The 144,179-nt window shown below is 42.4% G+C and overlaps 5 protein-coding genes across 6 annotated transcripts; 1 reads left to right on the top strand and 4 right to left on the bottom strand.

The window, feature by feature from the left end:
* Positions 1 to 29,975: 29,975 nt before the first annotated feature.
* On the top strand, positions 29,976 to 32,970 carry LOC308292141 (small ribosomal subunit protein eS19; the record flags this gene model as incomplete). The annotated part of the gene is made up of 5 exons (XM_080734406.1): positions 29,976 to 30,046; positions 31,194 to 31,294; positions 31,814 to 31,997; positions 32,555 to 32,609; positions 32,944 to 32,970. 5 exons carry the CDS (start codon positions 29,976 to 29,978, stop codon positions 32,968 to 32,970), a joined length of 438 nt encoding a protein of 145 aa, XP_080590532.1.
* Positions 32,971 to 36,006: 3,036 nt separating this feature from the next.
* kmt2ba (lysine (K)-specific methyltransferase 2Ba) lies at positions 36,007 to 78,745 on the bottom strand. 2 transcript variants are annotated; one of them, XM_080735982.1, is made up of 36 exons: positions 78,397 to 78,745; positions 72,351 to 73,740; positions 71,516 to 71,694; positions 71,152 to 71,235; positions 70,895 to 71,051; positions 68,731 to 68,989; positions 67,461 to 67,495; positions 66,794 to 67,057; positions 64,992 to 65,092; positions 58,910 to 59,014; positions 57,086 to 57,199; positions 56,730 to 56,876; positions 56,242 to 56,334; positions 55,934 to 56,042; positions 55,428 to 55,541; positions 55,023 to 55,213; positions 54,522 to 54,626; positions 54,300 to 54,413; positions 54,014 to 54,090; positions 53,437 to 53,537; positions 52,612 to 52,682; positions 52,383 to 52,517; positions 51,949 to 52,107; positions 51,185 to 51,302; positions 50,963 to 51,041; positions 49,858 to 50,018; positions 48,929 to 49,090; positions 45,392 to 48,683; positions 44,869 to 44,991; positions 44,597 to 44,706; positions 43,460 to 43,588; positions 41,426 to 41,678; positions 40,248 to 40,358; positions 39,099 to 39,182; positions 38,811 to 38,940; positions 36,007 to 38,593 (listed from the first exon to the last, which is right to left on the bottom strand). In XM_080735982.1, exons 1-36 carry the CDS (start codon positions 78,706 to 78,708, stop codon positions 38,318 to 38,320), a joined length of 9,444 nt encoding a protein of 3,147 aa, XP_080592108.1. In that variant the 5' UTR covers positions 78,709 to 78,745; the 3' UTR covers positions 36,007 to 38,317. The 2 variants fall into 2 exon arrangements, with proteins under 2 accessions (XP_080592108.1, XP_080592109.1); XM_080735983.1 differs by having other exon boundaries at positions 44,660 to 44,706.
* A 579-nt stretch (positions 78,746 to 79,324) lies between these two features.
* Positions 79,325 to 84,908, bottom strand: LOC308292505 (uncharacterized protein). The gene is made up of 6 exons (XM_080734850.1): positions 84,857 to 84,908; positions 83,623 to 83,948; positions 83,042 to 83,278; positions 82,372 to 82,487; positions 80,758 to 80,901; positions 79,325 to 80,360 (listed from the first exon to the last, which is right to left on the bottom strand). The coding sequence occupies exons 2-6, from the start codon at positions 83,918 to 83,920 to the stop codon at positions 79,749 to 79,751; spliced, it is 1,407 nt and encodes a 468-aa protein (XP_080590976.1). The 5' UTR covers positions 83,921 to 83,948; positions 84,857 to 84,908; the 3' UTR covers positions 79,325 to 79,748.
* Positions 84,909 to 90,299: 5,391 nt separating this feature from the next.
* ndufv1 (NADH:ubiquinone oxidoreductase core subunit V1) lies at positions 90,300 to 99,219 on the bottom strand. The gene is made up of 11 exons (XM_080735043.1): positions 99,141 to 99,219; positions 97,837 to 97,962; positions 97,370 to 97,452; positions 96,426 to 96,596; positions 94,643 to 94,826; positions 93,673 to 93,862; positions 92,972 to 93,184; positions 92,538 to 92,704; positions 92,349 to 92,430; positions 91,143 to 91,288; positions 90,300 to 90,604 (listed from the first exon to the last, which is right to left on the bottom strand). Exons 2-11 carry the CDS (start codon positions 97,957 to 97,959, stop codon positions 90,527 to 90,529), a joined length of 1,437 nt encoding a protein of 478 aa, XP_080591169.1. The 5' UTR covers positions 97,960 to 97,962; positions 99,141 to 99,219; the 3' UTR covers positions 90,300 to 90,526.
* An 8,827-nt stretch (positions 99,220 to 108,046) lies between these two features.
* Positions 108,047 to 125,865, bottom strand: hcn3 (hyperpolarization activated cyclic nucleotide-gated potassium channel 3; the record flags this gene model as incomplete). The annotated part of the gene is given in 9 exon segments (XM_080735414.1): positions 108,047 to 108,270; positions 109,065 to 109,305; positions 110,262 to 110,408; positions 110,828 to 111,046; positions 111,797 to 111,958; positions 113,907 to 113,949; positions 113,951 to 114,191; positions 114,194 to 114,336; positions 125,702 to 125,865. Coding segments are annotated over 9 exon segments (1,545 nt in total). The 5' UTR covers positions 125,827 to 125,865.
* Positions 125,866 to 144,179: the final 18,314 nt, after the last annotated feature.

Below are 144,179 nucleotides of genomic sequence, written 5' to 3'. Positions count from 1 at the left end.
TCTGTAAACAGTAGAATAGTTTTACAAACTCCTGATATCTGTTATAATAACAAGAACACTGTGACTAAAATGACTTGGATTTGTAATCCTACAAAAATGTGCAAAGAGGCTTTTCAGCTGAGGATAAATTATTTGTCTCTTAAAGTTAGCCAAAACTGCCAACTTCCCAGAAAGGTCATTGTTGTTTTTGTATATGCACATCCTAAGTTCAAATATTAATAGAAACTATATTCAAATATATATTTGCTCATGTCTGACATATCATTTCTCATGGTGCTTACCTACATTTTACAATTATAAACACAATAACATATTGAGGGAAAACTGTCATTCACCATTAACTAACAACAACCCTACTACTACTGTTATTGAACAAAGCCAAAGTGCAGTAGAATTAAACTGATGAAAAAGGGCTTTAAATTTCTTATCTGTGGTTATCGGCATCGGTGATATTGCACTTATTGTATATCTGTTCTTGAGGTAATTCCCCCAAATCATAAAAGGCAAATAAATAAGTCAGTTTGTCCAAAAACAGATAATTCACACTCCTGTTCGGTCTTTTTCAAAAAACATATAATTTAGTCAATTTATACATTTTAAGAGTGGCAAAAGTCAGTGTATAATTTTAAGCTTTGCAATCATCGGACATCAAGAGCTGAATATGAGATGGTTTTTGAGATGCTGCTCTGTCAACAGTATCTAAACTTGGCAATGCAGAGTACATACTGTACATGTAGACTACACTCAATACAGGTCAATTCAGTGGAGGAATGTATGGATGAAGGAGTCCATTTTGTCTCTTGTAATCAATGTCTCATTCAGTAATTGATCCTCTAGAAATATATGAAGATGAAATGCATTATGTTATTAGTCGGGGGAATGACACACTATCATTTCTGGACAAAAGAGCAGTAAGCCATAAAAATCCCTCATATTTGACAAAAGACAGACTGAATGTAGAGAGCCACATAATGAGATAGACACAGCTTTAAATGTCTTCCAATAATCATTGTCAATCACAAAAACTCTTCTATGCAATAATTGTGGTAAAAGTTCCAAACGTTACTCTGTCAAATCTGAAAGAAATGTGATAGGGTGACAGTTCCACCATTTAGACACTGTTGGCGAGTGATGACTCTTTGTGTTTTTTTGTGAGAGACAGGCATTACAATACCATCCAAACAGAGGAGCGCGAACTGAGAGATCTGCCCAGCAACAGCAAATGAATGGGTAAGAAGTGGTTTGAATTCATTGATAAGTGACAACCGTTTCAGAAAATCAGAGCAGCTTAACTGCAGGACAAAATAATACATCCCTATTACTGGCCACAGGTTTAGCTAAGATGCAAACTTAAGTCTTTAGTCTTAAAGTAAGTGATTCTAGAAATTGGCTGTCAAAGACAAAGAGTCAATAAAACTTCAACACAGGTCAGTCTGAGACAGATAATTCCATCTTAACTATAATCATTATTATCTTTTTATTTTTTAGAGAGTGGAGTCTGGAATGCTGGGGTCACACTCAGCATCATGTCCTTCTCATATTGAATTCTGATTGGAGCAGGACATCAGGACACCAACCAGGCTAACTTTTCAACCAGAGGATAATTGGATTCAGAGCTAAGATAAATATCACTACTCACACACAGTGTAAATTATTAGCTCTCTTAAGATGGAACGAGATGCCGCCTAGTACAATGTCTCACAAACCCTCTTCTCTCTCTCTCTCTCTCTCTCTCTCTCTCTCTCTCTCTCTCTCTCTCTCTCCTTTACCTTATTTACAAAGGCAGAAAATGTTGCCATGGGAACACATTGCCAGGCAACCTCAATGGCTTGGCACAATGCCCAATGGTTGCTAGGGCACCGTTGTCAGTGGCTATTGGGTTGTGCCTGCCAATTTCTGTTGTGAGCTTGTGTGTGTGTGTATATATACGTGTAGGCTATGGGTGTGTGTGTGTGTGTGTGTGTGTGTGTGTGTGTGTGTGTGTGTGTGTGTGTGTGTGTGTGTGTGTGTGTGTGTGTCAGAGTAATACCGATGAGAAAGAGGGGAAGAAAGCGAGAGAATAAGAAAGAAAAAGAGAGAGCATGTGAGAGAAAGTGTGGGTGTGCTTGCACACGCTGATGTAGTCTTTCATGTCAGTGAAAAAGTATGCTTAAAAGATTGTTTGGCACACAATGTAATGTCCTGTTTTCACAATCAAGTTTTCTTTCCTTTTATGTATAGGGCCAATATGCAATCATCTTGTATGTATATACGGTTTTGTCGAATTGCTTTTCTTTCACATTTGACCAGGTCAAATGTGTATGTACGTGCGTGCGTGTGTTTATGTACGTTGGAGACAGTGTGCACGCATAGAGAGCCCTTCTACAGGTAGGTGCGTTAAGTACATATTTTGCGCACAATACATAGGGCGGATGTCTGTTACTGTACGTACAGTACCAATATGCAATTACGTTAAATAACATACATTATGTCGCTGTGATTTGGCTTTATTCACTGTGTTGGATGTATGTATGTTAGGTACAGTAAAACATAGGACAGGGGTCTTCAACAGGGGGTCTGGGACCCCTATGGGGTCCCCAGAGTTACTACAGGGGGTCCTCCAAATCTTTGAGTTTTTTTCTCCTTTTTTATATTAACCACTTGAACCATAGTGTCCATATTCTGAGAACTTTAGCCAAAAATAGCCAATCTACAAGCTCACAACGCCTCGCGCTGCGAAGCGTTGTGAGCTTGTAGATCTATTTTTTTCTACTTGTACCGGTAGATCTATTTTTGGCAAAGAGCTTTGGTGTAGAGGGGGAAAAGAGCAGACTAAGTACAGAGTGAAAGGTCAAGTTCATTAAGTATTGACGGTTCAAGTGGTTAAATATATGAAAACACAAATTGACATGAATCCAAAATACACTGATGATTGTGCTGTCAAACAATGAAACTATATGGAATCTATGAACATAGTTGTGGGGGTCCCTGCTTCATCTCTCTCTCTCAACTAAGGGGTTCTAAGCATTGAAGACCCCTAGTTTGTTGTGGATATAATTATTTTTGCGTCAATAAGGTTGACTTGGTAGGTCGTCTGTATGGGCATTGGGCATGCATTTCAAAGAGAAACAGAGAGAGCTACAGAAACCTTTCAGAGATTTGGCAATGACAGCCTTGAGTAAAGATAAATATAAAGTTACTGTAGATCTTGTGCTCTCTTTCAATTTATTACATTCAGTCTTTTTCTTTTGCATCAATGGGGGGGGGGGGGGGGGGTATTTGCCAGATAGTTTACCTCACAGCCAGGATCTTGTCGGGTGACTTTTTTCCCATCGTTCTGCTCTCGCTGGGGAGTTTCCAGGGCAGACCACAGCATTCCTGAAATCAACAGAGCATCGTGCGGTTTATTAGCACATCACAGGATAGGAAACGGAACAACAATAAACACACTCGGCCATAAAAGTCTCAGAATAAATACAAAAATAAAGTCAGCAATCCAGACACGACCCTCTCGGGGGCTTTCATGCAGCCCATATAGTTTAAAGTTGATGTTATTTTTTCAAACCAAAAACACCAAAGTTAAGAGTGGCAAGCATTTAATATCATGTGTGGGGGCACAATTACATCCACAATACAACAAGTTAATTACAGCTTAATAGAGCAATCCCGGATCAGAGTAAATGAGCGCTCAATGGCGGCGTGGGACTGAATAGAAACACAAACACTTGAAGACGGAGGGAGCATCAAACATTGTCTGCAGAGAATGAAATGGATTAACGGGCGGACAAAGAGGGAGATAAGGATGGGAGAATGAATATTAGCATTGTGTCGTCGACAAAGAATGAATGGAGCACGGCGAGTACTTAGACACACGCAGAGTAGAGATGGTTAAAGACAATGGAGATGAATAATACATTAATAACCACAGAATATACAGTACAATCCCACGTCATACATTAAACATCGTCCGGCTTAACAGATGCAATAATTATGACAACGCAACAAGAAGGAAAAGTACACAGAGACACGTTGGTGTGTGTAGCTCTGTGCGTCCTCACTGCCAGCACTGAGTACCAGGCACGTGCACACATACAGAAGACATCAAAGGGGGCTGGAGCCCCTGCCCTTTTATCTGTCTGTAAAAAGTGCCCTCTCCAGACCATGAATGCAGTTTTCACTATGGTGAAATAAATGCAAATGCCCTCTTTCCATGCCATGATACCTGAAGGCAGCATTCAAGAGAATTGCCATGTCCAAACTCTCCTGAACTTGAATGCAGCATCTTATGTTGAAAGAACTGCCCTCTCTGTGTAGAAATCCATGCCGTTATACGCCACAACTCCAGTATTGCCTTTTTTATGCTTAGTTTAGTGTGGTATCAAGTATGAGAATAGCCGACCTCCAAGCTCACACTGCGACGCGTACGTGAGCTTGGAGTTCTGCTATTTTCAATATTTTCACCAAAAGGCCCTTTTAGAAATTTCAGCCCCTGCCTCTCTAACATTCTCTGCACATCCCTGGAGTAGCCACATCTCTATGCGTGTGTGTGTGTGTGTGTGTGTGTGTGTGTGTGTGTGTGTGTGTGTGTGTGTGTGTGTGTGTGTGTGTGTGTGTGTGTGTGTGTGTGTGTGTCTGGATTATTTGCACACGTGTACAGTATGTCTACGTGGGGTCTATGTTCTGATCCGCAAGCACTTAGGGGAGAGCGCGTATCGCCTGCGGTGCCATCTTATCTAACATCACCGGGAGGAAAAGCTGCTCCTATCCCACTCCCCTCTACTCCCACCACCACCTCTCTCTCTCTCTCTTTTTTTCCCACCCCCTTTGAACTGAAGCCACTGCTGGAGATGCAGTCTGATTGAGTGCAGAGTGTCCTAAAAGGAGGTCAGAGGGTAGGACAAACAGTCTGGTGTCATGGCAACTTGATGCCACCAGCTGAAGAAGACTGAGGGGCAAGGGGGGGCGGTTGAGGGAGTTGAAGTTGGGGTGAAAAGTACATATGATACTTTATCAGTATCATAACATAAAACTAACTTTCCTGTACATCTCAAGAAAAAAAGGGGAAAAAAAACATTAGAAAAATAAATCCACTACTATTCCTTGAAATAGCTAGATTCTATGTTATTAGGATGAGTACATTCTAGTCCATATCCTGTAATACCCGTGATAAGTATTTCACTCTCTGTTTAAATCTTACATTTTGAATATAATTATTTTATATTTCTACTTGCTCATCTTGATGGATCAGATTTTGACTGGTCTCACTGTAACTATCACATAACATTTCCGTATCATTTCAGGTGGAGATCTTACAAACGGTTGTGTGTGCCTGCCTGGAGCTAATCTCGCAAACGGTTACACCAATCAATCATTTTTTTGTCATGGACATGCAAATGATGGGGGTGCTTGAAAATAAAAAAAAGTTTGAAAACCACTACTAGTGGACTACCAATGTGTCATAGTAAATCAGTGTCACATTATGATGTTATGTAAAAACCAAATAAAAGATTTGCCACAGACGGACAAGACCAAGTCTTGCCACGGACACGTGTCCGCGTACGATCATATCAATGACCCCTGTGTGGGAGACATGTCTGCTGAGGCCTCCTATTGCATCTTCTCAGTCCATGCAGACCCCAGTCTGTGTATGCTATGGCTGGACTACGAATTGGCCTATAGGCTACAACATTGTATTTATGTCATGTCTGTCCTTTCATTGTATTCACTCTCCAAAGATTTCTCTCCATCCAGCTTGTCACTCTGGTTGCACTGTAATGGTGTAATGACAATTTATAAGATATACCTTTCCCCCATGTCCCTGTGCCCTTTCATAAAACTGTACACACCACGCCCCAAAGGAGGGAGGGCACACTTCCTGGAGGAGATTTGCACTATACTGAGAGCATCTTTCTAATATGTATTTCAATTTAAAGAGGTGGTTTATTCCTGAAAGCTGAAAGTACTGAGTCAAAAGCACATAATTAATCATAAAATTGTGTGGGTCACCACCCACCTGACAACCAGGCATACTTAATGAACTGGTGGGTGTGGCCACATAAAACTTCTGAATCTGCTCCTAGTGTAATCATAATACCTGATCATCATATTTTAAGGGAAAAGAATCATGGCAGCCCATCTTTAAATGCCACTTTTACGTTCCTCTGTATCCTTTTATGATAGCATTATGTCATTCATCATGTCTCTGCACCAGGGGTCTTCAACAGGGGGTCCGGGACCCCTAGTGGGTCCTCAGAGTTACTACAGGGGGTCCTCCAAATACTAGCCACTTGAACCCTAGCATCCATATTCTGAGAACTTTAGCTAAAAATAGCAGATCTACAAGCTCACAATGTGAGCTTGTAGATCGTCTATTTTCGGCAAAGGGGAAAAAGAGCAGACCAAGTACAGAGTGAAAGGTCAAGTTTATTAAGTATTGACGGTTCAAGTGGTTAAATATATGAAAACACAAATGGATATGAATCCAAAATACACTGATGATCGTGCTGTCAAACGATGAAACTATATGGAGTCTATGAAAAGGTTGTGGGGGTCCCTGCTTCATCTCTCTCTCTCAACTAAGCGGTCCTTGGCCTGAAAATGTCGAAGACCCCTGCTCTGTGCTGTTCCACCAATACATACATGCGCTTTGTTTACCTGGCAATTAATGTAAACCTGCTGGACACTGAAAACCTTTGCAATGAACTACAGCTCTAATTGTGTTTCCATTGCCGGCTCTGTTGTGACTCTGTGCTGTCGTCTCACTCCTGAGGTGTTGGATCGATAGTGGATCCAGGCTGCTCTCTGTGTCATTAGCTTGTCTGATGGTTGAGGAGGGACCTCCCCAAGCCTCACTACCATCAATCTCTAAGATCTGCCTGACTGGAGATAGAGTGGGCTATGCATGCATGTATGAGGCATATATATACTGTACTGAGGTGGGCAGATTTGTGTATGAGGCATGTGTGTGCATAGTGTTTGCACACGTGTGCACGTGTGTGTGTGTGTGTGTGTGTGCGTGTGAGTGTGCGTGTGTGTGTGTGTGTGTGTGTGTGTGTGTGTGTGTGTGAATATGCACACTAACGTTAGACACAGTGTGTTCATGACTTGCATACTCTCTATTTGTGCAGGGCACGTCTGTAGTGTGGAAAATGGCGTAAACCTTCCTCATCCCCTTTGTGTGTGTGTGTGCGCGTGTGTGTGTGTGTGTGTCCGGGTGGGTGGGTGAGGTGCGGAGCGGACGTGCATTATGTCCATACCAGAACTTTGTGTGTGTGTTGTTGCAGCAGCGGCGGCAGCAGCAGGCATGTGTGTAGTTGCGGTAAACTTGTCTGGTAATGGGTCTGTGTAAAAAACGTGCGTGGATGTGTCTTCTGTGTGCGCGCACACACACGGTGTGTGTCCTTGTGTTTGTTCAATGCGGCAGCAGAGGGCGGAGTGGCAGATCAATAGGAAACAAATGAATTCAGATCAATATGAAGCCGGGGCGAGAGAGGGGAGTGAAGGAGAGAGAAGGAGAGGGATTGAAAGCGAGAGAGTGGGGTGATGCACCACAGAGAGGGGGTGGGGGAGTGGTGGTGGTGGGGGGGGGGGGCATGGCTGACGCGTTACCAGCATCACACCAGCTAGCTAACGGCACACAGGGGAGAGACCACTCTAATCTACAGCCAAAACTTCAGCGCTCTGAGGTCAGCGACAGTTAAAAAGGGTATTCAAGTGAGGCAGAGAGGAAATGCAGTGATCGAGATAGAGACAGACAGAGAGAGGGAGAGAGAGAGAGAGAGAGAGAGAAAGAGAAAGAGAACTAGTGATGCACTAGAGCAGTGGTTCTCAACCTGTGGGTTGGTACCCCCAGGGGGGTCCCCACATTATTTTGGGGGGTCACCAGATGATTAACTTAATGTGCAACATTGTTTTCTCATTCAACAGTAAACAAACCAACATAAATCTGTACATTTCTAAAGTGACAATTTAAGGAATTTTTATGACAAATAAAAAATTGGCCAAATTGTCAAATATTAGAGATTATACATTGTGAAAATAGCCGATCTACATGCTCACAATCTACAAGACACACAGCTAATTTGGGGATCATCGGGGTGCAGAGGTCACGGCAGTAAGCTGGCCATATTTGACCTCTGTGACCTAAGTGGGGTGACATCTGGCACGGTCTGGGAGAAGTGGTCAGAGTGGGGTTGAGAGCACGGTGAACTCTGACTCTGAAACGGCTACTCACAGCCTAAAGAGCACTTCTCACTTTTCCTTTCATGCAAGCTCCCATATGGGCAAAGTGACCAGTCCTGGTGGCTGTGGACTGTGATGCATTACAGAGACTGTGTGTGTGTGTGTGTGTGTGTGTGTGTGTGTGTGTGTGTGTGTGTGTGTGTGTGTGTGTGTGTGTGTGTGTGTGTGTGTGTGTGTGCGCGCGCACGGCCGCGCACGTGCGTGCGTGCGTGCACCTGCAGTCACCGAGCTCAGACTGTCTATTTACATATTGGCATTTGTGTCTGAACTTGGTACAGGCTGAAGCCATTACAGCAGTGATTCTAAACCTTTTTAATTTCACGGACCCCCAGCATTAGTCCACGGAGACCAAATGGACCAAACTGTTCCATTTGTACACGTCCAGAGTTACAGAGCAACAAGGGTCCATTTGTTTCAGTCATTTAGCTGGGGAACCCCTGGAACCCCCTCAAAGACCCTGCGGGTCTCTAGACCCCACATCGAGAACCAGTGCACTGCCGGCTACAGGATTGGGCCTGACTTGACTAAAGGGATTATGTTTCATTAAATGGCTACATTTAGTCATTCTCAAGGGTGAGGGGTTGAATTCAGGTTCAAATATGTTCATAATGAAGTAAAGTAAGAAAAAACAACTGCACAATATACATTCAACTAGTAGCACAAAGACTTGATTCAGGTTTCCATAGAAATCTATGCAACTGGGTTCAGACCTGACTTCTCTCTTATAAATTCATCTGCAGACATATGATCTATAGCATACCAATCTATACTAGTCTAGACTGCCATACAGAAATCGTGAGCAGCCACAATTGGACAGTGTATCATATTCCTAGAGTATTTTTTATAGGATTTTGAGATATGGATTGTATAGGCACGCAGTGTGATAAACCAAATATGATCCCCACTCCCGGGTCCTTTATCTTCATCAGCATGTTTAAGCATCCATACAGTAGTATTTATCCCATGCACGTGTGTTTACAAGCCGTTACGGTGCATTTAGATTCCACTGTCTCGGTTGCTTTCAGCAACATCAATAAGATCCATCTCATTCCAGAGACGTGATTTTCATACATGACAAGAAAAAGTCACATTAAGACTGAGATGATTCTGCCTTGGTGTGTTGGCTTCTTTAAGCAAAACTGCAAACGGGTTCACTTGCATTTGTCATATCTGCTCATCACATGACGGCGACATCAAGGCATTAGGGGTCATCTGGGAGCTGAGACTGAATGGAACTTTGAAGTGAATGTGGTAGAAAAGCCTCTCCGAACTCAAGGTTCCCGAGCACTTGAGACCGATTTTAACCAGCCTCATACTTAGTACTTGGAGGGTACTTAGTTGACCGGGGTCCCTCTAGGGAGTATACTTGGTCCCCTCCATTTTTACCCTCCTTGTTTGCCTATTTTCGCTGAACGTTCACATATTATGACATGACATAAATGAGGCAAACGCTAGGGTTTATGTGGTTAAAACACACAAGCCTTTGGGTTGCTGAGGGGTTTGAGTGAAGAGGAATGAATACTGTATACAGCGAATGACTGTGGCCTTCAGAGTGAATATAAAGCTCTCCTCTGGGTAATAGTGTCTCTAACAAAGAACCGGGCAGTCCTTCAGACACATCACGGCCTGTCATTTCACCCTCGTTGAGCTCACACTATCATTTTCACCTCTGGCAATTTCCCCTAGCCAGACAGTGACCATGGATACAAATTATAGAGAGGGATGCACAGTGGGATGGCAAATAAATTATTGTGTGTGTGTGTGTGTGTGTGTGTGTGTGTGTGTGTGTGTGTGTGTGTGTGTGTGTGTGTGTGTGTGTGTGTGTGTGTGTGTGTGTGTGTGTGTGTGTGTGTGTGTGTGCAGGGCACGTTTGTACTGTGCAAAATGAATTTAAGGTAGGTATTTAACATTAAGGTGCAGTGGACGCTTAGCCTGAAACTATGTTTTAACAAAACATCCCATTTTCGCAGATGAGGACTTTTTTGCACTCGCAATTACAAGGGAGATGGGAGAGCAACAGGGCCGTGCAGAGAGCACTGAGTGGGCACTGGGCTCAAACCTCACTAAAGGGCACTTCTGCGAGCGCATAGCGGGGTGGTCTTTTTGTGGGGGTCCCTCGTGCCATTTCACAACAGATTTGTAGCCAGTACATAGAACTAAGCATGCTTCCTGGCCGTCTAGGTTCTAACGTAGAACTTTGTAAAGTCCAACCAGACAGTCTGCCCAAAAGAATGGAGAGCCTATCACTAGCCATGTCTCTCTCAGCTCATCTTCTCTCTTTTGATCTGTCAACCTCAATCCGTCCTTCGTTCTTTACACTCCCTCCATCTCATCCTCATTCCCATTCTCAATCACCCTTCTTCCTCTGTCTTCCTCTCTTTTCCCCTGTCCCATAGCCCCCCGCCCCACAGCCGTCTATCCCCCTGAGCTGAGTTCAGTTGTATTCCATCTCTGTCTGTGTCGATCTGACCCATCTCTAATGTGCTGTGACGTGTTTTACCCATGGGTCCCTGCTCGCCGCCACGGCCACCCTGAAGCCGGGGTCTGGGGAGGCGGCAGGGGGGGGCTGGCGGGAGCTGGCGGGACCGTCTGTGACATCATCACTCGGCGCTATTACTCACGTTTCACCTCCCCTCACTGTCTGAAAAAGTCCGGGGCCGTAGGGATTGGCAACTGGCAAACAGCGAAAGTAAAGCACACGCAAACCAGCACACGTGACATTACGGTGAGTTAAACCAGGCTTGTCAATGCGTGTCTGCCCTGTGCATGGAATTTACTAAGCGTGTACAATGCGTTTGGAAAACTTGCATGCTCTAAAATAGAAAGTCTATTTTAGTAAGAGTCTATTTCATATGCGTGTATGATCGTAACCATAACTACAGTGCCGTCACGATGTAGGCTAATGCATTTCCACTAGATTTTTTAAAATGTTACAATACAGAAATTAATTTAATGAAATGTCCCCCTTGCTTTTCTTTTAAGCTGTGTGTACCACCAGCTGGGTGGATTTACTGTACCTGGATCAGGAAAATTCACTTAGTGTTAAGTGGGAAGTTATGTATCACAGAAACGTTAAATGGACTTAAAAAAGTACTTTCAGGCGATTGTCTACATTTTCTGGCATTCACGGTATTGTCCACTGTATTATGAGGCACACCCCATTCATCTGGCAACTGAATAGAAAAGCATTTCCAAAAACGATTTGACCCATGTCTGGTTCAAGTACCGTTTCCATTTAAATCACAAAGGTCTCCAAAAAAAGGCCAACCTTATAGGCTCAAAGAAAACACCACACAAAATCACAATACTGACTTTGCATTTAACATCCGTGGGCAACAGAATTAGGCCATCTTCACTTAAAACATTAAAAAGACAGTTTTATTAGGCACCATTTCAGGCAAGGACCTTCAGCAAATCAACAATAGAACAAACCTAATGGGAGGACATGAACTGAAACATTTCCTAGAGAGTTTTTCATTTATCTGCACATGAAAACGGTGTGTAGGTGTACAGTACTTTGGCCAAACTGGCTTCTCCTACTCACCTGCTGCTAGCTTCCAGGTGCACAGAGCACTTCTACCTTCTGTTTAACCTTCCCTTATTCAAGCCAAATGTCAGCCATGCCAGGACACTGACAACTTGCATGCATCAGGACGCACTGAATGCTCTACATCTTCATGTGTCTGTCAATTGCACTGTTTGTGTTCGTGTCATATTTTGTGTTGTGCTGTTCATGGGCACTTAGTTTGAAGTTACAATGGGTTTGTATAGGAAGGGGGGCGTGTATGATAAAATGAATATTAAATATCTAAATACTGAATCAAGCAACTTAAAGTTTTACTATGTAACTTTTTTTATAAAACAAATCTTAAAATTGTCCTAACTGTTAAATCGCTAAAGTTTTAGAACACCCACTCCGTTATTTTCAGCTTCTGAAGCCTTCTCTTTATATGTTTTCTATGAGCCGTGAGGGGGGGAGAATTTCGCGCCATGATTACGTAATCTGCATCATCTGTATACGTTGTGTATACGTTGCCCAATCACATCGCCGATCATGCACACATGGTACACTACCGGCCAATGCAGCGCATCTTGAAGTGGGGTCGCCATATTTGTAGTCGCCCGTGTGTCTCTTTACTCAAAAGGTAATTCTCGCCTACCAGGCAGGGTGAAATAGTCCGTTTCTCCGGAATGCCTGAACGCACAGGAACCAGGGACCCCTCTAAAGATAGCTCTCGGCGTTGTGGAGGCAGACGCGGGGGTGTGAAGGTACGAAAAACGGGCGAAAGACGCGAACGCGACCGCGGTTTGCTATATGGCTACTGACCACTAGTTGAGAATCTTACACAGTATAGCTTTAAAATCTCTCCAGGGTGTTCACAAAAGCCTGATTAGACGATAAAATTACAAAAAGTTATTTTGAAAGTGAAATATCCCTTTAAGACTTAATTTATACTTCATCGCACGATGGTGTTGCTTTTGATGCACTTTTGAGGCGTTTTAGGCAAGTGACACCATTGTAGATATTCCATTGCTGGAACTGGAATGTACAGAAACATGCCTCGAATGAAATCCTTGTCAGCATCAACTCTCCTGTGCCTTGATGATAAGGTTTCATTTTTTTGCTTTCCTAGTATACCATCTGTCTCAGATAAAAAAAAAGCTACAAAGCGAAGTGGACTGGCTTGCTGTGGTTATATTTCCTCGTTTTAATAAAAATCTCATATCATAATTAATAACTATGGGATCTCATGTGTTTTATTAGTATTAATACTAGTAAGTCATTTAGTATGCATGTCTAGACCACAGCAAATTATAACTTCAATAAAACTGTAAATACCAGAATCTCATATGTATTGAACATAAAGTATTGATCATAAACCTGACCCTAACCAAACCATGGCCTTCTGAAGAAAGAGGAGAAGCTCTGCTGATTGACCAGAAAGAAATCAGACAGTGGGGGAACACATTTTTCTTTGCTGTCACTCCCAATATGAGCCAATCAGGACTGGAGACTCTATAAATTCCCTCACTTGGGGATACAGACAGCTTGTGCGAAGGCCTCTGGCCCGCTGGGGAACACGCCTTATAAATCATACATGACCAGCAGCACCAGGCTCAATATGCACGGCACGGCACTGCACTACATTAATAACATGCTAGCGCCTCATTCACGAGCGCACGCACGCGTATACACACACACACACACACACACACACACACACACACACACACACACACACACACACACACACACACACACACACACACACACACACACACACACACACACACACACACACACACACACACACACACACACACACACACACACACACACACACACACACACGCCTACATCTATATCTGTATTTCTGGCTCTCAATTCCCCCCCCCCCCCCCAACCTCCAGCCCTTCCGGCGCTGAACTCCATGTACCGAAGAGTGATAAGAAAAGAAGAAAAAAAAAAAGCGAGAGGCAGAGACAGAGTGAGAGAATGATCGAGGAAGGATCGGTTTATAAAACAGACAGAGGAGACATAATAGTAGCGGAATGACTGCTGGAGTATAAATACTGAAAGGCATAAATATTTCAAGGAGAGAAATGTGAATATAAAACGTGTAAGGACAGAGCGAGGCCCGAACAAGTGAACACTCAGAGAGAAAAGCATAAAAAGTAGGACAGAGAAGCGGGCGGTGAAAGATAAGACAGAGAAGCATGGATTTATCAGAACCGAGTGTGAGGAAGAAAGGCTGGAGACAAAGAGAGTGACAGAGACGATTGAGAACGAGAAAGAGAGCGATAGAGAAGGAGGAAGCGAGACGGGAGAGCGAGGCAGAGAAAAGGCATAGAAACTATGGGAGGGAGAGAGAGAGAGAGAGAGAGAGAGAGAGAGAGAGAGAGAGCAACAGACACAGAGAGAGGAGCGAAAGACAAGGAGAAACAATGTGAGACATGGGAAAAGGCGAGACAGAAAGATAGAAAGAGGACAACGTGGCTTGAAAGACAGAGGCACATGAAATGGCAGTGCGAAATGGGAAAAGCGACAGAGAGATGAACAGACTCACAGAAAGAGACACAGAGGGAGACGACGCAGGACGGGCAGGAGGGAGGAAGGGGAGGCAGTGCGCGTGCTAAAATAAGAGGCAGACTCTTGTCAGTGCAGTGACCTACTCACGCAGGACTGAGGAATTCTCCCCGTCGACCCGGACACATTCCTCCAGTCCTCAGACGTTAACTCATGCCACACACCGCCATATTGAATTGGACTGCGGTATTAAACCTTGTTTAATACATGGCTGTATGGCCGCGACACTCGCCAATATTCACGGTTTTAGTTTTATATTAGCCTTACAATACACCCCATGCACGATGCACCCAATCACATCGCCTAACACACTGTATATACCGGTACAGTATGCTGCTAGCAGGCACAAGAGCTTTAGCGTTGTGCATGTTGAAGGGGCTACGCGTGCCAGCCTTGAAATGAAACTTAATCTAATAGTCGAGCTGCACGTTGCTGACGACATGCTGCTCGACAGCGAGGGCCGTACACATTTCTGAACAAACATATTAAACCAGATCGGGCATATCTGGTACAGCACAGACAGCACTCTGAATCAAGGATCGGTAGATCACAGTGTGTGTGTGTGTGTGTGTGTGTGTGTGTGTGTGCGCACACGCCAGCGCACGCATGCTCAGGCTTCTGCATACAACAGTGCAAAAAAACACGTTGTGAAAATATCAGGGCAAGAAGGGTTCTATTGTATCGACCCGGGCAGAATGTAGCTCTTATTCTCCTGCTGCTGGACTCCGCTGGAGTGGGGTGGCGGGGAGGGGAGGGGAGGGGAGGGGTGGGGGTGTGTGACATCAACACAAAGACAAAAATGTAATGTGAAGCGGCTCCAAAGCTAGCTGGGAGGCTAGACCACAGGCTGCTCTTTATATCCGCGCTCTCTCACTTTCCAACAATGCCTGGCGATCAGGTCGTGACCAACGGATGACCCTTCCACTTGTTGGTTATTAAGACTAAGTCACTGATAACTGCATTACACTGAACGGGTGTGGGGTGTGTGCGACTGTGTGTGAGTGTGTGTGTGTGTGTGTGTGTGCGTGTGTGTGTGTGTGTGTGTGTGTGGGGGGGAGGTGGGGGTTCAAATAGGCATGCACGTAAAAAATGAAAAAAACTTTGCTAATACAAAGGAAAGTGCTTGGCTTGGTTCACGGCCAAGGCCCACGGTCGACCGCAGGAACTCAGCTCTGAGGTGAATCACACCAGGATGACTCAGGGAGGGAGTGGTAATTTAATTGTTCTGATGCTCGCGTTGATGCTTCGATCCGTCCAAAGACTAAAATGGCTGACCAAGAGTAACTAACTGCTGAGTGTCATCATGATTAGAAAAAAAGGAAATAAAATCTGGACAGTAAGGGGCTTTATCTTACACACATTCTGTGGACGGGAGACATTTGTGATACACAGTAAAATCATTAGTGTTAATTTAACCCATTGTACAAATGAAACCAAATGGACCTGTAAGGCTCTTCAGAGTTAGATTAAAGGTCCTTGCACACCGGAGGTGTGACAAATAAACAATCTAAAAATGTGTCTGCAAATATTTCACATCAAACTGTTATTTTGGTGATGCTTCATTCATACAGGTCGATGCTTGTATTCACAGTGAAAAATCTGCCTTGTTTCGAAAAAAATGTTTTACGTTGCTTTATCGCCTCATAATACACCTTCTGTGTGGATGTACGTATGACACAAGCATAACATATAAATGCTCCCGGTTTGTAACACTGTAACACACTTTAATACTAAGGATTTGCCAGTGTATGATCAAAGATTTTGTGGTCAGCTATGGAATAAAATACTAAATGCATCCTTACCTTAAAATGTGCTGCTTTCATTGGAGAAGTGCTTGTCATTTTGTGCCGTTATATATCTGAAAAATCAAAGAAAAACATTATACATATCAAGACATAGCATTTGTTGCAATAACATGTTATGATGAAAAAGTTTAATTTCACAAAATGATTAGGTATGTACATGTTTTTTTTGTGTGTATGAATTTGTCGTACACAACTACTCATGCCTGTTAACTCACTTAGCGCCGAGCGACTTTCGGGGCGACTAACTAATGATGGCGTTTAGTGCCGAGCGACTCGGAGCGACTTTTATATAAAAGCATTGTTTAAGCTTTTAATTTGGGTTGATAGACGGAGCGGAACGGTTAGCTTACCTTCGACTAGCATACAGATGAAAACCGTGAAAAAAAAGGATACGATTATGACGTCACCTTTAAGCCATAGCTTCCTGTTTACGTAGGCCTCTGTTAGCCGCTAGGCTCAATGCAAACCATCCGACCCTCACGTAGCTTCACTAGGTCGGATTTTGATTCGGAAACTTTCTGTGTGGCATCTATATACGTTCCGATGCCCATACCAATCGTGGTTTGAGACGATCAAGCACGAATTGAGCAGTATTGAGCTCAAATGGCGGCCCGCGGCCTGTCCATTGAATGTCAATGGAGAGCATGTCATTGTACCATCCTGTTATCTCCTGAACCTCGTTTTTTATTCTGACTTAACATGGGACCATGGAAAGTCTATGGGCTATGGCTCACTCTAGTGGTCATCTTGTGGCATTCGCAGGCACGTGTACCTGGTTATGTAATGTGATTTTGGGGATTCAATATAGCTATTTCCTGGCGTTATAAGCGCAGATTCATATTGAAATCTGGCTCGCTCGGCGCTAAGTGAGTTTGTCAAGTTGATGCAGCGCAGGCCCATGAAAGGTTATGGGTTTGCATGTATTTTCCAGACACAGATACAGACGCTGCTTTTTTGAATTATTTTGATATCACGCCACCATCACAGCCTTGACCAGTGGTTCTCAACCACTTTGTTCGGAATCAGGGGCCCACTTGAAAATTTCAAAAGCTTTCACAGCCCACCCATCTGACCATTTAACACGGCAGCCTTGGTCAGATGGGTGGAGCGTGGACCGAATGCAGTTTCGGAGCATGTTTAGATACATTTTTTAGTGATCAATCAATCGATTGTGTTTTCCCGACTTGTATCAATGGAACTAACAAAGTACAGTTCTTATTTATTGGTATCACAATGAAAAGCTAAAAAATAAAAAATAAAATTTTTTACATACATTTTTCTAAACATTATCTTGAATTTTGACAGTCATTTGGGGGTCCACTTGCAATATAATCATGCCTCAGCCCACAGGTTGAGAACAGGGGCATCAAAAGGGGGGTAAAAGTGGGACTAAGTTATTAGGGCCCAAGGTGGAGGGACCTTCATTATTTTATACTTTAGCTATTGAAAAATAGCAGATATACAAGCTCACAGCGTGGCACCGAGTGCCGCGCTGCGAGCTTGTAGATCTGCTATTTTTTTAAACGTCGTGAAAATGTGTGCAAATCTTTGAATATATGTATTTTTGAAGCGAACATTTGTAACTAAAATTTTGCTTTGGGGAGTCCCTGGAACTAAATATTTTGAGATGGGGGTCCGTGGCCAAATACATATAATTTTGGGGGTCCTTCACATGAAAGAGTTTGAGCACCACAGACATAGAAACATAGAAAAAACCTTAGAAGGATTTGAAATATTCAAAGACTTGCACACATTTTCACGATTTTTCAAAAATAGCAGATCTACAAGCTCGCAGCGCGGAACTCGGTGCCGAGCTGTGAGCTTGTATATCTGCTATTTATCAATAGTTAAAGTACCCAGGGCCCAGAATTTGGTGCAACACCCCTGGTTGAGAATCACTGGCCTCGACTGTGATACTAGGGTGCCATTCAGTTTGTCAGTTTGTCAGAAGGGAAAAAAGGCACAGATTCAATCGTGCTGTACACAACAGCAGCTTGCATGGGAATTCCTGACGTCTGCACCATCCATTAATGTATTCTGTGGTTGAATGTCATCAATTATGAATGAGAAACACAAGAGATTTGCAGAAGAGTGGAGCTGGCAGGCAGAGAAACACTCGACTATAAATCCTTTGCATTTCCACAGAGTATTGTATATGTACTGTAGACAAGGCTACACAACCTGTCCTGAACTACTACTGTATGTTAGGTTTGTACAATTCATAAAATGCTGGACACATTCTGTGAGAATGTCAATTGATAGCACAGACGCTAAAAGCCTGATTTGTACTTGGTTGTGTGTCATGTTGCAAACAACATTTTGCAGATCTACAAGCTCACAATGTGTTACAGTGTGATGCTTTTTGATGTTGCAAAACTATAAATCACCCTTTTGGAAATGTGGCAGAATATAATGTTATGATAAGTGGGGCATACTGCATTACATACCACCATATACACTATAGCAGTGGTTCCCTAACTTTTTAGCCTCGAGACCCAAAAGAGAAATCAGACATTTGCCCGGGACCAAAACTAGTGAAAACAGCAGCTCTACAAGTTCACAACGTGTCACTTCACACTGAATTGTGAGCTTGTAGATCGGCTATTTTCACTACTTCTTAAACATTTTTTTTCTAATTTATGGCATTTCTTAGACTTTTATTTTATTTATAAATGAAATTACTTAGAAAAATCATTGATTTAGCTTTTTTTTTATTCATGAAAAGCTTAGCTTTTCTGGGAATGTTTTTTGAAAATGTTTTGAAATAATAATAATTAAAATTAAGGGAATACAAATGTGTCCACAACCCAAATGGGTCCTGACCCAGTGCTTGGGAACCAGTGCACTAATAGTATACATACATACTATCATACGAGTTAGTCTCCCGGCTACATTTAATGGAATTTGATACGTTTATACTTTCACAATTTAGAGGCAATTTCTGAATGAGGCAGCGCAGCATGAAAAAGAACGGATCCTGCTCCATTCATTTCCTGCTCCTCCATAGTAAAGCATATCAGCCATACATACAGTATGTATACATTATCATGCACATACAGTACGTCTCAGGCAGTCAGGAGGAGAGGAGCCATATACTGTATGCAAGCATGTGGTCATTATACTCTATACTAGCCAAGGTCTGTTCCCCTTTAAGGCCCAGGTATTTAGGAGTGCGGTGACCCTGCCTTCGGGTTCATAACCACAAGCAGACCCATATAGTTTCTCCTCCAAGGCCCCCCTCTGATCACGAGCCTGCTGAGCTGCCGCCTCAGTTATGTAAGATTACATAACCACCACAGCCACCAGGTCTGTCAGAGTAATATTTCATAACTTGGGGGTCCCAATACAACCGGGAATTGACCATATTCAACACAACGGCCAACCCAACAGGGGTGGGGTTTACCCGCCCCCCTCGCGTGAGACGCGAGAAAGCAAAATGGCCGCTGTGTGAATAAGGTCAATATCAAGCCCATTTCCCTCAGGACTGTAGCGAAAGGTGCCGAGGTTTGTGAGTGGCGCAGGAAGACGGAGTAAACTGAAATGCCAAAAATCAAACGCGAGCAGGGGGTAATAAAAAGGGCAGTGTGGGGGTGATGGAGGCAGCAGTGGCGGCGGTGGGGGTGCGCGAGCAGGGAGGAGGGCGGGGGGAGAGGGTTTATCTCCGCTCCTCTTCCTGTGTCTTTAGCTGCAAATCCCAGACGTTTGGCTCACGCAAATTTCAACATCAAAGACTCTCCCCAGCTTTCTTTGGGAGCCATGGCGGAGGTCATGGGGAGGTCAGGTCTGGGACGCTGCTAAACAAAGCTGACCCCCCCTGCGAGCTTATCACAGAACACAGTGATGTTTTCCACCCGACGAATGACATATCAGTGTGAATTAATCAAATCACTGCATGTGAACTCAGTCAGCACATACTGTATCTGGACCTGTGTTATACTGCAAGACCACCAGGAGAGGATGCAACTGTCATCCAACTGAAATGTCTTCCACCGTGCAATAATGGACGTGAAGAAAACACAAACATTATATACTGTACATGTTGCATGTAACTTGAAAGGGAGCACACTGTACACACTATGAGCATTATTTGCACTGTCTATAACATGTCGCTGCTTCAGCATGTAATAAGTGTTAATGAAAACTGCCATGTATTAAAATGTTGTACTGTGAATGGCAAATGCCTCCATGTCAGACTTGATAGTCTATCATAATAGTGAACAATGTGCATGTGTCTGCAGCTATTGCGTCAGTTTTTTTTTTCTGCATCTCTTTTTGTTTGCAACAGACATCATGAATTACCTTTGAGAAACTTGTATTCGAGAACTTAAACCGAATAAGTTACTGTTCCAGCCAGGATGCAGCAAAGGAATCTGATAATATTTCAGAGCTTATCTTTTAAAATACCTCATACGTGGCACCCCCCCCCCCCCCCCCACACACACACACATTCTATATATGCATATTAAACAGTATAATCACAGACACACACTCTCTAGCATGCGGTGTCCTGTCCTCACAACGATACCGCTGAACGACAGATAAAAAAGTGTGTCAAGAACAAACAGAAGGATACAGCGCTAGATGGCAGGCCGAGATAACAGCAGACTGTATAAATAAAGCACAGAATGGGCAGGTAGATAACACAGAGGAGGGAAAGGCAGGGGCAAAAAGGAACCAGATGCCAGGCGATATCGAGAGGCCGAAACCACTGAGGAGAATGAGGTTTTACTCCTTTACCACTGTCTAAGCTTTGAGAAGATGGGACTGCGAAACGGACGAGAACATCAGATTCGTGTCCATATGTACAACCTCCGACCGAATCTCATTCAACACTGCACCACATTATCCCGGCTGTAATTACAGTAATGTAGCCATAGAGTCATCTACTGTATGTCCTTCTCTTATAATAACGCAATACTGGGCCTATTATTTGTACCAAAGAACCCATCCCCCCCGATCCTCTTTTCTTCAACTCTGCTGCTTCAAGTTACAAAGTAAAATCTCGCTCAAAGACACAGGTGCAGTAACGAAAACAAAATACGTGAAAATACATACATCGACAAACTTATTCAATCTGGTTCCACCACTTCCTCAACTGTCCTGAACGCATTATAATCTACATTCACGCTGATGTTTCGCCAACGCCGAACCGTATCTGGAACAACAGTGGGGTGGGCTTCGCCTTTTCAAACGGTCAGACAGGCGGACAGACAGATTTGGGGGGATACCCGGATGAATGCATGGAAGAAGGGATAGAAGAGGGGAGAAACATGGGAGGAGCAGACTACCAAAGTGAGACAGAGAGACAGACAGACACAATTTCAACCTTCCGTCTGCTGAGCCTTAGTGATAAGCTTACGAGGCTTAAATGTGTGCCTTATTGGCTGTGAACCTTTTTCTGTCTCGGCGCAACGTTTGCAAAGGTGCAACATTGAATCATCGCATCGGCGTCGATATGAAACGTGAAACGTGACCGCACAGCCCCCCCACTGCACATGCGCAAACCGAATGACCTGCCGCCACAACCGGCGCCCGACTCCCTATCACCCCCCCCCCCCCCCCACCCCACACACACACACACACACACACACACACACACACAACACACATACACACAGACACACATGGACATAAGCATGTACTGTGCACACATGCATTCACTCTGACGTGCATGTACACATACAGACTGGTCCAGACACAAACACACACTCTGATATGGGTGTGTGCACGCGCGCGCACACACGCACACGCACACACACGCACACGCACACACACAGCCTCCCATGTCTGGGCCCCCAAAACTGGATGCCCTGAATGGTGGCCTTTCCAAAGCCCTCATCTAAATGTGAGCAGAGGTAATCCTTCAGGGAGAGGCACACAGCACAGCAGAAAACCCAACGGTACAGACTAACTGAAGGGGAAAGAGAGAAACAGGATAGATGAACAGGATGGAGGGGAGGGGGTGGATTAAGAACCTAGGGAACACATTTTCTCAAACAAAAACAGAAAGAAAGAAAGAAAGAAAGAAAGAAAGAAAGAAAGAACGAAAGAAAGAACGAAAGAGGGGAAGAAACAGAAACGAGTTTCTGAAAATGCCAGTCCCTGAAATGAAGGCGGGCGGCAGAAAAAGCGGAGAATCTTAGGAAAAGGGCGGCGTGGACGAACATACATGGTAAAATGTTTAAAAGAAAAAGACATGTAACAAAATACTCACAGATGAGAGAGGTGATCGGAGGAATGGAGAGGAAAAACGGTGGAGGAAAAAAGTAAAGAGCTTTTCTTTAAATTAATTAAATTCAACGCCAGCCACAAAGTGCACGCCTGGAGCTGGGAGACGAGTCCCAGGAGTCCAATTTCCTCTCATTTGGAAGTTTACTCTCTCACTTTTTGCCTTCCCTTTTCCCGCGATTTTGACAATTCCTATCCAGAGCCGCCGTCCCCTCCTTCCTAGTTCTGCTCTCCCTTTACGGGTCCCCCTGCTCCACACCGCCCCCCCCCCCCCCCCCCCGCCCCCCCTTCCAGTTTTTTCTTGCCGAGTGCCGGTACTCTCTCTCGAGCTTTCTCTCACTCTCCCTTGCTTTCTCTCTCTCTCTCTCTCTCTGTCCATCTCTTGTTTCTCTCTCTCTCTCTCTCTCTCTCTCGCTTTCGGTCTCTCCCCAACTCTCTCAATCTACTCTCACTCTCCCATGAAACACACACTCCATTTTCCCTCTCTCACTCTTTCTCGCTGCTCTGCTCTCCGCTGTCCACCTTCAACTGTCCACTCAGCAGTCAACCCTCTTCTTCTTCTTCTTCTTCTTCTCCTTCTTCTTCTTCTTCTTCTTCTTCTCCGTCACCCCACCCCCCACACCCACCCACCCCACTCACTCGCTCCTCTGCTCCGGGCTCAGCGTACATTACAGTCTAGACAAGGCTTCAAAAGATTTTTAGTTTTTTAAAAACAACTGATCGAAATTACCCGGACCGAGGGCAAGTTAGCGAACGGCGACGGCGATGAGAATGTGTTTACAGGAAGGCTTGGCTGGCATATGAGCCGTTTGTGGCATGCAGTCTAACGCAGGGACAGTCCAGGGCCTGCGTTTCTCTGTGAGGTTTTTCTCTCTCTCTCTCTCTCTCTCTCTCTCTCTCTTCAGGGGCGCAGCGTGGAGTAAGGGGGTGAAGTCAGCCGAGTCTTGTGCCTCTGCAATGTGAAAACGACGAACAATACCCACAAAACAACCATTTAAGAAAAATAAATAAAAACGTTTAAAAAGTCCCACGGAGCAACGAAAACGCCAGAGCACGCATAGCACGCCGCTGTGGTTTCTGGTGAAAGTGCATAGTAAGTCGGAGAGTCCGGAGTATGTGTATGTACGTATGTGTATGTGTATGTGGGTGAGCTAGCTGGAGAGAGAGAGAGAGAGAGAGAGAGAGAGAGAGAGAGAGAGAGAGAGAGAGAGAGAGAAGAGAGAGAGAGAGAGCCGAGACTGGGGGTGGGGGGGGGGTTTCACTCCTCCTCTCTCTCTCTCTCTCCAAGAGGGAGGGAGAGAGGAGGAGTGTGTCGGTGGGGAGAGAGGAAAGGGGTGGGGGCTCGGAATACATTTTGTGCTTTCAATTTTCTCTCTCTCTCTCTCTCTTCTCCGCTCACTTCATTCCAAGGCTAATACCTTCGCTCTGTGCAAAGGAAAGGAGAGAGGGGAAGAGATTGAGAGAGAGAGAGAGAGAGAGAGAAAACCGCTGCGCTTTGTCTCCGTCCCTGCCATTCTTTTTCCTGGTTTCCTTTCTGCTCCGTCTCTCCTTTATTCAGCCCATTTTCTGCACGTGCACTTGAACTCTAAATCCTGTCTGTTTTCCCCTCCCCTTTCTCTCTCTCTCGCTTGCACTCTCTCACTGCATGTCTGTGTGTCTGTGTGTGTCTGTGTGTGTGTGTGTGTGTGTGTGTGTGTGTGTGTGTGTGTGTGTGTGTGTGTGTGTGTGTCTGTCTGTGTGTCTGTGTGTGTGTGTGTGTGTGTGTGTGTGTGTGTGTGTCTGCCTGCCTGTCTGTCTCTCTCTCTCCGAGGCAGAGGCTTGAAATAGTGCTAGCAGGCAGGCAAGCGAGCGAGCGAGAGGGAGGGAAAAGGAGAGGGCGAGGGGGACAAAAAAGGGGAGAGATGAGGGGGGGAGGGGAAGAAGCTTAGAAGGGCTGATACAGAGAGAGCAGAGGACTGCCGTCTGCGTGTGTGTGTGTGTGTGTGTGTGTGTGTGTGTGTGTGTGTGTGTGTGTGTGTGTGTGTGTGTGTGTGTACGTGCGCATGCCTGTCTGTACATCTGTAAACACACATCCATCTAAATTTGCCTTGCAGATACTGTTTCGCACACCAGCGGTAAGCCACATACGATGGCAGCCCACATTCTAAAAATGAAACAGGACACTATTTTGAGGCGAGAAAAACAATAATCAAAACAGCAACCATCTCACTGTAGGCTACTTGCTCAAGTAAAACGGCACCGACTGTCCAATATTCAAGCAAACTTTTTTACTTTTCTTTAAATAACGAGAGAATACCAGTTTTAATGTTATTATGTTTCATTATGTTTGATGTTATGAAGAATTAATGGATGCTTTAGAGACTGTCATAAGTCTGTCATAATCTCAAAGCCTGTGTAATGAGCCTACAATAAATAAGGTAACATCAATATATCTATCTATCTATCTATCTATCTATCTATCTATTATCTATCTATAGTATATATATAAAGAAATATCCATTTAATTGGATTAGTGAAGAAAAAGTGTAATAATCTAATTCCAAATTACAATTAGGATATAATAAAGGTAAATTTCACCTATCTACAGCAATAACCTGAAAACATGCAAATACACGTGCGTGCGTGCGTGCGCGTGCGTGTGTGTGAATGTGAAAACTAAAAACATCTAGAGCACTGCACAGAGAAAATGTGCAGTGCAGAAACAAGTGTATTTGAACATGAGCTGCCTGCCGCTATAGCTAATTGAATGGGATTCTGCACTAATGGGAAGTGCACTTACGTTTGCTGGCGCTTCAGTGGCAACGTTGATTGTACCAAAATAACCTGGCAGTGGTTTTGAGAAACAGTCACGGTGCACTGAGGTACTGTATTCAGGATCTAGCCTATAGTTCCTAGGAACATGAGACAGGGATTGGTTACACTAACAAATTAAGTGCTTTTAAACACCACACAAAGTATAAAAGAGCAGTCTGCATACCACAGAGCAGGATCAAACAGCATTTGCACATAACTCTTGGTGTTTGTTTCAAGCTGCTTGAAGCACCAGATGGGAGGGATTTGCCATATCAGGACAGTGACAGGTGGGAAGTTGTCCATCAGATAAAAGTACACTAAAATTGACTTTCAAATGATTTCCTGTGATTGTGTAGATTTTTGGGCCCTCAGTGTATGTGGTGAGCCCTGCCATCTGGTACCCCGAGCACGTCGAAACAAAGGCACGTACCATTTGACCCACATCTGACATACTACGGCTTAACTTCTATTTGAACTTCTAGCCTTGGCCCATTAATATACAGTAGGCTAGCCTGCATCGTGCGCTAAACTTTAAGTAGCCTATAGCTCTGTACGATCTAACGCATTCTCAGAGACAAACATCAATATTTATACCGGTACATCAAGATTTAACTAGCTCCAATGGCTTTTGCAGAGCCCAAGTGCCATGTATTTGCATGTTTTTCTTGGTTGACTTGCAAAACTCAATTAACGTGCTATGAACCACTGCTATAGTAACCATATTCATGTACAGCAGTGGTTCCCAAACTTTTCTGTTTGCCCGGGTCCTAAACTAGTGAAAATAGCAGATCTACCAGCACACAACGCATCGCTTTGTGCCGCGTTTGTGAGCTTGTAGATCAGCTATTTTCACTACTTCTTAATTATATATATTTTTTAGATTAATGGAATTTCTTGGTCAGTATAACCCACAAATGGGTCACGACCCACTGTTTGGGAAACAGTGTGGGAAACAGTGATGTACAGCAGGGGTTTTCAAAGTGGGTGACGGGGCACCCTGGGGTGCTGCGACGGCAGTCCAGGGGTGCCGCGAGATCATTTGATAATATTTGGAATTTATTTGGACACTTGAAGAAATATTTAGTATCATTTTAAACTTGAAGTACAAAGTTTTTTTCAGTCAGTTCTAACCAAAATGGCTATTATCTCAACGTTTTCCTCGCAACATAATCACTAAAATATCGTCACTGTCAGGCAGAAACCTCTGTTGCACAAAACTAGTGAAAACAGACGATCTACAAGCACACAACGCCTCGCGATGCGAGGCATTGTGTGCTGTGAAGCTGGAGCACATTAAAACACCTCAAACTTCGGTACAGGTAAACAAGGGGTGGGTGAGCAATGGAGGGAGGGAGGGGCAGCAGGGCCAGGGGCGTCACAAGGGGGGAAAAGTGGGACTGAGTTACTAGGGCCCAAGGTGGAGGGGCCTTAATTATTTTATGCTTTAACTATTGAAAAATAGACAGATCTACAAGCTCTACAAGCTCACACCGTGGCACCGAGTGCCGCGCTGTGAGCTTGTAGATCTGCTATTTTTGAAAAATCGTGAAAATGTGTGCACATCTTTGAATATATTTATTTTTTTAGCAAACATTTGTAACTCAAATTTTGCTTCTGGGGGGGTCCCTGGAAATAAATATTTTGAGACGGGGGTCCGTGGCCAAATACATATCATTTTGGGGGTCCTTGACATGAAAAAGTATGAGCACCACTGACATTTAAATAAAAACCTTAAATAAAAAATATTCAAAGACTTGCACAAAGTTTCAAGATTTAAAAAAAATAGCAGATCTACAAGCTCGCAGCGCAGCACTCGGTGCCGCGCTGTGAGCTTGTATATGTGCTATTTATCAATAGTTAAACCACAAAATGTGAGTGAATCCTTGCACCCAGGGCCCAGAATTTGGTGCGACACCCCTGAGCAGGGCCAGAGCAGGTTGAACGAGATCTGTGCTGAATCCACCGTCTGTCCCTTTGGTTTAGCAGCATTCATTCATTCTCACATGCTCAACACTAACATTTCCTGCAGATATGAGGGCTTCCCTCTATTTATTTATTTTTTGAAATGAAACAAAATAAAGAGCTTCTCACCCAATACAAACAATTTGTACGACTCCCAAGGACAGCATGCACCTATGATCAGTGTACAAACATCAATATGTCTGTACACTTGTCCGTGGCAAAGACTTGGTCTTGTCCATGGCAAGATTTTCTGTTTTACACACCATTATTGCAACCGTAGGTCGCAGATTAGTTGCGACCGTAGGTCACAGCTTGTCCGTATGTATGTATGTATGTATGTATCTCTGTCACGCCTGACACTGTGGTTCTATGGGTTTGTCGCTCTGACATCATGCTCTGATGTCACTGTGATTTCAGGGGAACCACTCTAACAGAATGGGTTTGCCGCTGACATCATGCTCTGGCTTCACTGTGATGTCACACTGACAGAATCCCTTTTATGCCCATATATGGAGTTCCCTGATGTCATCAATATTAAGCCCATATCTAACAGGACTTCATATGGGAAAGAAGTCCCATGATGACTCCTGGTACCCATATATGGAGATATGCTGTGAGAGCCCAAACATGCTACTCAGTTATTCGTTATGTGAAAGTCTATGACGTCTATGACATCTGACATCATACCCTTTTATGCCCATACATGGAGATCCCTGTCTGTAGAACCAGCCACACAGATATGGGCTGTCTTGGCCATCTATGGATTCTATTAGTGTGGTATGTGGCCGATGTGGCCTCCATATATGGGTAACTGGTCCGATATACATCGCTGGCCAGATGGCCAAGAATTGGCGCAACCTCGCCCTAAAGGTCGCGCCCTGAGGCGTCTTACTACTTATTTTTATCACTAGTATATGTTCTTATTTTGATCATAAGACCCAATTACTGAATGTCAAGTCTCCAGGTTTTCTTCAGAATATGTATGACACTGATTTACTATGGCACATAAGGAGTCCAGTGGTACAAGTGGTTCCCCTTAACTCTGAGAGCGTACAAATGGAACCAAAACCCAATTTGAGTTACAGACCTGTTAAGGTCATTTAGGGCATGTGTTTCTGGTAAAGATTTCCACCACAAGCCAACATGGCGATGATGACCCCTGATCTTGATACATAACTTCAACAGTGTGTAAAGACGGAAATTATATTTTGCCACAACATGCAGCAAAAAGGCATGTTTATGTTCACATGCAGGTGCCTTGGGAATGAGTGGAGTATTTTTTACCTTTTTGTTTCACTCTATTTCTGCTTTCCAATTGTTTATTTTCTGTAAGACTTGCACGCTTGTTTTTTTAAATCAAAAAGTATGAAAGAGGACATTAGTTAATAATATAATAATAGTTACCTACTTTCTCCTGTGGGGGAAATTAAGTATTTTCAGCCCAACACAGCTGATTCACTGCCCACAAGGAGCGCATGAGCAATGAGGGGTTAAGAGTCTTGCTCAGGGACACACATCGACATTGCTACCATGGCCTGGAATCGAACCAGGGACAACCAGGGGCTCTGGTTCCCCAGGCTGGCTCCCTAACCATTCAGCTATGCAGCCCCTTTAAGTTCAAGACAGCGCTTACCAATCGTCCACTGTTTTCTGCCAAGGTGCATTCTTGTTGCCTGGGGGCCACACTGTAGCCCACTAGACTAGAGCTCAAGGACTGGCTCCTGAAAAGACCAGAGGAAAATGGCAGCGGTGTAAAGTAATTAAGTACATTTATTTAAGTACTGTACTTAAGTACAATTTTGAGGTATTTGTACTTTACTTGAGTATTTCCATTTTCCAATACTTTTACTTCTACTCCACTACATCTCAGAGGTATTTTACTCCACTACAATTATTTGGAAACTTTTGTTACTAGTTACTTTACAGATATACATTTGAATATTATAAAACATACATGAACCACAATTTTATACATAGTATATCTGAAAATAGATGATCTACAAACATGTAGGCTATATATCTGCTAAGTTCAAACATTTTGTACTTTTACTTTTGGTGCTTTAAATTTAAGTAGGCTATATTAGAATTCCAGACTTTTACTTGTAACAGGGTACTTGTACATTGCAGAATTGATAGTTTTATTTAAGTACAAAATGTGAGTAGCCTAGAAATGGTCAGGGACCGGAGTTAGCCGCCACAACCACGCCCTCTGCTGGTGAGCAGCTGGATTCGCTCATTCAACAACACAAAATGCGGTACAAACTATTGGATCTGACATCACAGCAGCAGGCAGCACGCCGACGCCGTCACGCACCATATCATCACAAAACAAAAGCAAAAATAGCTGTAAAAGCAAATATAGGCCTACGTGGGAGAGAATATTCAAGATTCGATCGAGTCCCGGTTCCACAATCACGTGTTAACTGTTATAAGGCCGGGTGTTCATGTCTGGTTGCAATGCTTGCTGTCCAATGTGTGTCCATCCATCTGATGAGGCCAGTCTGCTGCATTGGTGGAAAAAGTACTCGCATCTACTTAGATACTCTCCAGCACTCTGCAAGCAGCAGCAGCACCACCAGCATCATCCCTTCAGTCGGAGGAGGCTCGGAGCATCACCCAGTAGGCAGCCTTTCCCATAAACTGGAACAAACTCCATCTAACGGTATTTGTGACTTTGTTGTTATTGGAAAAATTAATGCTATATTGACTCTTCTTTGCTATCCAGCAGCAGTGAGTCTAGCTTAATGTCATATGTTTTAGTCCTGCGCACCTGGGGGAGATGGTGCGCTCATCAAATCTAGTTTTGAGTAGTTTGGCCAAATAATTGTTCTGTTTGCATCATTCTCACCTGGGTTTCATGGTGTTTTGTGTCGCAGATCATGCCAGGTGTCACGGTGAAAGACGTCAACCAGCAGGAGTTTGTGAGGGCACTGTCGGCATTCCTCAAAAAGTAAGAGCTGTGCCTGCATGCCTCCTCTCGTCGCGTGCATGACTTGCACTTTTGCGCGTGTACTTCTGTGTCGACTGGAAGGCTATCCAGCGTCAATCCACGTGCAGCCTGGGATTGATTATGCAAATAGCCTACAGGTGCTGTAATATAATGTGGTGGTGTTTAGTATCAGAATGCAAGATTAACTCATTTAACTCTAAGCCACTTTATATATATATATATATATATATATATAGGCTATATATAAATATATATATATATATATATATATATATATATATATATATATACTATAATTTTGCGAATGTCTGAGTGAGTGAGTGAGTGAGTGAGTGTCTGTCTGTCACAGCGTTTCTCCTCAGTGGCTGGAGCAATTGATCTGAAATCGCATCACCATAAGCATATGAACACACCTGACATAACTGTGAAGCCCGTTTGTCACTTTCACAAATCGTATGCTGTATATTAGCATTTTTATGGTGTATCTACTATCTATTCTGCATCTAGCATGAGGCACATCTATTCTGCATCTAGCTTGAGGCAAAATGTTTAACCAGCTCTGTGTGTGTGTGTGTGTGCAGGCAGGCGGGTGTGTGTGCAGGCGGGTGGGCGGGCGGGCTGGGGGGGGGGGACAGTATCTCTGTAACCATTAAACGAAACAGGTTTCTTACATTGATGCTCCTACATCATGCAAGCACCAGTTAAAGTTACTTTCCATCCCTCATATACTGTGTGCACAGTGCACATCCCATAACCCACACACTGCACATCATTTTGGAGCTCATATCTTTGAACGGGTAAGGGCTAGTATATATAATTTAGTAATAAAGTAAATGATGGTGTTTTTTTCCCTCCTTTTTACAGGCTAGTAGAATTAAATAATTATAGGACACGGTTTGCTTTGCCTGATTTAACTGACTAATTGGGAAGTGTATTTCCATGAACCCTAGCTGTACTAGTTCATCATCTATATATTGGGTAACCTTTGAGACAGATGATTCATCTCATATACAGGAAGGGCCTATTTATTTACCACTAAAACATACTAGATAGCCTGTATACATTATAGAGTTGATTGTGTAATACTATACAAATGCAGATTGTGGATGTGATTTGATTTCTGATACATCTCATCTGGTCTTGCCAGGTCTGGCAAACTGAAGGTTCCTGAATGGATGGACATAGTGAAGCTTGCCAAACACAAGGAGTTGGCACCATGTGATGACAACTGGTTCTATACCAGAGTAGGTGTGTGTGATACTAATCTAAAACAGTGGTTCTCCGACATGATTTTTGTGTGGGTGTCTGTCACCAGATGACAGTGAAGTGACAATTTAAGAACTTTTAAACACCTACAAAAAAATCACACCCAGTGTGAAATGAGCGGTGAATTTGAGCAGTGTTAAGGTAACTCTTAGGGCCGACGCATTCTCCACTTTTAGAGACAAATTTATTTCTGTTCTGTTCGGGAAGACAATCTAGGCAGCACCGAACAGCCGAATTAATGGCGGTACGAGCTATAAGTGGAGTATGTATTGGCCCTTAACTGCACAGAGTCGGCCACGATTTGCCGTTGGAAACGGTTGGAAAGCGCCTCCTGCCGATAAAGCTGCCGTCGGCAGGTTGTCGGAACTTCTATCGACGATCTACAAGCTCACAACACCTTGCAGAGCAAGGCATTTTGAGCTTGTAGATATCCTATTTTCGCAACACCGGTGTACTACAGTCTATTTAGGCTTTATATTATGTGATTTTTGTATGCACTAGCATCTACAGCCCGTCATCTGTACTTGCGAGGAGGCGTGGGCGCAGGCTCCATGATCAAGATCTATGGCGGGCGCCAGAGGAATGGTGTACGCCCTGCCCACTTTAGCATTGGCTCCAGGAATGTGGCACGGAAGGTTCTCCAGGCTCTTGAGGCCCTCAAGATGGTGGAAAAAGACCCAAACGGGTGAGAGAGATAGAAATGAGCCTAAGATGTTACCTTAAAATCAAGCAGTCAATTAAAATGGATGTCCTTAAAGGACAAGATCTAGGCTCATTTTCCTACTTATATTGAAATCCCAAATGACTGTCCGTGGGGTCGATTGTTGTCCAGTTTCCCCAGCAGCCCTCATAGCATAGTGGAGCCCATAACCTATTGCTACTTATGCAATTTGTTGTGGTCAATTTAGTTTTCCATTAATCTATTGTTGTCATTGTGTCATTGTACACACATCCATGCCTTAGTTGTCCCATACGAGCCGCCGTAGTCTGCTAAACAGATGTTATGCTGTTATGTGTTTGCCAAGTCCGGGAAAAGTCGCACTGTGATTGGCCAGTACGGTCACTTGGATTGGCAGTTGTATCGAATGCTCTACGAGACTGGATGTTTCCACAATGAAAATATTGTGTTTTATGCCCTGACTGCAAGGCCAGTGGTCCGGGCCTGTGTTAGTCTAGACTTGTTATGCACGTTGAATATTGTTCATAATTATATAGTTGATAGTTGTTCATTTGTATTTCCAGTGGACGAAGACTCACCTCACAAGGCCAAAGGGATCTGGATAGAATTGCTGGTCAGGTGAGTTGTTGGTTATCAGGTTATCAGTGAGTAGTTAAGTACTTACCGTATAAAGAAACAAAAAATTACATTATTTAGCCCATACTGTAGGTTGATTGAAAATGACTTATTTACTTATAGTTAGCGCTATAGTTATCATGCTTGCCGTGAACACTCCTTATTAACACTGAGGATTTTACTATTCATTTTCTCTTTCTCTCTCTCTCTGTTGTCTGTTGCGTTTGTGTGTGTGTGTGTGTGTGTGTGTGTGTGTGTGTGTGTGTGTGTGTGTGTGTGTGTGTGTGTGTATGTATGTATATATATATATATATATATATATTGTATTTGTGTACAGGTTGCTGCAGCAAGTAAGAAGCAGTGAAGTTTATGCATGAGGACAGCATGCAAAGAAAACATTGGACTTGTGTTCCTGCTATGCCTTATTACTTATGCACTCAAATCTGCCTGGCTTTTATAACTCTCCCACCACTCCCACCATAAATAGAATAGATATACAGTATGATTTGTCTGATTGCTGAGAAATAACAAGTGCCACAGTTCCACTTACTCAAAGACAAAATTGCATCCAAATACTTTAAGCATGAAACAAAACAACAAAAAGGGGGGTATTTATCTCCTTTGAAACAGAATACATTCATCATTCTGTACTGTGGGTTTGTTTCTGAGTTGATGCACTCTAAATTCATTTTGAATTTCAAGCGTATCACAACTTCACAATAATTCTACATGGAAATCTGGAACCGCTCCCACAGATATGAGGGTAGCTTTTTCATGGTTTAATTAAAGCATCATGGTTATTGTATGAGAAAAGGTAACACCGTAAACACATTCACTGTGAGTCATGGTTTTGATTTCTAGTAATGAAAATGGAATGAAGACAAAGGCATACTTTGGTGTTGCATTTCAGTCACTTTATTCATTTTTACAATACCTTGATTGTTACAAGGTCTTGACTGTTTGAGTCATTGTCCAGACCATTGACTGTATATAAAACAGTCCTAATGTGATTTCATGAGATGTGAATGAAAGTCACACAATGCAGGGAGGATCAAATAAACTATTATCTGATGTCGAAGTATGGTTATCATTATGCATATTTAATCATGTAAATGAGCAAGTGTCCAGTTCATCATGTGGATGTCAATTAACTTGATACCTTTTTCGATTCATTGAATAATGATGTTCTTTAAATTAATAGTATTTTATATCAACACATTGATTAACCACATGAGCATTATATTTATTTGTTTTACTTTTCACCAATGACAGGGATAGGTATAGATTAATCAATTGTATTAAATTATCGATTATAGCTTTTTTTAATAATCAATTCAATCGATCACCTTTGATAAACTGTTGCACCCCTAGTTCAGTGATGCTAAGGAAACCAGATTTATAATTAGTTTGCTTGCTATGTCCCACACCTGTACAAGCTCACAACGTGGTGAGATGCATTGTGATCAGGCTTATGTTTGACCAGCTCAGGCTGCACATGGCTGAGGGCAAGTGAAAGGTCAAGAGTTCCCTTTCATTTGGCTAGAGAGGTAGTCAAACAATGGGAAGGTCACACATTCGATATCCACAAGTGGCCCTGCATAGCCATGCTCCTTTGAAGCGTAGTAGGCTACTTGAACATAACTGAATCTCCCACCTGCTCACTCATCTCGTTAAGAATATCAACTACTGTAAATGCCTGCTCAAGAATATTACAATAGAGTGCATTCCTAAAACACTAATAGGGTACATAAATAAGCAATTTAAACATTTTTGTATATCCAAACTGTAATTTTGATGCTGCAATAGGAGTGATATATTTCATACAGAATATACGGCAGATCAATTATAATTAGTTTTAAAGGATCATGGTTGATAGGGTAGAATTATGATACATAATTCTATGGTTTGTGTATGAGGGTCATATGACCATATTAGGATATATTATGAACTGAACTTACAGTATAGGAGACCATATTTTGGTCGGATACTGTAAACTCAGGCTAATAGATTACAGGTCATAGTAACTTTGGTTGCCATGATATAATCATGTTTTGGTTTATACTGTATGTCACAAGTGGAAAATTACCAACACTACGTGTCACTGTCTTCCTTGTTATGATCTGGGAACGAATCAATGAGTTCCACGACTTATACTGTTATAACTGTACTCTTTATATACATGTTAACTTCCATCTTGGAAGAGAGAGAGATTTAGAAAGCTACCACTATGGTATGCTCACTGTTTGTCTCCTTCAAATACACCAATTTATTGATCAGTCCTTTGGCTCGTCTCTCTTATTTTGGTTATGGATTTTATCCATATTCCATACTTATTTAACTTTATTCATTATTTAGATAACAATGGTAGGGGGGCTTAAGCCTAGCACCTGTTTTTCAAATGACGCAACTGTCAAATTGGTTGGCCAAGGATGTAACTTATCCCACATGTCTATTACAGGCAGGTTTTTCATCTTCTTTTCCAAGCAAATCAGCAAATCATCTCCAATTAGAAACCATTATCTTGGAATTGCATGTTCAATACCGATACCTCAAGAAAAATAAAGACCGTTTTCGCGTCACAGTAATCACACTTGCCATTTCCAATTTCATCTTTCTAGTTTTTCATAAAAAAAAAATTAGGCCATTAGTTTAATAAGGTGACGACATTTAAGCATACCCTAGTTTGAATGACACCTCACGTCTGGCCGTACTATAATTGGTCCCGAGGTCCTCACTAATGCTCATTCCAAGATGGCACAATTACCGTTTACTCACTCTGTATCTCATTGCTGGGCAATTTTTCAGTCCATTGTTCTTGCATTAATAAAAATAGTTTGAAATTATCAAACTGTATTAAACCGGCCTACCGATGACAGATGTAGGCAGGTTTCCTAATTTTTAATGAGCATTAGTGGACCAATTTTTTAAAATGGATGAAGTGGTCTTTAAATCATATTGGATGTTAAGAAACAGGGTGCATCTCTCCACTCCGACATGTCTCCTTTCCGACATGTCTCCATTCCGACACTAACCCTATCTCTAACCCTAATGTCAGAATGGAGAGCGCCTCCCTAAGAGACATCAACATTTTGTTCTCGTGCCTCACATGATTGTCCCATCCCATGGTTAAAATCATACTAGTGGGATGAAGCCATCTACACTCAGCCACACGTGCACTTACTGTATAATATTAATACTGTATGTTTTCATTGATCTTTGTCCTAGAGCAACATTGTTTACTTCCATCTTTATTAGATCCTTTACTTCCTTTTTCATCTGAGAATGCACAAGCAATGGCAGTAAATGTCCTTAAAATGTAAATGAAAGGCATTTCTCTTTCGGTTTGCAGTAAGGCAAACCTAAATTATTAATGCAATTTAACCATTTAACATGTAAAGAGTTTTATTGGGCAAAAAAACAGAACAAAACCATAACATAAATAAAAATGTGTAGTAAAAAGTTTCAACAGGTTTAGAAATTTTGTATACAACTATATACAGACAAGGTTTATCATAAGCCAATAGAGTAACAATGCAACGCATGTCACAAGAAATTACAAACGCAATTTAAATAAAACAATTCCATATCAATAACATACACTGCATTCCAGATTCAGAAGACGACAAACCCCTCCAGTGAAAATATCAGAGGCCGAGTCGTGTCCTTGTTACATGCATCTGCCAGCTGTGTTTGCAAAAACAGAAGCTATGTTGAAGAGTTTCGTTCCAAAATTAAGTTATCCATGATGTTTTTATATACAGAAAATGTGATCCCTGTTCTTTCAAAGCGACTGCTGGAGTAAATATGGCCGATGCTATCGGCTATTCTACCAGAATAGCACCTTATCTCACAAAAATGTATTGATTAATGTAGGTTTTGACTGAGAAACTGTGCTTAGAAAATAAAAGGTCTTTATGCATAACATCGAGCAAAGAATTCTTGTCAAACGTATGGACATTTAGTGTTTCACAACAAAACTCTTCAAACGTTGTCTCGTTTCATATAATATTCTATGTTGTTTTGCCACTGAGGTAGTACACCCATGAGACAACAGATAGCGTGGTCAAAGGTGGAAGTAACAATAACATGTAAATAAAGTAAAAAGGAAAAGCAAGGAAAACTAATTTGGGAGGCATCAAATCACTTCTTTGAGTTTCACTACCAAACAAAGCAAGTTATAAGTTCCACAAGCATGTTGAATAGCATTTATTATTTCAGTGTACAAAAATACAAATCCTGAAAAAGATTTAAAAGGGAGCAATAAGCTGTGTAACATTACTATATTATTATCTTTTTACAGCCTGTACACATCCCTCCCTTATAGACCTTAACAACAAAAAAACAAGAACAAACAATTGCATAACTAGTGGGATAAAAACATTTTGTTCACAGCATCTCTCCGCTGTTTCAACTAAAATCAGTGACAGGGAAAGCTGGAAGGGATGAGGGCAACTTCCATTAAGCAAACTTTTAAAACCCTACATGAAATAGAACTTGTGTGTGAACGGCATCTCCATAAACAAAACAAAATACAACAGACAAGAATGAAACTCCCTGCTCACTCGACTTGAATGTGGGGAAACAGAAGAAACATAGCTGCACTAAAACTTATACATATAGAAGAGGAGTCCAGCGTGGTGTTCTGAAGAAAAAAGCAGTCTCACTTAGTTTGTTGACTATGTACAGCTATGTACAACTGAGAGATGAACACATGAGAGATTAAGGTGCAAGAATCAGTCTCATCCCATTCTATTATAACCTATATACAGCAGTCACATGTGCTAAGAATTTTCTCTCTTTAAAACAGAGCAAAGGGAGAAAGAACTGCAGGTAGGCGTTTCAGCCATCATTTGCAGCCAGTACTAACCATCGTCAGGGTAGAGGCGGTGACGATGGCCCCCCAGTTCCAGCCGAGGACATTCAAAAAGATTGAAAAGCAACGAGTCAAAGAAGATGGCCTGTGACAATAGAAATGTCCAAAAATACTGCTGGATCACTGGATAGCATGCAGCTCCTCGCAGGCAAACATTCCAGTAGTTTCAGCCACTGAATCACATTAATAATCTTTCATAACAAGCCTTACCATATGGCTCCTATTTGGTTTGTATGACTGAGGATAGTTACTCAATGAAATTAGATGAAAGAACAGGGCGGGGGGAAAAAGTATGCCATCCGTGCAGCCAGTCCTAACAGAGCATTTCCTTCAGGGAGTATCAGCAATTGCACCAGAATTTAAAAATAGCCTCTTGCTCTTCAGGCAACAAGGTCTGGTAAATCAACAAATGCTTCAGCCATTCGCACACTTTCACAAACCAAACAGATTTTAAGATCAGAATGTGAATGTAAATCTGCATCAAAGTTGGTCACCTGTCACCAAAGTTGATGACAATTTTCCACATAGGGACTCCACTCTTATGGCTATGAGACGATGTTCTACTCAAAAATCAAATAGCACTCAGTGAGAATTTGTCTCTTAAAATATTCAATAATGTTCAGTAGAAAACATTTTAGGAGAACAGTTTCCCCTGGAACTAAGGTATACACCTAAACATCCTTGCCTCCGCGAGTGAGTTCCCGTTTATATCGGCAGAGAGTACCAGGATAACGCACTGACTGGTTCAAGTGCGGCGGCTTACCTACCCAGTCCTCAGTCAAATCTCCCATATTCAAGTAATTCAAACAAGATGGCTGTCGTGGTCGCACAGTCTTTCCTAGTTGAGGAAGCGGCGGCAGCGCCTGGTGCTGCAGTTGCAGTGCAGCTTGTTGCTGGCATCCTCGATGGGGAACTTGTAGTCGTAGGTGAGCTCCTCGCCCCTGTAGATCTTCCTCAGGGCGAGGATGACGATGTGCTTGTGGCCGTCCACGTTGATGACCCGAGAGTAGCAGTTGGGCTCGCACGAGTGGTTGATGAAGCGCGCCGCGTTGCCGTGCATGGTGGCGTCCACCACCTCAAAGTCGTCGATGCGGAACATGTAGCAGCCAATACCCTGGTGGAGAGAACAGCAGTGAGAATCATTACATTTTGTTTGAGCACTTTAATTGAAAATGGATAATGATTTGAATATCATGAACATGCTGTACAAATGCCAAGTATAAGTGATGCCTGCTAAGCAGATGTCTTGCTCAAGAAACATGTTGGCATGAGTGTCTCTTTGATCATAGTTTATAGCCTACAGTGTATACATGGATCTAAAGATGACTAACCTTGCTGTCATAGTATTTCTCCCTCTTATCCGTCAGGGCAGCTCGAATGACATTTCCTGCATACTCAATCACCATCTCTCCAGCTTCAATGTTCCTCTTGCAGAACAAACCACGTCCATGAATTGCAGATCTAGGATGATTGAACAGATTAGAGGATGGGAGAATTGTGTTTTAAGCATACTGTAGTCCTTGTAAGGAATCCCAAAACAGACATCTTGTGGAGGAGCATGCCGGCAACAATTACTGATGACAAGTATGAGTTTGGATGTTTAGGTTGGTGGTCTTTACCTATAAACTCCTACAGCTTCCTTGGATGTTTTCTCCAGGTGTCTGAAGCGCATAGCCATGGGAAGCTCAGTGCTGGTGGCTCGTCTGTGGGGTGGGACATTGTAATGAGCTACATTTTGTGTGTGTGCATACAAATGTATACATGCACCTTGATTTATTTGATTGATAACAGATACAGAAAGTCAGCCACTGGGTTGGCTTCAAATGAAGGCAGTAAAGTGATGACAAATGACAATCCCTTTCTATTTTAAGTTGGGCACGCCAGGGCCTACTCAGGAATGACGCAAGATGGGAATACAGGCAGGGCATCACCCATTGCTTTACTACTTGACAACTAGCAGTTGTCAGAGTACCCAGTGCGGTACCCATGTCAGTACCCTTATAAAGGCCGAGTGCCATAACACATAGCCAATTCAATAAAGATTTAATTTTTTTCCACGAGTGCGCCGTGGTCTTTTCCCTTTTTCTGCCATTTAACTGCGCCTCCCATTTCTGTCCGGGGGTGGCTCTACATCTTTTATGATATTCATTCATATTTGATATAGCCGGTTTCTACAGAAAATGTAATTAATTCTGCCGGACAAAGTCAAAAACTACACTTTGGGTTTGAAATCACTGTTCCCTACTAGCCACATTAATGGGAAATGTAGCCGCTGGGTTTAGTTTGACTCGTTTCTAGTGTTGATGTTTCTCTTTGGGTAAATTTGTACATTTCCAACTTCAGTCGATACTTCACGAGTAAAATCGCCCGAGGTGGTACATTTATGTTCGGAACACAGTTCTTATATGAGGCGATCCAAGATTCCCTTATGGGGATTTCAATAAAATAAATAAAATAATGGTAGCCTGTGAGATAGCGCCCTCTAGTGGCAGTGACATCAGGCTTCTATGGTCTATCACTAACATTTGAGTGCAACACTCTTGAAAACAATGTATTGCGGCCCGGGATATATGAAATATCCAGCTCCGTGTGGACCTAGATATTTTTCTATGTGGATATCTGAAAAACCGGGATATTTGAAACATCCAGCTCTGTGTAGCCATGGCCTAAAACATCATGGTATTCGCATAGTCTGTTGAAGCCTGCCGTTGTATGGTGCTATGCTCATGTGCTTCATCGTCAAGATTAGGAGGGGGAAAGCAGCAGACCTGCTGGATTTCAGTGGGAATTCATCCTCCTCTTCATCGCAGGGGGCTGAAGTGTCAGGGAGCTGTCTATGCTGGGAGGCCAGGAAGTTGAACATGTCAAAGGTCGACTTCCTGCATGGGGGACAGTTTACAATGTGTACAGCATTTAGAACAGTTTATAAAAAGGTACTCAAGTAGTGAAATTATCGACAAAATCATCAAGATCATTACTGGCAATTAACTCATATGCTGCCATTTAACAATACCTTCGTACTCTTTAACTGCCATTCGTCTCCATAGACTTCCATGTAATTCATAGTGCACGGATCATGCACACCCATGCCTAGATAATGCACCACGTGTGTCCACATTGCTCACAGCTTTCAAACAAAAAAATCCGAATGGAAATCCGTTCAGGCATTCATGAGATAGCAGCCATTATGTTTTACACTGTTGTGAGCTTGGAGGTCTGCTACCTGAGTTGTATGGGGGTTGTATGGGGGTTAAACAAGCAATTTCGCGATCGCTATCATGCCTACTAACGTTTTTGGGGTCCCAAAACATTTTTTGAAAAAAATAATTTTTGAAAATTATTATTATTTTTTTTCAAAATGGCGGAAATTCTCGGGTTCCTCGGGCGTGGCAGGGAGGGACATCGCGAAATTCTCGGGTTCCTCGGGTTTGGCAGGGTATGAGTTAATATCCATTTAGAAACACAAGATACCGTGAACATTACACAATATGATATAGTGCAAGGGTCTTCAACAGGGGGTCCGGGACCCCTAGGGGGTCCTCAGAGTTACTACAGGGGGTCCTCCAAACCTTTGTGTGGTAGCTTTTTTTCTACATTTCTATATTAACCACTTGAACCCTAGCCTCCATATTCCGGGAACTTTAGCAAAAATAGCAGATCTACAAGCTCACAACATCTTGCAGCGTGAGGCGTAGAGGAGAAAAAGAGCAGACTAAGTACAGAGTGAAAGGTCAAGTTTATTAACTATTGACGGTTCAAGTGGTTAAATATCTGAAAACACAAATTGACATGAATCCAAAATACATTGATGATTGTGCTGTCAAACGATGAAACTATGTTATATATGGGTTGTGGGGGTCAATGCTTCATCTCTCTCTCTCGACTAAGGGGTCCTTGGCCTGAAAAGACCCCTGCTTTACACAATATGATATAGTGAGAACCATACCGCGTGTAGACCTCTGCGCGGGCGCAGCCGCTGGGGTTGAGGGGCGGCTCCTCCTCAGTGTATTCATAGCGGTGGAAGCGGAAGCGGTGCTGCTTGCAGCTGGCGGCCCCCTGCAGCTGCTCCAGCAGGAAGATGACGGCGTCGTGGAGGACGCCCAGCATCCGCGGGCCCGACATCCCCCCCAGAGGCAGGTGCTTCAGGTGGAAGGCCGCCCGCGCCTCCAGGACCCCGTCGATCACAGCGCGCCACGCCACTGAGGGAAGAGAGAGGCGTGAATGACAGGGTTCCCACACATTTTTACCAATTCATTTCCAAAACTTTTCCAGAATATTTAAACCAATTTCCAGGACTATATAACAATAATTCAGCTCAATAACAGGTCGCTTACACCTATGCGCAATGCCCAAAGACAGGTAGTGTAGTGTTTTCAGGCCGTGAACCCCGAAATAATCATGTTTTAACTGGGGACCCTTGCACCCTGACGAGCACTAAGAGTTGAGGAATTTTGTATAACACGGTTCTATTGTGAAAATAGCAGATCTATATGCTCACAACGCCTCGCAACGCGAGGCGTTGTGAGCATGTAGATCGGCTATTTTCACAATTTCTGTCTCTAATATTTGACAATTGGGCCCATGTTTAATTTGTCATTTCAGAGGTATTAACAAAATCAATAACCAAAGACAATGCATAGCTATTTTTTCCAGGACCTTCCAGGACCCTTGATCAATTCCAAAACTTTTCCAGTACTGGAAAAATATTTTTCTAATTTCAAAATATTTCCAGGAATTTCATGACCGTAAGAACTAGGGATGCCCCGATCAGGGTTTTTTTGCTCCCGATCCGATACCGATCAAATATTATTGCTTCCGATTCGATCCCGATCTTTCCCGATCCGATCTTTTGGCAAGGCATTAAGAAGAAAAAAAAATTCTATTCATTCTATCACTTGGTTCTCAACCTTTTCAGGCCGTGACCCCCAAAATAATCATATTTTAACTGGGGACCCCCGACCCTGAAGAGTTGAGGAAGTATATTTTGTATAACACGGTTCTATTGTGAAAATAGCAGATCTACATGCTCACAACGCCTCGCAACGCGAGGAGTTGTGAGCATGTAGATCGGCTATTTTCACAATTTCTGGCTTTAATATTTGACAATTTGGCCAATGTTTAATTTGTCATTTTAGAGGTATTAAAAAGTCCTTAATTTTTCACTTTCGAAATGTGCAGATACCCTCTATACACTTAAACTTTATGTTGATTTGTTTACTGTTGAGAGAGAAAACAATGTTGCACATTAAGTTAATCATCTGGGGACCCCCCCAAAATAATTTGAGGACCCCCCTGGGGGTCCCGACCCACAGGTTGAGAACCACTGAGCTAGTTGACAGTGTAGAGAGACATAATTGCCTTCCTTTGATCCATTAGCAAGGGGCCAATTACTACTTATTGGCATCAGCTGCCAGCTGTACACAGAGTCTGACACAATCACCTTCCCTCTGCAGTGCTCTGTCTGTCTCATTTCTCCAAAAGCCCTTGAATATGATTGAAAATGATTAAGGATTACTGTGATTATGGTAAGCTTACATTTCATATCGCATTCACCTTACCTGTAACTTTCAGTACTCCCAGAAAATATTTTTTTGAAAAAAAACAAAAAAAAAAAAACTTTTTTTTTTTTCGACTTTTTTTCCCCGATCTCCGATCTTATAAAAACGGCCATATCGGCGGCCGATCCGATCACGTGATCGGGCAACACTAGTAAGAACCCTGGAATGATTTCCGGTGTCCGCATGTGTGTTTATGTGAAGCCCATTGTAGATGGTGTGTCAGATGGAGCATAATACAGTCAAAATAATGACAGAGTAAGCAATTAATGAGAAGCAAATAATAACAAAACAAAGAGCAGAGTTGGCATGTCAGGTCGTTAAACGTTGATACAAATGGAGTGAGGTTACAAGGATGATAATCCATACATTGAAATGGGCTTAACTGTTCATATCATAATTCTGCATTAAAAAGAAGTCAGTACCTTCAATACTGTCTGCCTTTACACTGAACCCATCATCACTTGTGATTTCAAAACGAAGGTGGGGCTGATTCATATAAGTCCTTTTATCTTCATACTTAGCCAGCAGAGTTTCGTCGTCTGAGCTAAAACCTGAATAGAAACAAAGTGTTGGTTTTAGTGTACGTATAGACAAGATGCAATATAATTAATTATTTCTAGATATCCTAAATAAAAAACTTTAAGTACAAGAAGTTACTACTTCACCCACAACAACATTCCTCTTTTCCCCCTACACCAACACTCTCAAAAGTGTTTATAAGTCACTATTTCAATGGATGTCTGTCTGGTAAAGGAACGTCAATCAAGGTTGAAGAACACAAATGGAAGTATATTACATATTAACATTTACAACAATACTTAGTATCATAAGACTGATAATCCATAGCCTAAAGAATACCAAGGAACAGTTATATCATTTTTGTATAATGTTTTGAATTATGTATTTTTCATGTTTTTATATTCGTATGCATTTTATATGGACCCCAGGAAGACTAGCTGTCGCCCAGGCGTCAGCTAATGTGGATCCATTCAATAAACAATAAACACTGCTTTGCAAAAACTAAGGAGGTGATCTTTGTTACTGCACGTATTCTACAGACTGGGCAGGGCCAGTCAGCAGGGAATGTTACTGGCAGGTGAGCCAGTAGGGTACACCAGCAGTGGAAACACAGAAATGTGTGGAGAGGAATTAATTGGCATAAGAACTAAATTGTGGACTACTAATGTCGGTTATTATCGTTTACCACCATTAACAACTTTAGCCCTATTTTTCCACCACTGACACCCAAAGACATAGAAAGGTAGACGCCTCCTCCGGCTCTGGGAGGTTGGTAAAAAAGGATTGACATTTTTCAGGACAAGCTTCTGGAATTCTGAAGGATGCTTCTGGAATTCTGAAGGATGCTTCTGCCTGCGTCACAAAAGGGGACGTTCGGCAGGCTAATCAGATGCGAAGTTTCGGAAAAGACACGCTGTAATTGGTCAGTGGTCACTTTGAGCGGCAGCGTGCCATCCGCCAATCCTTTTTTACCAGTTGCCCCCAATGAACTGCAGCGGAGGATGAGGTGTCTAGCTTTTTATATCTATGCTGACACCAACCTGAACAGGGCCCCCATTCAGAGAGGTCTCCTTGGCGAGCACTGAGCCAGACATGTGATTTACCCTCCATGTTACTGGTGTTGCTGGGCAGGGCTTGTTCCATAGGGAGCCTGAGTGAGCACAAAAAAACAAACACACACACAATTGTTTATTAAAATGAAATTGATAGAACATGTAAATAAAATAAAGAAAGTTTCTATTAATACACTTAACTAGACATGTCATGTGAATATTTTGAAACTCAGCAAAAGAGTTCTTTTTTATAAGCTCACTTTATCGGTCCCAACATTGGGGATGGTTTTATGCTTGGCGGCTTAATATCATCAGGAACATTCCCTTGGTCCAGATCAAGAATATCCTTCATCGTCGGCGCTTTCATTCTCACACGGTTGGCTCTGTGACGACGAGAAAGCAATGTGGTTTAGTTTTTTTTTTAATACACCTGGTATGTTTCAGCTATTCAGCTGAACTCGGCAGTTTTCCCCATATGTAGTCATGAACTCAAAAGTGACTCTGAAATGAGACAAACTCCTCAGAGAGCCAACTAATTACATGTTTAATGAAAACCATTATGTAAAAGGTAATCATCTCAAGTGAATTCATGGGATAATGCACTCTTCTCACAGCTATATAAACAAGTTGTTTCACAACAGTACCGTGTACGGTGTCATTTATAATGCAGTTGATAAGTAACCCATTCTGTCCATTTGCAAAATGTACTACCAAAATGTGTTTTTTTGTGTCTTAAATGTGTCTTAAAATACTTTTAAGACAAAATAAAAATGTAACCCTCACCTAACATCGTTAAGGTCATCAAGATCAAAGGGCTTCAGATCGTTCAGGAAGTCTTTCCTGCATCTCTTCCTGCCTGGCTGCTCTGACACAGAGAACACTCTCTTCATGCGCACTTGGGAGCGCGACGACGCTTGTGCAACCGTTTTACTATCACTGACAAGATCACTGGGGGGCTGCAACGTGGCAACAGGTGACGGGAGCGTCTCTGGGAGGGGTGTAACCTGGGACTGGGGTGAACTGAGAATTCTGGGGTTTGGTCGTGCTGGAGAGCACAGGATGACTGGATGTGAAACTGGCTCTCGGTGGCTAGCCATGGCTCTTTCGATAATGGCTTGGGCTTCTTGGTTATTGGGTGAGCCTGGCTGAGGAACGTTCTTAACCGGCAACTTGACGGCAACTGGCCGACCTCCTCTGATCGCAGTGTGGACAATAACTCTCCCTTCTGAGGGCGGCAATACCATGTGGTTGGTACTTGGGATGACGTTTTCGGCCAAGGGCCTGGTGGTGGAGCTTGGTTTGATGATCACACGTGGGACAGGGCGCTGCAGCGTATTACCAGCATGGAGCATCTTGGCAAATTGACTTATTTTGTTATAGTTGGGTGAGTTTGGACTGAGGGCCTGATAGGTGTTGGTCCTTGTGTCTTTGATGAGAATCTGACCTTGTCGGTTCACCAGAAGGACCTGTGGGGAAGGGGATGGGGCAGTTGGGGGTTGAGGAGTGATTTGCTTAGGAGTGCCTGCCGGGGTACCGATCACCAGCTGGTGCGAGTGTCCTTGTTTGCCATCAAGGCAGACGGCGATGGTTCTCCCACTTGATGCTCCAGGTTGTTGTACAGGTAAAGAGCTTAAGCCATTGACCACAATGGGAGAGGTGACCGTCTGTGACACTGCGGCAACAACGCCTGGTGAAGCAGAGGTAGTATTTACAGCTGGTGAAGATTGAGGAGGCAACAGAGTCACAGCTGGTGAAGATGGAGGAGGCAACTGAGTCACAGCTGCCGAAGATGGAGGAGGCAACTGAGTCACAGCTGCCGAAGATGGAGGAGGCAACTGAGTCACAGCTGGCGAAGATGGAGGAAGCAATGGAGTCACAGCTGGCGAAGATGGAGGAGGCAATGGAGTCACAGCTGGTGACGATTGTGGAGGCAATTGAGACACAGCTGGTGAAGGTGTAGGAGGCAATGGGGTCACAGGTGGTGAAGATGCAGGAGGCAATGGAGTCACAGCTGGTGACGATAGAGGTGGCAATTGAGTCATTTTGTACTGAAGTGGAAGACAAGGCTTGGGTGAAATGACTGCTACATTTGTTGGGAAAGTGCGTTTTTGTTTGGGTTTTACAATAATAGTCTTTGTAAGCTTTTTAGCTGTAGCCACCTTTTTGGCCACCTCAGGTGTTAAGTCAGGGTGTTTGGGTTTTACAATAATAGTCTTTGTAAGCTTTTTAGCTGTAACCACCTTTTTGGCCACCTCAGGTGTTAAGTCAGGGTGTTTGGGTTTTATAATAATAGTCTTTGTAAGCTTTTTAGCTATAGCCACCTTTTTGGCCACCTCAGGTGTTAAGTCAGGGGCACCCACATCATTTACATGTGGTGTGTGGTTTTGTTTGGATTTTACAATAATGGTCTCTGTTTGTGCTGTAGTGATCTTTTTGGCTGTAGCCATTCTTTTGGCCGTGACCTCAGGTGTACAGTCAAGGGCACCCATTTTGTCTACATAAGCAACATTGTCTACAAATATTGGCGTGCGGTTTTGCTTGGGTTTTACAATTGTAGCCTTTGTACGAGCCCTTATCTTTTTGGCTGTGGTCTGCCTTTTTGGCGTTTCCTCAGGTTCATAGTCTGGGTCATTCATATCGTCTACATATGTAATAATATCATCTAAATCTGGGGGGTCGACAATTATAGCTTTTGTATGCACTGTTGTCATCTTTTTGACTGTGGTCTCAGAGTCACCCGTATCGTCATCAGCCGAGTCAGTTGATGAACTGTAGTCATCAGCACGTTCTTCATTGTTTGTTGCTTGCACAAGTGAAGTTGAGGAACTACAGTCATTGTCAAGTTCTTCATTGTTTGTTGCTTGCACAAGTGAAGTTGAGGAACTGCAGTCATTGGCATGTTCGTCATTGTTTGTTGCTTGCACAAATGAACCATCCTCAGAGATAAAATGACCCGTAGCTGGATCTAAAAGAAGGTCATTTTGAGAGTCACTTATCTCGGAATCCTTTGACTCAGGAACTACAGACAGTGCAGACCCCGCCTTGGATTCACAGGCCATGGTGGACGTTGTGTTGTGGCCTGATGATTTTGTCCCTGTGTACATGGACTCTAGCCTTTTCAGAGCAATAGTCAATTTTTTGGTCGGCGTATTCTGGATTGTTTGAATCCTAGCTGCTACAATTCCTCCGCCTGTGTTGGGAGCATCTTCCTCAACTGTCTCACTTCCATCACTTTCTGATCCTCCATCAGCACCATCCAGCTGTGAGATGGAATGTGATGAGGAAGGTTGAAGGAGACCCGTGTTTTCGGAGTCCTTGGGTGCCTCGCATACCATCACTGTACGTGAAAACTTTAAATAATGGCCAGCATCATCATCCAGGGATCCATGCTCCTGACCCACCACTTGAATTACTTCATTTTGTGCCTCAACCTCACCAACGTCCCCGCCCTCCCCACCACCGACCTGTGCGCTGCAGTTCAGAGACACATTTTCGCTGAGCAGGGCCTCATCAAACTCTAGCTTGGCATCTAGCATGGAAGCCACAGCTACCTCCGTGTCAGCGTCGAACACAGTGTACGGCAGCTCCTGGGCCATGAGATGAGCAACCTCTTCCTCCAAGCTATCAGGAGCCAGGGAGATTCCATTGGTGGAGGCCAATGCCGAATCCTCTGCCTCGGATGACGCCAGGAAGTCCTGGGGAACCTCAGCGGACACCGGCGTGGTGATTCTGAAGAGCTGTCTGCCTTTCGGGGAGCGGCTGATGGCGCCTTGCCTTGGTGAGACGCCCGGGGTGATGCTGGAGGGGGACACTGGCGAGTGAGGGGATGCAGAGTTCCGGCCTTGCCGTGATGGAGGACGTGAGGTTGAAACGAGGTCAGTCAGTCTTGGAGGGGAGCTGAACAAAGAGGCTCTGCTGTGGATGGTGCCGCCTGAGCGGAGAGTCATGGGCATGGAGGGATCGCTGTCCGATGGCGAGGAGCTGCAGCGGCTCCGTGACGACAGCCGCCTAGGCCTTCGGTTGTCGTCCAGATCCCTGAGGGTCAGGATGTGGTGTGACCTTGGAGGGCCGGACCCTGATGAAGCAATGAATTAGCATGAGCTGAACAAAGTCAATAACTGTGTAATATTTTAACCTAAAGAGCTGAGGCAGCAGACACAGACAAATTATGGCCATAAATTACTGTAAAATATTGAAAGTGGGTTTGGACCGTTATTATACAAATTGTTAGGATGTTAGGATCTCCATTTTCAAGATACACACATCAGTTAAAGGTTTCAATTTCTATGAGTACATGGGAATCTTGCAAAAATTCTTCACCTGGAGATGGAAGAGGTCTAGATGACCCTCCTGCTGGTCTTCTGGTTTGACTGTAACCCGGGGCTTTGGCTCCATACCTATGGTCCAGTTCTGCAATGGGTGATGGCCCGCTTGACTTAACCCCCACGGGCGAGATGCTCATCTTTTCTGGAGTCTCCATTTCTGGTAAAGAGAAAAGGTGTTGCCTCTAATTTCATTCTCTTGGAGCTGCCGATGACCTAGCGGTTAAGCCTGATGCCTGATCAGTAAATTAACATTTCCTCCTACAACTAAATAGCTCCATTTGTATTAGCTCTAAAGGTTTCAGTGAAATAAAGATATAGCACAAAACATGGTGGAAGGGAAGGTTGTAGAATATGTTTTCACCCCTGTCAGATTGTTTCCATGCATTTCTTTTGACAAGAAATATTTTACTTTATTCTGTAAGTGAATGGCAGTTGGATAAGGATTAAACCATACACAAATATAGTCTTAAAGGATAACTTCTTACAACAAGGGTTCATATTTTAGATTGCAATTGCAGAGTGTTAAAATGTTTTCATTTACTGCTTTCTACTGTTTTAGCGAATTTATTATTTTGATTTCAATGGGTGGGGGCATGCTTACGTGGCAAAATATGTATTTTTAGACACAATAAGTCTGCAATTTCTTTGTCACTATTTATACAGTACCAGTACCTAATTGTGTAGACTTCTTGTAAATTGAGTAATTCAGATGTTAATTTAACGCTCAAGAATTACAGATCTATAAGGGTCCATTTGGTTACCAACTCCCCATCATTTTACTGGGGACCACCTGGAACAGGCTCAATGATCACTGGTGGTCCCCGGACCACTGTTTGAAAACCACTTGTCATACAGTAGATGACAGATGTCAGACCGGAGATCCTGTGAACCTCTGCACTTTAAGTTGGGTAATTGTTGGCTCACCGCTGTTGTCACTGGGACTGTGTATGGTGGTGTGATTGTCTTCCTTGGCCCACCGTGGGTTCTTCTCCTGGCCAGGCAGAGGCGTGCACACCTCCAACACCCTGCAGGTGTACTTGCAGCGCCTGCGCGGGTCCACAGTGCTCCAGTACAAACGAGAGCATCTGACAAATCAAGACAAAGAGGTTCATGAGCAGCAGTGGTGGAAATTAACCAAGTAGATTTACTTATGTACAATTGGCAGTATTTCAGATTTTCTGTACCTTTACATCTCAGATGCAAATATTGAACTTTAAAGGAGTACCCCCAAAATGACTTTTTTTCTAGTGATTACTCACGCCATGGAGACTTAAGTTGAATAATATTTTTTGACAAAGATTTGATTACATTAAATTTACCCCCATTGATTCCGTATGGGGACCCATCCATAATCAATTGGCGTAAATTTACTAATAACACATTTTTGTCTTAGGAATGCAACATATACAAACAAATATTATTGAACTCAAGTCTCCATGGCGTGAGTAATCACTAGGAAAAAAAAGCCATTTTGGGGGTGAACTACTCCTTTAAATTATAATTATTTTTAAACTTTAGTTACTAGTTACTTTGTAGATTTTGATTACTACTACAAAACATACATTAACCACTTCAGCCCTATATACATTTGAAATTAGCCGATCTGCTTGTAGATCTGTGCCATCTTCAAAATACTTTTATACATTCAGAGTGACTTTGTCCGTGGCTATGTTAGTCAGTAGCATGAGCTGCGTCACACACACTCATGCGTCCGCCCTGAGACGGGGAGGTCGGCATTCGATTCCCGGCCGGGTCATACCAAAGACTCTAATGGGACCCAGTGCCCCCCTGTTTGGCACTCCGCATCAAGTGTTGGATTGGGGGAAATGTCCAGGGGGTGTACTAGTACATCAAGCTGCCTCACGCTACAGAAACAGGAGATAGGCTCCTGCCCTATGGGCCTCATGGCTTGGCAATACTTACTAATTTGTTTATTGGAAGGACGTAAGGTCTCTTCTATAGTGGTTAAAAATAGTGCAACATTTGGGGGTTGGTGTACCAGTGATCACAAGGGTTATTTGCCACTTACTGGTAACCGACGGGATACAGCATCCTTCCATGTGACGACAGCTCTGACAAGACACCGAGCTTAAGGATCTGCAGGGAACCTGAATAGAACCACACAGAGAGACATGTAGTGTTGTCAGGGCAAATACAGACAGACAGATTGATACCAGAGGTAGAACATAAGCCTCGTCAAATGAACTCGATGAACTCACTGTTCAAGCCACTCATGTACGAAGCACCTTACCGATGGTCATGTTTATGGACTCTGGCTCCAGGCCTGTAAGGAACTTCTTCCTCAGTGTGATCCCCTCGAAGTCCACATAGACACGGCGAGGAACTTCAAACCCATTGGCAGACACCATCTGGCAGTGGGAATTTAAGGGGGTGTACTGTAAATCATTAGGCAGTCGGCTACAAAGCAAAATGTGTGCAGTGTGGAGTCAGGTACTGACAGTACAGATGTTATTGCGTCAAAAGGGTGTTCTCTCTAGAAAATAAAAAAAAACAGAGCAAATGCCATTTCAAACTTGTCTGTGAGCTGAAGGGAGATTTCACTTTCAAACATGTTAATGGTAATTTTAACATCTACTCAGGTGTTTGTGTGCACCCCAGATAGTTTTTAAGTTGCTCGATTCAGTATTTAGATATTTGATATTCACTTTATCAGACACGCCCCTTTCTATATAAATCCAAACATTTTAACCATGTTAGATTCAATGAAAACACACGTAAGCCTACTTGGTTCTGGAGACATTGATTGATATTGGTCCTTTACTTTTCCAATACATATGTATTTAATGTTTTTAATTTTAAAAAAGTGATTTACTTAGTTTTAGTATTTAATATTTAATAAATACTGAATCAAGCAACCTGGGGTGAACACAAAAGCCTAGAGTAGACAATAAAATGACCCCAAACATGAGTGAAATATCCTTTAACCTTCAGAGAACGTTTGAGATAGAGAGAGACAGTCTGAGAGGAGAGAAAGAAACAGTATCCCATACATACCTTATCACTAACCATATCCCTGTGTTTGTTGCAAAACACCTTCCTGTCGGTCTGGAAAACACAATTCTCTGCACGAGCACACATGAAGTGGTAGTTACTTTGGCAGGTGGACAGACAACATCCCACAGTGGCCCCCGACTGGCTGCAGCTGTCACACCGCTAGAGAGGAGGAAGCATTGACCATGGAAATTATCAGTAAATGTTGAAAGCGTCCAACTAAGTAGGTTGGTTGGTTATCGGTCAAATCGTATGGCATCACAACACGCACTTGAAACAATGTGAGTAAATACTTGAACTGGTTTGATCCAAGTAAAGCCAACTTTATCCTTTACGGCAAACTTTTGGTTAGTTGGATGTAGAGCGGGAATACTTTCACACAATACTTAGAATCTAATAATAAGACTTTGTTCAGCTGCAGTTTAGTGCATCCTTACCAGGAGGCGCCCCCTTGAGAGAGCACTGTGAACTTGCAAAAGAGCACCATTGTCTTCATACACCTCAGCAGACCACAGGCAGCAGTTCACATGGGCCCAGTCGTTCTGACCCAAGTACAACAGCCTGCCTTCATCCTGTGGAAAATTAGATAAACACATTTAAGTATAAACTGCTTTCCAGTAGAGCGGTAATGTTAAATAGGAGTCAATAGGAAAGTCAGTGACTCACATTGGGGGCATAATCTCCACACCGTTGACACAGAGCGCACTGCCTCTTGTCACCAAAGTCTTTCTTTACGCCTGTTGGAGGAGTAAACGATACATTTTAATATTAATATACTAAATGTCACATAAAAATATATTACGGTATTCACTTTATTTACATGGGTGGCCTATTATGAATGAAACGCATGTTCTCCTGAGATTCTAAATCATCATTATCTATGTTATATGAAAATAGGAACAGTGTCATTTTTCTCTTTCTCCATTTCAATACACTCAAGCTCATTTGTGTGTGCATGCGCATCTATGTGAGAGAGAGGAGGTTCTGCTTACTAGTGCTAATTGTGAGTTTGTGTGCCAGAGAGATTTTAATAATTAAGTCATCTATTCAAATATTCTTACAGATGTAATTAAGGTGCAATCTGTGCACAAAACACTGCAATCTTTGCCAATGTCTGGAGAGGCATTCACTGTTCCCATAAGTTTGATACATTCATTGTAACCTCAATTATGTGCTCAGGGATTAAGGAGAGAGAAAACAAAAGTTACCCATTTAATGTACAATATTAAACGAGAAAATGCCAAACAGATTTATTTAGAAAATCCTGACCCACAATTTCACAGCACAAACTCAAGGTGCCCCATAGGTTCTCAGACGTGCACAGATGTTGCTCTCTCAAACACACACGTAGCCCAACCTCGCAAAATGTTACCTACCACCTAAGAACTTGACAAAACCCTTCAAAACCCCAATAGCCAACTACATCATCATCATAATGCAAAAAAAGTGGTATAACTAAGTACCGCAGGGGAAAAAAGAAAAAATCCATACCATTGCAAGGACTGCCGCTTCCGTCCTGAGTGATTCTCTCCTGCCACCGTGCATAACTGTGCTCCTTGGAGGGGGGAAGGACTGCCTCTGGGAGCATGCCACTGGAAAGGATACAAAATGAAACAAACACACAGGGAGAAGATATTGAGAATGTCCATGTTCTCTTTTTAATGCCTGCTTAACTTCCATTTAAAGAACACTTAGTTAGCAACCGGTTTTATCATGCACACACATCTAGGAAAAAGCATTGGAGAATGTTGCTTTTTCACCGCAGGATTAATTAGCCTTAAATTGCTTGCTGGAATGGCACTTGATCCATTTTATCATTGCAAATGTTCCCTTTGAGTACCTGCTGCACTAAGGCACTATGCATGTTATCATGTTCTGTAAAAGTCTATAAATTGCTAATGTGTCCAAAATACATTGCTACAGTTTTTGTTATGAAATGATTCGGCCAATTAGGCGATTTAGTGTAGCCTGTGGTAACCCTGTCAATTAAGTATACTGTAGGGCCAATGGGAACACCGTTTACCAATTAGAGGGTTCGAGTGGTTAAAACATTAGAAAACAAACTTACCTAGGGAAATCTTTGGAGACTGGTGTCCAAGTTTTCATATTGCGTCTATGGCACCAACTGAAAACCTGCTCCATCAACTGTAATAAAGACAACATTTTATGGATTGCAGCAGGTAAGATGGACTGGCCATCTGAAGAGCAGCAGAGAGAACATTGTCAACTGCTCTGTACTGTGTTTCAATAAGACAGATCGATGGAGAACAAGAACAGCCACGCTAGCAGCACTCTAGAGTGGAAATGGGTGGCAGAGGAAAAAAGGTCTATAACGTAAAAAGGATTCAACTTACCTTGAGGTAGTGTTCCATCGCCTGATTGTTCAGCCTTTGATCTTCTTCAGGTTGACAATCCTCTTCTTTAAGCCACTTTCCGATCACCGTAATAACATCTATGTGGAATGCTTTCTATGTGGGGAAGAGGACAAAACAAGACATTCATTCCAGAAGATGTTGCTGGGTTCAAGTCACTTGCAACAGTGCTGATGCACTTTTCAATAAAAAGAGGATACTTACAAGTGAATTGTAACAGCCTCCCTCAAGCTTCTCTTTCATTGCATGTAGATCACAGACAGGCTTCTGTTGGTCCCTGATAGAATCTGTGCAGCTGGCTGCCTTACACTGCAACAAGATTTTCACATATTGTATGTTAATATTAACATAAGATAGTCTATGCGTTTAAGTTGCTTGATACAATATTTAGATTTTTGATTAGATCAGACTGATATTGTCCTTCTAATGCACCTTTTTTCTTTTTATTAATTTTATTGTGTTAGAATACGAATACAATTAATAAATGAAACAAGGTGTAAAAACACCCCTTCACCCATGGGTCAGAATTTGTATGGATCCAACTGTAATGAACAGATAGCTTAATGTTCCCGTGCTACAGTGTCAAACTTTCATGATTTCTAGAAAATTCAGGAAAGTGATCAGAAACGTCCAACTATTCCAATACTGAAATAATCTCACCTGGCAATTTTAATAACAGCCAGTGACTACTAAATTGACTCTTACCTCTTTACAGAGGATGATGTGCTCTGCCGTGTTTGAGGAAAGGAGCTCTGTCAGCACAGTCTCCAGCCCAGCCTTCAGCCTACCCTGTAGCTCCTCCCTCCATTGGCTGGGAGCATCCTGTGATTGGCTGCAGGGTGAACACGTGAACACCAAGCCGTTTGGCTGGCTGGACAGCATCTCACACAGCTCTTCTGGAAAAAACACACACAAAACCATAATTAACCCAAATGTTTTGTTCCCCAAATGAGATGACTTACAAAATCAAAGCATCCTTTTTTCTTTTTGCAAAATGACTGAATGTACTAAAGAGAATTATCACTTGGAACGAAGGCTTACATGTAGAGTTTTATTCATTTCTGGTTAGAAGATTATTATAATGTCTAAAATGCTTTGAGAGCAACTCACCCGAGAGTCCTTCACATTTGGAATGCACCCAATGGTTACACTTGGAACACTGCATCATCAGATGGTCCCGGCCGTTATCTTCATAACACTTCTGGCATACAGTGCAGAAATTCCCTGTGGTAAAATCATGGGTTCCGTTAAGAAGAAATGCCAGTCATATGCATCTCTACCACATTCACAGCACAATGTTTCAGACGAATTTCGCAGAGGACTTACCAGCACTCATGTCCTTCAGGTACCTTTATTTAATTAGGCACAGGCAGCTTACATGAACAGGTTTCAGCACCCAACCTTATTCAGACGCTGAAGAGGGCTGTGTGCAGAGACATTCATTTTCATATGCTGCCCATGCCTCATTAAATAAAAAAGGTACGTGAAGGTGATTTGTGTGAGCGCTGGTGTTTCCTATGCTTGGAAAGAACTTTCTGAGCTGTGCACCAAGTAAAGACATGAGTGGAGGAACTTAAATAAAAAAGTTTCTTCTTTGCCACCACCAGCTGTCCTACCTTTTTTGTGTAAAGTAGTACAGACAGGACAGAGGTCCTGAGGTTCGTTGTTCCAGCCCTTCCCAGGTGTCACACCACAGCTCTTACACCGAACACATGTCATGCACACCTACACATTAAGAGGCATCAGAGTTTGACAGTTAAAGCCTGAACGGAGGGAGAAAAGTCATTACCTGAACAGAATGAGCAGAATTATTACTGTTTTAGTTAGTTACCATGTACAATTTCTAAACATGATGCTAAATTGGTCAGTGAAACACAGCATGCAAGACAGTTATGAATGTATTTCTTAATTTCCTGACACTTACCCAAGGCAAAGTACTGTTCATGGGCTTAGGGTAGGTTGGTCCTAAACACGAAGGATGGTAGCAATTTTGGCATCTCCTGCACTGTAAAACAGGCTACAAAAGAGACACATTAAATAAATTAGTTATTTATGTATGTATTATTGTCAAGAAACGGCTGGTTCCCTAGTTCACCCATGCTGAATACACCAAAAACACCAGACATGAACGCAAAGCACAAACACTCAGTGCCACACTACTGCCATTTCCAGCCAAGTGTAAATACGAGGCACTTCCATTAAGACAACTATTCAAAACATATGCTGTGCTCTTAAGAGTTTTGAAAGGCCTTAATTAGCAGTTTCTAGTGTATAGTGCTTTTTACTTAAAAAATTGCACATGCACTGTAACAAAATGGACCCTTACAGACTCATTTGGGTTACATTTGTACAGTCATATGTAAATGAACAAAGAGGATTTTATTGTGTGCCTGGAGAGGTAGAGCTGCATACCTTGGTGCTCTTGCTTTTACGGCCACAGACATGGCAGAACTTGCAGCGCCGGCAGCACCAGTTCTCCTTGTTCTCCTCTAAGGGGCGCTCTTCTGGCAACAGGCAGAAGCTATGGAAGGGCTCACAGCAGACCTGGCAGTATATCATCTAATGGTAGGCAAAACAGGAGCATGAGGAAGATAAATTCAATCATAAAAATCGTTACAATATTGCATTGATGTATGGAAATTGAAGGTTTTCAGATATGTATGTGTGGAAATTATGTATAATATAAGAAACAAATTTGTTGCAATTGAGAGCATTAACATGATTATGTATCGCCATAGAGAAAACACACTATTTAAATAATGTTTTACCTCGTGATGTCCTTTGCTAGCACATAACAGACACACTGGTTGGGGCGTAGTAGGGACGGAGGTGAGGATGCTGAGACCGCCCATCAGCCAGACATTCTGGACAGCACAGTCTTCCTGAGTGAGAGGACACACATATACAAATATATACACTGCATGTACCTGTACACTGTATATAAAATGCAGGAAAAACTCTTGTGTTTTGTTCTTTCCAGATGGAATATCATCTTTCAGTGTGTTGAGAATTCTGGCCTGCAGTGTATATGTAGTTTAGAATACATACAAAAGTTTGAAGATCAAACAAAACCTGAAAAGGGAGATATTCCATCTTATAATGTCACACCATGTAAGTTATAATGTCACACCATGTAAGTTAATCATATGACTAGTGTCAGAAATCAAGAAAGTATTGCTAGAGCTGTGGTGAGCTGAGCTCCCGTCAATTTGATCATTTAGTGGTCATAAACTCAGTCTGAGCCGTCTTATGTCTTAGGTTCTTTTCTCATCTTGACCTTCGATACAATCAAAAATAGTATCCGCCATCTTAAACTCAACGACTATATTCTTTGTCGATCGGGTCTGTAATTGGTCCTTTCCCCCATTTTACACCAAATCTCTTCACTGAAAATAGCTTATCTACATGCTTGCTTGTAGATCACCTATTTTCACAGAATGTTTGCCTATTTTCTCTGAATTTGTTTATCATGACTTCCCAGATTAGGGACACTCAGATTCATGAGGTCAAGTCTTTGGTCTTGGCACATGCTCACATGAAGTTCAATGACATGATCATTATAAACAAACAATAGCTGCACTCGCTCTCCAGCAACCAAACATTAAGTCTTGATTCTCAGCTGTGGCCAAATGCTGCCGTTTCTGCTCTTTTTCACGCCTTAGTGTTCCTTACTGCAATGCATGTCATCCTGATCCATCTTTTGAGTTTTCCCTCTTCTGATGGATTTGAGCTTAATCTCTCAGTGAATGGGTCTCACACTCTCCACACGATAAATTCCTCAGTGCCAATTTAACTGAGTGTGTGGTTTACAAGGGCCCATTTTGTTTAATTTGTACATCGGGTAATTTGCTTCAATTGTACTTTGACACTTTGGGTGAGCAGTCATAAAGGAAGTATAAAGCCAGATTTTCTTTTGTACAAAATAAATATGACACGAATGTGATTTATTTTGTACATAATTATTAGACAACCTAACCAGATTCAGCTTTATTGTCACATCGCAAGTTTACATGTGTAAAGTGGTTGATTCTTTTTTTGTGTGTGCTCCAGCATTTTGTATTTTCTGTTAGAAGGGTGAGGACGGAAGGTAGAGTAAGACCAGGAGAGAAAAGAAAAAGCAGGACAGAAACAGATCAACAAATGATGAGGTCTGTGTTGCTCCTGGTAACAATAAATATATTTTTTAATTGCAAGAGAATACAGTATGAGGGATTTCTTTTCTTCTACATTCCCAGAAATTAACTTTATTTTATTAGATTTTACTGCTCATGCTGTGTAGCAAGACAGAGTCAAATGTGTACCCAAAATGCTGACAAAACATAATTCATTATTTACAACATCATTTTTGTACAGGAAAGAAAGGAAAAGGGCAATGAGGAATTAAAAGAAACCCCAAATACTGAGATATCCGTGTCACATGGGACTATTATTAAAGAAAACAAAAAACCTAAATTACTAGTGTGAACTGTGAATAGGGTTAACGTGTTGCGTATGGTAGACATTACTCAACTACATTCACCTTTGGCTCCCAGTGTGACAAGGTCAACAATGAGTGTAAAACTGAAATGCAGCCCCACACATGCAAAACTCACCTTGAAGTCTACACGGATCTTGTGCCTCTTCTGCAAAAGGCCCTTTTGGGGGAATCCATTAGTAAACCCTGCCAGGGTGCTCTGCGATGCATAATCTGCAGGATTCTGCGGATGAATGAGATAGGGTGAGTCAGTTCTGGGTTCGTGTTGCGGCACTGTGTCTTTATCAGAGCTCTTCTCTTCTTCAGGCGGCTCGTCCCATTCCTCCTCCTGCTGCATGCCCTTTTGATGTCCATCTGTATTCGGGTCAACAGTCTCGGGGTGTGCTTGCAAAACTGCATGCACTTCCAGAGTCTGTCTCTGTGTCAGGACCTCTGTGTCAAGTGTCTGCGTCACCGGCTCTGGGTGATTAGGTGGCTTCAGAAATGCTGGCACTACATCCTCAGGCAGTCGGTTCAAACTCACATGCAAATGTCGCTGTTCTACAGTCTGAGCCATAGGCAGAATTGCCTGCATAACAGGATCAGGAGTTTGAGGTGGGAAATTGGGTATGGACTCAGTGGCGTACAGGGGTACAGATGTGTTGGGTTCTGGAGGTGAATGACAGATAACCTTGTTGGCTTGTGGAGAAGAACCGGGTACAGACTTGTTGGCTTGCGGAGGTGAACAAGTTCCAGGCCCAAGTTGTGGAACGGTGTGGTTTAGAGACTTGTGTTCTAGAGTTGAATTAGTGACAGTCTTATTGACTTGTGTAGGAGAACGAGATAAAATCATGTTGACATTGCCGGGTTGTGGAGGTGAAAGACTGATCGACTCAGTAGCTATTAGAGCTGCATTATTGTCAGAGTCAGGTTGTGGATCAGTAACAAACTCGGATTGGGGAACTGAATCAGTTTTAAACTCAAACTGTGGAGCTGAATCTGTTCTGGACTCGGATAGTGGAGGTGGACAAGTAATGGACTCAGCATGTGTAACCGAATCAGTTCTAGACTCAGGTTGTGGGGCAGGGGGAGTTACAGACTTGGGTTCTGGGAGTGAATGAGTACAATTAGCTACAGACGCATTGGTCCTTGGAGGTGTGCAAGTTAAAGATTTGTTGGGATGTGTATCCGAACAACTTGACGCATTGACTTTTGAAGTCTGGGTTCTAGGCTCAGGTTGTAGAGATGGATACAGTACAGAAGGAATTATAGAGTTGTTTGCTTGTACATTCTCTTTCTTATGAACTTCCTTCTTGTGGACACGCACCGCATAGACATGAGGAAACTTCATTCCGCAGTCTCGACAGGCAAAAGATTTTACATTATCTTTTGCTTGTACATTCTCTTTCTTGTGAACAGTCTCTTTTGCTTTTGCATGCCCTTTCTTATGAACCTCCATGTTGTGGATACGCACCGCATAGACATGGGGAAACTTCATTCCGCAGTCTCGACAGGTAAAAGATTTTTTAGAAGAAGCCTCTCCGGATGTGGTTGGATCATCTTTATTGGGAGACTTAAGGTTTTGTCTTATAGCTTTGTTGGCTTCAAGAGATAAACAAGTTATAGTTTCATTGGGTTCTAAAGGTGAAACAAACTTGTTCAACTGCAGAGCTGCCTGCACTATAGACTGGGGCAGACGGTGCAAACGCAGGTGCATAAATGGCAAAATAAATATTTTTGGAGAGGACGGTGTTCCTGAATCTGATGATTGCAGAGCACCTGGCTTTGTTTGAGACTTGTTGGCTTGCGGAGGTAAACAATTTGCAGGCCCAAGTTGCGGAACTGAGTGAGTTGAAGACTTGTGTCCTAAAGTTGAATGAGAGCGAGGGGGAGAATGAGATCTAGGCGTGTTGACATTGTCGGGTTCTGGAGGTGAACATGTGATAGATTCATTTGCTAGTGGAGCCGAATGGTTTGCAGAGTCAGGTTGTAGAGGGGGATGTGTAACAGACTGAGGTTGTTGAACCGATTCAGTTCTAGATTCCGATTGTGGAGCTGAATCAATTCTCAACTCCCGTAGTGGAGGTGGAGGGGGAAAAGACTCAGGTTGAGGAGCTGAATCAATTCTAGATTTGGGTAGTGGGGGTAGATGAGTAACAGACTTGGGCTGTGGAGCTGAATCACTAACAGACTTGGGTTTTGGATCCGAATCAGTTCTAGACTCTGGTTGTGGAGCTGAATCAATTCTCAACTCCTGTAGTGGAGGTGGATGAGTAACAGACTTGGGCTGTGGAGCTGAATCAGTTACAGACTTGTGCTTTGTTGCCGAATCAGTTCTAGACTTGGGTTGAGGAGCTGAATCAATTCCAGACTTTGGTAGTAGGGCGGGTAGATGAGTAACAGACTTGGACTGTGGAGCTGAATCACTAACAGACTTGGGTCTTGGATCCGAATCAGTTCTAGACTCTGGTTGTGGAGGTGGATGAGTAACAGACTTGGGTTGAGGAGCTGAATCAGTTCCAGACTTTGGTAGTAGGGGTGGACGAGTAACACACTTGGGCTGTGAAGCTGAATCACTAACAGACTTGGGTTTTGGAGCCGAATCGGTTCTAGACTCGGGTTGTGGAGGTGGATTAATTCTAGACTTGGGTAGTAGGGGTGGATGAGTAACAGACTTTGGAGCTGAATCCGTTACAGACTTGAGCTGTGGAGCTGAATCCGTTACAGACTTGGGCTGTGGAGCTGAATCTGTTACAGACTTGGGCTGTGGAGCTGAATCCGTTACAGACTTGGGCTGTGGAGCTGAATCTGTTACAGACTTGGGCTGTGGAGCTGAATCCGTTACAGACTTGGGCTGTGGAGCTGAATCCGTTACAGACTTGAGCTGTGGAGCTGAATCTGTTACAGACTTGGGCTGTGGAGCTGAATCCGTTACAGACTTGGGCTGTGGAGCTGAATCCGTTACAGACTTGGGCTGTGGAGCTGAATCTGTTACAGACTTGGGCTGTGGAGCTGAATCTGTTACAGACTTGGGCTGTGGAGCTGAATCCGTTACAGACTTGGGCTGTGGAGCTGAATCTGTTACAGACTTGGGCTGTGGAGCTGAATCTGTTACAGACTTGGGCTGTGGAGCTGAATCTGTTACAGACTTGGGCTGTGGAGCTGAATCTGTTACAGACTTGGGCTGTGGAGCTGAATCTGTTACAGACTTGGGCTGTGGAGCTGAATCTGTTACAGACTTGGGCTGTGGAGCTGAATCTGTTACAGACTTGGGCTGTGGAGCTGAATCCGTTACAGACTTGGGCTGTGGAGCTGAATTTGTTACAGACTTGGGCTGTGGAGCTGAATCCGTTACAGACTTGGGCTGCGGCACTGAATCAGTTCTAGACTCAGGCTGTAGGGGTGGATGAGTTACAGACTTGGTGTCTGGGTGTGAATGAGTACAATCGGATTCAGACTTGTTGGGTTGTGGAGATGAACAACTTAGGGATGGGTGTGTGATGGGCTTCACCAGCTGTAGAGGAAGCGGTATTTGACACTGCAATAACAATGGTGCACTCAGCTCTAACACCGACTGTGTTCTAGCATGTGATGAATGAGGTGCACATAGTTGCATTTCAGGTTTGGCCGGCTTTGAAGCTAGCTGTGTTCTAGAATGCGGTGACTGCAGAGGACATAGGCCTGTACATTGCGGTAACTGCCGCAGGTGGGATGGCAGAGGCGACTGTGCTATAGAGTCAGGCAGACGGTGTAAATGTATTTGTAGACGCATCTGTGGCAGCTTCAACGGCTGCAAGGGGCTTCTGGGTGGGTTGGATCCTTGCATGGGCTCCGTCCCTTCTGTCTCCACCTGTTCCTGTGGAGGAGGGGACTCTGCCTAAGCCAAACAGCAGCAAGGTAGGTTTCAGAGACATGTTGCAGTAATACTAGAGTGACATGCAGAAAGCGGCGATCGGCAGCAGCAAAAGGTAAAGTGGGGAAAAAAAGAGGTGGAGTATCAATATGATACCACTGAGAATTATTCACTTCGAAACAAAGAAGGGAGTGAGGCAGCGATATAACAAATCAAATTCCTATTAGGACTTATCTGTAGATACGCATGGAAAAACAGGGCTAAGTGGGATGGAGGGGCGGGGGTATAAATAGCATACATACTCCCACCTGGCTTACTTTCTCTGTCAAAACCAAACATATTTAAGATTGAACAGACACCCATTTCCATACCATTGTGTTATTAGGCCAAGAATTAACTTTAGCATTGCTAGTGAGCTAGCTCTTATTCCACAAGCACCCAGATGTTCCATGCTTTATCTACAGCCGCTGACAATAAACGGAGGGAATTTCACGACTAAGCTAATGGCTACTTCATTAATGAATGATCAGAAAGCAAAGATAAAAACGTTCACATTACAAGAGAAATAACTAGATATTGTAATAATAGGTAGGTTAATAAAATTAGTGAAGAAAGAGTTGAACAGATATTCCAATGACCGTAATCCACTCAAGAATGAGTTCATGGTAATATGCGTTGTATTTAAAGAAAACTTTAAGCGTGACTGCCCAATGACATGATGTCATGATGTCATATGTGTACACTTCCAAAAGAAGAAATATAAGGCATTTCCCCCCAGAGTATATGCAATATGATCTCACATTAGAACAATTGAATTTAGGTTCACAATTGGTGATAATTCCCTGAAAGGGAAACATTTATTTTTTTCCCAATGCAATGTAGTTGTATTGCAGTTTGTAACATAATCTGCAGAAGCATTAGTGGTTCATTTCCATCACTACTTCTTTTTGATTCACTAACTCATCTCTTCGGTCTTCTAGGCCAGACTACATAGATGCCAATTCAAAATAATAGCACGAGGGATCGTTATATTAGAACTAGTGGTGACATAAGTTAAAGTTGTACTATGTAACTTTTTTTATAAAACAAATCTTAAAATTCTCCTAACTATTAAATCACAAAAGTTTTAGAAGATCCGCGCCGTGAATTTCAGCCTGTAAAGCCTTCTCTGTATGTAAACTGAGATCCTTGCCGTGGACCGGATCTCGCGCCAAAATTGCGTCATCACACTACCGGCCAATCACAGCGAGGGTTATACAACTGCCGGCCAATCACAGCGCATCTTGAAGTGGGGTCGCTATGGCAGCCATATTTGTTGTCGCCCGTTTGTACCATCCCTTCTCTAGGTAATTTCGCCTACCAGGCAGGGTGAAGGAGTCCGTATCTCTGGAATTACTGAACGCACAGGAACAAGGGACCCCTTAAAAGATAGATCTCAGCGAGGTGGAGGCAGACGCGGGGGTCTGAAGGTACAAAAAACGTCCGAAAGACGCGGACGCGACCGCGGTTTGCTATAGGGCTAATGACCACTAGTTGGGCATCTTACACAGTATGGCTTTAAGTCTTTCCCCCTCAGGCTTGACAGGAAAAAATAAGAATCTACAGCATTAAAGGTGCCAGGTTAAATTTTCAGTGTGGATAGATACTATGTTCTTCAGAAGAAAATGTACTCAAGACAAGAGACTCACTAGGGCTGGGCAGTGGGCGATATGGACAGAATTAAGTATCACATTTATGTCTGAAAATTATAAAAGTATAAAGAGCTTAAGTGATAAAACAGGAAAAAAACACTTATGCCATAAAGCCATATTACAATATCTAGTCTCATATCACAATATCAATATAATATTGTTGTATTGCCCAGCCCCATATCAAGAAAAAAAAGAAAGGAGAAAAAAAAATAAAAAAAAAATAGAGAACATCACATTATGCATGTGATTTTTCACCAAAGAGAATGATTGCATTTTACCATGAACACAGCTCAAGTTATGCATAAGGGTCAATGGGAAAAGAACAAAGGTTGGTATTAAAATGAGTTTTACACAATGCCATATAAAATACAATTAGAATATTTGGCAACAAAATTGTAATTAGAATAATTTATAATGACGGAGGTTAAGTTAGGGTTAGGTTCAAGCATGGGCCAATTACTATTTGCAAACAATTCTTGTTGTATTATTCTTGAAAGGGATTTAGTGCTACAAGACAATTCAAAGTGCCTGACAATAACTTTGGACACTCACTGATTACCTACTGTATCCAAGTAGACTAAAGCAACACCAGAAAACTATTTTACAAATACTATTTGACCCATGTCTGATTAGATGATAACAAGCAGGCAGTGCAACAGAGAACTGTACTCTGTTACCTTAGTAGGCCTAAATCTGCTGGGTCCTTTAGGTCGCCGATGCTTCATCAGCTCAATAGGAATGTCAGCTGGAACTGATACGACATCTTGAGGGGCAGTAGCTGCCAGAAAAAGAAAAAAAAAAGAGGAAAAAAGCAGATGAAATTGACCAACACCATAAACATACTTGAATGCTATTTAAGTAATAATTCAGTAGCGAAGTGTGATGTCACTTCCGTGAAATGGCATGAAATGTCGCCCTCTACGGGGTTCATGCTGGTATTGTTTTGTATTCAAATCGCCATTGGGTAATTTGCGATCACCGCATATAAGAACTGTGTTAAAAATATTAACACACCATGCTCTCGGATTGACCCAAATGGATATGAAGCATCGACTAAGGTGGAAATGTACAGATTTACCCAAAGAGTAACACAATAAACGCTAGAAACGAGTTACAACAGGCTATATCAGATATGAATGAATATCATAAACTATGCAGAACCCCCCCGCTGACAGAAACGCGCACATGGTGTGTTTATTTTTTTAACACAGTCCTTATATGCGGCGATCGCAGATTCCCAATGGCGATTTGAATACAAAACAATACCAGCATGAACCCCCTAGAGGGCCACATTACGCACAAATGACGACATGGCTTCGTTTCTCTATAGCAGTGCTTTTTTGTCACGGATGTGCTGTGGTTGTGGGCACGCGGTCACAGGCTGGTTGGCGAACATTATATTTATTGATTATATTTGTGATAAGAAAGAAAATAAGTGAAAGGGCACAATCGCCTGACAGCTTTCACGGCCACGAACAATGCCAATAGAGTTTCTTGAGTGCCTGGTGAATTTGGAGGCACTGCTACTGGTAATCACATCCAGGACTGGTGGGCAAGTGTTTTCCCTCTATGCCAACCGGGCACTCAGTTTTGTCTTTTAATTATACGGAAAAAACCTTACTTATATAACCACACTACATCAGGGGTCTTCAACGTTTTAAGGCCAAGGACCCCTTAGCTGAGAGAGAGATGAAGCAGGGACCCCCAGATTCCATATACATTAGTTTAATCGTTTGACAGCACAATCATCCGTGTATTTTGGATTCATGTCAATTTGTGTTTTCAGATATGTAACCACTTGAACCGTCAATACGTAATAAACCTGACCTTTCACTCTGTACTTAGTGCTCTTTTTTCCCTTCTGCCGAAAATAGCCGATCTACAAGCTCACAACGCTCACAAGCTCACAACACAGTGCGAGGCGTTGTGAGCTTGTAGATCTGCTATTTTTGGCTCAAGTTCTCAGAATGGACGTTAGGGTTCAAGTGGCTAATATAAAAAAGGAGAAAAAGGTTTCTATCACACAAAGATTTGAAGGACCCCCTGTAGTAACTCTGGGGACCCCTAGGGGTGCCAGACCCCCTGTTGAAGACCCCTGCACTACATACATATACTGCTACTGTACATCAATAGCAAAAACTAGATCTAAAAGCTCACAAAGTATTGCGATTGTGAGCTTGTGGATTTGCCGTTCCCAGAATGTCTACTTTTACCAAATGCTCGTCTACTTTCAACCAATAGGAGTCAATTTTTGCCTATAACGACAAGAATAAGGACACTAGGTTCCATTGATTAAACCAGTGGTTCTCAAAGTGGATTCCAGGGACTCTGTGGGTTCCTTTAGGGGGGGCTAAATTGACCCTTACAAGTCTGTAACTCTGACAGTGTACAAACGGAAGCAAATGAACACGTTGTACACTGTCAGAGTTAAGGGGAGACCTTGCAATTTGAAAGTTTGAGAAACACTGGATTAAACTACCTTGGCTGCTTGGAGCCTCAGCAGCAGGCCTTGCGGGGTCTTCTTCAGCACTTTCCGTCTCAGACTCGGACTTGAGCAGGCTGCTATAGCAGCGTGGTGTGATGTTCCGCCTGGACCGGGCGATACGGGTGCCAGAGGTTACGCTGGACGACCCCTCGCCTGCCTCTCCTCCTTCCTCATCGGTTGACGTGGTACGCGAGTGCTGCTGCTGCCTCCTCCTCTTCTTCATGATCTGCTTTGTCCGCTCTGAGAGAGGAGCGGCCCCTGATTGGAAGAAGATGTTATAACATTTGGGTTGTATCGGGTTTATAGTATTTGGATATGATGTAAAGAAGTTGGTTTGCTTTCATTTTATCAGTGAGAAAGTCTGTCCAATTAGAATGTAATAGAATATAATTTTCTAAGTTTGAATGAGCAGAACCTTTTTTTTGTAAGGCGGAGATTCTTTAGAAAATGTTTATCTAGTTTGGGTGGGGCATCTGAAACACATTTAAAGCAGAAAATTACAAGTACAACCTCATGATTTCAAAGTTGCCACGGTATTGCAATGTCTATGTGCTATACTTCTAAGCCCAAGAGCAAATAGATTTTTTTTGCAGTATAAAAGCAAAAACATGAATCTTATTCACCAGTTAATCACGGACGCATACGCTTCAGCAGCACTCACCTTTCCCCTTCTCCATCCGCAAGCACTTTTTATATCTGGTGGCAGAAGACATGAGTGATTTAAAAATGTACCCAATCTCTATGGGAAATTGCATATAGATCTAATCTATTGATGTTAAATTGTAGTAGAGATACTACCAAGAGCTTCATCAGCTTTCTATTGATTTGATATTGTAATAAATACTATAATACATTTATTTTTAAATACAATTATTACTGTTTTCATCATTGCATGTGGAATAGTCATCATGAAAACAGAAATATGAACATTTATGTTACAAAAGCTCAGTGTCAACACAAAAAAAGTGACTAGTGTATTTCATATAGGCTAAGGAGAATGAGATGCCAATACAAAGGATTTGCTCAGCTTTCTGAATAAAATGAAAGAAAACTATGCGCTTTCAAGAAAAATAAAAAATACAAAACAAAGCACAGTAGACCCCATTGTGATTACCTACTGTGGCTAGACGATATAGGTTAAATGGGCAGTTAATTATCTTTATATATTTGGTTTTGATATCACATATCCCATGGATCTTGTCAAATAAGACTTGTTAGCATTTTGTTAACAATGCTACTGGAAACTAATGGGGTCTGCCAAGTGCCAACAGAACTATCCCTTTAACCCATTTAGGCCTGAACACATTATGACGCAATATTTTATGCTTTAACTATTGAAAAATAGCAGATATACAAGCTCACAGCGCGGCACCGAGTGCCGCGCTGCGAGCTTGTAGATCTGCTATTTTTGAAAAATCGTGAAAATTAGAATTTTGACCCGATTCTATAAGTGTCTTTTGAATCCTTCTAAGATTTTTGGAAAAAACCCTATGTTTCTATGTCAGCAATCTGGCCAGCCATCGTCAAAGAAAAGGTCCTTTTCACTTAACTGGAGTTCAGTTAGTCTGTTCTTGAGACACTACTATGTCAGAGGTTCTCAAACCTTTTCATGTGAAGGACCCCCAAAATGATATGTATTTGGCCACGGACCCCCATCTCAAAATATTTAGTTCCAGGGACCACCCAGAAGCAAAATTTGAGTTACAAACGTTCGCTTTGAAAACACATCTATTCAATGATTTGCACACATTTTCATGACTTTTTCAAAAATAGCAGATATACAAGCTCGCAGCGCGCCACTCGGTGCCGCGCTGTGAGCTTGTATATCTGCTATTTTTCACTGGTTAAAGCATTCAATAATTCTAGGCCTAAATGGGTTAAATTCTCTCCTGGCAGATTAGTAGTGAATCAAGTCTTATGGAACAACATACATGCAACACTGTCGCTTGGTGTTGGGCCCTCCGAACTTGGGCTTATCCAGACAGTTGCCGCACTTTCCACAGTCGTGGTCGATGAGGCATTGTTTGCAGCGCCCACACCGTCTTCTTTTTACATACGCTCCTGTATGCAACATAGGGCTCCGGGCCTTTTTCTTCCTCCATATCTGTACGGGATCCTGAGGGACCACCCACTGGACCGTGTCCTGGTCTGAGACGTCACCATCGTCATCATCATCTTCATCTTCAACATCTACAGTATAGGACAGGGGTGGGCAATTATTTTTTCCATGGGGTCACATGAACAACGGAAAATATTGTGGAGGGCCGGGCCAAAAGGCAGTGCTCCCAACAAGATGTGCTCCCCGCAAACTAAACACATGGCTTTCACTCCGACTTCAGTAAATAATTAGCGGTCATTGTGTTGTTGAAAAACCTGTCATTCAGCATCGACTTTCCTTTTTTTAGCCACTTTAGCCATTTTTTAAGGCAGGTCGTCTTGATGTGTGACCAGTCTGACCACCTGCTTGTTATTGAGACAACATCCAATGATCGCGCACACGTGCTGATGTATGCATTGCGTCCATATACGTGAATAAAAACTTCAAAATAAAAGAAATGCAGCTTTAGTCCATGCATGAGGTAAAATTAGAAAATGTGTTTATTTTGTCATTTGCCATTAACCCTACAAGGGCCGGTCAGAGTGGACCAAAGGGCCGCATACGGCCTCCGGGCCGCACAATGCCCAGGTCTGGTATAGGACATATGATGATAGAGTGCAAGAGAGAGGTGAAGAGGCAGAGGAGAAAAGGAGAGGGAGAAAGATGATGACAGAGAGAAAGTCACAGACAGACAGGACAAAAGAGGGATGTATGAAAAGGAAAGAGTGAGAGCAAGTGAGCATAAAAAGGGGAAAGGAGTAGGGAGAGAAAGGAAAGAAAGAGAGTGAGTGTTGAGATTAAGAAGGCACATCTCTGTAAAACCACACCATCTAGTGTTTATTTAACAAAAAGATTACCAGAGTTAAATGAACACTCTAGTACAGGGGTCTTCAACAGGGGGTCCGGGACCCCTAGGGGGTCCTAAGAGTTACTACAGGGGGACCGCCAAATCTTTGTGATAGGATCATCTAACATATACTTTTCCGAATGTCTGAGTGAGTGTCTGTCTGTCTGTCTGAAACAGTGTTTCTCCTCAGTGGCTGGAGCAATTGATCTGAAATTGCATCACCATTAGCATATGAACACACCTGACATAACTGTGAAGCCCGTTTGTCACTTTCACACATCATATGCTGTATATTAGCATTTTTAGGGTGTATCTACTATCTATTCTGCATCTAGCATGAGGCATATCTATTCTGCATCTAGCATGAGGCAACATGTTTAACCAGCTGTGTGTGTGTGTGTGTGTGTGTGTGTGTGTGTGTGTGTGTGTGTGTGTGTGTGTGTGTGTGTGTGTGTGTGTGTGTGTGTGTGTGTGTGTGCAGGCAGGAGGGTGTGTGTGCAGGCGGGTGGGCGGGCGGGCTGGGGGGGGACGACACAGTATCTCTGTAGCCATTAAACGAAACGGGTATTTCGTACATTGATGCTCCTACATATTATCATGCAAGCACCAGTTAAAGTTACTTTCCATCCCTCATATACTGTGTGCACAGTGCACACCCCATAACCCACACACTGCACATCATTTCGGAGCTCATATCTTTGAACGGGTAAGGGCTAGTTCTTTTAAATTAACAACTTGAACCCTCACATCCCTATTCTGGGGAGAACTTTAGCCAAAAATAGCAGATCTACAAGATTGTTGAGAGCTTGTAGATCAGCTATTTTCGGCAAACAGGTTTGGTGTAGAGGTAAAAAAAGAGCAGACCAAGTACAGAGTGAAAGGTCAAGTTAACTAAAAACACGAATCCAACATAAACTGATGACAGTGCTGTCAAGTCTATGAAATCGATGAAAATCTGCATCGCACATTTATACAATATGTAGAGGGGGTCCCTGCTTCATCTCTCTCTCAGCTAATGGGTCCTTGGCCTGAAAACTTTGAAGACCCCTGCTCTAGTAATCAATGTTACTTTACAAACTATGGACGGGGATCAAACCTGGGAACATCTAGTTACAGGACAGAACATGTGTAAAATGAGAGTGTAGGCTACCTTCTGCAACTGCTGAAGGGTTGATGCCCTCTCTCTCGTGGAGCGGCAGGGCACTGAGCCTGGGGATGTCATCAGGCACCATGGCCCGAGGCTGACCTAATGCCACTGCGGCCGCCCGACATACGTGCTTAATCCGTGGACCACACAGCTGTTGCTCCTGCACACACACAAACACGATAAGTATGTGATCAACAGATACTACACAGGTGCATGTTAACATAGTGAATGACACAAACAAACCACCTGAAATGCTTTACCTGAGGACTGAATTCTTTGCTTGATGGCCGAACTTTCCTTTTCCGCCTCCTTCCAACTGCCGGCACTCCCAATTCTTTGGACAGCTTATGTAATAAAATTGTTAAATAGAACAACATTAGTATGTCATTGTGTTCGTATGGAAAAGCCATTTATGGGGGGACAACTTGATGTCCACTACAAACAAGAGATTGTTAAAGTAGAAGAAGTTGTGCTCTTATCTGGTCTGTCTACAATGTAATATCCAGAGTGTAACTCAAGAGTTTAGAAATATGGGCCCATTTTATTAAGACTCTCAAGAGTTAAATTACACTCCAGATTTTGCAGTGTACTATTAAACATCACTCAACCATTCTGGCCTCCCACCTTTGATGACTTGTGTTGTTGTTTCTGTTGGTCGATCTTGATAAGCTGGACCTTGGCTCTCTTCAGCAAGTGGAGCATCCTCTTGTTGGCTCCAGTGAGGCCAACTCTCTGACTGGGGGCACTCGACTCCACCCTGACTCTACCACCCTCCTCAGTCATGGACTCCCCCACATCTGGCCCTGGTGATGCAAATACAGCAAACCTCTTTAAGAGCCATCAGACCAGTGATGAACATTAATGCATTCTCACAGCACAAAGCCACACTATACGCACAAGTAAAAAGCGATCTGTAATAACAATGTTGGTATAAAAGGGATTCACTGACAATGTTTTATTTTTACGTGCATGATCTTAACTTCAATTTTCACTTTCGTCTATGGCCGAGGGTGGTTCTGTTTTGTGGTGTCATGAGCGACGAGCGTGGTACCATGACTGGTCTACCTTTGATGAGAAAGACAAACCCTGTTCTAGGCGAGTTCTAAATTAGCCAAAAAGATTGTGCCCATGTCTGCCAAACACAAAACACCCAAGTAACAAGAAGGAATAAATTATACATACCCAGTGGTGTGTTCTAGACTTTTTTTGAGGGCATACTATAATCTATGATCTGTGTGGCCAGGGCAGATGCCAGTGCATAATGCCTATCAAATACTCTACTTTGAAAGGTTCACGAGGGCAGACGCTTCATATTTTTATTTTCGACAGCAGACGCCGTATACGTGTATTACAGGTAGAACACAGCACTGTACATACAGTATATAATCAAATAAATAAAACCATATTGGGCAAGTTCAAAAGTCAAAACTGTTTCTAGAGACATATAGTAAGTATTCACCTTTATTGTCCACAACGGCTGCTCCCTCCTCCACAATCTCACTTGACACCGACCCAGCAACAGGGCTCCTCACCAGCACTGCCAGCTTCCTCACAACCCCAGGCGAGTCCATCTCCTCCATGGTCAGCTTGGACCTTCGTCTCTTCCTCCTGACTGGAGGGGCCAAACCTGAACTGACGTCTTGGTGATAATCACCCTGCACTCCGTCAGGCCCCCGGTCCCTCTTCTTTTCCGCCAGTTTAGATGTCAGGCTCTTGAGTTTCTTATAGACCTCCAGGTGGCTTGAGCCTAGACTGAGCTTTGATGTCGTCTTGGAATGCAACGAGCTGCCGTCGCCATCGTTGCTAGTGGACTCCTGCCGCATGCCATCTGTACCTTCCTTCTTCAACCACTGTGATACGTTCCCCTTTGGATTGGTTATCATTTCCTTATCCAGGTACCTCTTGGGAGTCTTGATGACACGGGAAGACCTGCTGCTCATCACAGGTGTGGAGGAGCCCAGCGGTCCAGAGAATGACTCTGAACCCGTGACAAGGCTCTGATCAGGCAACTGCTGCTCCCCTCCTTCCTGCACATGCACAGCTGGAATGAACTCTGGCACATAGGCATAAAAGACGCGCTTTGTGCGCTGCTTTTTGGGCATTTTTGGACTTTGGATATGGATTTTCTTCCTCGTAAATAACGTTTTTTTGACTTTCCGTCTTTTCTTGTGGGCTTCGTGGCCACTTTGGTGACCAGCCTCAGCTCCAACATTGAGGAAGGTGCCGGTGTCTCTGGACACCTTTCTGTACTGCTGCTTGTTCATAGACCCTGGCGACAGAGCGACTTCCTGATAGGCACCTCTGGTGTCTTCATGTTGAGACCCCCTCCGGCCTCTCCCTGACCTCTTCTGTTGGACTTGGTTGGCATCCAAATCTCCGGACACTTCACCTGGAGGTTTGACACAGGTCTTTCCTCTACCTTTGACAACTGTGGTTAGGGTGCACACCAGCTTACCCTGTTTGGAGCCGCTGGCTGAGGTACAGCTTGTAGCCATTTGGACTGTTGTCTTGACAGAGCCCTTGGATTTTGTACTTGGGGCCCCTGAGTCCTGTTGCCTTGTTTGTTTGACCTGATGGCCGGGCAACTTCATGACCATCCCAGGCAATGGTGCATCTTTTCCTGGACTCCCTTGGACATCTTGGTCCTGCTTGGGGAGCCTCTGGACAATTTTGCCAACAATTGGTGATTTAGGGCCGCTTCTCTGGATTATTTTCCCAATCAAAGGCTTAGTTCCTTGTGAGAGGTCTGGAGCTGGGGGGGGCTTTGTTTGGTTGGATGATAACTGATGAGCACTGCCTAAATTCCTTTGACGAAGTGTTGGGGTCCCGAATCCAGTGAAATCTTCCTCCTAAGGAAAGTACAACAAATGCAGATACAAGTTAGAAAGACTATGCTGCTATATAGTCTGTATAATATTTAGAATTATTACTACTTATGTACGATTGCACAGAAAAGCCTTGTAGACACAGCAATTTATAAAATAAGCCAACCAGTTAATGATATTCTAACCCTATTTCTCTCCACTCTAGAATGAGAGTGGAAAAAAATAATAGAAAATCCCTTGGCAGATTAGTCTGGACATGCTTGGTTGTGATTGGATTTAGCTGTTGTGGGGCACCCATCAGGGCTCAGTATGCAAATGTGGGGCGGGTTTATGACCAGAGGCATCTTTTTTATCCGCCCCTTGGAAATGCAGGTTCCACAGAGATTCCAGAATAACATCTACGCAGTGATATTAGTCTGGCCATGCCATGCTATGATGAGCACTGAAGTCAATAATATCTGGTTACATTACAAGGTCACAATGAGGCACTCTGGTTTCTGTGTATGTGGAAGGGGACATGGGATGAACACAGCTGCACACAAAACACCACGTACTCATAGACATAGATGTGATTACAAAATACAAGTTAGTGGTGGGCGATACAACGCAAAAGAAAGAACTTGAACGATTCTAATGTCTCCACGATCTGCCTTTTCAGAGAGATTGTATATAGACCGAGATACGGCAAGTGATGCATCCAGACTTCCAGAGGCTATGCATTTAGCTGGCTGGTTGGCAGCTGCTGTTGGCACTGGCAGCAGCAATTGCAATGAATGGACAGAGAGAGGGAGACACTCAGAGGATTTGGTCCCTAAATAATTCAACATTGGTCTGCGGAACTGGTTTGAACTTTGTATATTCCAAAACTAACAGGGTGCATCGACAATGTTCAAACATCACTCAACATTACCGTTTAGCGTTCAAACAAACAGCGAGGAGTCCACGCACAACAGGCACGACACAACGAGAAAACAAGTAACTGCTGGAAAACTGCTGTGTTTGTATGCTAAAACCGCTGGAAATTAAGGTTTAACGAGACTGCTGAAAATAGTTGATCCACAGTAGTCCTACAAGTTACTCATCGCATTTGAAAATATTGTGATGTGATTTTTGCCATATCGCCCAACAATATTACAAGTTACAATTAAACAGCATTTTACACTCTCAGAGCTAAAATAACTATGAGCAGTGTTTCTTTTATTTCAGGGGTCTTCAACAGGGGGTCCTCAGAGTTACTACAAGGGGTCCTCCAAAACTGATTAATAGAACTTTGTTTAACCTTTTTTATATTAACCACTTGAACTCTAGTGTCCATATTCTGAGAACTTTAGCCAAAAACAGCAGATCTACAAGCTCCCAATGCCTCACGCTGCGAGGCGTTGTGAGCTTGCACATCAACATGAATCAAAAATACACTGATGATTGTGCTGTCAAACAATGAAACTATATGGAATCTCTGAACAGGTTGTGGGGGTCCCTGCTTCATCTCTCTCTCAACTAAGGGGTCCTTGGCCTGAAAACGTTGAAGACCCCTGCTTTATTTGCATTCAGCAGCAGGGTTATATAAGACTTCAAATCAATATCATGATTTCAAACCTTTTCTTTTTACATATATCTTCTTTTCTGGGAGCCCCTGGTACAAGAGCTTTTCAGATGGGGGTCTGCTAACAAAAACATATCTGTATTTTGTGACATGAAAACGTTTGAGAAACACCGATTTTTGTGTGCCACCATTGTATAACGAAGTATAATACAACGCCTAAGTGGTTAATCAGACTAATCAATTTAGTCAATTATAAGAAATCTATTAAAAATAAATGTCATGTCCTTAAACTATCATGAATACAATCCCAGGAATAACATCTTTAAAGTAACCACAACACATTTGTGCTTTGAAGGTGACAGGGTGTAGGTTATTGTCTAAAGTACTTTTAACATACAGTATATTCTTAGACGGTTAACAACAGGTGAGCAACCAGTGGATGCATCAGTGTCGATGGACAACATCACACACTTTACTATAGTGATTGGTTAGGGCAGGGGTCTTCAACGTTTTCAGGCCAAGGAGCCCTTGGTTGAGAGAGAGATGAAGCAGAGACCCCCACAACCTGTTCATAGATTCCATATAGTTTCATCGTTTGACAGCACAATTAGCGTATTTGGATTCATGTCAATTTGTGTTTTAAGATATTTAACCACTTGAACCGTCAATACTTAAACTTGACCTTTCACTCTGTACTTAGTCTGCTCTTTTTCCCCTCTATACCAAAGCTCTTTGGTTCAACTAACGACAAGACCACAATAGGGAAAGGTTATTAATAGATTTTTTAAAATTAAATTATCATCGATTATCAATTATCGTTTATATTCAATTAAATCCATTCGTTCGATTAACTGTTGCAACCCTGGCTAATTGAGACATCAACTATAATCCAGGCTTTCCACAACGCTATGTTAAGTATATTTATTGCTAAGTGCTCAGATCTGATGTAGACCCTGCCTACTATATCTGTCGATTTGCACACGCGCACACCCAGTTTCTTTATCTGTTCTAGACCAGAACTACAAACAGCAAAGCAAGTTCATCCCAGATTAATTCACAATGGGTGTGGGTCTGTGTGTGTGTGTGTGGGGGGGGGTCCATCACAATGTTTTGATGTGCCCATCGTAATGTCAGACATGACAACAGTCCCCCCCCCCCCCCTTCACACTAGGCCTGGGCAAATTATGCCCAGTCAGAAGAATACCTCAAAATCTTTGAAGACCTTGAAGATACACAGCACTACTGGAAACAAAAATTAAATAAAATAACGTATAGAAAAGATATTTTATGCATTTAATATAAGCCCTTGTTAACATTACACATAATAGTAAAACATAAACTCAGCAGAATATCTCATTTGATTCTCTCTAATCTCATCACAACATAATTGGCTTTGGGTCTGCTGTCTGCCCTGTACAGCTGTGGTAATGCATGGAGCCCTCTCATCTCTTACTACAGTGTTGCATCAGTATAATACAGAGAAAAATAAGCTTAGATTTTGATTCAGATCTAGTACTCTATCAAAAGAAACAGATTCAAAACTGTTGATGAACTGTGAATATTGATAAGAGACTTTTTCTCCGCTCATATTATCATTTGAATTTAATTTCATCTAGTTTTTTTTCCCTTCAATTTTCAGTTTCCACATAGAAATGCTGTAGTTTTATAAAATATGTTACATTTATAAATTCAGCCAACATTGCTATTAGTATTTAGTACAACTAGAAACAAACTCACTGCCAAACTCTATCTCTGTGAATCTCTATTCAAGCAGCAGCTAGTCAAGACATTGCACATTACTCACACATAAACAGTCTAAAGGCAGATATATTGTATGCTGGTACACTCCATCTCACTCACACCCACCTTCACACCCAAAAGAGACTGATTCAAAGTGTGAACTAACTAACACCTCCCACAAAAACCATGTAGCAGTGCTCCAAATCAGGTGAATGTACCATGTTCTTACAGCTACCAACATCCATAGGTTTAATATCTATCAGCCTCTGACAATAAAACAGTCCAGAATGAAAGATTCAAATGTCATGATGTCACAAATACCCCTCTTGTTAGCAGTATGAGGGACACCCAATTAAATATCAATCCCCAATAATATTGGGGATTGATATTTAATACTGTAGGGTCCATATTGGGCCAATATGGACCCTACAGTACAAGCTGCTGTTAAACAAACCTTAAATAACCCAAGAATAATAGGACAGGCCTGGTTCTAATGTGGTTTCAGTTTAAGATATGAATGTTGTGTTATTTATTCTAGCTCACAAGAGTATTGATGCCCAACAATGCATCTACAACACAGGAACATAAACCTAAGTCATAAACACAATAATCCATGTGCACATAACCGATTTTGGTAAACAGAAACACCTACTCTGAACCCTGGGTAAGCCACCATCATTTGCGAGCTAAGCTAACACAAACACACAATGACACAATTACGTTTACTTTGTTGAGTGTATGGTTCAATACTTTAATTTACATTTGCCCACTGGAACGTATTGAAAACGTTTGTGTTTGGGTCAATGCTGGGAAGCCATATCAGCACATCGAGCAGTCAGCTGACAGGTGCAACGTATATAGTACGTCAAGTTAACCATCTATCGACATGGTGGCAGACAGTGCGTTTACCACGATGACATTAAAGGGATCTCAACAATGGGCAGTATTGTGAGAACATGCCATTGCAGAGCATTGTAAACGACTTGCACACACACAACACAACAAACTTGTATCCAAGACAGCCTTGGATCAACTACCGCCAAATCTTCCGCCCCAACTCAGCCATACAAACAACAACTCCCCCGAGAAACAGTGACAAAGTTTCTCTGGTAAACTAGTAGCTGTTAAAGGCCATGTATGTCTTGAATAACTTGAGGTATTTTAGATGGGGAAAACCTTGCTGGAGGCTAGCGTGTGCACATACTACGTACATGTAAGTGTATACCCCCCAAAAAGCCCACATCGTGCAGGGTGAGTAAACAAGCCAAGTTTCCTACAAAATAAATCCCTACAAAATGAAGAAAAACACGTTGAAATGGTCTTTTATGCATGGTATGGGTGACTGGGGGAAAATATTGCCACATTGTTTTGCTGACAAAGCAACGTTGCTCCCTCACCTCTTCGCTCCCGCTTGAGTTGAAGCCAGCCTCTCTCTGGCGGCTAAGCTTTTCGGCCACGCCGAGGAGGCGCAGCAGCGCCGGGTCTTCGCTCAACGCGAGGCTGATGTCCACGGGCCTCGGCCCTCCGCCTTCTGCCTCTCCCTCTGTGGATGACAACCTTCCGCGCCGCAGACGTTTCTCCGTCCGCAGCCGACAGCGAGATATCCCCGGCCACGGTGGCCGTCCGGGGAAACGAGCCTTGAAATGCGGGTTTTCGCGGTGACCCGCGACATTAGCGGGAGGTGATAATCCGCCTCCCGATGCCGCCATTATTCACACGGTGTCTGCAACAACAACGATGGTTGCGTCGGTCGTTCCAGCCTGGCCTGCCTCGCTGCTGCGCTATGAGGCAAGATGGAAAGCTCTTAAGGCGCGAGATAGAAGGAAGTGCTGTTGCATCATGGGAATTGACGTTTTTCTATCTATTATGCATTTTATTCTCAATGCATATTTCATATTTCACCTGACCTGGATTGATGAAAGTTATTGCCCTCAGCCTCAGCAACATTTTAATCATATCAGTGACTACATCACTGGTTCCCAAACACTGGGTCGCGGCCCATTTGAGGGTCACACTCACAGACCAATTTTTATGGATCACGACTAGAGTCAAATCTTCTTTTCAAAAATATTTCAAAAGATTTTGTTTATTTATTTTCTCAAAATAATTGTATACATTTAAAACAGACAAACAAATCCAAGAAATTCCATAAATAAACAGACAATTTTGACAAGTTTATGATGAATTCAACCAGTTTAATTTTAAATGCAACATTTTTCTATAACCATTTTTGAAAGGAAATAGTTTCCAGATTATACACTTATCAGTGATTTATTTTTGATATATAGTAAGTGTTATGACCACCTACTAAAAAATGTACAGTTTAATGCAAAACACTCCCACACTTGAGGGTACATTAAATAGCAGTTCTATACTCTGCATAATAATGCACATAATAATAATAATATGAAAAGTCAATTATTCAAAGGAGCTTAGATGTAATATGGAATGCAAACAAAAAGCCCTAAAGCGCTCAAGATTTTGCAAATCATATTAATAATAAATACACCAATATTGTTCTGTAACCAAAATAATGATCCAGTCAGGTGAGCTGCATAATTCAAAATCCCTCACTCCCTGCATGAAATCCCATCTATACCAACACATTACAGTGATTAATACTTGACTTGAAGAAGTTCTTGAAAAAGTATATATTTTTAAATCTTCCTTGGTCTTCTGGTAAGCATGTACTGCAGTGTGTTTGCTCTGATGGACAAAACTCTTTCCACGGGTGGGGCAGTGGTGTCACTCAAAGCTGTTGATCCATGCACAGGGGAGCCTTGTGAGGGTGAGGGGGAGGCCCATGTCTCTCCTTCCTATGGTCCCGGAGGGCTGCAACGGATGGGAACACGTCATCACAATCATCCTCGGGACATGGGATCTCGAGCTCTTCTTGCTTCTGCTGCTCCTCAGAAGGGAGTTCACATTGCCTTTCTCTATTTGCCCCCAGCCCAGCTGCTTCTTTAGGTTCCTTGGTTTTGTTCGTAGTTGGGCGGCCACGTTTTTTTTTGTGCGGGGGAATGATGTGCTTTTCGCCAGCCATGTCAATCTTAGTGGGCCGTCCACGTTTTCTGTGTGGGGGGGTGAGGTGATGGGTCTCGTCGCCAGCAAAGGACTTCTTAGGGGGGCGGCCACGTTTTTGGCGAGGGACACAACAGGCCTTGTCGTTCTCCTGATGCTGCAAAAGTCCTTTCTTCGTAAGGAAACTCTTGTTGCATTTGCAGCAACGGTAGTCCTTGCCTTCTTGTAGGTGCACTGTGGCGCGGTGTTTGCGACGCCCAATAATACTGCGGAATCCCATGTTACAGTCTTGGCAGACATACTGCCTCTTTGTGCATTCCAGTCGCCGGTGTGGCATCACCTTTAGATGACAGAAAGACACAAACATATGATGGAGTGAACCAGAGAGGGTGATTGTCAGTATCACTATCTATTTTTTAGGATACTCTCAATCTCAAAGAAAGCCTTTCATCTTTCATTTCAGAATCCAGGTGTGCTATAACAAAATGCATTTTATGATTGTGGTATCAAATATGTCTACATTTTGTGTAATTTAAATGTCAAATGTAAATAATTGGATTCAGATATTGAATAGAATTTATTTTTCAAACATACAAAAATGTGTACAAATTTGAACTAACTATTCAATGGTGTACAAAATACATTTTTAGATCAACACTAAAATTATTTTTCCTCAGTCTCTAATCATGCAATTAATCAAAGCTAATTGGCTTTGTGTGGCAGTGTTTTGCTCTCACCTCGGCAAAGGTCTGGAAGGTTGCATGGCAGTAGTTACAGCGAAATGGTTTATCTTCTGCACGGTGAGAGGCCGAGTGCTTGGACAGCTTGTCAGATGTTGAAAACGTCTTGTCACACGCATAGCATGTGAACACTGTATCAGTCTGTAGAATGGAAAAGAAAGGAAAGGGGAAAAATTGCTTTAAATAAGGAAACTGAACTCTTGCAACAAAGTATAAATTAGGCTTAAGCTTAAGCATCATATCACTCCTATCCTAATGATTTTGTAAGTTTTCTTGCATTTCTTTTCTTAAGTTCTGACTGGTATTTTGTAAGCAAGTAAGACTTGTGCTGAGGAGGTGCTGCCCACGGTTGATATAAATGTTAAGGAGGAGGAGGCCGCACAGCTCGCAGCCACAATGCAAAAACATTTATTTAAAAGATACAGAAAACCAGCATTTGGATAGGATAGTCTCCCTCAGGGGTCTGACCCTTTAAGGGATGGTGTTTTTTACTGGTGTTTCAGTCCGAGTGTGGGGAAAGGGTGCGTTCGGAAATGCGCACCGGACTGCGCGGGCGTTTATCGTGGGCTTGCCCAGGCCTTCGGCCTGGGCATAAATATAACGATTGCATTCACCACGGCTTCGTAACTCGCGCGGCGCTCCGCCGGCCGCGCGGCCCTGGCCCGCTCTTCGCGGCCACTCGCGCCTGCGGCGCTCGGGGGCGAAGAGCAGGACCAAGGTCCGCTGGCCTTCGCGCCGCTTGCAATGTCGTGGACAATAAAACGAGCGCACCCTTTCATACACTCTGACTGAATCACCAGTAAAAAACACTCTCTCGGCGAAGAGCAGGACCAAGGTCCGCTGGCCTTCGCGCCGCTTGCAATGTCGTGGACAATAAAACGAGCGCACCCTTTCATACACTCTGACTGAATCACCAGTAAAAAACACTCTCTCGACCCTTTAAGCCTGAGGAAGACTGCATCGTGGCCACGAGCTAACAGACTTAACAAAATAAACAACAGGAAAAGAAAAGCAGGAATCACTAAACTTGTGAAAAGGACAATGCTCTCAAACTACAATGTCCTTGTCCATTTTATATAAGAGGGTTGAAACTTGGCCAAGACATTTCTACTTTATTTCTTCTTTCTTCTTGGACTTATTCACATAGTGATCTTATCTGATTGAAATAGTTAACTAGCCCAAACAGAATGGCCACACTTCCTGATGGGGATAGGGTATGTGCTTCACTGTAGGTCGCATTTATATAAAAACCTGCAGCTCCTGTGTGTGTGTGTGCATGAGTCACGCCTCATGTCACGCTCCATGGTTTATAACGCCAAACATATATGATGTCAGATGTCAGTCATTTCCATATTTGGGGAAATTTGGACACATTTTGTCCAACTTAAACAACCAACCAGGTCTGTGCATTTCCTTTGGTCAATGTTGATCCCATGCCAAAGCACCAGCGCTCGCCCAGCAGTCTGCTGTCACCCAGGCGGATGCGTGCATGCGCCCATGTGCACGCACCCATGTGCATGCAACCTAAGGGCGAGGAGCGACCTCGCCCTATGGGCTTTTCACCAGCCATGTCGCCCTATCGCCCTATCTTACTGGTTATATTTTCTGCACCTTTTGTAGAAACAGCTTGTACTCTTCTCTGTGGCTCTTTTTCATGTGTCTCACTTTCGCCTTGGCACAACTGAAGGTGATGAAACACTGGAAGCACTGCAGACTATCTTGTGAATCTGTGAATAAAATAACACACACAAATATGTTGCAGCTGATGGTAACTAATAGACATTCTCACCAGTGTTGTATTGGTGATTTAATGTTTCTGCTTTAATGTTAATGCCACTGGTGTGACATTACAGCTTTTGTAAAAGTTGTTGAGGTGTGAACATAAGGGTTGTTTTACATCGATTCATGTGCGTGTACATGCTCCTACTCAGAAATATTTGGGACGGCGTGTACCCGCGTGACACGACCAATACAACACGTATTCTCACACTAGACAACATAAGCATTCAAAAATGGGTCCAGGTCCACGTTTATTTCCTGTTGATGTTTGTGATATGCAGCAGACAGGAAATAAATGTGGACCAAAGTTGTTCCTTGGCAATGTAATACCACTGACACGGTTAAGGACAGGGAACTAATGCTGGACTAATGTATTTGCATTTCACAACATTTAACTTGCCCCCTGGATTGTTTCAAGTCATTTCTGTTCAAAAGCAGGAGGTGTAATCCTGAAAGAAAAAGGTATTATCTACTATGTACATGTTGCTAGGTGAGTACTTACAGGTCTGCTGAGCTGGAGTCATAGAATTTGACGTAACTTTATGTACTGGCTTCACCGGCTCAGACATAACGTTATCTTTTGGCGTCTTCGGGTCCGTCATATCATTATATTCTGGTGTCAAAGGCTCCTGATGTAGCAGCTCGTACTCTAGCTTGTGGTTCTTTTTCATGTGTCTCTCCCACGCCTTGTGGTTACTGAAGATGATGAAACACTGGAAGCACTGCAGACTATGTGGATCTGTGAACAAAAATAATACACGCACATACAGCTTATTACAACTAATAGACATTTTCACACTAGACATCATAGACATTCTTAATGGGTCCACGTTTATTTCCGGTTGCAATGTTTGTGATATCAGTAGATATAACAGGAAATAACCAAAGTTGTTCCTTACAATCGCTAGCAATGAAATTCCACTGACAGGGTCAAGGAAAAGGTTAACTGGATACATTAACATTTCACATTGTTTAACTCGCCCCAATATTGTTTCATGTACAATCTGCTAGGATATATTTCACATCGTTTAACTCGCCCCTATATTGTTTTATGGACAATCTGCTAGGTGAGTGCGTGCTTACTTGTCTGATGAACAGGCTCCAACTTAACATCATAACCAGGCATCACCGGGTCCGGATTAACTTTATATTCGGGTGTCTCCGGGTCTGTCGTAACATTATATTCTGGCGTGACAGGCTCCGACATAACGTCATATCCTGGCACCAGAGGCTCCAATTTAACGTTATATTCTGCCATCACAAGCTCTGATTTTACGTCAAATAACGTTACTGGCGCAGTCTCTGGTGAGGTTGACATCTGTGGGTGGACATCACTCCCAACAACAACTTGCTCTATCTCCAACAGTTCCATGCTGGTCATATCAGGGATGGCTCAACAGAGAAGAGAGCTGCAATTTAAGAAAACAATGCAGGCTATGAGCAAATAATTATGGGTTTCTTCTGCTAATAAGGTAATGTCTACTGTCCAGAAATGATGTGCAGAAGAAAAGCCTGTGTATCTGGCGGACACTGTCAGCTTCACACAATCCACTGTTGCTAATCTATGCATAATACAGTATATTCACTATATGCCCCCATATTACTGGTGATTATAGATTGATACTTATGTTAAGCCTATATTTTAAATATATTATTGCATGATACTTAATGCCCATATTTTAAATATACTATTACATTATACATGTATAGCATAGCGCCATAACCTTAAATGTTAATATTTGGTTCATACATTATTATGCTATTACCGTCAGTCATGCAAGCCAGGCTAAAGTGTTTATTTGTAATTATGGTTGTACTTTTTAGTCTTTCTCTTATCCCTCCCTGTATATGTTTCATGCATGCCTGCGTTGCTGCTATGATAACCGTGGGATCAACACATCTATATTGTCGTCCCGCGGGCCGCGTAGGAAAATTAGGCTAGTAAAGGCTAACCTATTACATAATCATATAGTTCGATATTTTTAATTAATTGATGCCAACAACAAATTACAGTATATGTAAACGTAAATGTGTAACTGCTTCAATTAATCATTGTGTGTACTGTTACATTAACATATGGCTAACAGTTAGCTCCATATTAAAAAAAATCCACAGTCCACAAAGAAGTGGATCTGGCCCATGATGAGCTGCCGTTGGGTTCTGCAGTTGCAAAAAAACAAAACAAACAGCACACATTCTGCTGCGTGGTGCTCATTTTCAGGTATCAGTGTTATAAATCACCACGCATTTTGAGCTACAACTCACATGCATTAATGTAAATCCATTCCAAAACACATCTTCTGTAAGCTTTGCTTACCATTCGAGGCATCCATCCACTGTGTGAAGTATGAAGCCGCTGTCGACGTTTCACCCATGTCACGTGACCCAGGAAAGATTGGGTGCATTCGTTTATGTGTCTATGAGCACCCGGGCGGGAGGGCGACTACAAACCATTGAGTGACGTCTAGGTCTCTAGACCAGTGTTTCTCAAACTTTCAAACTTTAAAATGTCAAGGATCAATCAAGGTATTTTCGTAACTCTGAAAGTGTAGCCCTATATTGGAACTTGTACACTGGCAGAGTTACAGGATTGTATGGGTCAATTGGAACCCACAGGGTCACTGGAATCCACTTTGGGACCAGACTACAGACCTACTGCACAAACAGAGCTGCTTTTTTAAACTTATTTTAAATCTGAGGCTACTATTTTTGTATACTATTTAAAATAATTTTGAGAAAAAATGCTGCTGCTATTTGTCCCAAACTAAGCCACTGCAAAAGATTGCTGATATTAGTTTCCAAAGGCTTTATATCAGGGATCAGCAACCTTTTTGAAATGAAGTGCCATGTTTTTATTTTCTAGAAAGTCAATGTGCAATGTCACATTCATTTTAAGGACACCCAATCAAAGTTCAGACATATTTTGATTGTCAGGACATGTTATAATGATCATTAGACTCATCAGGAAAATAACCCACATATCTCCCAAACCTCACTCACTCCCAGTCCCCAGTAAAGTTCAGAATTTTAATGAATGTAGAATTATGTTGAGGATGTAATTTGCTGCAAATTTTGTCCATTTTCTCTCTCACATTCTGCCAGTGATCACCCTCCCCTGTGCCAATGCTGGCACCCGTGCCTAAGGTTGCTTTATAACCCTTTTTCAACTGTTTTTATAATGACACTTGCTTTGGCAATGAAAATGTAGTAGACTGTTTTCTCATGCAAATAAAGCTCCTTTGAATTCAATTGATCCACATCCTTTAAAACTTAAATTAGCCAGCATATCCATATTTGATAAGATTTGTATCCACAGGTAGGTTTGTTTGAATCAATTGTATCAAACCTTTAACTCTTTCTCAGCCCCCTTAAATCTGGCTCTAAGTCTCTACTGCCGGATTTTTCACTCATTTTGGGGGACGATTACGCATCGTCTGTAGAGTGTATTGCACACCACACCCATATGACTGGAAAGGCCTGCTCGCGCTCTTTCCGATACATCAAACTAGAAAATCTGTATCTTGTTCTATAGTCTAGTAAATGGCAACTTTATAAAGATTGTTTTGCTATCAAAACAGCCTTTTTGCATAGACATTTTGAGATAAACGACTTTTTAGTATAATAAATAGAATATCTATTCATTCTACTGTGAATATACCAACTTCCATATACGTATGGAAAGATCAATTCGCCCTCTTTACAAATCCGCCAAGTAGTAAGTTGCTATCATTTTCTATTGTTTAGAAATAGGGCTGTTTGTAGGCGATGTAATCACCAAAACAGCTTTCTGAATACATGTTTTCGAAAGGATGCTATCAAACATAACTCTTTTCAGCCTTCTATTTTTGGCTTCAATGATGCATCAGGCAGTATGTTTTCAAACAAATGGGTAAACAAATACGTGTTTTACAGACTTTTCAAGTATAAAGGCACATTTCAGCTCAATCCCTCAAGTTATGTGGACAATAGACCTATAAGGGCTCTGGTCCATACTGATAGCAGTGGATGCAGGCACGCCTGTCATCCACACGGCGGCGCTGTCTATCTCAGAATGCAGTCTGATGCATGTCTCTTACATCAATAAACACACGAGCACGCAACGTGCATGTGTTTACGTTGTGTCACTGTCTCTCTCTCTCTCTCTCTCTCTCTCTCTCTCTCTCTCTCTCTCTCTCCCCCCCCCCCCCCCTCTGCAACGTGCAACATGCATGTGCACGCGAACATGGGCATGCGCACGCACACGTGCACTCTTACTGTTTTCTTTTTTGTTTTTCTTTACATATCTACTGCATAGTACTGTGTTCTATTTGTCTGTCATTCAATGTTATATGAGATATATGGTTTACTATGGAAATAAGCCTAGTATTTTCATGGATCTCCTTTTAGTAGACCTTGTACCAGTGAATGAAACTGTACCTTTTCCTATGCAAACTTCTAATAAAGTCTTCAATCAATCAATCAATCAATCAATCAATCAATCAATCAATCAATCAATCAATCAATCAATCTCTCTCTCCCCAACTTTCTCAGAGAGAGAGAGAGAGAGAAATTAGAGCAAGAGAGAGAGAGCAGTGTAACAGAGCGAGTGGGTCGAGAGACATAGAGAGTCTGCTACACACTCTCTCTCCCTTTTTTTTCCGCGAGAGGTAGAGAGACATATAGACACGGTGAGAGATTGCCGTCCATCCAGCAAGTCCTCAGTAGTATAGTAAAGCACTAAACTAAACCCCCCCCACCATACACATGGCTGCTGCTACGTGAATGCCGTCCATCCAGCAATCCCAGGCCTGGGGAGGACGGTCATGTACCAAATCACCATGGTAACACAAGGTAACACAAGCTGATTGGCCACACAATGGTAACCATGGTGATTTTAGTCATTCCAGGGCCCAGGACGGCTGAATCCAAGCGTCAGTGATACATATGCTCCTAATCTTGTAAAGACATTCCAGCGTCAACCTTAGCTTTTTCTGAACTGACGCCGCTGAGCTAAACGCCCTGCTCGATCGGCGGTGGTCCGCGGACCACGGCCGATCGAGCAGGGCGTTTAGCTCAGCGAAAAAAAAAGGTATGGCAAAAAAAAGGTATGGCAAAAAAAAAAAAAAAAAAGCTGTCTTTCACGCGCGCGAGGCCCGGCGTGCAAGACACCAGTCATGTTGCCATACCTTTCCAACAGGCACGATTACAGTACATTTTATTATATTCCCCCTGTAGCCAAGGTATGTGAGCTGCCATAGCTTGCCATACCCAATTGACGCCTCTCTTTTAGCTTGGCTTGTGAGACCTGGCTCACACTACCAACAACAACACTGGATCTTACTTTTACTACTGTCTGTTACTACTACAAACTATGGATGGACTATACAAAAGGTAAATATAATTATGATGTGTTTTTCTGTGATCTGAGACAGTTTGTTGTGTTTGGGCTGGTGATTTGAGACTTTACTGTGATGATCACCTCAAACAATGTCAGCTGTTGGGGAAAAAAAAGAGAGAGAGAGAGAGAGAGAGAGTGGTCGAGAGACATAGAGACACGGGGAGTGAAAGATTGCTTACTGAGAGAGAGAGAGGGAAATTAGAGCAAGAGAGAGAGAGAGGTGTAGCAGAGCAAGTGGTCGAGAGACATAGAGACACGGGGAGTGAAAGACCGCTTACTAAGAAAGAGAGAGAGGGAAATTAGAGCAAGAGAGAGAGAGAGGTGTGGCAGAGCGAGTGGTCGAGAGACATAGAGAGTCTGCTACACTCTCTCTCTCGTCCTGGGCCCTGGAATGACTAAAATCACCATGGTTACCATTGTGTGGCCAATCAGCTTGTGTTACCTTGTGTTACCATGGTGATTTGGTACATGACCGTCCTCCCCAGGCCTGGGATTGCTGGATGTACGGCATTCACGGCAAGGATCAGCCATGTGTTTGGGGGGGGGGGTTTAGTTTAGTGCTTTAGTATACTACTGAGGACTATACTTCTACAGCCGTTACAAAAAGTTTTACTGGATCGTCATGGTTCTTACTTTTACTACTGTCTGTTACTACTACAAACTATGGATGGACTATACAAAAGGTAAATATAATTATGATGTGTTTTTCTGTGATCTGAGACAGTTTGTTGTGTTTGGGCTGGTGATTTGAGAAAAAAAAAAATACTAGCTCTTTCTCTTTTTTCCTCTCCTCAAACACACACACACACACACACACACACACACACACACACACACACACACACACACACACACACACACACACACACACACACACACACACACACACACACACACACACACACACACAGTGTCTCTCAGTGTCTCTCTCTCTCTCTCTCTCTCTCTTTTTATCAATCAGCCATCTCAATTGCTCTCACTCGGCTAGAATGCCAAGACGGTTCCCACAGCTCTTGTGTCTGGTGATTGTTGTGGTAATGTGATGTGATTTTCTCTGATCTGAGACAGCTGGTTTGTGTTTGGGCTGGTGATTTGAGGCTTTCCTTTGATGTGGTTCACTCCAAACAATGTCAGAAGTTGGGGAAGGCTTTGAAGTTTCAAAAAAAAAAAAAAAAAAAAAGTGCGTAAAAGTGCGTGTCGGCTGGGAGGCTCTTGCGCAAAATTGCGTAATAGTGCGTTCAGGCTGAGAAAGAGTTAAGACAAAAAATTGATTATAATAAATTTACCCTCATTGATTCACTCTCAGAACACAAAAAAAGAAACAAAAAAAAAATCAATCCAACAACACGGAACAAAACATAGAAAGGACATAGGCCTATTAGGCAAAGACTCTTCCACCATCTCAACCGCAGAAAATAAAAGAAAATAAGAAATCAGAAACAGGAAGTGTTATGTAGGCCTAAAGTGAACCAGAAAAGAACAAGAAGTTCAAAGAATTTTAACTTAAAAGTTAAAAGCACTTTTGCTGCCTGGCCCTCATAGCTGAAAAATAAAGCATTATGTAAATTGAAAGAGAGGAAAACTCTTTAATAATATGCTTCCTGTAATCCCAACATTACTTGCCTCAATCTGGACAGCTACCCTGGTTGGTGAGTCCATGGGTGAAACCAGGAGAGACAGCAGTTTAAATCAGCCAGCAGGACAGGAGCCCATCCAGACCAGCACAGATACCTTTTGCATTCATGGACTGTCACTAGACTAGATAGAAGACGACTGCAGGTGCTATGAATATTGCCCGGTATAAACTAAGAAGAAGATATTAAAGTAGCCTAATCGACAGATGATGCCGGGGCTGGAGTGTGACACTCACCAAAAGTTACAATTCAAATGTCTAGAATAGAAAGACAACCTCCTTTCTCAAGCTAAACAAATTATAAAACAAAGTGTTTTATTCTAGGTTACACACAGCTGCAGATAGATAACTACTTCCTACTTCTCCTTGCATTCCAAGCCACTTATCTATATTGATAACACAATTAACAATGAATGCCATACAAAATGTATACTTTCACCCAAGTATCTCATAACCTAAATTAGGCTTTTGCCGATTAATCTACACATTTTCACTACAATATCGCCCTCTTCTGGTGAACTTGTAGGCTCCAAGCTCAACCTACTGATGGGGAAAATATAAATGTATTTGATAAGGTACAATTTATTTATCTGTTCAGTTATACAATGTTGGTTTTTATAGACAATAGTTTTTTGAAACAAACCAATAAAATATATCAAATAAATCCCAAAGGGAACATTCCAACCTTTTTAAACCATAATTTGAAATGATTTTCAACAAAATGAAGCAAATGCCAGTAGCTCAATATGTAGGGTCGTTTTAATAATCATTTTTGTGCATTAATACAATGTATGTACAACAGTTGAAATCTAAACCTAATGTAAGGTTCATAGAACTTTGTGAGTTCAGACAAGGCAGAGACAGGAGCACAAAACGTCACGATGAGGTGTCACACAAAGCTTCTTGTTTTAAATAATTGATGGGGTATAAGGTCATGAGGCTTAAGAACAAGGCCAGGGGGTGGCGAATGAAGACAGTTAAGCCCGAGCTTGTTGTTTCTGCTGAAATTCAGCAATTCGGCTTTCCATCACAGGTCTGAAATGCCTGATCAATCCCTGGAGAGGATAAAAAAAGAGAGTGAAATTCCAAGCTTAAAATAATTATTTATTTATTTATCCATTGCCTTTTGATTTAGTGTCATCTTTTAAATTGTATTTCCCCTATGCCAGGGTGTGGATGTGCTTGTTTAAATGTCTGTACAAAGTTGGTATTTTTGGTATTAGTTTTATTGCATTTACATTTTTTATGAAACGATCTCCACCTGCAGTAAAAAAATAAATACAATCGGATCTGTTTTCCAACAAGTAAGCGTGATAAAAGAAATGAAAAAAAAAAAAAAGATCTCTGTCTGCTCTCATGTAAAAAGAAAAAAAAAGAAAAGAAAACGCCCATGTCTCCGTTTGCCGTTTTCAGGAGCGCCTACGGTGTGAAAATGCTAACAAAAATAGCTCATATTGTTGGAACGGTTCGTTTAACACACACTGCGACCACCCCCAAAAGGTAAGAAAAATGAAATATAGCTGGCAGGGCCAGAATATTTGAATTGTTTGCTTCAGTAAAACTAGTGTCCATGGAAACTGTGCCTGTACTTACTTGCACGGGCCATGCAGCACCATCACCCAGGGCACAGATCGTGTGGCCTTCGATCTGCTTACTGATCTCCCAGATCATGTCGATCTCTGACGGCCGTGCATCGCCACGCACAAAACGCCACATCATGTTGTTCATCCAGTCCACTCCTGTAAACCATGAACATAAGAAAGAGACATTTTGAGATTTGTCAGGGTCCCCCATTAATCTGTCGGTATTACACCATCCAGCGTCATCACAGGATTAAGACACTGCGCCACCTCAGCATTCCTCCACTCCTCATCCACTGTATTCACAACTTGGAGTAATAGATCACAAACAGTTAAAGTAGGTTTATCATTCTCATCAAGTTATTCCCAACACAGGTGCCCCTCAGAGTTGTGTCCTCAGTCCCTTCCTCTACACATTATACACAAACAACTGTATTATTTAGCCCTTCACCCACCAACATCACATACTTTAAATACTTTGATGACCATTCTCAGAGTGCTTCATGACAATAAGTCTTCTTAGGTTTGATCAACACATTACATCTATCTATTACATCAGACTTCCCACACCCACACTTGCTTATATTAACAATAAGGCATTACACGCTTTCAATACCGTAACTTTCAATAACAAATTACACTGATCCTCCTCTGTATCGCTACTTCGACCTCATGCCATCGGGGCGAAGATACAAGGTTCATTTTAGGTTCGTTTTAGCAGGAGGCGAACATTTTGAATATAGCCGATCTACAAGCTCACAAGTTGTCACAACGTTCAAAAATAGTTGCAAGGACTGTAGACAGTCACACAGCACTGCTTTACAGACAGTTACTCAAACTGAATAATTGTGTTTATAAATGCCTCCTCATTGACCTCATATCACTTTATTAAAGAAAAACACATTATTTGATAACTTTTCATTGTGCCCCTGCGGTCGCCACTTGCCATTATGGCGTTTTTTACTTGTGACATGTTGTTTTGTGTTATATGGATGGTTATGTGTTTATGAACAGACTTGTGAAGACAAAATATTCCTTCGAACAATAAAGATTATTATTATTATAATTATTAGGATACCAGACATCATGATAACCTGCCATCAAAATTTGGTAAAATCAAGACTATATATTTGTATAGCAGTAATGCAGCAACTAAACAGGGATGAATATAAAACCAAATCTAAAATACCGTTGAGGAAATAGCACAATGACTCCTTACCCTCCCTGCAGGGTGTGCACTGTCCACAGCTCTCATGTTTGTAGAACATAATCAGGCGTGCAATAGCTTTGATAACGTCCGTCTGCAATGACAAAGCGGTTTCTCATCACAATGCTGTAAATATGTCCCAATTGGATGGAGTAGGTAAAAATGTTTAATAGATGTACATTAAACAGGTGACAAACTCACTGATTTGTCCATGACAATGAGAGCAGCTGTGCCCAGTCCGGTCTGGGCTTGTACGAGGCCATCAAAGTCCATCAGCACGTCTTCACACACACTCTTGGGAATCATGGGTGTGGAAGATCCACCAGGGATTACACACAGCAGGTTGTCCCAGCCACCACGCACTCCACCTTTAACAGACATTAACATACAGTACATTATAACCTAAGGTAAACAAACACAATTACATTTGCTATTCAACTGGTGTTTAGTTTGTTATAGAGGAGGTGGGTGCTGCCATTCTTTTATTACATGTCCAGTAGCTGTTGTCAACCATGTTTTGGTACGTAAAATCTATTATAGTATTTTCAAAAACATATGGACACTGAGAAATGTACATTTAAAGCATTTTTGAAACTGGTTATCAATCTCAGCCATTGTCTCAACATTTTATGTACCGCAATGCCTCTCGATGAGGTCTTTCAAAGGGACAGACATCTCCTCCTCCACTGTGCAGGGGTGGTTAACGTGGCCAGAGATGTTGAAGAGTTTGGTGCCCGAGTTCCTTTCTCTGCCAAAGCCCAGGAACCATGTGCCTCCGCGACGACAAATGGTTGGTGCCACGGCTACGGTTTCCACATTGGCAACAGTTGTTGGGCAACCAAAAACACCTTTAATACAGAAAGACAGCAGGGGTTATTAGATATACTGTAGGCACAAAGATTGAAGTGGCAATAGTGATTGTAATGTATTTCAAAGACTTTCTCTCCTGTTTGAGTTAATACAAGTGGTTTTCTAAATGTGAGGTGAAAAGGACAGCTGGAAACAACGGCTGTGATGTTTCTATAATATAATATCGAAAACAAATCCAACATACAAATTACAAACAATGGAACCAGGAGCAGTTATTATTTTCATTCCAATTCCAATTCCACTGTCCTACCGACCACTCTTTCATCTGTAACTTGGGTCAACAGTGCATGTATACATCTAAATTCATCAGTGGCAAGACTTAATGCAGCATAGCAAACTTCTACTTGAATTATCAGTTGAACCCGACTTATTGTCAGTTCATGATGAAGAGCCCTTGGTGGAACAACCACCGCTTATTCAAGCATTGAGGAAGTTGAACAATCCAAACCACCTCCCATGAACTCACCCACGTCAGCAGGAAATGGGGGCTTCAGACGGGGCTTCCCCTGCTTTCCCTCCAAGGACTCGATGAGAGCCGTCTCCTCTCCACAGATGTAGGCTCCGGCACCGCGCACCACAAATACGTCAAAGTCATAGCCAGAGCCGCACGCATTCCTGCCAATCAGGCCAGCAGCATAGCACTCGTTGATAGCAATCTAAAGAAAAGAAGGGCAAAAGGTTTTAAAAAATGATATACAGTAGGGCTACAGTATAACTGTGATAAAATGTTAACTTGAAAGTCCAAACTTTCAAATCCAGAGTTAGGACCGATCTCAGCGTATCCTCACAAGCTCCTCTCCTTTGTATCAATATTCCAAAACATATTTTTTGACAAATACTGGTTTTCAATTATTTTTTTTACATGTTTGGACTTCCACTGCCTTTGCCATTTCATTATAGCAAGATAAACCCCCAACTTAACTATATGGATTATGGAAAGCTAAGTCAGAAAAGAAAATACGTCACACACTAAGAAAGTCAACTCAGTTTACAAGACATTTGGGAACAGGAAGGTAAAAATCTCAGTCTATGAAACTCAGTTGGCATCTTGCATTTATTTTCTCCTCTTGACTACATATTTATCCAGAAGTCCGTACCTCAGTAGACACGTAGGGTATAATGTAAACCTTCTACTTCTATCTCCATAGTTAATGTTTCTTACATAAATTAATTCCCTATTCAATACTTCATCGTATGAAATGTTTTACTTTCAATTATAATGGCACGCCCCAAATTAGGGACACCAGTTTGAAAGTGGTTAAGTCTGTATGTGGGTTTTGTAAATACATTATTTAACCAATGAAAATAATTAACTTTTAAGAGCTTGGGTTAGGGTTAGGGTTAGGGTCTTGGATCCACTGTAACACAGGTTATTTTTTCCTTGTACCATTTTGATTTGACAAGGATTCTGCCCGACAGCAACAAACATTTCTTACTTGCAGGTTGGATGACTCGTTGTAGAACTCTCCTCTGATGTAGATGTAGGCAGCACGCGCCCCCATGGCCCTGCCGGCTACGAGACAGCCCTCCACCAACTTGTGAGGGTCGTTACGCATAATCTCTCTGTCCTTACAGGTGCCAGGCTCTCCCTCGTCGGCATTCACCACCAAATACTTAGGCCTGAACAAGGAATGGAAATAAATCACTACAGGCATTCACTGCCATTAATTTCCATCCCTAGCTGTATTTAGACATTAAAGGAAATGACTAAAACATTGCCGATGCCGTGTTATAACTGCACAATTAATAACAGAATACTCTTCAAATTCTTTACTTGAATACCACCTTCTAATACTGGCTTGTTTGTCCTACCAGGATGTTAACTGCATTCACATTGTGTTAGGGGGTCGGCAAGGAAGTTTGTCGATCTTCTTTTAAGCCAGTAGATGGTGGGCCAGAACATAATCAATGGCTCATTTAAGAAGTAGAACTTGCAAAAGAAGGCCTACAGTATACACTAGCTTGCTATAAAGGCAATAAAGATTTGTGTGATATAACTGCTACTGATAGAACTGTGATGTAATGAAAATGTGCAGGTGCAGACCAAAATACACTAGATCCTTGAAAGTTGTGGGAAAAGGTTATCCCATCCGGTCGCTCTACTGGCCTTCTCTATCCCTGAGCCACTGCCGACCCATGCATATCTATTGGTGTGGGAGGAAACCCAGTTAACCCACCCAATCACCTACTAACTGGAACTGAGACAAACAAGAGCTCTCTCAAAGTTCAAGGTCTCTCTTTAGATGTGGAAAGAAAGACTGATTTCTTTTATATTAAGGCATGATGACAGCTCACTCTGCTTGCAGATGTGCTGCACCCCACCCCCCAGGACCCAGTAAGCACAAAGCCAGCCAAACACTCAACCTGCTAGCTACTAAAAGAAAGTCATCCAAGAATCCTCCAAAATTCTGAAAAGTAAAGTTGACAACAGAGAGAGAATATAAAGAATGGAAAGAGAACTATATTCTACCCGGTTTCAACACAGCAAAGCCATTGTGACTTATCTGACCACAGCCTATCTATTGATTGCATTGATTGTATGAGGAGTTCAGCACCACAGTGCACCCTGCTGACAATGTGTTATTGTCTGTGCCTGTCATAACTATAAATGCATCGTATGTGTCTAGTATTGTACATTTCTAGATTAAAATGTAGATCCCTATAATACAGGGGTCTCAAACTGGTGGCCCGGGGGCCATTTGCGGCCCGCGAGACGATATTTTGTGGCCCCCACCTTAATATGAAAGTTTAATGTTAGTGCGGCCCGCAAGTTTTATATGAACCTCAAAACAGTTAATAATACAGTACAGTTAACAGTACTACAGTACATGTTCCATAAGTTAAACACAACTTGTTTACACCAGGGTCCTTGTTCATCTTATTTTGTGTTAAAAAATAAAAAAGACATTTGAGAAGACTGATGGGATAGATACAGTAGTTGTTAGACTGGTATGAAACTACAGTATAATAATAAAACAAATTAGTGCACATGCACTAATTTGTTTTATTAGTGCATGTGCACGCGCACATGCACGCGCTGCACACACGTGCCGTGCATGTGCGCTGAGGCTGCGGCCCAGCCAGACTCTGCCTCCAGCGGCCCCAAGGTAAATTGAGTTTGAGACCCCTGCTATAATATATGGGCATGTTACGTTTGCAACGCCCACCCACCACCATAATTGCACAACAGAATCCTGGTGTGTTTATTTCATGGCTGACCTGCCATCACTGGGCTTGTTCATGAAACTCCACTTCATGCCAGTAGGAAAACCAGCTCCGCCTCTGCCACGGAGGCCAGACGTCTTGATCTCGTTGAGAATCCAGTCTACCCCCTTTAACATGATCTCCTTAGTCTTGTACCAGTCTCCTCGTTGCATTGCTCCCTTCAGCCTGAAACAAACGAGAGGGGATGAGAGTAGGGCTGTCATGACATTTTACATGGCGATGAATTGTCACTCAAATAATTGCGATTAACGATTTAATTGTGTTTTTGTCGTTGACAATTACATTTCTGTTTGGCTTGTAGGCTTTGAAGTTGCAAATGGTAGATATGACACATAACCTAACTATACAAAGAAATTACTGACATATTTGACAACTTTATACTTGAAAAAGAACCTTGATAGTGGAAATAGCCGATCTACAAGCTCACAACGCGTTGCGATGCGACGCGTTGTGAGCTTGTAGATCTGCTATTTCCACTACTTTTTGACTTTTTTTTAATATATGAAAATTTTTCATCATGGAAACGATTATGACGATTATGAAAAAAAATTACAATTATGTCAAATAATTGCGATTAGACGATTATGTAATAATTGTGACAGCCCTAGATGAGAGGGGAGCATCATGTGTCTTAGCCAGTTAACATGCGACAGACTGCGACAGACCAAGACGGAAAGTCACAGATTCAAATGTGAGACTTAATGTACCTCTCTAGAACGGTGAGAGCTTGGAATGTTTACTATATGCAATGAGTGTAATACAATAATCTACAATATAACAGATATAGGAAGACCCTTGTATAGTCATTTTAATATAAGTTGATTTTCATCAGGTGTTCCAAATATTGAGGCTTTACTCTTTTTTTCCTGTGCTTCATCAAATACGGACATTACACTTTAGATTAAAAACACCTCATGAAAATGCATCAGTTTTGTTACCTCCAGTCATGACGACCATAAAGGTTTGTGAAAATCCTGTCCTGGTCTGCCAGAGGACCATATGTTGTCTTCTTCGGTGCATCCTTCAGAAAACAGAGAAAATTTGCAGACACGTCAGATTTAGATCCTTCATAATGTGGATGTATGAAAACAGATGCCCCTGACCATGACATAATTACAGGTGGCTATTTTAATCATGTAAAAAAAGGTTAACATTTAAAAAAAAAATAGCAGATCTACAACTCAGTGATCTTTTGGATCAACTATTTTCAGTGCATGACATTGGCATGCAACCTAGAATAAATCTCTTAAAAAATTGAAATAACTGTGTTATGACATCTTACAAACAAATAAATTGTTGTGGGATGGTGGGGTGGTCCTTGAGGAAGTATGCTTGTGGCCCAGGTTCAAGGCTCAAAAAAGGTTGAGAACCACTGGGTTATTACATGTTCAGTCATGACATGTACCTGAGCTGCTGTGCTGTTGAATCTTGTGATTGCGGTCACCCCGCCTTGACTGACAGCAGCTGGGACGCGGACCACCGCGCTCACAACTGCCCGAGACGCGCGCGCCCGAGTTAAGGACAGCATCCTCTACAAATAGACAAAGGACATACAATGAAAACTGTTACCACAGATTTGATTAAAGATGTGGTTTAAGTAGCAATATTGTATCTTAATAGGAGTCTTTATTTTTAAAAGGCCCAAAGACAATCATTCTGTCTGTCCCCACCCACTCGAGCAATGTCACCAACATACAGTAGCCTTGGATCAAGAAAGACTATCATAGATCATGTGTAATTCATCAAGTTTTATCGACTCGATAGTGTGTTTGTTTCCCCTATCCTGTACATATAGTGTTTTTATAACTGCGATGACTTTTGAATGTTTTCTTTGCTTGTTATTATTTTGTTATGTCCATGAATTGAAAACAAAGGACTTCCGATGTAAACAAGAGTGGAAAAGGACTTATTTGGGATGTTCCTTTTAGGCAGGGTGTTTAACTGTACTTGTACTGTACTACATTTTTTTATTGTATTGACTATACTTGTACTGTTCTCTATTTTTGTCTAATCAAATATTCAATCAATCAAAAAAAATCGACTCGATAGTTTTATCAACTCAATAAAACTCTATGCTTGTCTTGACATCTATGATAGTCTTGATCCAAGGATAACACCAAGACACCAACACAAAATATAAGAACGACTGCAACCTCAGTCCTCAACTGACAAGTGCAGCAACCACATATAATGTAGGCTACAATATAATAACAAACATTATGCTGGATATTTTAAAGTAACTATTGCCTGTGCAAAGCATTCTTTTGTGTGACTTGAGAGGATAATAACCTCGGGAGTAAACAGAAATAAGCTTTAAAGTAACCTACGTTACATTATGTATGTCATCTCAGCAGCTGTTATGTCAGAGAGGACAATGACTTTAACAGCAAAGCTCGCTATTGACTTGAGCATGTTGTGTTGTATTATCACATATCACAATATACTAGCATGAAAAGCAAATTACACTTTTTAAACTGGCACGTCTGGGAACGTAGCCACACAGATTAACTGCACAACAACACAGTCCGACTCCGATATGACCTCCATGCTCACAAAATGCTAACTTCGCTAGTTAGCGGTTAACACAAGAGCAGCGGCTTCGATCACATTATAATGTAAGCATGCGTGACATTTCTACTGGCTCTAAACCACCCAGTTCATAGAGTTGCTTTTTAAAACCCACGATACTGAATGAATGTTTTGATTTACCTTAGATCAGCTCTGCCTTCTCTCCTCGATATGTCCCGATTCCCGAGCGAACAGTTACCAAACTGAGAACGGAAACAGTTGACAGGACTGTTCTGCCCGACCCGGATACAAACAATCGTCAACAAACCTCGTCACTTACAAAATACCTTTATGAGGTAATAAAAAAAAATATGAAAATAATTATATAATTCATCTATCCATTAAATACAGTGGTGGAAAAAGTACTCCGATTTTTTTACTTTACGTGTGTGTGTGTGTGTGTGTGTGTGTGTGTGTGTGTGTGTGTGTGTGTGTGTGTGTGTGTGTGTGTGTGTGTGTACTTTACTTTACTTTATTTGTTTATTTAGACGGGACAATGCATATTAATGAACACTACATGAATGCAATGTAAATAAGCCGGAATTAGCAAGAATGCTAAATTTCATCCGTAGTCCCCACATGAAGACAAAACTATACCAACAAACAGTAACCCTACATTAGGAGAGGGCGCCTAAGAACATACATACAAATACTATTTTTCCTGAACCAAGAAAAAAACAACAACAAAACAACACATATTACTAACAGTACCCTACATTAAAAAAGGATAGTTAAAAATATACGTACATGGCATGAGCTGTACTCTTAGAACTATACATGGTCACAGGTTTGATTGTCAACTAACCATTTTTTTAGATTGAACTTGAAGGATGGAAATGACAAACAGTCTCTTATTGTTAGAGGTAGGTCATTCCAGATTGAACATCCCTGCACTGAAAGGGTGTTTTTTCCAAAAGCGGTTACCCGGTACGGTACTTCGCAATCCCCTCTAGTGATTGCTCTAGTATTGAGTCCTCTATCAGGCTTCCTTTTTATGAATTCCTTTAGGGGAGGTGGGCATAGACCATTTAGGGTCTTATATATGATACTGACCTGTTTAAAAACCTAAAAATTAGCGAAACTCAAAAAACGGTACCTCTGAAGAATATTACAATGGTGATATGAGTGGGGTTTCCTATCGAATACCTTAAGCGCACTCTTATATAGCTGTTCAATGGGTTTGAGAGTCGTTATACCTGCGCAAGACCAGTTTGTGAAACAGTACTCAATGTGTGATAGGATCATGCATTGGAGATACGATTTAGCAGCACTAACTGCCAAAAAAGGTCTGATTTGTTTAAAGTTCTGAAGGTTGAACTTGATTGTGTTTGTAACCTTTTTTACATGTTTTTTAAAGGTTAGGGTTGAGTCTAACATGACCCCGAGGTACTTGAACTCTGACACAAGTTCAAGTTCCTCTCCACCCAGAAACACATTTGATGATTCCATCACAACTGGTCTTTTGGAAAAAGCCATGCAGACCGTCTTTTTTGCATTCAGGAGCAGGCATGAGTCTGTAAGCCAGTCCTGAACGCTGGTCAGAACAGAAGTTAAAACCGTTGACACCTCTGCATAGCTCTTTCCATGAGTCAGTATAACAGCATCATCTGCGTACATCTGAATATGTACATCTTTACATACATCAGGTAGATCGTTTATAAACAGAGAAAACAGAATTGGTCCTACTATTGATCCCTGGGGGACACCAACCGAGCAAGTGTGATAAGGAGACTTGATGCCATTTATACTAACACACTGTTCTCTATTTGATACACCCAAAAAACTGATTCAACCCCCCTATAAATGTGACACATATAAATTATGTTTGCTTTATTTAATTACTTCACTTCAAGGCATAAGCATATAGGTACATTAATTGATATAACTCAAATATTATTAATAGTGCCAGATGTGATACATTTACATTATGTTGGCTTTATTTAAATGTATTTAATTATAATATATGCAAATGTATTGAATTGATGTAACTGAACAAATATTAATCGTGCTTACCTTAAATATATACATTTACAATATATGCATTTTTATTAAATTGTTCCAACTCAAATGTAATTAATAGTGCTTATACAAAATCTATTCATTTAACATTATGCATTTATATTACATTCATGTAACTCAAATCTTAGTAATGGAATTTAAAAACACATTGAAAATGAGTTCCAATGAAAACTCCCAGAGTCCCATAAACCACGCCTCTCACCAATTTTATTGAGTAGTTTTTAAGGCTGAAATCATTCTGAGAATATTGTTTGAATCCAACTCAATTTTATTAAGTACATTTTACAGATCTGAGAAGTGACTCCAGTCTCCAGCCCTTTCCCTTGATTGGTCAAATAAGTTGGTCACATGTTATGCAAAGCATGCTGGGAACAGCATTTTTCTAGGTTTTCAGGGAAATGTTTAAGCTTTCGGGAGCTAAAAATGCTAAATGTATCATATCAATGTGTCTGCCTTGGCAAGATGACTGTCATATGTCAGAATTTGATTTGTCAGTATTTGAGCCTTAACCCTAACCCTAACTGCTAGGCTGCTAGTTTAAGCTTGAGCTCCCTCCCCATGCTAGGCTAAAAGAGAAGAACTCATGGTAACTTTGAGGTTATTGCGTTGGTTTTCTCTTAAATGTTCTGATTATTCAATAATCACTGCTATTGCATATATCCATTATGCATCTGTATGTTGATATTGTAAAACTTGAAACAAATCATCCAGAAGAAAACCTGAAACCGAACTCTTCTTATGTAAATGTAAAAGTATTTTATTTATCTTAGCTTAATTCCATAAAAATGAGTTGAACCAACACATTTACGTTAACATTTGTTTGAGTTGGACAAACGTAAATTAATTAAGTTCATATAATTAACTTGGCTTAAGTTAATGAAAATGAGTTGGACTAATTGAACAACATGCATTGCATTGAATGTAGATTTGACTTGGGACTACATATATCCCATATATAAATTTACTCATATAAAATGGGTGGAAAAGTTTCACACATTTAAAATGTGTTCAACTGAGAGATTATTTTTTTGGGTGTAGGTATGATGTAAACCATTTGATGGCCTCTGGGGACAAGTTGAAATGTGTTAGTTTGGACAAGAGGACCTGATGGCTGACAGAGTCAAATGCTTTCTTGAAATCCAAAAATACTGCCATTGCGCATGGGGCTTTGTTCAAAGCACACTTTAACTTTTCAATGAATAAGCAATTTGCTGACTCAGTGGAGTGGAAGGCTCGAAACCCAAACTGCATAGGATGCAGAGGGGTGTAGCCTTTGTCTAGATGTTTAACAATAGACTTTACAATCCACTTTTCAGCCACTTTTGATATAACAGGTAAGATGCTTATGGGTCTATAGTTTGATATGTCCGTTTTTGAGCCAGATTTGAATATAGGTGTTATAACAGCAGCTTTCCACTGAGTTGGGACAGTGCATTTTCTTATGGACAGATTTACCAGATGTGTGATTGGTGCCACCAGAGAGTCAATATTTGTTTTAAGAAAGTTTGTGTCAAGCCCATGTGCATCTTTAGCTTTGGATGCTTTTAGTGATCTGACAATGTTTGTCACCTCGTTTTCTGTGACTTCCTCCAAATTAAAAATGGGGAGATCATTTTGAACAGGGCGTGGAACAAACTTAGAGGGTCTGAACAATTGTGTGATTTCATACACAGAGTTTAGAAAAAACAGCATTAGGTTGCTAGCAAGCGTGTGGGGATCTTTCACCAGGACATTATCTATTTTAAGTTCTAAGTTGTTATTATCCTGCTTATAGTATTTCCCTGTCAGTTTATTTATGTATTCCCAAACTTTTTTCCCATTTCCTCTGGCACTCTCTATGATGGAGATATAAAATCCAGCTTTAGCCTTCCTTAAGAAATTTGTGACTTTGTTTCTAGCATGTGTGAATAGCTGTCTGTCCGTTGTCAGGCCAGATTTTAATGCCTTTTTAAGCAGTAAATCTCTGGTTTTCATTTGATCTCTGCATTTTTTATCGACCCAAGGTAGAGTAATTTTTCTCCCTTTCCTCTGGTTACCACCTCTGGTGAAAGATTCCATTACTCTGCCAATTTTGGAAAGAAGGATATTACATCCGGTCTCAACATCATCACATGAGTGTAAATCATCCCACTCAAGCCCTTGTAGGGCGACCTCAAGGCTATGTTGCAGATGTTTTGGGATTGTTTTGACTATAGGCTGGGACTGAGCTTTGCTGAACGCCTGTTTTGAGAGTTTTCTGGAAAAGAATATGATGTTGTGATCAGAGAGACCTGTCACGAAGTTAAATGTTTTAGCGATTCTTTCCACTTTATTTGAAAACAGTAAATCTATCTTGGTTGCTGAGTGACTGGTTATTCTTGTAGGTTGCTCTATTAATTGGGTCAGATTATAGTGGTCTGTTACTAGTTTAAGATTTTTTCTTATTTTTTTATCGTCCCAGTTAACATTTGTATCACCAATTAGTATTACTTCTTGATTAAAATCACACGCCGTGAGGATGGTCTTTAGCTGGTCGTATACTTCTACTTTAGCTGATGGCTGACGGTATAAGCAAATTAGAGTGAACTTCATCTCTGTGGATAGTGTAATTTCTACACCTACACATTCGGCCTGGATCTCAGTGGGCCATACAATTTGCTTACATTGTAAGGTGTTCTTGATATAAAGCAAGGCCCCCCCACCCTTCCCAGTTACTCTGTCCCTTCTGAACACCTTGTAACCAGGCATGCTCACTAAGGCATCTGGGGATGACCGCTTTAACCATGTTTCCGTCAGTCCTAAACAGTCAATGTTAGAGTTTACAAGCAGATTTTCTAGTTCACTGTGCTTATTTACCATACTTTGGATGTTTAGATGGCCACAGAACAAACCTTTGGGTTTACATAAGGGGTCCCACACAATTTTAGCTTGGTTTAGTGTTTTAAAAAATTTACATTTTCTGTGTTTTTTAAAAACTGTGTTTCTGTTTTTTACCTTAGCCATAGGTGGCTTTGGGGGTTGCAGGTGAGGGGGGGACCGTGTTGTGTCATTGTCCAGAGCTGGATTATTCTTGCTGGTGGCCACCGGCCTAGCTCCGGTGCAGAGACTTCTAGACACGGTGGCCACCCCAGCTGATGATGATGATGATGATGTCCCAGATGACGGCCCAGCTCCTTTAATGAGACTTCTAGGCACGAAGGCCACAGCCTCGGGAGCCTGCGATGTCCTTGGGCCTCTGTCCCGCTTCCTGGGGCCTCTAGGCACGGCGGCCACAGCCCCAGGTGTTGGTGGTATAGCGGGGCCGATGTCCAGCGGCCCAGCTCCTTCCAAGAGACTTCTGGGCTCGGTGTAGTCAGCCTCAGGAGCCTGCGATGTCCTCGGGCCGGTGTCCCGCTGCCCGGGGCCTCTAGGCACGGTGGCCACAGCCCCAGGTGTTGGTGGTATAGCGGGGCCGATGTCCAGCGGCCCAGCTCCTTCCAAGAGACTTCTGGGCTCGGTGTAGTCAGCCTCGGGAGCCTGTGATGTCCTCGGGCCGGTGTCCCGCTGCCCGGGGCCTCTAGGCACGGTGGCCACAGCCCCAGGTGTTGGTGGTATAGCGGGGCCGATGTCCAGCGGCCCAGCTCCTTCCAAGAGACTTCTGGGCTCGGTGTAGTCAGCCTCGGGATCCTGCGATGTCCTCGGGCCGGTGTCCCGCTGCCCGGGGCCTCTAGGCACGGTGGCCACAGCTCCAGGCGTTGGTGGTATAGCGGGGCCGATGTGTGCGTGCGCGCGTGCGTGCGTTTGTATTATTAATACATTAAATAACTAAATATATATGAAATAATAAATCATTAATAATACATAGATTATATTCATTAAATATAAATATAACTTTAAATCAAATTCCAGACATCCATAGCCATGGGGAAGAAGCAAATTGCGGAAAATAATCGCATGGGCGCGCTGTTGCAGTATGATTGAACGTTTAGGTTAGGCAACAACTGCCAACATGCATAGGGGATGGTGAGCACTGTCACACTGTCTGAAGTGTGAGGGAGAGGATTTATATTTTAAAATCAAATATTGTTTTAAACGTGGTAAATTAAATTAAATCACCTTATTTGCAGAAAATTACACATAGGCCTAAATCTACATTAAAAGCTGACCCCTTACACCAGGGGTCTTCAACGTTTTCAGGCCAAGGACCCCTTATTAGTTAAGAGAGAGATGAAGCAGGGACCCCCACAACCTGTTCATAGATTCCATATAGTTTCATCGTTTGACAGCACAATCATCAGTGTATTTTTGGATTCATGTCAATTTGTGTTTAGAATCAGATATTTAACACTTGAACTGTCAATACTTAATAAACTTGACCTTTCACTCTGTACTTAGTCTGCTCTTTTCCCCCTCTACACCAAAGCTCTTTGCCGAAAATAGCTGATCTACAAGGTCACAACGTAAAGCCTGGTAGGCGAGGTTAGGTTGTGAGCTTAGATCTGCTATTTTTGCCTAAAGTTCTCTGAATATGGATGCTAGGGTTCAAGTGGTTAATATAAAAAAGAAGAAAAAAAGGTTGCTGGGGAGTGGGGACCCCGGACCCCCTGTTGAAGACCCCTGGCTTACACAAACGTGAGAGAAGAGAACCTACACCCCCAACCCCTTGATCATTCATGGTTCATTTTGAGAGAAGAAGACTGAACCCAATCACTTTCAAAAGAAAATGCATATTTCTGTGCAGTGGCTGCTGCCCTGGTAGAGTAGGTAAAACATTTGAAATTGAAATGACTGTAACTTGTTTTCAAGACAAGATCTAGTTTTCTTGTTTCTTCTTCTAACACACACACACACACACACACACACACACACACACACACACACACACACACACACACACACACACACACACACACACACACACATATATATAGGCCTATATACACACCATTCTAGCATTGGCCTCAGTTTGTGTGTGTGTGTGTGTGTGTGTGTGTGTGTGTGTGTGTGTGTGTGTGTGTGTGTGTGTGTGTGTGTGTGTGTGTGTGTGTGTGTGTGTGTGTGTGTCCTTCAAATCAGCATAGAGAAATATAGACTATTCTTTATATTTTCAATTCAAATGGGCAGAAAGAAGTATATTTACATATAAGTCTTCAATAAAATAAAATGTGGACATGTTGAAACATGAAAATGCTAAGGCGCACAATTATGAACAGTTGATGTGTATTAATACAAAACCAATAGCCTTCAACACATTTTTATAGTCCATTCACAGTGATATTTGCATTTATACTAAGAAACAATAGGCCTATTTCATAAACTATGATGAAGGGAAAACGTAAAATTACCTGAGATTATCAGTCTGAATTTGAATAATTTAATCTACAAATCCATGAAAAGACACTATAGGCTACTAAAACACACAAAGGTTTGAAACCGTGATGAGAGACCTTTCGGTTGCTTAGCTCAGTCAACATAGTCTTACTAGTACACAAATGTTTATCAGTCTACTGGTGATAATCTAATTCTGATGTTTCAATCTGATTTTGTGGAGAAAATGCAGATCTTTGGCATTATGTGGCAGCCACCAAACACAGTAGGCTACAGTGAAATGCCATCTGTTGAGTGAACAACCAAAAAAACTCATATGAACTCAGATTACATTTCAGTTCAAGTCACTAAATAAATAATTTGATGATGATTATTGTTAACATTAATATTAATAATATGGTTTACATTAATATATATTTCTTTATTGCTTAAGGTCTTAGAATGTTGTTAAATAAATTGTATATAGTAAAGCATAATTTGCCTTGCCGCATGAAAAAAAGGTAGCAAGAGCTAGAGTGCGTATGTAAACCGTGTCTTTGTGCACATATATTATCTGGACCTTGCAAGCATTACCTCACTGCAGCAGCAGCTTATCTGTGCCTATTGAACTATCATTTGAAAAAGTTATTTAATACTTTGTGATTAAATGTTCCAGCGTGTCTTGTTTGCTAACCTCTATGAGCCCTTGCATGCAGCTCCAAGAAAGCAATTTCTTTCTGAAAATAAGAAAACAATAACCTACATAACTTCTCAGTGACACTTTTTTCAGTCAAAACATTAAGGATCATGTAAACTTTCGTCCATAAAAAAGAAGAGAAAATCATAAGGGCATTTGCAAAGTCAAGGTGACCATTATATAATGTCCATCAGTATTACAAACATGTCTGAAAACAAAAGAAACCATAACAAAAAATGTATTTTCGACACATCGTAGTTTTCCGCTGAAAATGTGTTATTTGCAGCACGGACGTAGGCCTAGATTGAAATATGCATTAGCTTAGGCATTCAAAATGTGACAAAATTAAGTAGTAAAGACTACCATCTATATCTCCCAGACACTCTTATGCAATAACCACAGCATAAATACCTGTCTATCCCTCCTCCCACCCACACCATTCTACTCAGTCCTTCTCGCTCTCTACTCTTCACCCAGTCCCTCTCGCTATCTATACCTCACTCTCTCCTCCATTACTCTCACCCTCATCCCTCTCTATAGGAACGGAGTCGCAGTGACTGCCCAAAACAGAGTCTTCACCCCCACCCTGAGTCCTTCCCTGGGTTACCCACCTCACCTGCATTTGTATTTTACATTCCATTCACACGTCAATAAATAATTTAAATTATCAGTAGAGGTGTGGATTTTACAAGTGAACAACATGATGCCTAATTTATCCTCTGCCATGCAACAAAGTAGCCTATAAATCAGGCTTAAGACATCCACTAAATGTGTTTTTAGGTGTCAGGCTAAACAGAGCTGGTTCTGAATCTGATACAGTACTACCATTGCTAGGCTATGCCATTAGTGAAACAAGTGTAGAAAGCAGTATTTTTACATCTTTCCTATGGCGCTTAGAGCATAAAAAAAAGAAAAGCAAAGGACTTTAATGACTGTCGGCAATGCACATCAGCATATTCTCTTTTTAATGAAAGGAACATCATAAAGAACCCAGTGCAGCGAAGAGGGATTCCCAAGCCTGGGAAACTGTTTACAAGGTGTTCTCCACTGTTCTGTCAGTCCATCCTCATTGCTGAGGAGGGGAGAGGAGGTTAATGCTGGATTTGCTGGATTTGCGCGACCGTGGCAACATGTCCAGGCGGTCCCCGGCCACACTCTCAAATGCCCTTCGTATCAATGGATGCTCCTCCAGAACCTCATTGAAGCTGTCCACGCTCAGGGAGTACAGACGGCAGTAGCTTTCTGCTCTCACACTGGCTGTTCGCCTTCCTTGGGTTAGCAGGCATATCTCTGTGCCACAGAGAGAAGACAGTTACTGTATGGAAGGAGATCTATACCTTACATGCTAGAGGAATCTGCCAGGGGACCCTACCAGTTGCCGTTAACATCTGTGTTTGTCTAGACCAGTGGTCCTTGAGGGGGTTCCAGGTGGTTCCCACTCCCCAGTTAAATGATGGAGAGTTGGTAGCCAAATGGACTTTATAGATCTTTAACTCTTGAGAGTGTAAAATGAAACCAAATGGACACATAGGCCATAAGGTTTGGTTGGTTTAAATTTACGCTCTCAAAGCAAAATTATTGTTAAACATCTGCATTACTTAATTTACAAGAAGTCTACACACTTAGAGAATGAAGAAGAATTGTTATTTTGATCAACACAGCATGGAATTGTGGACAAAGTTGTATCCAACGATAACAAAATATTCGAAGTCTTGTGTCTGAGAGGCTAAATATCATCAAATGGTGGTCTGTGGCTCAAATGCAGAATAAATGATGTACCATGATATATAAAGGGTTGGAAAACACTGGTCTAGACTTACAGTATATAGAATATGTAGTGAATTGAATGAACATGTTTTGTGAGGCCCCAGTGACATTTCTGACCACCTACTGTACTTCTAATCTCAGTTCAGAGTCGAAGTGGACGTTTGTGCCAACTGTGATGACGTTCCCTCAAGGTGTTCTTGAGATACCGGTATCATGTGTACAACATTGGTACAAATGTAAGGACGGACGAACAACATGGAATCATGTTGTTCGCCTATGGCTGTTGATGGAGGCAAAGATGTAAACGGACTACTTACCTCCAAAGTAGGATCCATCGCTGAGCTTTATATCCACAGAGCCACGCACCAAGACAGTCACACAGCCATGTTGGATAAAGTACATTTTACGGCCCAGGGTTCCTTCCCGTATGATCAAGTCCATAGGTTGAAACACTTCAAACTGCAGCTTGGTGAGAATCACGGTCACAAAATGAGGGTCGGTGTTGGCGAACAGCGGCATGTTGGCCACCAGCCCACGGCAGTTGAAGCTGACTATATCCTAATGTTGAGAAAGGGAAGACAGGAAGCATTTAGAAGCAACGTCAGGTTAGAAATCTTCATTCACCCAGAAAATGTTGGCTTAACACTGTACCACAACTGTCTTCTACTGCTGGCCAGTGAACTGCTGTATAGCAGTATAGCAGTAAGCATGTCAACTTTACAAACTTTATACAGAAATGTATATACACATAGGGCTGTCACGATATGACATTTTACATGACGATTAATTGTCACTCAAATAATTACGATTAACGATTTAATTGTGCTTTTGTCGTTGACAATTACATTTCTGTTTGGCTTGTAGGCTTTGAAGTTGCACATGGCAGATACGACACATAACCTAAATATACAAAGAAATGACAGGCATATTTGACAACTTTATACTTAAAAAAGAACATTGATAGTGGAAATAGCCGATCTACAAGCTATTTCCACTATTTTTTACTTTAAAAAAAGATATAAAAATCTTTCAACATGGAAACGATTATTGCGATTATATAATCACGATTATTATATAGCAGTGTGATATTACAGAAACAGAACAGAGCAGTTGTACATCAAATGAACTTTATTTAGTTTTGTCAACCAAGAAATTAAAGGACAATGGGAGATGCTGGTCTTTCATGCCAACCAAACTGTATCTAATGGAGACAAGGCATTTGTCTGTCATTTTATAATGTGTGCTGTATAATGTAACCACTTAATATAGGCTAGAGAGAGAGAGAGAGAGAGAGAGAGTGTGTGTGTGTGTGTGTGTGTGTGTGTGTGTGTGTGTGTGTGTGTGTGTGTGTGTGTGTGTGTGTGTGTGTGTGTGTGTGTGTGTGTGTGTGTGTGTGTGTGTGTGTGTGTGTGTGTGTGTGTGTGTGTGTGTGTGTGTGCATGCGTGCATGCGTGCATGTGTATGTTAGTGTATTTGAGGGGTAACTTAAATATTCCATTTGAAGGGTAAAATACCTCTTTCAGTGGGTCACTAAGCTCTCCAAGGATGCTGTCCTCATCAAACATTTTGCCTTGGAAGCGGTGCTCATAGTAGTCATGAATCCTCTGTCTCATGTCACCTGGCAGCTTGTGGAATGACATGTACTGCTCCACCTGCTTATACTGAAAACATTTTGTGTGAAACATATGATTAATGCTTAATTGATTGGTAGTTGCGCACTGGTGATCCATATGTATAATTAAGGGTTAACTGACTTAAGTATTGTAAAGCAGTGGTGTGTTTTAGATTTCTTTGAATGGCATCTATAATTATTCCCTCCCTCCCATACTATTTTTGGCTAAAGTTCTCTGAATATGGAAGCTAGAAAAAAAAAAGTTCTATCATACAAAGATTTGGAGGACCCCCTGTAGTAACTCTGAGGAACCCCTGTTGAAGACCCCTGTTCTAGTTTATTTGTGATCCTGCTGCAGTACAGTAAAGCTTAAGGCAGCATCCCTCAGCCCCATCAGCCGTTGTCTTTTACTGTGCAGTGGCTATAAAAAAACCTACAAAAATGAATAAAACCATACAAAATGAATACCTTATCCTGATACTGACGACGAGACGAATCCAAGGATTGGATCAGGTTTGTAGCATGACCCAGGAACATGGCATAACAGGTGGCCCCCACAATCATGCTAACTATGGTTACCCAGGTGTCACTCATTCCTTCTGGGGGATGGGCACCGTAGCCTATGCACAGCATGTGGCTCATGGCCATGAACAGGGCATAGGAATACTGGATGTGCCACGTGGAGTTCTGTGAAACACAAGTACAAGAAGGGAAGTGAGATGACTGGCAGAATTGCCAGAAAAAATTAAAATAAAGAGATGAAGATTGAAAGGCAAAAATGAGCGATTACATTTTTCATTTTTTTAAAGATTTGTTTTTGGGCTTTTATGCCTTTATTGATAGGACAGTAGACTGACAGGAAATGGGGGGAGAGATTGGGGAGTGACACGTGGAAAAAGGTCGTCCGGATCAGGAATGAAACCGGCGACGCCACCAGGCATCCATGCCTATGTGGCAATGCCTAAGTGGTATGCGCCTGGGCCAGTAGGCCAGCGGGCGCCCCCAGTGATTAAAATGTTCAAATGACAAAAAGAGTTAAATAAGACATTATGTTAATAAACATGGGTATAATGATGAAAAAAAGAAAAGAAAAAGAAAAAAAGGAAAGCAAAAAGATTAAATATTAAGTACAGTCTGACTGAATGAAAAGCACTTGGTTGTCTCGGCAACCAGGCAATAATTCAACCTCTCCTCCTGCGTCCAGGCTTCAGGTTCATGGTGATGTCACTGACCAGGGATGTGCAGAGAATGTTAGAGTATAAAATATCGAAAATAGCAGACACAACGCGCTGCGACGCGTTGTGAGCTTGGAGGTCGGCTTTTTTCGGTACTTAATTCATGGTCTGGAGCGGGCACTTTTTACAGACGGGTAAAAGGGCAGGAGCTCAAGCCCCCTTTGATGTCTACAGTATGTGTGCACGTATATACTATACTCACCACCATGTTGTTCTTTGCGACCCAGCAGTCAGGAGGGAAGTCCTGCAGCATGGGCACCATGAAGGCCATGCAACCGTCCCAGTGGCACAGCAGCAGCATCATGCCAATCAGGTTGACTATACGCACCACGGCGCTGGCCAGGTCATAGGTCATATGGAAAATCTGACCGAGACATGCAGGACAAATGAGGCGTCAGTCTGGGATTAAGTCGAGTGGCAAATTACTCTGCTTGTTTAGAATAATCAATCTTATGCACTCTCTATCTCTCTATTTTTATCCCCCCTCCCTCCCTCCCTCCACCCCATCTGTCATTTCTTCCTGTTTCTGTGTGAGTACGTCTGTGCATGTGCTGTGATCGTCCCGTGCTGTACTTTGCATTGCAATCTGTGATGTGTTTTTTTGTATTGTTTAACAAATCACTATTCTGCCATCAAGTTAAATGCGGCCATTCTTTACTGTCACTTGTTTTGCTACAATAAAACTCCTCGATAGAGTATTTTGTACGTCTGACGTCATTTACCCATCCTACCTGGTTCATGTTTTTTCCCCCTATTCTGAATTCCCATAGACTTTTTTCATATCGAGTCATATAAGAACTGTGTTCCAAACATAAACAAATGATCTAAGCGGTTTGACTCATATGGATATGAAGAATCAACTGATGGTGAGAAAACGCTAATGTTACTGTCACCGAATTAGTAACATTTTCGCTAGAAACAGGCTTTATCAAATATGAGTGAATGACTTCATAAACCATACAAAGCCACTTCCCGACAATATCGTGCAAACCGTTTGTTTATTTTTGGACCACAAAGCTTATATGAGACGATTTTAAGATGACCCAATGTTATTCTTCATAGAGAAATTACTTCCATGAACCGGGGGATGAGCGAGTCACGTCATGACTTCAATGGTCTATACATCTCCTCCCAACAGTGGAAATAGAGGATAATAATTACATTATTCTTTTATTCTTTTGAATTATTGTGATTTGTAATGACTTCTGTAAAGTGCAATTCATTTTGTACTGTAATGTAACATTTTCTTCATACTGTACATTACTTTGCACTGCAATTTAAATGCTGTCCTTAGCAATGATCATTTACCAGTTTTCCATTATAATTAATATTACGTAATAAAACATATTACAAACTTTTTTCTCTGTCTCTCCATTCTCTCTCTCTCTCTCTCTCGCTCTCTCCATTCTTTCTCTCGCTCTGTGTGTGTGTGTGTGTGTGTGTGTGTGTGTGTGTGTGTGTGCGTGTGTGTGTGTGTGTGTGTGTGTGTGTGTATGTGTGTGTGTGTGTGTTGGGGTGTGTGTATCTCTCCCTCTATGTGTCTGGTTTATAAGTAAGCCATTTACCATGAGAGGGAGTGGGTTGTTGGCTGATTTACTACTGTTTCAGGACCCACAACCCTCGAATGGCAAATTGCTTTTCTACCACTTTTACCATATAAATGAAAGAAAACACAGTTGTAACTTGCGATCTTGGAAATGTTACAACTGCAACAACAACAGTGGGCGGGGTCCATGAGCCAACTCAAGGTTGTTGATTTACCACTGTTTTAAGCCAATCAGAATCCAGTATTTGAACACGTGACCACAAAAAGTGGTAGAAATGTCTAGTTACAGTCCCTGCAGCAGGGGTGTCGCACCAAATTCTGGGCCCTGGGTACTTTAACTTTAACGCTGCAAGCTTGTAGATCTGCTATTTTTGAAAAATCTTGAACATTTGTGCAGTCTTTTCTCTTTTCTCTTTCAAATCCTTCTTTGGTTTTTTGAAAAACCTATGTTTCTATGTCAGTGGTGCTCAAACCTTTTCATGTGAAGGACCCCCAAAATGATATGTATTTGGCCACAGACCCCCATCTCAAAATATTTAGTCCCAGGACCCCCCAGAAGCAAAACCTTAGTTACAAATGTTCGCACTCGGTGCCGCGCTGTGAGCTTGTATATCTGCAATTTCTCAATTGCTAAAGTATCAAATAATTAAGGCCCCTCCACCTTGGGCCCTAGTAACCCCGTCCCACTTTCCCCCCCTTGTTACGCCCCTGTGTCTAGTTACAGTCCCTGCTGTCTGGTTCCCCCTCTCCCCTTCGCCCTGCTCACCTCCTCCCACTGGTGGATGTAGCGGATGAGACGGAGAGTCGCAGAGCCGCAGCAGGCTGAGGATCTTGGTGAAGCGCACGATGCGCAGGGCGCGGGCCGTCCGGTACACGTCCGTGGCATCCAGCTTAGACTCGATGTCCACAATAAGGAAGATGTAGTCGACGGGGATGGAGGAGATGAAGTCTATTATGAACCAGGTACGCAGGTAGTTCATGCGGATCTCCTTGGGGTCCAGGATGATGTGGCCGCTGTCCTCCACGAGGATGCCTGTGCGGAAGTTGAACCCAGGTCCAGCAGGAACAGCGTGTCGGAGATGACGTTGAAGGAGATCCAGGGCAGGGTGTTCTGGTCCTCGAAGAAGGTGATACCCCACGGCAGGATGATCAGGTTGCACATCATCAGTATGAGCATCACTAAGTCCCAGTAGAACCTACACAGCACAGGGGTAGCAGGTTGGCAGGGGCATCATGTTGGGTCCCAGGGGATGGCAATTGCCACCCTCTAGCGTTTGTGTTTGTTCTACCATTATTGATTAGATTTTAAGTGAAGATAGACAGGAAGGGGGGAGAGAGCGACGGGGAGAGACACAGAGCAAAGGCCGCCGGGAGAGGTACTCCCAGCGTGCTGTCAGGCTACATCGGAGCTTAAGTGGCCCGGGCCACTTTATTTTATACATATTTTCTCCACCCCTGAAGGTTTCTTTGCAAATTAATCTGATTTTAGATCGGCACTGCATCGCAGTCCCCTGCATCCATCTACAGTACATGTGACATACAGTATGACACACATCATGTGCTCTTGTCTACAACCATATATTCATTAACCACTTTCAACCTGGCGGCCTTATTTTGGGCATTTCATTATTGTATATATTTTCTTTGCGGCCCTCACACCTACATTGCACCACCAATCCTTTTCATAATAGCAAACTAGCAGATCTACAAGCTCACAATGCGTTATTTTGCAACACATAACAAGCTTGTAGATATGGCTATTCTTGAGATTTGGTGTAGAGGGGAAAAAAGGAGTGCACAGACCACTCGAGGACTCCGGTCAATGAAGTATATGGTTTCTCTCACCTTTATACATACTCCCTCCAATACAAAAAAAACCCACATAATCCTACAACTATTAAAGACATTTGTAAAGGTTGGAAGGCCTAGGCTGGATCCCTAACCCATTGTATCTCCTGGACAACTAACAGAAACAGAGAATAAGATCAGATCATGGAATTGTAACAATGATCAGTAAAATGTGTACTATAACAATGATGTAAGAAGTGATGATCAAATGTTTTATAATTATATTATTATATATATTATATTAAGTTTTAATTATTATATTAAGCTTCATAAAGAAAGCCGCATTTCAATATTTTCTAAATAAACTAAATGTGAGAAATATTGAGATAAAGTAGGGGTGTCAGGGTGGTTAATGTACAATGTACACATAAATATAAATGTAATTGTTAAGTTGTGTTATATTAAACATTAATTACTACAGAATTCCACTTGTTTTATTGAGTGACATCTCCAATGGGCATACGTATATATTATTCATTGTTGGTCAAGCACTGCCCAATTATTTAAGGGTGACGTGTGCATGTGTGCGTGTGTGTGTGTGTGTGTGTGTGTGTGTGTGTGTGTGCGTGCGTGCGTGCGTGCGTGCGTGCGTGCGTGCGTGCGCGCGTGTGTGCGCGTGTGTGTGTGTGTGTGTGTGTGTGTGTGTGTGTGTTTGTGTGTACTTCCTGGTGTTGACCAGGCATTGTCTTTTTGTGTTTTTGTATGATGTACTGTATGTCTGTCTACACTACAGTATGTGTGGACATCTTCTGTCAACACGATGTGTCACAACCACGCACTATGGAGTGGAGTCATGACATGAGTATGTAGTTGAGATCACAATGAAAGCCAAGTTCAAAGATAGGTGATGGTTTGAGAATGGGTGCAGCATGTAGTAGGTGGAGTAGGATGTAGGGAAGGCGGCATCACAGCTGAAGATATGGTCTGGATATTTTGGTGAGACAGAAGAGAGAGTACATATTGAAGTTGGCTGTTTGACCCTTATTCTTCCCATTAATATTATACATTTGTGTGTAATATATAATTGTCAAAACATTTTGTCTCATGGCTGTAAATCCCACTAAACTGCTTTAGCATTGCAAGTAGTGGTAGTATGCAAGTCTAGCGCCTGGTTTCAAAACGTAATCACTTAAGGACAACTCCGCCCTAAATCACTTCTAGGCACATTTTCCTACTTATATTGATCCAAAAAGAATGTCCATGGGGTCTATTAGGCAGAAATGCCCTTGTTGTCCAGTTTCCCCTTCAGAACGCAGCAGCTGTCATAGCATAGAGTGGAGCCTATAAGCCTATCGCTTTTACACTATTTGTTGTGTTCAAAAAGTGATTTTCTTTTTCATGAATGTGTTACTAGTTGTCATTACAGACACATCCATGCCTTGGTTGTCCCACACAAGCCATCACAATCTCATAAATAATGTTTTGGGGTGATCATTCGGCACAAGTGTCAATCAAAGTGACTGCACTGGCCTGCTGGGTTCTGCTGGGGAAACTGGACAACAGGGGCATTTCTGCCTAATAGACCCCATGGACAGTCATTTTGGATCAATATAAGTAGGAAAATGAGCCTAGAAGTGATTTTGGGGCGGAGCTGTCCTTTAAGCCCTTAAAAAAAGTAACTAAAATAGATTAACTACAGGCTGACAACATGTAACGCAAGATGTAGTGAGCTTTTGGGGAAAACGTGTTAAATATTTTAGCCTATAATGACATGCACAAAATAGGATTGCCAGAGTTAAAGTGGTTAAAAGGCTGAATCTAGAGTGCAAAGTAGAAACACTATAAGGCTCTGTCCCGTTTACCGTTTATTATCCCTGTAGAAGTTATAGTCGAAATCTAAGACGACTCTGATGCTTGTGTTTTACGACTCCAGAGGAAGAAGACAGAAGGTAGGATTACACTTGAGGTCAAAGTTGGCAAGGGAGACAGTGGCCATTACTTAGCACAAGCCTCAGGCGTTAATTACATCTATCATTTAACCCAGGTCTTCATAGAGCCACACTATAAAAGCACTTCATAATTTTTTGTAATACGTGGCAATAGCAATATACCAAGTACAATGTCTGTGATTCCTCTCCAACTGACATCACTCAGGTAATTTTACGTCACTTTTGGATTACTGCAGAATTCCGCTTGTTTTATTGAGTGACATCTCCAATGGGCATCTATTATTCATTGTTGGTCAAGCGCTGCCCTATTATTTAAGGGTGAAGTGTGCATGACATGTATGTGTCCATCCTTCGCACCACCCACACATTAAAGGTAGCCTGATCTCAGACTCAGCTCACGCAGTAGTCTGAAACTGTGCCTATTCTGAGCGATTTACGGGGGAGGGACTTTTTTGCAAGCGTGCACGCGCGCGTCCGCACGAGAGTGATTGCGACGCACGGTGATCGAGACGCACGGTGGACGCGATGCATGGTCGCGGAGTGTGTGTGTGTCTCTGTCTGTGCCAGTGACTGCTTCCACACAGAACTGCGACCAGAAACATGTAATCAACATTAACAGCTTGGTGAAATCAGCGCGCGTGCACGCGTGCGTGTGTGTGTGTGTGTGTGTGCCTTCCTCAGCCTGCCTGTGTGTGTGAACTTCGTTTGAATCGTTTCAACTGCTGCGCGGATTGGATATTGGATATTCGTTAGACCCACCCTCATCCCCCACGCTCATTGGACGGGCCGAAAATAAATCCCGATTCATGTACTCAGCTCCAGACCAGAAAAAGAGTCCACTCTGAGAGTGGGCGGGGTCTATGGTCTGGAAGCAGGCTACATTAAAGGAGTAGTTCACCCCAAAATGATTTCTTTTCAATCGATTCTGGGGACTTGAGTTTGATATTATTTTTTAGTTTTTTATTGCATTCCTAAGACAATCCTTTGAGGAGACTCTTTGTAGGCCCATTGATTCCAGATGGAGACCCAAAAGCATTTTGGTCTCCATCCGGAATTAATGGGGGTACATTTATTATAATCAAATTATTGACAAAAAACAAAAAAATATAATTGAACTCAATTCCCCATGGAGTGAGTAATCGGAAGAAGTCATTTTGGGGGTGAACTACTCCTTTAAGTGAAGTAAATAAAGTGTGAAGTAAACAGGAATGAAAGTAAAGAGTGAAGTAGTATAAACAGGAATGAAAGGCATACAATCATTGGACATTACATCATTGAAGCATGCCTGTTACCAAGCTCTTAAGAGTCCATCCAATCAGAATTCCAGTGTGTTGTCCAGCCAACAACCCATTTCCAAATGACCCTGACCCTGTTACCAGAGGAACGCTTGTCATTAAATATGTAGACCCCTTCAGTCCTGGTGTACCAAGCTAGAGTGCGTCAGCCAGAAAGACCAGAGGTTACTGCCACAGTCACAACCCCTTCTAGTGCCGATCCCGAACAAGTACGGCTTTTTTTCGGCAAGATTTTTTTTTTTTTTTTGCTATTTTACTTACCCTGAGCTGCTTGTAGAGACGTGGGTGGTCCTGGCTCGTCCTACGCTTTCCAACGAGCCATTCTACGTGGTCCGACGATTTATTCCATTGAAAATGGCCAGATGCCAAGTTTAGAGCCCCCCAATTTTTACTCAATCTGTGCTGTCGGCGGCGCGACGTATTCCGGCGTGCCGATCCCGAACAATATCGGCTTTTTTTAATAAAATGAATGAATTAATCGGAGGCCTCACCGAAGCCTCCATCTAAATTTTCATCCAGGCCGCCAGACCGTGCTCTGTTTACACGGCCCGTGAGAGGGTAACGCCGCCGAATCACGCCGCCGAATCCAATACATTCTCACATCTTTAGAGCTCATTTTCTCTGAACTGTGTTCTTATGGAAGCGAAAAAGTTTTATTTACGGCTAAATCGACGAAAATCGGGCTTCTAAAATGAGTGATAGCCTAGCACTATCTTGTAGCTCTCTTCATCCGGGTCATTTTCATGACACGCACCAACGTGAACGCGCGCATCACTGCTACGTGGGTCCCCGTATGTTACAGCGGTGGTCTATGGGAGTGAGTCTGGCACTATGGCGCCATCTAGTGGCCTTGGCACAGTATGAGTTAAGAGTCCATCCAATCAGAATTCCAGTGTGTTGTCCAGCCAACAACCCATTTCCAAATGACCCTGACCCTGTTACCAGAGGAACGCTTGTCATTAAATATGTAGACCCCTTCAGTCCTGGTGTACCAAGCTAGAGTGCGTCAGCCAGAAAGACCAGAGGTTACTGCCACAGTCACAACCCCTGATATATGGAATAGAAGCAGGCAATGCAGTTTTCTGAAATATAACGTGTAGTAATACATACAGTACATATGTATAGTAATACATAGAAGTTAAATGGTAGCCTTCAAAAGGCACTGTCAAAGCTGCTCCCGCATTTATTGGCAAGCAGCATTTCCGTCCTCTAATCTTCATGAAGAATAATTTATCAATACATTTACCAGAGTCTATATTATACAGGAATAGTGTCACTGTCATTTAGAAATACACATGTCTGTACAGATCATTCACTGTTAATCATAATCATTGACTGCCCCATGTTATACAACCTGTTCACGGTCTCCAATGTCTGGAGATAGATAGACACCATATCCTGGTTCAGGTTGCCTTATAGACTCATACATTCCAGCTAGGCAGTCACTTGAGGAATTCCCTGTCTCTTTCAGTGTCAGCTTCTCTCTCTCTCTCTCTCTCTCTCTCTCTCTCTCTCTCTCTCTCTCTCTCTCTCTCTCTCTCTCTCTCTCTCTCTCTCTGTTACACAGGGACACTATGAACATGCCTTTCTTTTAAGTACCCCTCAACTTTCAGGGGAAAATGCATGAGCCCTGTGAAATACAAAACATTCTGCTCCAATATCTTGTTAGTACAACAAAAGAAATGCTGGTTAAACTATACATTCCAAAGGTTATAAGCAGCGTTGTAGTACAGAACATGCTATTGCCACTCTCGTATCCACCTGTTTCTGCGAGAATTTACTGTAGAAGTGTGGGACACTTCCGGAGAACAGCAGACATACAAGCTCACGTCGCGTCACAGATGCAACCGTTGTGAGCACCGTTGCTCCCTGCTGACAGGTGCAGCCCCCAGCCCAATATTACCCACTGTGAGGGGTCAATTGTGTTTGTATAGAGTAGTAGAAGCTTGACAAGGCCGGATGCACGGACCCCCCTGCCTCTACAGTGGTGGCAGGCACTTTACCACTGCGCCACCCGAGCGCCATACCTTACTATATTATTCTGATGATACAGCTCTGATATCTCTGTTAAGTAACTGAGACAACCCTGTGCTGCACCAACATGGTGTGGACAAAGTGGTTTAATGGAGGGATGTAATTGCTTCAAAATTACACAAGAGCTGTCCGTGGTGCTGAACTACTTTTTTGTTGTGTGCACGTGCACAATGTTTGCTGTGCAGTAGAGGTCTTCACAGGTCCAATTTTACCTACCCGAACCCAAATGGACCCGTTAAAATTGGCCCCGGACCCAAAAGGACCCACCTATTATTAGAAATATGAGAACCGATACACGAGCGGCACCGAGACATGTTGGAGCCGATCCGAACAGAATCCGCCATTATTAGAAAAATGAGATCCGATACCCGAGAAGTACAGAGAGATGTTGGAACCGGAGCCGAAATCCAAAATGACGAATGTCAACGTTATTATGAGATGTACCGTATATAGAGATGGATCATTAAATATGACTTTTTCTTTATTACCGTTGCGTGCTGCTCGCCCCTGCGTCATTAACGTATAGAGTAGACCAGTCAATCAATGCGGACATCCACTGTAAAAAGTAGCCCCACTAGTTCCTGACAAGTCACGGCAAGGCAGCTTGCCTCCGCTCGCCTCTAACTGACCGAAGGAGAAAAAAGGGGGGTGCAGGGGTGATTGACAGCTGTAACAGCCAATCGCCGGGTCCATTCGGGTATCAATGGAACCGCCGTTCTCACTACTGTCAGAGACCCAGGACCCGGGGCATAAAGCAGCGTACTAGCGGCTCCGACCTGGAGTCCGAAGTCACTGCTTGTGAATGGACCCGGATCCGGCTCGGTGCGGGTCGGATCCCGGGTAATTTCGGATCTCTGACCTACCCGAAGACCTCTACTGTGCAGGCAGGTAGGCATGTAATGTAGTGTTAATTAGTTTTGTAAAATAAAATAACATTCTAAGTTGCATTTAATTAAAGGTAGGGTAAGCGAAATTTTTTGGTTAAAATAAAATGTGTTTAGCCAAAAGGTTAAATAAAGCTCTATATTCTGATAGTAATTATTGCTGTAGAGCGTTTGCTCGGTGGCAAAAAGTCACCCTGTCTCTGGGTGAAGGGTCAGGGGTGATCATGCATTCTGAAGCCGGTACTGGCAATAATTTGCTTCCACCACCAGTACACGCACATCAGCACAAGTGTCATCAGATCCTCCAACATGTTATCCTGAATCTATGGAAGAAGGGCATTTATTTCCTATCTATGCATTATTCTATGTGCCATAAGTATTTACACCAAACAAGACTTGTCTAAGTAGATGAATTACATATTAGACACACAGCATTTTAGGCTATACAATTCATGCTTGCTACAATTACTTATACTAGAAAGGCTTCGCGCCCTGTGGGCGCTCAGGCAGGACTGCTCTATATTTGATCAACATAAGGGGTTTAGGGGCGCTCAGGCAGGACTGCTCTATATTTGATCAACATAAGGGGTTTAGGGGCGCTCAGGCAGGACTGCTCTATATTTGATCAACATAAGGGTTTAGGTTTTAATTCAGATTAAAATGTTTTCAATACCTTATTGTCAATATCTATCATGAACAAAAAGGCACACTTGGTCGGACACCAATAACTCAGGAAACAGGAACAATTGTGTAAGGTGTCCAGTGTAGTCTGGGCTGACAGTCAATACTTTTGTGCTTTTACTGACGTAGCCTATATGTTGAATTGAGGACTTTTGAGTGGTGTGGGGGTGGGGGGGGCTGTAGGCAAATTTGCGAGGTTGTTGTATCTAGACTGATTGATTGATTGAAGAGTTTAGCACTGTTTGCAATAGAAGACGCAGTTACAATACACAACATTGGCACACACACACAGTCCCATTTCGCGAGCCACCCGTGGGTCGAGACCCACACAGTACTTGGGAAACAATGCTTAAAACATCATACTCACGCAGCTTTATAGACGCTGTCTGTATCTGTGCTCTCTCTATCTCCGAGGCATGAACGCACACTCACTCATTCACTCACTCACACACGCGACGCAAGCGAAAAGCGGTTGTCCGTGGTGTAACCTACTTATTATAACTCTATGGGTGTAACATGTTGAAAATTTAAAAATATCCGTGCCGTGTGGCAAGCGACGTCGCAAATGCATCATCCCAATGAGCAAACCTCCTTTGTTACAGAGGTTGAGTAGGTATCGGCGTTATGTCGCTGTACTGTCTGGGTATATAGGTGAAGTGAATGAATAGGCTATCAGCCTCTCACCAAATCTGTCATGTGTGCGCACTATAGCCCATGCAGGGACTCATGGGTTACGCGAGGCTACAGCAAGAGTGGACACTGTCTATTGACAAACTATTGGTCCCGTTTGAGCTACTCTGTTCTGTTGTGCTGGTCTCACTCTGCTCATTGATACTTTTACTTCAGTCTAAAATGTCCACCACTGATTTCACACGTTACGTGTTCACTTTCAACATCAAGGCAAATGAAATGGCAGCTTTTAATCTATGCATAAGGATAACACTTGTCGAGTTACGTTCTAGATTCGCATAGAAACACGATACATATTCGGTAACACTTCCCAACTTCAGGTCTCAAGTAAAAGTACAAAAGTATCGCTACCAATTAACGTACCATGCTTGTTATTAACGGACTACACAAACACACGTGTGTCTCGTCAAACATCGCTGTTTTTAGGTGATTCACACATCCAGCATAGAGGGTTATTAACGGACTACACAAACACACGTGTGTCTCGTCAAACATCGCTGTTTTTAGGTGATTCACACATCCAGCATAGAGGTTAATGTTGTACTTGGATCCATTCCACGCGCAATGTAAGTAGTGGGAGAGGGGTAGCCTATATTCCAGCTCACTGTCTCCCTCCCTCCCTCTCCCTCTCCCTCTCCCTCTCCCTCTCTCTCGGAGGAAGGGGGGGGGGGGGGGGGGGGGGCAGTCTCGCTGCGTCGCTGCTTGAGGCTTGAAGCAAACTGTAACCTGATACTTTCGTGACGAAAATTGCGTAGGAGAACTTCCGGGAAAGATATGCTCAGTAAACTTACACATTACTTTTGTACAAAGTGTACATCGTGCAAATACCATAGCTTCAGGAGAAGCAGCTAAGAACATTCGGGTAAAAATGCGCGATTTTTGTGCAAAAGGTGGAGTCTTTAGAAGCAGTGTAAATGTGATTCTATCGCGGGTTTGCCTAAAAATAATCGAAAAATAATCGCTCTGAATTAGTAGTAGGGATTACCAGCAGCTCAGCACTTAGTTTTTTTTTCTTCTTTTACATAAATCCCATCATATACTGAAGTGAAATGTCATGAATGTAGGAAGAATGAATAATTAAACGTCACCCAGGGCTACTTGCCTGTCTAGATTGAAACATATATACAGTGTATGCCTTTGTGTTTTGTGTGTGTGTGTGTGTGTGTGTGTGTGTGTGTGTGTGTGTGTGTGTGTGTGTGTGTGTGTGTGTGTGTGTGTGTGTGTGTGTGAGTGAGTGAGTGAGTGAGTGAGTGAGTGAGTGAGTGAGTGAGTGAGTGAGTGTGTGTGTGTGTGAGTGAGTGAGTGAGTGAGTGAGTGAGTGAGTGAGTGAGTGTGTGTGTGTGAGAGAGAGAGAGAGAGAGAGAGAGAGAGAGAGAGAGAGAGAGACTTGTTTGTTACTTGTTTTGTACAACCTCAACAACATCAGAGCTGCACCTTGCTTTCCCTTTGGTCTCCATCCTGATCAAATGAACTGTTAAAAAGAAGTCATTGATATACAAAATATCAATTACTATGGTGACATTATCAAAACATAATGGTCGGGCGCATACCACATAGGCATTGCCACATAGGCATTGATGCCTGACGGCATCGCCGGTTCGATTCCCGATCCGGACGACCTTTGCCGCATGTCACTCCCCATCTCTCGGCCCATTTCCTGTCAGTCTACTCTCCTATCAAATAAAAGCCACAAAAAAGTATCTTAAAAAAATAAAATAAAACATGGTGGTCCCTCGGTCGGGGGTGACGGACAGACTCGAGCCTGGCACCGTTGGAAGCTGATGATACCAAGCAATACGTTGCTAACTGTTTGTGATACCAAGCAATACGTTGCTAACTGTTTGTGGTACCAAGCAATACGTTGCTAACTGTTTGTGATACCAAGCAATACGTTGCTAACTGTTTGTGATACCAAGCAATACGTTGCTAACTGTTTGTGATACCAAGCAATACGTTGCTAACTGTTTGTGATACCAAGCAATACGTTGCTAACTGTTTGTGATACCAAGCAATACGTTGCTAACTGTTTGGCCCTCCTTTTGGAGAGGCCTGCCATTTGTAAGCCCTTCACATCCAACTTGTGCAAATGCCGTCGGCTGCCAAAGATAAAAACTAAAAGTTTACATCTGTACACGACACGGCACGCACGCACGCACACACGCACGCACACACACACACACACACACACACACACACACACACACACACACACACACACACACACACACACACAAACAAATGACAAATGTCAACCTATAATATATATACGGTATAGTTGGATTGAGATATTAAGCATTATTTCCTTCCTGGCAAACCCATTGTTACAAGCCACTAAAGACATTGCCATTGCATATAGTGCAGAATAGCAAGCCATTTGAATGAAGCTAAAACATGCTTTTTCCTCTCATCCACTTTAAAGCGAACTCAATAAAAGGAAATGCAGGCCTGCAGTAATCTCCACCTCAGCTGTCTCTGTATTTATGATATAATAGAGTAAGATTGGAATTATGGGGGTTCTTATGGGCCATAATCCCTCCACATGGATTTATCTCTTCTTCCTGGTATATATAGGCCTGATGTTTAAAAGAAAAAAAGTTACAATTTGATGCCATCTATTATTAGAAGCGGCTGATCCAACTAGACCTAAGAAATCTTCCATAAACTATGTGTTGTCAAAAGAGATGAGTGTTCTGATAAATCCTCCTAAAAGCAAAGTAAACTAGAGCAAGCAATTATTGGGCACAAAAATGTAACACAAAGGGGCTGTCATGAAATGTTGGGTTCAATGTATTTCTTTGCTCTTGCTTTAGAGGGTGAGAGACATGCAGGCACCAAGGGTACTGCTAATCCTGATGATCTAGTCCTGGATATATTGTACACTGACTGTATCACTAATCAAATCCTTTCATCGCCTTATCATGTTCTTTATGAGCACGACAACAGCTGCTGCTGTTCTTGGGACCATCTGAGCTGACAAGAGTTATCATTTGCTAACTGTAACACTGATTGTTGTAGTAGTGCTGGATCACTTTTGTGCAAGGTTTAAGGAGAGTTAACTCACCGGGATTCTGATGCGGGCCCTGGCACTAACACTAACACTGGATAATCTCATTAACCCCCTACCTCTAGCATTGTCATCCACTTGTTCCTTACTGCTGTGTATGAGATCGTGGTGCAAAGGACAGTTTCACCAACTAACTGATGAAGAGGGAGCTGGAGTTAATAAAATCTCTGGGTTACCTGAAGTCACTGTATGGGTGGATAATCCATACTCCAAATGACTTAACCCGAGCCTGCTCGGCTTCTACCCCCTTTTGGCTCCCAAACAAGCGCAATGAGAATTTGTTAATTCCTGGCTGCAGCATAGTGCCAAACTGTCTCTGGAAGAATGTGGAGTTATCATCCAACTCAATGTCTATGTCTCCTTCTGCCGGTTGCAGAAAACCACCCAGGGCAGGGGCAGCCTCACTCCCATTAAAGTGTTCTCCTTTGACCCCGGCATCGGTGCTGGTTATGTCCGATTCGACTGACGACAGCACCCTGTCGGGGTCTGCTGTGTAGTCGTTGTTGTGCGTCTGGACCAAGTTCAACAGAGTCTTGGTCTGTTCCCCGCCTGACTTCTGTGAGGCCTGGGATCCGGATCTCCATCCCGTGAAGCGAAGGTTGGTCCAGCTAAGATACGTTGGTGTGTCCCCTTTGTTGCCAGGACTCCCCTTGGCCCCTTTCTGTCTTCTGGATGGACTGGCCATTTGAAGATGATATATAGCCTACCTGCAGTGGTGGAAAAAGTAATCAAATGATTTACCTTAGTAAAAGTATCAATACTGTAAAGTAGAAATACTCTGTTACAAGTAAAAGTCTGGAATTCAAAATGTACTTGAGTAAAAGTACAAAAGTATTGGTGTCAAAAGTAGCCTGCTCATTTTGTAGAATATCCCATTTCAAGTTTTCAAATGTAGCCTATACAAATCTTTTGAAAATAGCAGATCTACAAGCTCAAAATACATGCTACACATTGTGAGCTTGTAGATTGGTTATTTTCAAATGGCTGAAAAAAAATGGGCTGAAGTGGTTAATGTAGGCTATGTTGTATAATGATAATCAAAATGTAAAAAGTAACTACCGGTAGTAACTAAGTTACTAAGTTTTCAAATTAAATGTAGTGGAAGTAGGCTACAGTATTTGGTTCCGGAATAGGCTATAGTAGAGTAGTAGAAGTAAAAGTATTGGAAATTGGAAATACTCAAGTAAAGTACAAATACCTAAAATGTGTATGTAAAAACTTAATGTAATTTACATTCTGCCTACCTTGCTTGCACCTTTGGCGGAGCAAAGCGTAGGCTACAGCCTACTTTACAGTTCAACTTGACTGAGGCTAATTGATTACTTGATGACTTGCATTTAGGCTATAGGCACCTCTCCGGGTTTAGTGTAGAATACATTCCACGTTGTCCGGCTCCAATCTTCGAAAAGTTCCAACTTCGTCCATGCGTTTAGGTTATCACAAAATATCCAAAGACAAGTGCTTTAAATCCGGGTTTCTTCCAGTTTGAAGTGATTTTGCCCAGTAGAGGCGAGCGTCGCTGAGACAGAGAGAGGGATATCTGTGCGCTCTCGTTGCGCGGCACCGGACTGAGCGTCTCCAGCTGGATCACGCGACCCATGAGAGCACAAATAAATTGACAGAGGACTCAGAAGGATAATCGGCTTGCTGTTGGCATAACTGCGTCCACTCACCTCTCGCACCATATTCAACTGGGGGATTCCCTCGTCTTTAAACCCATGCACTCGTCTAAGATTGATGTGCGCATGCAGCCAGCCAGGTCAGATTGCACTTTGCACATGCATGCCCACTTGGCTTGCTATAGGCCCAGGTGTGTGTGTGTGTGTGTGTGTGTGTGTGTGTGTGTGTGTGTGTGTGTGTGTGTGTGTGTGTGTGTGTGTGTGTGTGTGTGTGTGTGTGTGTGTAAAGCCATCTGGATTTATTTACTTTCCGTATAGACTATACACTTATCAACAACAACAACAAAGTAGTTCTGGCATCCTCTATGTGTGCCCCTGCAGTCAGTGTTGTTAAATCTTAATTGACCCTAATTCTTCAAACGGTCAGGTTTCAGCATCAGCATTGACCTAGAGCTGAAGTGCAGGTGTCGTCTTCGGTTGTAGCTACAACAATGAGCAACAACTGGTTCATTTGAGACGGTAAATTGATGAGTCAGCTGCCATAGGTCGCCATTAGTTAGTGTGCTAGAGTTTAATTGCTAGGGTGTTCTAGTAGCCTAATGGCTGCAAGATGATTTGCCAAAATGTAGGCCTACCCAATAAAAATGGTTTTATTCCCTAGTCTTAGTGTTTTTTAATCTTTAATAAAGTTGTTTATTTTGTTCTTTTTTTGTTGCCCCATGTAAAGGGTCTTTGGGTACTCAGAAAAGCGCTATATATAACATTTGAGATATTATTATTATTATTACCCTTATTAATCTCAATCTGGGAACCCATTAGTCCTACCAAGTCTGGGGGCTTTAACACAGCATGCTGGGAACTGGAGTTATGGCTGTTTAAACCCCAGCCAATTAGAACGCAGAGGGTGTGGAGCACTAGTGCACCCGGGGGCCCTGGGTGCCACACGTGGTCCCTGGTGTGGCTATAATGGCAGACATGCCATATCAAAATCTTCCCACAAGTTGACAGCACTGCTTAATGATTAAGTAGTGCAGTTACCTGACACTTAAATTGGTGGTGTTACAGTCTTCAAAGAGCAGCAATTCACCTCAGCTTTGCTATTGTCACTGTCCTGAATTGGACCTTAGCTACTAAATGTATTATCTTTAATAGCTTACATGCTTGCGTTGATAAAACACAAGCACATTCTGTTCCTTCGGGAGCTGGGATCGAATGCTCTTTACATTTATCTGTGACAGTTAAGGGTTAAGATGAAAACACTTAAACTGGCAAAAATGAATGGGGGTTGGCTCTCCCTGATTTACATAATTATTATTATGCTGCTCAAATACAGACAATACAAACATGGCTAAATGAGGAGACATGGGTAAAATGGAGATATATAGAATTGTCTGAATGTAAAGAGGTGGAGAAACTCCTCCCATTCCTTACACAAATCCCAAAACAAAATATGGAAACTATATGGCTTAGAAGTAGAAAATATTAAAACACCCAAGGGCCCACTAAATCTAGACATGTACTTTCGGCAGGACCACAACAAAGTCAAACATATGCAAATAATTCAGCCTTATTTCACATTACCAAATGTAACCAGACGTGCAAGGTAAAAAAAACACAATAAAACCGCCTTTCTTATATAATTTCTTATATAATCATAACATAAACAATATGATATGATATGATAATCTCAGTAGGGTACTGAAAATTAATGTAAACATCATCAACAACATGGGTTAGGTTTCGGGTTGTTTTGGTCGTCATTTATTAAATAACACATAGAAACGCATACATAAATCTCTTTATGTTCCCATTGTGCACATAGAGAAGTGGGGAAAGGAGAGGACACCACATCCATGTATGGAGAGTTCTGAAAGAGAAGGGGGAGTGTGTGTGTGTGTGTGTGTGTGTGTGTGTGTGTGTGTGTGTGTGTGTGTGTGTGTGTGTGTGTGTGTGTGTGTGTGTGCGTGCGTGCGTGTGTGTGTGTGTGTGCGTGAGTGCATGTGTCCGTGTGTGTGTGCATGCGTGCGTACGTGTGTGTGAGAGAGAGAGCGAGAGAGATGAGTCATTGTCACATCACTGCCACCATAGAGGAATGTTACTCTACCAGTTGATAATAGTTAAAAATAGAGTAGTTATCATTAGAGGTTACAATAGATTAACGAATGAGAGCACACTGATTATTGCATTGTTGCATTGGTAGAACAGATTTTAAAAGACACAAAGTCACAGAGTCTCCAGATCGATAGAGACATTTCTATCGATAGAGATCGATAGAACTATATCCCTTTTAGATAATGTATAAGAATCTTTTAGCATTGCGTGTTCTGTTGAGAGGTGCACTCCCCTGTGTATTGAGGATTTGCTGTTTGAATTTTCCTCATTCTTCCAGATGGCACACAGATCAGGTATATTTTAGTTTTCATTCGGGTGGATTAACACAACTTAAATGACTCTCTGCACAGTAAATCATCCTTACACAATTTGTACAGGTCAAATTGTTCTAATCCGCTTTATCCTTTGTCTATCTGTCTACCTGTATATCTATCTATTTTTGCATATTTTAGTGGTTATTGGTTGGCTATAAGCTATAACATTGTGAATGAATGTTAAAATTTTCAGGATGATGTCCCCCACATTGCAGTGCTGGGCTCTGGTGGGGGTGAGAGGACCATGATGGGGCTTCTGGGCTTACTCTGCCAGATGGAAAAAAAGACCCTCTTCTTAAAAAAGGAAATAATAATTATCCCACGATTTTTGTAAGCCATTTTTTCACCCGGTATATCAATTGTCTAATGTAATCCTGGGCGCTACACTCTCTCTGCCAACCTGGGGAGAGCAACAGACTTACCTCATACTTCCTTCTATGAGGAGTAAAAGCCACTTTTACTTTTTCCTTTCCCCTCCATCAGGTGCCCCGGCTTGCCAGGCAGTATAGAGACCAGGATTACTGCATGTTTTTTTGTGAGGGGTACCTACCCTAGGAGACGTGGGGAGAACATGCAAACTCCACCTAGGGTATGGGCGCTGATGACGCAGGAGAGAACACAATCCCAGCGCCCACAGCGTCCCCAGCGGGAATCGAACGCAGGGTGTAGATATATTTTATCTTGGCGTTCAGGCTCTGCCTCTGCTATACATTTCTCTCCCTGCTCAGCACAATTAGACAACCATCATTAACCATTAAGAGCAGGGAGATAGATATAAAACCATAAGACGCTCTAAAGGGCAAGGTCGCGCTGAAGCAGCTAGACCGACACAATATGTCCATATGGGAATTCCTAGATATGGGCTAGCCTTAATATTGATGACATCAGGGATCTCAGTAGGAGTCATGAGGAGTCAGCAGGAGTGAGGAGGAGCTTTATGTTTTGCCTCTCAGTTGCCACTCAGCTTTGCCATTGAGTGGCATACCGTATGATGCATGTACGCTCTATTGGTTATAGATAGGCTATTTTCGGTGCATGCATGCACGCACACACGCACGCACACACGCACACACACACACACACACACACACACACACACACACACACACACACACACACACACACAAAGAGGAGGGATTACATTACCCTTGCAGGGTGATGAGGCATCATTAGTTTAAGTGTCATCGAACTAAACTCCCAGGATATAAAGAATCATTCAACCCTGTAGACAATTCTCTCCTGTGCCTCTCCTCTCACGAGGGGGCTCAAGTGATATACTATGTTTTTCTTAAAGACATTGTGCCGTGATATTTCCCCCCTACAACATAATCATCAGGTATTATGATTATACTTATAGGAAGATTTATTTTCAAAAAAGTGTAGAGAAAGTGTTAAAACATTTTTTTATGTGGCCACACCTACCTGTTCAATGTTACAATTTGCAATTAGCAGACGCTTTTAATCCAAAGCGACTTTATAAGTATGCCTGGTTTTCAGGTGGGTGGTGACCCAGCTAAAGTTAGCCACACCCACAGTGGAGAGTGGTGCCTTTCCATTTTGTGTTTGAGAAACAAATTATGAAAAAGTGAATGTCCTGATGAAAGGACTGGAGCTACAAATCTGAACAATTCAAAACGGTTTATGCCACATACGTTCAATTCAATTCAATTCAATTCAAAGGAGCTTTATTGGCATGAGAAAACATACGTTTACATTGCCAAGGCAAGTGTCAAAATAAAATAAAACAGTTGAAAATGGGGAACATATATACAGTTGGAGGGGGTACAGCATTGTGTAAACAGAGCTATGTCGCATTGTGTCATTTTATATATATACAGGCCAGGGTATAAAGCTGGGTATAAAGCAGGGTATAAAGCTTTTTGGAACAATTAGCAGCATTTATTTTTTCTCAATACGATTTAAATAGTATAAGAAAAAGAAAGACATTTAAAATGTGTTTAAAGATTGCAGCTCTAATGTGCAGTAGGTCTAGATGTCAATTGTTTGTAGTGTTCCAGTCTCTAGCCACACACGTTCACATGGACGGTGTCAGAGGCAGAAGTCAAGTGCAAGAAACAGAACATTCCCTTCCCGGCTGTTCTGACCAGCAGTGACGACATTAATACTCCAAATGATTTCTACAGTATGTGTTCAAGAACCCTGCTGGGAAAGCCTCCTCTGTGATCCATATGCCTTTGTTCAACTTTCAGAACTGTGGTATGTTTTGTGGTAATTTGGCTTGCATGCCCCTATCTCTGGAAACACATGCACCCTCTCTGGCTTATGAACAAATCCTGTCAAAATCTCAGAAACTCTGTGCTCTGCTGTCTTTTTTCCATTAAGAAAAAATATTCTTAAAGAGGTGGTGCCATAGTTTTGTACTTTTTCTGTTTTTCATGTGTCTAGGAGGTTGAAAGTACTTCATTAGACCCCTGGTGTGGTTTTTATGAGCAATTATGTATTCTCTTGGTATTTGTTTGTTTTCTCTTGGAGGCTGCCACCTTGTGGTCAAACGTGTCAGTTAAAAAACACACATACTTATTACATCTCAGAATCAACTCCTCCCCTAATTACCATTCACCCAACACTGTGGGGTGTGGCTAACTTCAGCTGGGTCACCACCCACCATGACATCCATGCATACTTAATGAACTGGGGGTGTGGCCACATAAAAACCCAATTTTAACTCTTTCTGTATACTTTTTTGGAAAATATCTTCCTCCTAGTATAATCATAATACCTGATAATCATGTTTTAGAGGGGGGGGGGGGGGGGGGGGGGGGGGAATCATGGCACCACCTCTTTAAAAGTACTATTTTACTTACTTTACTGAATTAATTCTGGTCTAACATCCCTCCAAGCACCTCAATGAACGATTCCAGGCTATATCTCACTTATTTCTCATTGGTACAGTAACATCTACAAGCATTTCCACAGCATACTATAAAGCATATAAATTAGGCTAAACTTAAAGTATATGAATTAGACTTCAATTACTACATTTGTGTGTTACCAGGTACAAAACTGGACAGATGGTAAAATAAATATCACACATTCCAAGGTCCTTTAATACAGCCCAGAAATGATCCCTCAACCAGAAGAACCTGTTGGGGCAGATGGAGTCTTATCTGTCATCAGAGAGAAACGAGCCTCAGCAAGGGCGTCTGCTAAATGCCTAAATTGTAAACTGTAAGTTAACCTACAATCTGAATGACATTGGATCCTATCAAGTAGACAAAGCTTTCTAGTTCTAGACTGTTGTTTTTCTGCTAGGTCATGCACGCGCTAACACACACACACACACACACACACACACACACACACACACACACACACACACACACACACACACACACACACACACACACACACACACACACACACGACAAGCAATCAGATCTCTTCATCGTAAACAGCAAAGAAAAGAGAGTTGAGATTTGTTTCCAGAAGCATTGTGTGGATTGGTTTGACAGACAGAAGCTGAAGGATCCTTTAAGTGGGTGGATGGAACACTGGTGGATGGAATATCTGCCTATAGTGACAATAGGGGCAACCAAGGGCCAACTGTGTGTGATCAATTCACTAGATTTGAATCTTTTTGTGGTCAAGCTCAAATTTGTTTGTTTGTTTGTTTGTTTTATCAAAGATTTACACTGTTTTATAGTTTCTAAGTGTTTCCTCTAATATGGATTGATTTACACATATTCATCATTATTTACTCAAACATACTCAAACGCAGGACATTTATCATAATTGATAGACCTTCCAAATTGAAAGCTTTGGTAATGTATTTATTACTCCAAAATGTGACAATAATAAATAAACAAAAAGTATGAAGTTATCGAGAATTTTAACAATGCAATTTCATGCACAACTTACAACTCGAGAAACAACCAAAACAGCCCATCAAGTAGTATAGTAATAGTAATAATAACCAGTAAGACTCCCTAATCGGGAGATAAGCGACCGTAGGTCACTTATCTCCACAAATAGGGCAAAAATGTGTTTTGCCAAAATCTTCCTGATCCATGTTGATGACATGAGTGTAGACATACTGTGTAGTGATTTGCGTGATTTTAGGGCAAAAATTGTAGGAGCAGTGTCCAAAAATGTGTTTTGCAAGAATCGGCCTCATGGTGGCGCTAGAAGAGGGCCATGTCAGAAATGAGGGGTGGGGTCTCCACGAATAGGTACCGGCCCCGGCTGTCCCGGTCGCTCCTAGCCGGAGTTACGGCATTTTATGTGAGCTGCAGTGTAGGGGGTCCTCCACTGGGGGCGCCACCACTTTTGCATCCATTCTGGAGCACCAGGAGTGGGTGGTCCCCGGGAATTCCCCGTGAGCAGCCCCGTTGGGGTGGTCATTTGGTCAGTTTAGCACATTTGGTCATTTTTTACATCTGGGGGTCCCCCAGGGACCTGGGTCCCTGGAGCTCCGGGGGTCCTTGGAGGTTGTAGTTTGGCAGGTAAGGAACGTGTGTGCAAAATTTGGCATGGATCGGGGCAACGGTTGCGGAGATATGAGCAGGGCAAGAGTGTGACGTGTGAGGTGTGACAGACAGACAGACTGACGGACTTACACTTTGTGACAGACAGACTGACGGACTTACACTTTGTGCAGGGTTTGATAGTAAATGCGACCTATGGTCGCAATTATAGCTTGAATTTATATGGCGCCTTTCATGAACCCAAGGACACTTGGGTTCATGAAAGTTCACAAAATGAAGAATGAACGAAAAAACAACTATATGCCATAGGCCTAAGAGAATATTGTGTTCCACAGGGTGGGAGCTGCCAATAGACACATACCGTAGGTATGTTTTATAACAGATGCAGGGCTCTGGATTGTCTGGAATGCAGTCAGTGCAGCCGATGAGTCTGAATTCAGCTAATTGCATCCATGGAGAATTCAAGTTGAGCAGGAAACAAGTTAGATAAGTTAGACCATATCCACAACTTTCCAACATCCCATCGTGCATTGCGCAGAATGTGCAGGCAGCTTCCGGCGCCGCAGCCGAGAGTGATCTACAAGCTCACAACGGTTGCATCTGCGACGCGACGTGAGCTTGTATGTCTGCTGTTAACAAGAAGTGTCCCGCAAATAATGCTACAGTAAATTCTCGCGGAAACAGGTGGATAGTTAGATAAAACCCTGTCGGCTGACATGTATCCAGGGTCCGGCTGATGCCGGCATTCCTAGGCTTGTTTCTCTGCAGCAGGTGGTGGTGGAGCATCTTTGGCAGGAGGCCCAGGACACAATTTCCTAAACAAAATAATAAAATATAAAATCATGTCCTGGTTGTGCAACTGAGGAGTCATTCCAATATGTGTGTGTGTGTGTGTGTGTGTGTGTGTGTGTGTGTGTGTGTGTGTGTGTGTGTGTGTGTGTGTGTGTGCGTGCGTAAGTGCGTGCGTGCGTGCGTGCAAAAACATGAATAAATAAGCTGTTGTGACTTACTCTGCGCCGGATTTCGCATCTTTCACAAAGTCACAAACTTTACTGCGTTCTTCGTGCAGCGTTTTCAGCGTTTGGATCTCTGCTGTCCATGCGTCTCTCTCTGTCTTCTCTGTAGCTATTTGAGAGAACACACACACGCACGCACACACGCGCACACACACACACACACACACACACACACACACACACACACACACACACACACACACACACACACACACACACACACACACACACACACACACACACACACACACAGCAATGGAGAGAAAGGCATCAAAGAAGAGAACATCAGAGGTCAAATATGATCTACATGTATATTTTCAACAGTTTCCCTCATCAGGTGTGTTAAAATTCTTAACATTTTAATTTTCCCCATTCGGGAAAGTTAATTCACTAATAAATGAATGGCCATATGGAGATCTCTGTGTCAGTAATTGTCCCTTTTATGCCCATACATGGAGATTTCTGATGTCATCAATATTAAGCCCATATCTTGGAATGCCCCTATATGGACATGATGTCAATGACATCTATGATGTCAGTCATCTCCATATTTGGGAAAAGTTACATTTTTAATTAAAGTCAATAGAGAAAATTAATTTAGGAATAAATGTATATAAACTAAACAAAAACATGCACCCATATGGCCCAAGTGCGTGACAGTGCCACCAAAACTGTGGGAGGAGTATAGCGTGGCAAAAAAAAGGGGAAAAAAGAAATAGGTTTATCTGGAAAGATGGAAAGATGGAAAGATGGATGGATGGATGGATGGATGGATGGATGGATGGATGGATGGAATTAATAAAGTCGGACAAGTAGGCCTACTTTAGTGTGTTGCCCTGCAGAGGCAACCTTAATAAACCATACTAAAATAGGCCTAGACATTGAGGACAATTTTACTGGTCCTCACAAGATAAATGGTTTTATGGTTGTTAAAATATTGTTAAAGGTTTACAATTAGGATAAGACTGAGTTTGAGGTAAGCGTTAGGATTACATTATGCAGCTTAATATTTAGTTGTGTGTGCATGAGTAAGTAAGTGATATTGGTTAATGGTTCACCACATGAGGGCACTGGTGGTAAGCAGTCACACTATAATGGTTACACACAGTGCAGGCATACCTTCAGTGTCAGTGTTGTCCTTCTCCACGACTGCTAACTCATCATTCTTCTTCGTCTAACACAGGGAGGAGGAGGAACAGAAAATGAGTAAATGCAGTAGATCTATGTGCTGTTGTAATGAAATATAAATAGTGGTAGGCTTAACAAGCCTACAGTTTACTTGTATTTTATTTTATCAGACATCAAGGCCAGCTGAAGCGGGTGAGAGATCATGTTATGCATCGTCAGCCAGGTTCATTCCCTACATGTAGCATACATCATCCAACACACAGGGTCCAAAATGCCACCATAACAGTTTTGTTATGTTTAGCTCGTTTAATCGAATCGTGAAGTCACAACAGCCCCCCCTGGTGCTTTTGAGAAGTCATTCCAAAGCTCCTTTCAATTCTCTGATTGGCTGACATCGAAGTCAATGGACTTGAACATGTTGTCTTCTCCCTAGCTGCTATACCCTTCTGATCTGCCCGTGTTGTAGAAGTATGATCTCCGATCCCCTGACTGTTCTGCCTTCAGCTTCCGGAAGCGAGAAGCGTTGTTTTTACCACGCTTGTATTTGACACTTTTTGTGTAGGCTACTTTTAGAGAACTGGTACTTCTTCCTTCTGTGTTGTTAGCCTTAGCCTGATAGTTGTCGCTAACCTACAGGTCTGATTTTCATTTCCTTTGGTTGAAATAACTGGTACCTTTTTCTTCTGCGTTGTTAGGCATAGCCTGATAGCCTGATAGCCTATCGCTAACCTACAGGCCTGTTAGCCTAGCTTTAGCCTGGTAGACTACTTACTGCCACTCCTATCGCCGTAGCTTGCTAGCCTGATATGCTTAAGAGCTAGCCCCTTATTAGCGGCTGACTAAGCTCGTTGTCAACAACAACCTTGCTATACTGGAGTCTCTGTTAGCTTGGATGTCTTCCAGTAGGCCTACTCCCTCCTCCATCCCTCCAGCCGCATCAAGTTTATCAACATGAGACAAAGTCTGCAAACACTGCACTAGGCTGGGGGATAAATGCACTGAATTCCATTGCTCATCATCATCAGGTGAACTTGGCCCATGACATTGGAATAAGCTTTTCTCTATCGGTCAGCCAGCCAGCTCATACTTACCAGGCTGGCTGAGGATGAAGACAAGGAGATGGGTGTTGTGGAGGTTTCCAAGACACTTTCTTAGGTCCTCGGTCTCGATCTGATGAAGAGTATGACAACTCACCATTGCAGCCTCTCGTAGCTGGAATTTACATTCCACAACCGGGTCAGTGTGCAGCAGTGGAACTGAACGTTCCGTGGCCCACCATTAAGCAAGCTGACTGCTGACCTGCCTGTCTCTGCCTATGATGGACTGATCATCACAGGTGGCAAAGAAGAACCTGCCCATCCTCCTGTCCTGTGCCAATGAGGCTCGAACAGGCTGGACTAAGTCGTATTCCACCTCCCTGGCCCACTGATGCTAGGAACCCACCAGCAAGCATAAGCATACAGAAGCTGATTCTTTCCGCTTCATGTTAATGAATGCAGCCATTCTCATTGGCCGCACACAGATGGTCCACTCGCACACATGATTTTGCTCGCATTCTCATTGAAATGCATTGACCATGAATGCACTTTTTTTGGTGGGTTACTGGGTTCCCAGCTCAATATGCCTTCAGTTGAAGATGCACTCGGCAGCCACCTGGGCAAGAATTCTGCGATGTTTACCGAATTGGTCTTTCCTGCCTTCTTCTCCGCTTTGGCTATGATAGCACTCGACACCACCTCTCCCCTTATTATACCAGCTTGACAGAGATCTACATGCCGGCAGCTCCTCCTCCTACCCCGTTGGCCTGGGCGACACCACAGTTGCAGGTCAATTGGTGCACTGATTCATGAAGGGAGCCAGATGCCTTTACCCAGTGACCAAGGCTTTGGTTCCTTCATGGGACTTGCCTATGGTAATGGAAGCCCTTTCTAAACTTCCTTTCGAGCCATTAGACAGGTTGAACTGACTCTAAAGATGTGTGTGACGGCAGGCACTCTTGGTGTACTCAGAGTATGTGAGGTTTGCCGAGGACTTTAGTAGGTGGTGCTTAAGCCTAATCCAGCTTTCACACCTAAGAATGTACGCATGGAATGTGTACCTGCTGAGCGGGAGGCTTTTTGGCCCCCTCCTATTCGAGGAGACAGAGATCCTTGCACTGGCTTTGTATTTCTTGTGAGCATTACCTCACAGGGTCCGGTCACAGTAGGTCTCTTCAAGCATCACCCATTGGATTGTGGAGACTATTGCGATGGGCTGGGAGACACCTGCCGGACTCCAGCCATATTCCACTAGGGGAGTGGCAACGACATGGGCCCTTTTCAAGATGGGCTTCGCCTCTGACTTTTGCTCGCTTTTACAGACTGGACATGACTGTGCCTTTGTTGGCGCACTCTGTTCTTAGTGTAAACGGCCTTCTGTCAACTATTGCTCGCCTTTAGGGGTTGGAAGGGATTGTTTTTTATTGGCACAATCCATCATAGTGGAACTCTTGCTATAGTATGCCTAATTGCAATCAAGGAGTCTGGGACCTCCATGGCTGGCAAGCAGCCTGATTTCTGTCCTTGGATGCTCTCACAAGCAGGGAGTGTGTTGTTCAGAATGTCAATGTCAACGCGTTCAAGTTGATTGACTTCGATGCCAGCCAATCAGAGAATTACCTTGCCTTGAAACGACTTATCACGAGCACCAGGGGCTATTTAACCAATGTGAGACTTCACTCATGATTCGCTAAACCGGGGTTACATTAGTAACCTTAAGATATCAGAGGCCCTCAAATGAGGTAGCCTGGAAACCAGACGAAGAGAAAAAATGCCCTCAGTGATATTGTAGCGCGACCGCGAGGCAACAACTGGGAGGTGAACCCGGGCCACTACTATAATGGGGCGTAGGTTTTACCAGTCACCAAAGAGCCAGTCTTGTTAGTGAACGGCAATGCAACAACCACGAAGCCTACAGTATTACCGCCTACATCTGAAGCGTGGCAGGCTGATCTGTAAACAGTTGATCTGGAATTAAATCTGTATTTATTGTTGATGCACCAAAAAGAAACACTAGAAAAGTGCACTACTCGGAGCGCAGGTCTCTGCCAGGCCGGGTTTCCTACCCAGGACCTTCACAATTTGGAAGGCAGTCGCACCAAATTTGCGTCATACTCATGAGTCAAGGAATCGATTCGAGGGAAATGTTTTTGGATTGTATCCCCTACAGTTCAATAATTATAGGCCGAAACGTGAAGAGGCCTGTTATTGCGCCACCATGAGGTCGATTTGAACAATTTGTGCCAGAGATGAGCTGCTCAAAGACACACACAAACACACATGGATGGACAGGGGTGAAAACATGGTCTCCAACAATAAATAGAGGAATATTAAAGGCATAGTTCACCCTTTTCTCCTACCGATTATTCACCCCATGGAGACTTGAATTCATGGATATTTGTTTTGTTTTTGTCACATTCCTCAGTCAATAATTTGATGACCAGCAGTGGTTCCCTATGGAGACAGAAAATGCCTGCTTTGTTCCCTATGAAGACACAAAGAGTATCCTCAAATTATTGTCGTAGGAATGCGACAAAAACAAAAAAATATCCATGAATTCAAGTCTCCATGGGGTGAGTAATCGATTATGAAAAAGTCATTTTGGGGGTGAACTATCCCTTTAATGTTGCAATCTTGGGCTATTTAATGTCCTGGGTTCATGGTCAACACGACATTTCCAGTGACCATGAACCAAATGAAACTTGTTCAATTCACATTTGCTGCATGGGTAAAAGTCTGCCCCAGCATATTAACGTTCAGTGCTAAATAAGAGAAACATCTTTTGCACTACTTTTTAGTACATTCCCACCCATTTCTACTGAAATGAATCAAATATGGTCTATTGTTTGGTAATGTGTTGTGCACCCGTGAACATAAATAAAAATTCTCACCTTTTCCACTTGGCAGGCATCATTCGTATTTTTCTTGCTATCTCTCTCTATGGTTATCCTGTTCACTTCGACATCCAGCTCCTCCACTACTTTTTTCTGCTTATCCAACTGCTGCTGCAACAAGTGAGCAAGGAATTCCCTGTCCTCCAACGTAGCACCAAGTCTGTCGATCTTATGGCCCAGTTCCACGCGCCCCGGTGACATCATGAGACGTACTCTATGCTGGCCGAAGATAATCACAGCGAGTCCCATGCACAGCAGGACAGCCAGGCCACAGAGCAACATGACCAGTTTCATTGATACTGTCTGTGTGTACAATAGGTGACCACCCTTGTCCGTCAGTACACTTCAGACTCCCTCTGTAGGCAGTCCTGTATTAGTCAAATATTGCAGGGATTTCTCTTCTCTCTCCAGTGCTGTTGATGGTTGTCAAAAATCCCCTGATCACTGTAGACGTTGGTTCTTCAAATCTTCATGCTCACCTAACACCATTATTCTCTTGTGTGCCATGAGGGGCCTCTCCTATCCTATCATTTTACTAGCCTAAGTCCTGCTATTGCACACTTTACAACCTTGTTCCGTGTTCCTTCCTCTTGATGGCTGCAGGCTGGGCTAGAGTGAAACTCACAGAGAACAGCCTGAAGTGTGTGATCCAATTCACCTTATGCCTGCTTTTTTTCCTCCTCCCTCTTTCATTTCAAAGGGGGGTGGTGGTGATGTGTTTCTTTGTAGCCTATAACACGTTTAACTGGTCTGAGCAACAAGTATGTTTACTGCTTAGCTAAGTAACATTCAAATACCATTTCAAGGCAAGGCAATGAAGGGCACCTTTCAAATTCAAAGCAATTAAAAAATCTTTACATACAACACATTAAGATGTCTGAATACGATTAAAAGTAATTAAAAAAAAAGAGAGAGAGAAAGAACAGAAACATTTGAGAATAACATTATCACAATGCTTTTACCAGCTCAGTGGCAGTTATGTTGTGGTTCAATCTCTGGCCAGCTCGTCAAAACAAAGATATAAAAACATATAAAAATGGTACCAAATGCCTCCTTCCATGGCACCCTGGCCTGTATCAAGGATTGGATTGTGCTTATTCCCTAAAACATAATATTGTCATCATGTCCAAGAGATGTACTCACAAAGGAAACGGGAGATTTTCTGACTTATGGGCCACATGGCTGGTCCCCAAGGCTACTTTACTATCTACCTCAGTAAAAGGTAGGTAGACAACTGCAGGTCAGCTATTACCTACCTCAGTTTAAAAGTGTTGAACATTGCCCATACAAGGTCCAGCCATATAATGGGGTTTGATCCATTCTTGTTTTTGAGAGACATCATGAGTACATTTCCCCTTTCTTTTAGTTTCCTACACTACACACACACACACGCATGCGCACGCGCACACACACGCACGCACGCATGCACGCACACACACACACACACACACGCACACACACACACACACACACACACACACACACACACATGTGCGTGCGCACACACACACACACACACACACACACACACACACACACACACAAACACACGTGCGTGCGCGCGCACACACAAACACACACACACACACACACACACACACACACACACACGCACGCACACACACACACAAACATTTTTAAAAAGTATTTCAGAACTTTTAAGGAAAGCATAAAAACAAGTAGTGAAAATTCTGTTGTGACAGAAACTGTCCTTCACATTATGTATGCCGCTGAGTGCAGATTTACATAGTTACCGACCTGTGGCCACCAAAACCAGTTTGGCATGGTTCAATGTGGCAGGGGAATGCATCTTGGTGACCTTTGCCGGGTTAATTTGTGTGCACCACCCAAACTGGCTATACCTGAAACACCTGATTCTTACCAACAGTCACTATTTTATATATAGGCTTTACAGAAATAGGCCTACTCCTACATTAAGAATATTATTATAAAATGGAAAATCGGATGAAAGCCAAATCCTCGGTGTTTGTTTACCTCTGAGATTGTAACAGTCCAGGATTTGACTGTGTAGAGACTGGTTTAATTTGATTTTATCTGCTTTAATTAAATTTAAAAAATAGTTATACACATTTGAGTGGGAGACATCTGTGATGTTGACATAACTTTAATAAGTAATAATCACATGTTCATTCTAGGTTCTCAACGTGTGTGTGAGTGTCTGTGTGAAGTAGGCAAGTAGCCCATGTCGCATCAATCTCCTGTTTCTGAAGCATGAGGCTATAACCTCACACAAACCTAATGTTTGTCAGACTGTATGTAAGGTATGTCGCAGAGCCCAATCCAACCCTTGATGCTGATTGCCAAGCAGGGGCGCATTGGTAAGCCACCAAGTGAGACAGACTGTTGGATTCCATATTTTGCTTGCAGAGCCAATCTACAATATTTTGTGTGATTTTTCAGTGCCTATATGTATTTCTTGCATGGTGTGCTTTGTTATATGCTTTTATTTTGGTATTGTCTGTGATGGGTTAAATCTCTATACCTTGGAAATAGAGTTAACCCAAAAGTCAAGACACATTTTCACTCCAAGTCACATTTTCACTCCAAGTCAGTTTATGACAAGAAATAATGATTCAGAGAGAAAATATAGGAGGTTAGGTTACAGTATGCAGGCAGATAGCTATTTCCCCTGGATGGTAAAAAGTTGTTTGTTTAACAAACAATGGAATGGCAGGGCATTATATCATGATATCAGATGTTCCAGTGCATCACGTAATAGGCAGGGCAGGCCCAGTACACTGGCCTTGACCAATAACAAAATACATAGTGAAAAAAATATATATATATTTTACTATAGCAGTGATAATAATAGTACCTACATGTAGTATACTAAAATGGCTAGTAGTCACATCAATATGTGTAAGATTAAAATGTACCTCTGTTGATAAAGGCACTGGGAAGATTAGTGGAAAGGTATCCGTTATGTAAATGCATTTATTATATGCCTGCCATGATATTCTGTCAGTCTGTTCTGTCTATTTTGCTTACTTCTATATGCATACGGAAAGAATAAGCTGTAACTGAATCATTAAACCTAGTTTGTGCTATTTTCTGAATAGACATTTGTGATGTTGGATTTTACATAGTTTTAGGGTAAGACCTTTGGACTGGTGCATACAGGCCACAGTACATATCATTGCTGTTCAGAACATTACATTGCTGCCATATAGAACTCTACTGAAGTCAGAAGTTCTATTAACTAACTAAGGGGTCCTTGTTCTGAAAACGTTGAAGACCCCTGTTCTATAAGTTGGACACAAGAAGGTTGGTGCAACAGAATTGTGAAATCATTGTACCTTCATAATATTTGAATCACCAGACACATAATACAATAACAACATGAGCACACTGACATGACATCACTCTGCTATTATATAATTGAAACTATCAGATAGATTTCATATCTCCAGGCCAAGCACCAATCACAATGAGTATTATCCAGCAGACATGACTTTTTACTTTTACACTTTTGTACTTTTGTAAAGTGAATGATTGCATTGAGATAGCACTGGCTATTTAATCATTATGCAATGAAAGACATGCATCCACACCTATTTATTCATTTTCTGGGTGGTGGCTTTGCAGTAAGAATAAATGCAAACTCGTTAATCAGAGCTGTTGCCTATTTTATCAGAGTGGCACCAGAGTTGAGGCACAAGCTTTTGGCAAAAATCCCATTAGGCTTCTTACATACTCAGTAGTGGCAAAGCTGTACAGTAGACAGACTAGGGGTGTCATTTGCAGCGGTAGGCACTGTGACAAAAAATATATATATACCGGTATATGTTATTGTAATGCTTTATTTTTGGAAATCCAATAAGCTGAAGTCACTATAGGGAAATATGTATTTAGCAACAAATTGAAAACAATTCCATATGTGAACCCTAACCCTAAATCACACTATTCTTTTAATTTTCATAATTTCCCTCTATGTAAAGTAAACACATGAAATGATATTTGTCTGATATTGTCACTGTGATGGAATTTAAAATGATTAATGTATTAGGTCTAATGACAAAAGATAATTGATTCATTCCATGCCCTCTATCACAGTCAGTCATCATAAAA

The sequence above is a fragment of the Nannobrachium achirus genome (assembly GCF_963921795.1).
Source record: "Nannobrachium achirus genome assembly, chromosome: 10".
Classification (NCBI taxonomy): Eukaryota; Metazoa; Chordata; class Actinopteri; order Myctophiformes; family Myctophidae; genus Nannobrachium; species Nannobrachium achirus.
The sequence above is the reverse complement of the archived record's forward strand: the minus strand, read 5'-3'. Positions and strand labels throughout refer to the sequence as shown.

What these genes read in the sequence shown, in the direction of transcription:
- kmt2ba (XM_080735982.1), bottom strand. Translation starts at nt 78,708, where the DNA reads ATGGCGGCATCGGGAGGCGGATTATCACCTCCCGCTAATGTCGCGGGT. An exon ending in ACTCAAGCGGGAGCGAAGAG is followed by an intron (nt 73,741 to 78,396) that starts GTGAGGGAGCAA and finishes TACTTTCCTTAG; the next exon opens with GAGGAAGATTTCACTGGATT. An exon ending in AACAACACAAGTCATCAAAG is followed by an intron (nt 71,236 to 71,515) that starts GTGGGAGGCCAG and finishes TTATTACATAAG; the next exon opens with CTGTCCAAAGAATTGGGAGT.
- LOC308292505 (XM_080734850.1), bottom strand. Translation starts at nt 83,920, where the DNA reads ATGACCAGCATGGAACTGTTGGAGATAGAGCAAGTTGTTGTTGGGAGT. An exon ending in GGAGCCTGTTCATCAGACAA is followed by an intron (nt 83,279 to 83,622) that starts GTAAGCACGCAC and finishes TTTTGTTCACAG; the next exon opens with ATCCACATAGTCTGCAGTGC. An exon ending in ACAAGCTGTTTCTACAAAAG is followed by an intron (nt 80,902 to 82,371) that starts GTGCAGAAAATA and finishes TCCATTCTACAG; the next exon opens with ACTGATACAGTGTTCACATG.
- ndufv1 (XM_080735043.1), bottom strand. Translation starts at nt 97,959, where the DNA reads ATGCTGTCCTTAACTCGGGCGCGCGCGTCTCGGGCAGTTGTGAGCGCG. An exon ending in ACGAGTCATCCAACCTGCAA is followed by an intron (nt 93,863 to 94,642) that starts GTAAGAAATGTT and finishes TCTTTTCTTTAG; the next exon opens with ATTGCTATCAACGAGTGCTA. An exon ending in GTGCACACCCTGCAGGGAGG is followed by an intron (nt 91,289 to 92,348) that starts GTAAGGAGTCAT and finishes CATGGTTTACAG; the next exon opens with GAGTGGACTGGATGAACAAC.